This window comes from Anarhichas minor, unplaced genomic scaffold (genome assembly GCF_050575085.1).
Source record: "Anarhichas minor isolate MPS153535 unplaced genomic scaffold, ASM5057508v1 ptg000020l, whole genome shotgun sequence".
NCBI lineage: Eukaryota > Metazoa > Chordata > Actinopteri > Perciformes > Anarhichadidae > Anarhichas > Anarhichas minor.
Window position 1 is genome coordinate 4287736 of NW_027466466.1, and position 144179 is coordinate 4431914.

Here is a 144179-nt window from a genome sequence, read left to right on the forward strand (position 1 = left end):
TTTACGATACTGTTTCTATAGCTACAGCAGTGGTGTGTAAAATGAAACACATCTTCGTACTATGATATCAACAACAGACATATTGCTGTATGTAAGAGTACTGTCATACTGTAAAAGAAGGCCCTTATATTAATAAATGAATACAGTATTACTTATTACATTTCTTTTAGAAGTGTCAATAAATGACTGCAGAATGCCAAGTCCATGGCAATCACAAGAACAGCACACCTACTTATTGTGATTGTGCTCCAGGGATTATGCACACCATGGTTACAGACATCTGATGGGCTCTTGGTAGGAATATCCACTCTGAGCCGTCAGCCACCGTGATTAGATCTGCTTTTCCATATTGTCTTGTACCAACACCCCTTTGCAATATTCAAAACTGATCTCCAGCCCGAATAGCGCAAAAGAAAGTCCATATTTAGAACAGTCACTATCACAATACCTCGCACAGGCGTGTGTGTTTTGTTTCATAACTAACTAGCTTGGATTCTATACTGATGTCATCTCTAATCCTACAAGATAAAGAGCTAATTGTGATCTGAGAGACTCCACCGCAGCATGGTTTATGCCTTTGACTGAATGAAATGTAGAGCGGCGAGTAAAGCTGTTGGTACAGTCAAGCTGAACAATAAGTGACATTGTTATTAGGCCCACAGAAAGTATTCCAAACATTTCCTCATGAGGGCCCTTTCAAAAGGCTTTCTTCTTCTGTTGTTGACGACGACGTGAACACAATGTTCAGACAGGAGTCCTATATTAAACAGGTGGTTTAGTGTGGTTGCCAGGGAATATTACAGTGATGCTTCACTTAATGTTGTTTAGGAGCTTTATATATTTCTGTGAATTAGTTTTTCTCTTTTTAATAAAAAAAAATAGCAACACTTCAACAGCCCAAAGGCTCCAAAACATGTTCACTGACAGGAAACAGTATAAAAGGAAACCAAGTTAGATTCAAGAGAAGATTTTTCTTTTCTCAGAATGTTGTTTGGCTTTATAGACACATGTTGTACCGAAACTGTGTCTATAAATAAATATACCAGTTTAACAAAATAATTATTAGTTTAATGCTATCGTGGTTTCATTAGACATTTGCAAGACATGAGCTCAACTGGTGACTGTAATGTAGAAAGACCAGACTATCCAACATAGCTGAATGCATTATGTCATGTTCTGTGTGTTACAATCTGCAGGAACCAATGCCATGGACAAATTATAGAAACACATACATACAATGGATTTGACTTGGTGATTGGTGCATGGCAATAACCACAGTGCAATAATATAAGACATCATTTAAAATAAAAAAATAGGGAAAATGTACAATAGAATATGATAAACAAACAAACACTACGAGAGAATGTTACAATAAGTACGTTATTGAAGTATTAAGTGTCAGACCGTTCCAAATCACCACTGATGGAGGTTCCTTTGTTAATAAGCAGCAGACTCACTTACACATGCTTCGTCTTGGGAGTGTCACGTGCTGCTGTAACTTCTGTTTCACCCTAACAAAATACCAAGTGAAACACTGAGTATTCTATATTTAAACATTTTTCCTGAAAATGTTTAAATATGTTTTATAACATATGTTTAAAAACATTTTTCCTGAAAATGTTTAAATATAGAACATCAGCGCAAACGTTGGGCAGAGCGGAGCGCAAAAAAAAGTTTAATCCTATCACTCGTTTTTCTGGGGACCCCCATAAAGGGCCCCCCTGGAGGGTGTCAGGGGGCCCCGCCAGAACCACATCACTCTGTTTTGGGTTGTTGTTGGTTTTTTGACAGCAGATGGAGCCATAGTGTGTAGGCTATACGGTCATTGTTTTTAATGGAGTCCCCACAAAGTTATTGTACAAGTTTATAAGCAGCCGAGCGCGGATTGGCTGCAGCGGGCACCCAATGGGAGTCAGTCAGCGCAGCGAAACAATCGTCCTAAAGGTCCGTGTGAAGTCGAGGCTATTTTTGGTGGGACCCGCCTCTCTTGCTATTTCTGTCAGCAGGAGAGCCGAGGGGGCAGGACTTGAGGGGCCGGACTTTTCTTTTTTTTGTTCTGCAACTTCCCAGCGCTGAGTCTCATTTCTTCTTCTTCTTCCTCCTCCTCCTCCTCCTGTACTCTCTGCTGACAACGCCAGCGGATCTCACCATCACCTCCCGCCAGGTTCGAGCTCTCCTGATTGCACAAGGACTTCTTTCTACATTTTCTGTCTGGATTATTTTCAAGTGTTTTTCTCAAGAGGTTGTTACTGGGTTTTAATCTTTACAAGGTAGGACACGCTGCTGGTGACAGGGTCCGATGTGGGAGCAGCTGGGAGCTCGTTTTATGCCGTTTACTTGTTAAAATGTGCCTGTTGTTTGTATCGGAGTTTTGCATTGCTAAGAAAAGAACAAAAGCAAAGACTAGTCCCGGTGCCTGAGCAGGTGTTTGCACTGTTTTAATTGCTCACGAGCGCACAAAAGTGACACGCGCAAGTGCGTCAGACAATGAGAACTTTAGGGGGAAGAGCTCTGCGGCTGTAAGCTAATATTTAGTGTTATTGTAGCGTTATTATAGCTGTACGCGCGTGTCTACAACTACCACGAAGTCACTGTAGAAACAAACATAGGGATAAAAAAAAGCAACAACAAAGTGTAAATCCCGGTAGAAATATCGTAATTTCTGGTTGTCTTCGTAAACAAACAAACAAAACAAAAAATGTTTTGTTGAAACTGTGTGAAGTTTGAAAGCCACAAGGGTGTCATTTAACATTACAAACATTACTTAAATAGATTTTACGGGCTGTCTTGTTTGACCCCAATTAGCGTTTTGCTGCTGAACACATGTAAACCAGCATCAGCAGCAACAGGTCTAACACACACACACACACACACACACACACACACAGTCGTGTTTCCATCACTTTAGACGACGTTACATTGACATACATTAATTTCCCCGGAGACGCACCGTAGCAATAATCTAATATTAATAATAATAATCTATGATCCTAACCCTTTCCCTGCCCTTCAACAAAGTATGCACCCTAAAATGTAAATATTTACATTATGTGGACTTGCATTTTGTCCCCAACAGGAAGGCGAGTCTAGTCCCCACATCATCAGTTTTACACCCCCCCCCCCCCCCCCCCCCCCCCCCACACACACACAGAAATTAAAAAACAAAAACATATGCACTACTGTCCTAAATGTCTAACGCTCTAACAGCACTGACACATGTGAACTCTAATATTATCAAATGTTTTCAACCTGAGGGTCGGGGCTCACTAACATCACAAGAGCAGCTCAGATTGGGCCACGCAGCCGCACCCATCAGGTGGCTAAGTCTGCCAACACAAAACCTTTAAGGAGCGTTATGTCCTCTGTGACTTTCATCTGCCTCTGTCGGCTGCCAGCGGGAATTGCGGCAACTTCTCTGGGACGGTGTTTGGTGGTGTTTGGTGGTGTGCAATTGACATTTTTGCTTCTTTTTGTTTTTGTTTGCAACAGCAACATGTTGGAGCTGCATTTCACTCGTTTATTTTTCCATTTGTCTCCGCAGATGGAATCAGCACCTCTTACATCATAAAGACAGACAGACAGGACAACAGATTTCAAACGGTGGCAGGTAGGACTTAAAACCTCTCATGACAACGTAATAAAAAGCAACTGTAACTTGATAAGTAGCTGTATTTAACTTCAACGTGTTAAAGGTATAGGCCACAGCCATCAGCGCTGAAACATTCATGTGGAAAAATGCTGCTAGTCGACCATCTTGTCCTCTTTACATTTTTTTTACAGCGTACACACACACACACACACACACACACACACGCACACATTCTGGGTGACAGCGGATTTTCCAGTGCAGAATGATCTAAGCCGTGCAATTCTCAGAGAAGTGCAGTAAAGTACAGAACAGGTGTTGGCCTAGTTGGAGAGACGTTGCTCGGCCCGCTGTGTTATTCATGTGTGGGTTTAGACAGATCACGCAGAAGTGTGGTTTATTATCACAAATTAGTGCGAGAGTTAAAGTCAAAACGAGAAAGTCAACGTTTCGCTGGCTTTGGCTGTGAAAAACATCCAGTTGTAGTAATTCAAAAGTAATTTAATCATAAATTCTAATTAGTTTGGCAGGAAATGTAAACGTGAGCCAATCACACTAATATACAGTCGTAGGAACTGCTTCACTTTCTTTGTTAATTTCACCTTTGTGATTGTGTCATTTCCTCTTCGTGATCTGGTTTATCTTTAAATTCTGGCATTTCATCTTTAAGTTTTTTTTCCTGTACGCAATTGAAACAAACATCTGAAATTATACAAACTTATTTCCTACTTGCCAATTTCTTCTTCTCCCCCACACCTTTTCAGTTGCAACTGTTTTAAATTTGTCACCTAATTGCTGCATAATCCTTTGAATGTGGTCACAGTTGGACGATGAAAATGTCAAAATTGATGACTAGTAGGATGCAGGATGTGAGCCTGACGCAACTCTTATACACGTATCTCACTCTGCTTTAAAAAAAATCAAACTTGGGGATGCCTTTCTTTATAATAACCATCCATTTCCATCAGTCATATGTCTTCATGGCACTTTTCTCTCGAAACTTTCGAACCAGCCCAGTGACTCAGCTCCGTCCGTGCTGACTCACATGGGAAACACTCAAAGGTTTCTCCTTCAACCTGAGATCGAAAAAATGCATTTGATCCACTGCTCCGCCCATCAGAAACAAGTCGCCCCGGCTGTTTCTTTGTGTCCTGCCTTTATAGTTTAGATTAGCGCTCTCCGCTGTGAGGCATGGCCGTGTGTGATCGCACTGTGTAGGATTACAGTGCATGACTCTCTAAATAGGAGCCGGCTACTCGCCGTGCCAGGCTCCGCTGACCGTGTGCGAACCAAGGACCGGCTATGTTCCCTGTGCGCGTGTGTGGAAAAAACCCGGTGAGGTCATGGCCGTGGCTTTAGGGTCTGGTTACATGTGTGTTGTCCACGCGGGGCAACTGACACTGGCTCTCTCTCTCCTTTGTCTTCCTCCCTAATCTCTCTCTTTACTCTCTCTCTCACACACACACACACACATATATAACCTCACATTAAAACATTTTCAACGTCGAGGGTATGGTGCCCTGAGGCCCGGCATCTCTGAAGTTGGAGACCGGTTAGCAGTCTAAGGTGGCAGCAGTCTGTGCCACATGTGTGTAAAATGTTTTAAAGCTTCTCGAGCTCAAACAGCCCTTTAAACTATAATGGACCTGCAGGCCACCAGGGTTACTTCCCACGTATGTTCTCCTTGGTACTTTGTGTAACAATAAAACTTCTTTTCATGCGGTGTGTACGGCACACTCTCTTCCTGTCTGTTAAGTTTTTCTTTTTCCTGTCTGGATATTTGTGTGTCTTTCATTCTGTCCTCTCTGGCTGACTAAACACAGTGGGGAGAAACAGTGGGGACAGATAACAACAGGCTTGATTGTAATAGCTGCAGTGGAGATCACATATCCTCTTCCTGATCCTGGTTTCCAAACAATTGGGTCAGCTGATCCGGGCACTTTTCTTTTTTTTTTCTTTTTTTTTCTTGTTACTGGTTTGCGCTGAACGGAGAGAGCTGACGGAGAAAGAGTTGGTTACAGTAGATGGAGAGGGAATGATGGAAAGGAGGATAAATACTGTGAATAATGCTTGTAATTAGGGCTGCTACTTATGATTGGTTTCATTGTCAAATAATTAGTTTATTATATTAATGGATTAATCATTTCGTCTTTAAAAAGTCATAAAATAGTAAAAAAAAAAAAAAAAATGACCATCACAATTTCCCAATGCTCAAGGTCACATATAGAAATAGTTTGTTTTGTCTGAGCAACAATCGAAAAGCAAAATACATATTCAGTCTAATATCATAGAACCTGAAGAAAAACAGCAAATATTCTCACATAAAAAGCTGGAACCACTGACTTTGTTTTTCTCCATGTTTGCTTCAAACTACGGCAACAACAAACCAAAAAACAATGAATTGATTACTTAAATAGTTGCCGGTTCATTTCTTAAGTTGATCAACTAATAAAATGCAACAATACTTCTATAAAAATGTTAGGTTAACATACAAGTACATTCTTTCATAAAAGATGTTTGAGGCAACACTGCCATGCCAACTGAAGGGATTTCCATACAGTACATGTCAATAAGATACGAAACAAATATATATAAATATTTATACAGTAATTAAAGGCAGTGAATGAGCTCCTGTTAAGCCTCAACTCTGGTTTAATGTCTTTTCTTTTTCCTGCCACTAATCTTCCTCAGAGGTAATATATCACTAAATAACACACTGGAGCGGTAGCGACTACTGTACACTATTCATTCAACGCTCGTCTCTCCAATTTCCAGTGTGTGTAGCGTTTTTGTTCCAAAACAGTATGAAGTCATTAAATCCCGTGCAGCTGGCCCCAAAAGTGTATCGACTTATTTGCACTGATCTGCAGATATATTATCGTCATTTTGAACTCTGGGGCCCCTTAAAGCCTGAATGCAGTGCAGACTCAGGCTGCGCACTAAGTTGTGGCATTAAATGTCGTAACACTAGACGGCAGTGAAGGAGGCGGCTATTTTTGTCCCTCCGAACAAATGTCTCGATTGTCCTGCCTCGAGGTGCATGAAATCACTTGATATGTCAGAGGTAATGTTATATAATACTCTCCAATGGGGGGCATGGCACTGTGTGTGTGTTTGTTTGTGTGTGTGTGTGCGCAGATGAGTACTTTTCATGTCGCTTAATTGTCTGTGTTGTTCTGCTTCTCCGTGTCAGCCTGGACATGTTGGGTGTGAACGGGACAGGAGGGGCCGTGTGTAAAGTGTGTGTGCGGTGTGGCCCGCAGTAACACTGTCCTTAACGTTTTGAGTAGTGTGTCAAATCAATTTATGTCGCATTAACCTCTGAGCTAACGGCCCCTTGCTGTGGTCAGCTGGGTAATTGGTCCGTTATTGGCCTCCAGCCGCAAGTCTGCGTCCCCCCTCGGGACGTCCCTCTCTCTCCCTCTGTCATACACACAAGCACACACACATGTCGACACACTTAATCCCATTGGAATTTACTGGAGTTACTGTAATGGAATTATTTTTTTATTCTAATTCAATTTGTAAGCCTTGGAACCAAAAACGCATTTTGAGTCTCCAGCGATTTGTGTTTCACCATTTGCTTTTATCCAAAAAGCAAATCGATGTTTATTTAGCATCTGAAACCGTTGATACAGAATATTTTCCTGTATTCACTCAGAGCTTTGGATATTGTTCTTCTTTTAAATGTGTGTAAGCTTGAAATGGTGCGTCTGGTGGTAAGGGGCTATATTTTTTGGGGTTAAATTTAGATTAGACTTTGATGTTCTGTTTTACACATGTAGCTCTGCCAGAAACGCTCATCGTCTCGCAGATGATGTGACTATCTGATAATAAGCCAATGTCAGGCCCATATATCAGTCTGGCCCCGAACACGAGTTTTCCCAACCAGACTCATCGCAGTGTTTTTGCTATTGTCTGTCCTAAAGCGCCGCACCAATGAACGGCTCACATTCTCTCCAGATCACCGAGTTGACCGACGCTGACCTCGGATCAGATAGCCTGTTGTTAGGGCCGATGTAACAAGATCTCCTCTCATCTGGATGGACTCCTGCCTGTACATTTGACCGTGTGTGTGTGTGTGTGTGTGTGTGTGTGTGATGAACGGTCTCCAGTGACATTCACAGATTCAGGCTAATCTCAACAACCTGGTGAAGTGGAGGAGAAGAAAGACACAACGCATGTTTATTTAATGTGTGTGTGTGTGTGTGTGTCTGTCCGTGGGTGTGTGCACATCAGGGGGTTGTGTATGTGTGTGCGTAGATGGGTTTCTCAGAAGCGCATGTCTGGGATTCGCACACAGGAAACACACAACTGCAGAGAGCAAAGGTGAGAGTTGGCGAGTACTAATTACAAATGTGCTGAGTGGAATATGTTCAATATCACAAGCGGGAAGTATAGTAGATGCACAATGATATGCAGTGATTTATAAACATGCTGCTCACTGCTCACTGTCAGATTTATCAGATGTGTCTGTGAGCCGGTCTTATGATTTTTACTTATTAAATCCTGTATTGACAGCAAAAATGTGCTATAATACACTGAGGGCATCTTATATTTAACATCTGGCATACGTCTTACCTAATGTCAGCTACATTTTCCTGCCAAATAGAAGAAAATTCAGATAACAGTACTTAATAATTTGAGCTGCTGCCTGTTTGTGGTCGGAGACACTTCGTAAATCAGGCCATTTCTCACCATGTGCAGAGAGAGGTAAGGTAGTTGTGGAGTCGGGGTCGGCGTTATTTCTGCTACTACATCCGATGTCTCTCTGGAATCCTTTGTGTGAAGTGAAGTGCAAGTAACTGTAATCATTGATTCTTGATCTGTTCTTCATGTTGTATATTAATAACTTCTTTCAACGCAATTTTCCAAAGACCAAGCAGCCAGATTTGAGCTGCTTGTTTTTGTCCGTTCAGCAGTCCAAAACTCTAAGATGTTCAGACTGCTATCATATACCAGCAAATATTCACTTGTTAAGGAAATTACTTAAATTAAACATCAAATATAACATATCTAGTAGAGCACTCGGAGAGGGCAAACCTCTGCTCAAGGTCATTTCATCAAGTGAAAAATAATGCCTATATCCGATCCGTGATTCGGATCCGGTCCAAATCTTAATGGGTTCCTCCTTGGCCCATGTTACATCCTTCCACCAAGTTTCATGAGAATCGGGCACGTGGTTTTTCTGTTTCTCCGCTGACAAACAGACACACACATACACACACTGAGCCGATAACGTGACCTCGTTGGCCGAGGTAATTATAATTGTTTCAGGTCTAACCTAGCGATTAGCGATTTACAAATCTGTGGTGGAAAAACATCTATTTGTGGAAAGTGCCTGAACTCTGTTACAAATCGTGATTATTTTGTTTCACTTGCACCATTTCTAAATGTATAAAATGTTATTTCTGCTCCAGACATGCACATCTTCAAGTGTTTCTAAAAGGGACACTCGTCTGTGTTTCAGTATCGAGGTTTGTCCATGACTGGGTTTATGTATAGCTTCTTTTTTTTTTTTTGTGTGTGTGTGTGTGTGTGTGTGTGTGTGTGTGTGTGTGTGTGTGTGTGTGTGTGTGTGTGTGTGTGTGTGTTCATCCCTGACCAGAGTGCAAAGCATGTGCAGGAATGTTAATGTCTTCTTCCTTTGTTGTCCGTGCAGACAGCCGAGTGTGACTGTGCATATTCATGAAGCTGCCTTCCTGGAACACGTTAACTTTTACCAAGGAAGGAACATAGATGAAAAAAATAATGAGTTGAAGAAATTTAAAGAAAGCTAAAAGGGTGGAGTAGAGTAGAGACATACAGTGTATGTACAGAAATAGACATAGGGGGATGGAAAGATGTATCAAAAAAGGAAAACACGAAGTAAGAGACAGAGGCAGAGTCCTGTCAGCACATACACTTCATTCATCTTTTGCAATAGCAACAGGAGCCAAAGTTGTTTTGTTAGTTGCAGCCAGCGCTCGATGTTCACTATAAAAACTCTCCATGTAAACGGGTCATATGTGGTCCAGCAAATATAAAATGTGTTATTGAATTTCATTGCCCGTTAGTTTAGATTTTTCGACCATTTTCAGAAATTCAAACTACTTGTTAAGATTAATACAGTATATCTGTGCAGATGAGTCTTCTATGGGAAGTGAGAAAACGACCCTATTCCTCTCTTGATTTATTACCTCAGTAAACATTGTAAACATGAGTTTATGGTCTCAATCTCTAGTGTCAAGTCTTCTTCAATACAGCATGATGTTCATTTAGTAAATGATGATCCATTTAGAGTCAAATAGACCATAAAGCAGAGTATGCTTTAGGGCGGGGCTACACAGTGAATGTCTGCAGTTGTCCATGTTTTTCTCTTAGAACTTTAACCCTTTCACAGTGTGTTTTCAGTTCATGGCGGTTGATTGTGACCTTTTTGGTCACTTGAAAGTTCCTTATTCAGTGTCCGGGTGTACTTAGCTCCACCCTCTGGGTGTAACATGGTTACGGCAAAAAAACTAAGATGGTGACGACCAAAATGCCGAGCTTGAGGCATCAAAACAGTAGTCCACAAACCATTGGTTGACAGTGACTAAGTCCACTTCTCATTCACAGTCCCATACAGTCTATGGTCTTTACTGATAGGACTAGTTTTTTCTTTGATATTCGTTTCAAAATATTCAAAAACATGTAAGAGAACTGCAGGTGAATTTGTGAACCCGTCGTCTTCATTCAGCAGAAAACAAAACCAAAGTTTAAAAAAGGACTTTGTGTGTAACTGTGCAGAGTGAAGCTGACTGAGGCTTCAGCAGGAAAAAGCTGCTGATCATCTGCTCTTGTTCCTATCAGCAGAAAAGCCTTTGCTGCAGATTGCAGTTTTTTTGTAGCTACCAATCTCTCCACTACTACCACAGGCTATCAGTGTATCAGTCGTCACTGTTTTCACCGCTGATAACCAGCAACATCATTCAGCTCATTTCAAATCATTTGCCTCTTTCGCATTGCAACATTTTAGTGAGAAGAAATGACACGACCAACATTAGAGAGTTGTTCGTGATTAGCATTTGTTTTTCCTGATTCCGGCATTGTGTCTCTCAGTAAGAAGGATGAGTGTATTGAGGGCTGTGATGATAAAGGTGGAATGATATCTGTGTGACTGTGCGGTGTGTTATAAAAGATAAAGGAGGGAGATCCCTTTGAGTGGGCTGCTGTGTTGAGTGGCTTTATCTGTATTGGGAAATGTGGAGAATGTGTCTGATGTTAAGAAGAATGAGAGAGAGAGTGTGTGTGTGTGTGGGAGAGAGAGTGAGAGAGCGAGAGTGATGGAGAGAAAGGGAGCTTCGACAGATGTGTAGAAATATTGAAGTTAGGGTTGACAGAAACATCATATGATAATTAGTTTAAGGCAGGATCACGATCTCTGATCTTATGACGATTGTTCTTCATGTTGGTTTTTGAGGCTATTTTACTGGTACGACCGAACCAATGTAGCCCTACAAGATAACCAACACCACTCCAAATTCCATTCTGAAATTGATTGTTTTAAAGGTTTGTTTGAAGTTCCTTTAAATTTCTATGCTCTCACACAAGGACCGAATCCATCAGCGCATCGACTACAAGCCTGTTTGTAACCGGTAGCCGATGGACAACGCTTTCCTCTGTCCACTTGCCTCTCCTCTGCTCCGTGTGTGGAGAGCCTAAACGGTGGCAGTGGTTTGGAGTGTTCCATCTATAACCTTCCCCGTCCCGGAGTCGGGCTGCTTAAAGTATAGAGATGGAGTTTATTGCGTTTGGGTAGACTTTAAGATAGCAGCGGCACTAACCTTTTAGCAGCGGTGCCTGTATGCAGGGGAAACACCGGCCCCGTAGAACTGTAAATGATAGACTGTACACTGTTGCACGATACTAACGATCTCTCTGTTAAGGTGGAGACATTATACTCATTCAATTATCGTCATATCGCACACCCCTAATAGAATTATCTTTTTTAAGATACTGTCACTCAAACCTTGACGTCCTTCACTTTCAGGTCCAGTGACACTAACACAGCAGTGGTTATAGAATAGTTTGTTTAGAGATCTGCGGGAATGAGAGTTTGACTGAGCGCGTACATTTAAAGCATGTATTTCTAACCTCATGTGTACACCCTATGTATAATGTGTCCACTGGTCAAAGAAGGGTTTCTGCCCAGTACGACCAGCGCTGTTTGCTGTCTAGCAGCTGTATTGCATCAGTGAGAGGAAATATGGCTTTGCCAGAGGGCATGTCCGCAGTACTTATTTCCACATTTAGCTAGATGATTGGATACTAAATCAAGTATTCTTCCTGCTACTCTGATCTTTATAATTTATTTCTCTAGAAAGTCACTGAGTATGGAGAGCAGGGTGACTTGGGGAGCAGTGCAAACAGAGAGGACTGGAGTTAGGCCTCCTTGTTTACGTTGCTGAAGTGTCCTCGGGTAAAGCCGTGAATGCCTTTCAGCCTCCGCTCATCTGTTTGTAACCCATCGTGACCATCTGACCACCCTGCTTAGGGCGACAACGTGGGGGAAAAAGAAGAATTTGCCCACAGGGAGCGACGCAGATGTCAGCAGCCTATTCAAAGTGTGACTGCTCCAAGAGAGGAATTTGGGTTTTCTGAAAAGTGTCACAAACCGCTCTCAGGCCACATAAAGAAACGCTTCCCCCTGATGCAAAGTTGAGATCCAATAGATCGCTTGTCAATCAGACAAAGTGCTCATTTTCTTGTCTGTCCAGTCACGGCGGCGGTCACTACTCATGCTCACCTACTTCTTCTTCTGTTTATTCCAAAACCAAGCAGAAACAAAATGTACCACTTGTCTCTATGCCAGAGGATTGTTTGGAACGGACAGAGGGGGGATTCTCCACCAAACAGTCCGATTTATTGTTGGAAAGTTTGCTGTATTGTGTGAGCGATGGTGTTAAAGACAGGAAACAGCCATGAGAATGTCAATAAGGCCCTGAGATGGATTCTTAGCTCTGCCTTTGTTGTCTGTGCAGCAGATGGAGGATTCCCTGTCATTTGTCAAACTGGACAGCACACCTGGTGCCTGTGTGTGTGTCTGTAATGAATGAGTTGTTCTAAAGTTTTCAGCCTCAGGCGAATTGCAACACTGAGTGGAGCGGAAGATGACAGGGACACATGGAATGTTTGTGTGTGCGTGAGTTATGTAAAGAGATATATTATTGGCGCGCAGACCTGGTGGAATCCTAAAGCACCTGTTTATTTGAGGCAGGGCGGGATGCAAAAGCTTACTTGGATTCCTCTTTTACGAGCTTGCACGACATTCATAAATCTCTTGGAGACCCGTAATTTAGTGAAAGCAACATTGTTGCTTGCGATCACTTGTCTATTTAACATCAATTTTGCAACAAAAACTCCAACCCACATGACCACATAGGTTGGTAATTTGTACCGTCTAATGCGAGCCGAGGTTAGCGTCCCTACTGGTGGCGTGAGATCAACACGTCCTCATCCATTTGAGGAAAAGATCAAGGTTTGGGTTAGGTGTTTTACATTTCACATAACTTCAGTTACATATGTTAGGTAACCTTTGTTACGCTAAGTAAAATTGGACTTTCACGCAAAAGACGAACATTCGTCTCCTGTGTCAAGGTCCTGTGTTTGTTAGACCCGTCCATCCCTCCCAACCTCCTCTACGTGAACAAGGCGGCAACCTCCGGGTCTGTAAAGTGAAGCCAATGCGGAAGTGCCTTAAACTTGCCAGCACTCTTTCTAATAGCCGTCAGATTGTCAAGTCTGATTGTATAGAAGTCTATGGGAAAATTAACCTAGTCTCAATTGATCTATTTCCTCAGTAAACATTGTAAACATGAGTATATGGTCTCAAATGCCTCAAAAGTCCTTTTCAATACATCATGATGTTCAATTAGTAAACTATGGTCCCATTTAGAGTGGAAAAGACAATAAAGCAGGATCCTTTAGGGCGTGGCTACTTTGTGATTGACAGGTTGCTGCCACGGCATTGTACAGTCTGGGAGTTGTTGTGTTTTCGTCTTAGAACTTTAAGCTTTCACAGTGTGTTTTCAGTTCATAGGAGTTAATTGTGACATTTTTGGTCGCTTAAAGGTCGGTTGTACTTTGATTTCTCTCTCGTGTCACTTCTGGTAGCAAAACCCCAACACCGTGCTGCCGTCTGGAAAGAGATACAGAAGTATCAGCTGCAGTACTACCAGAATTCCAAACAGCTTCTTTCCTCTGGCTGTGAGACTTCTTACCTCATTCTCCACCCTCCATATATAATATAGTTTTTTTTGTATTTTGCCTATTTAGCAAAATGGGACTACAATCTGAATTTTGTTGTGCAACCCTGTTGTACAATGACAAATAGAAAACCTTGTAACTTGTAACCTTTTTAAGCTGCTTGTACCAAAGACCTATGAGGTCATTTGTGGCAGAGGACGGTCTCCAATTTAGTCCAGATGTTTATTTTCACCTTAAACCAAAGCACTACTTAAATGTATTAATACCCCATAAATGTCTCATTTGTCATCTCACCTGTGAATAGAAAATACATTTTTGTACTTGACATTTGTTGGTCTACTTTATTTTAATTTCATTTTTTTGCTTTCATAACATTTTGGAAAGTTGTCTCTCCAGAATCTGACATTTCACAGTCAAACCAGGTAAAATTAATTTTAAGTGATGAAAAGATACCAGCTTCTGTACTCATTGTGGCCTTGGTAGACCAGAATGCATTGCAAAACAATGTAAAGATTATACCAGCTACAAATCAGCACCGCTGTGCCAAAGGACATCTTCTCAAAGCCACTAGCATGGCTGTGAACTCTTACTCTTGTTATTCAATGGCAGAAACCCTGAAAAACCTGTATAGCAGTGCTGATGTGGCATAACACTTCATGAATATAGTGAACATGATGACGGATGAGTTTGGCGAGTGTGAGTATCTGAGCGTGGATTTTTCTTCTGTACACGATAAGATAAAGCCGGATCACACGAAGGCCTGGAGCCTGATATCTACCAGAGACACGTGGGTGATTTAGGTACCTCCTAGTGTCCTCACTTAACCCTCTGTAGATGTGAGCAGCAGCAAAATGCCCTCACTAAAGAGGGTCGTCCTCATTTTGCTATTCTTGTGACACGCACACACACACACAGCAGAGGGTAGTTCTTAAACTTGTCGACAGCCACCCGCACTACCATTGACACTTGAACACTCAAGTACGCACCAACAGAGCAACACCGTAAATATAGAAATTGTTCGGCGACAGTTGTAGGCTGGCAGGCAGGACTACACACACACACACACACACACACACACACACACACACACACACACACACACACACACTCAAACCACAGTCTGGCCAGCTGCTATGGGAAGAGAAGAGGTTATGAATGGGAGCGGCAGCTGTGGATTCCTCGGGATGATGGGGGGAGAAAGAGAGATAGGGGATAGGGAGATGAGTTGGAGGAGGTGGAGAGAGAGACAAGGAGGAAAGAAAAGAGGCGGAGTGAGGATCAGTTATGATTTTTTTAAATTTTCTCAACAACCAATTTTAGACACTTCAACTTGACTCTTCATGAAATGAGATTGAAATAACTATTTATTTGAACTGCAAGGAAAGGGGGCTGGTTGTTAATACAAAGTATATAACCTGAACTAAGGCGCTATAGCCTACAACTGTTATACTTTATTTTTATGAGCCAGGACACGTAGGGCTGCTGCTGAGAAAGTCAGGTGACGTATACAAAGAGTGTAAAGAGATGTAAAGTGTTTGTAAGGAGGCTTTCAAACAAACAGGACTTTCACCTAGGAGACCGCTGTCTGTGTCACGTGTTTAACCAAAAGTCAACGCTGACTTATTTTAACTCACATTTGTTACACAACTAAAGTACTTTAAGGAAAGTAAAGTACTTGGTTAACTTACGTACTTACCTAACGCCACCTACATAGAAGAAACATACTACTTTTTTTACAAAATAACTTCTTACACTACGCAATATATCAATCACTATCTGATTCAAGAACGATGTGCCTTTTTTTGAAAGTCAGTGTAACACGTGGTTCGGTTTGTTCTGTAAAAATCTTGAGGTCTGATTCCACATGTGACCATGTGATCCTAACTGCCAGTACAAGACTATTCATAGAGATCCTGAGTTGTGCAAGGCTCATTTAGCAACTCTGTGCTTTTGTGTGTGTGAATACAACCTCACCTCCTGCACCTTTTTAACTTTATTAGAGTATTAATCACTTCCATACTGATTAATTCATTTTGGTTGGTCTCTGTTGGGAAAATGCTGCGGTGACCAATCCCGAAGAACAGATCAGTGTTTTGAACAAATGGAAGAAAGTGGGTGTTGTCATGAGCTGCTACACCCACCATGGTTGAACAGACGCATAAAATAAACAGCGCCTCCTAGACAAAACTCAAATGTCATCAAACAGATAATCCTGGGAGAAAGGTGTCACTTTGGTGCAGAAACACCACACCACTGCACTTCCCAAAAACTGAAGTCAGCATACTGTAGCATTGCAAAACGGTAAGAGTCAACTGAAATGACCCATGCTGGGAAAAAGTTTCTCCTATAATACTATTAGGCAGTGATTGCATCTGACCCATTATTATGTGTGGCAAATTCAAAGGTATAGTTTGATGGTCAGAAATACGTTTATTCTCTTTCTGCTCCACCATGTAGCAATGTTGTTGTTTTTATCAGACGTAAACTAACAGCTCCTCCTGCTTCCAGTCTTTAAGCTAAGCTAAGCTAAAGGTCTCCTGCTATATAGCTTCATATATGGTGAAGAGACATGAGAGTGGTATCAATCACCTCACATAACTATCGGCAAGAAAGTGAACAGGTGCATTTCCCTAAATTATGGGTTATTCCTTTAGTATAAATTAATTATTCTGTCATGTACAACAGCAGTGTTCTTGGCTTCTCTATGTTACAAGTTGTTTTACTCACAAACACAAAGCTCCTCCAAGTATTGCAAAGCTACTTACTCTTGGATCTAACTTTATTAAGGTATACAAGATTTATTTAAGCCCATCCAGTCCCACAAGCAATTGAAAGAGACGAAACCATTTAACTGGATTGTCAATAGTTTACTAAGGAGTTTTTCCATGTTCCTATAATGGGTGTGTTTGTGTTTGTGTTCAGTACATTGGTGTGTGGCCTTCAGGGCCACTGTTAGTCATTAATCTGAGTAGTTAATGGATGTCAAAACCCTCAGCTTTCCACTAAAGCCATACATTGAGAGGAACGGGAACAGTGATTTGGGAGGCTGTGTGTGTGTGTGTGTATGTCAGAGAAGCCAATGTTATTTCCGTTTTTACCGTCTGAGCATGCAGTCGAGTAGGGAACTTCACTGCCGTAGGGGCTCAAGGGCACTGCGGCAGCAGCGTCACGACAACAGCAGTGGGAGGAGAGGGGAGGAAATGGGAGTCTAAACTCAGCTCTTAAACAGGAAGCCACCCTGGTTCTCCCATTGTTGTGTTTTTATAGACTCAACTTCCTGCCGGCCCGACCACCCCCTCCGTCACCATGGTTGCAATCCCTAAAGTTTATGGGATGGATTGTAAAGATCTGCACTAGAAAGAGCTGACACCGGCCGAAGTGTGCCTATTGAAAAAAAAATGGTAGTGTGAGAGAAGTTGTTGTGAAAGTGGGTTCCTAAAAAGTGTATTAAAAACGTCTTTAAATGCCTCCAGCAGTGTTGTCAGAGGTCTTATGTTTCATCACATCCTTCATTTCTTGCTAACTGTGTTCTTAGTCTGCACTTTACAAGTTTCAGCGTTTTGTTTTCTTTTTGTCTTTAACTTGATTCCAGGCAGCATTTTAAAAGCAGTTTAAAAGTCCCTTTCTGTCTGGAGTCTGCAGGCACCCTCCCAGACAAGGTGCTTCCACATGTGTGAATGAAATGATGAAATCAACAGTTTGTGTGTCGGGGCAGCGTCAACAAATCGAGACAGCGATACAGAGAGAGAGGGAGGGAGGGAGGGAGGAGAAGAAAGAGAAGGAGTTAAAGAAAAGAGGATGTGGCCGACAGTAAAAGATGACTGGAGGGGAGTGGAGCTCTCTGTCTAATTATAGATCCTGCTGTGAGCTGGCTGAGGCAGAAGTGCTACTGGGGTTTTCACACAGCCGGATATTTACAACACAGAAACACGGGTATGTGCCTTTTGACTTTATTTATCCTTTTTTACTCCGTGTGCCTGCATGTTCGTGTGCGGTCGGTTGTCCCTGTGGACGTTTACATCTCCCGAACGGGAGGTGGAACCTGTTGTATCACAACTCCTTGGGTCGCACTGCGCACTGGAAGCCTGCTGTGGTGCGCGTCGGTGAGTGTGACAAAGTGTGAAGATCAATCAAGCCTAAGGCGTGAGGTTGAGGGCGAGCGAGGGGTTAAAAAGAGATTGCGTTCCTCTCCGTCTGTGTCACTCATTCTGTGAGATTTCTTCTCGCGAAGCTTTTGCGACTACATTTGTTTTGAGTGCAGCAACACAATGCAAGAGGTGTGTGTGTGTGTGTGTTTGAGAACTTGCTGGACTAACAGACAGCAGCCTTAGATGTTTATGGAAACTCAATGAGGACTTAGGAAACTGGACCCACGCTGCATTATACATCAACCTTCCTCTGTTACTGTCTCACACACACACACACACACACACAGTCCTTTCTGTCTGTCATGCACACAGACACACATTCAAATCCATGCATACAGCTCTAATGCTATTAACCTGTCTCTCACACATATTGTGATTTCCCTACAGACGATGAATTGAAAAGCACCTTTTCTTGTGAATAGGAACGTCCACTGTGGGATGACATTGGCCTGCTTGTTATTGCACGGGGTCCGTGTCTGTTTTTGGATCGCTGCTATTTTGGGTTTGTTTAGTGTCCCACATGTTTGTTCCTATGAGAAATCTGCTGTACATCTAAATGTTGCATCTATCTCCTCAACATGTTTTTAGGTTTCAGCTGGACTGTGCAGTGATTCATCTGTTGTCTGTTTTCTCCACAAATCCCCGAATACCTATGATACACTGAGGCAGTGTTTGAGCAAACGGCAGGAAGGTTAAAAATGCACTTTCAGCATAAAGTTCAGGTTTTGATTTTCTAAATCAGGAAGTGAGGAATAGTGAGATCCGGACAATATACAACTGTACAATTTTTTTTAAAGCTAAAGAGGTATAGACTGTATCGACTGATACAAAAATAATTCCTCTCAATCATCACTTATGAAGTGTGTGGCGGTGTCTGTATCTGCAGAGACCCTGCCCTCTGCCTGTATTTTCTCTTTTCTTATGGTTTTACTGTGTTCTGGATGTCTCTGGGCATCAGGATTTGGACCCCACGTGGAGGTGTAACCCCGTTTTTATTCCTCAGTGGTACCGCAGGGTAGACAGTGTTCTGTAAAGAGCAAATAAACATGAATGAAGTGGGCCATTTAATAGATTAGACAATCAGCAGAACTTTAATCCTCAACAATCTTAATGATTGATTGATTGTGTGAGCGATTTATCTAAACATTTCAAACATTTGCTAGTTTCAGCTTCTCAAATGGGAGACTTTGCTTATCTTTTTCAGTGTATTTATCATTACAAGTAGAATATCTTTGGGTTTTACACTTGATCTTGGTGGCATAAAAAACGTCATTTTAAGACTTCACCTTGGGCTCTGTGAAATAATAACAATAATGAACAGATTCATCAGCAAGTTGCATCTGTAGTTATAATAGTCTTGTACTGGGCCGGGCTTTCTAATGAAACTGTCTGTTTGTTTAAAGAGATCTCGTCTCATTAGTCACTCAATCTCGTCTTGACCTGGAAATAGCTTGTGTGAAAGAATCGTTAATGAAAAGTGATGCAATCAGAGCGGCATGCTGCTCTGGAAAACCGGTTTAAGACGAACATAATATCAATGCTGTGTTATACCAGATACACCAGAGAACAGAAACGTCTTATTTGCAAAAAGTTAGTTGCTAAATTTGTCAAGAAGTGACTTCAAAAGCTTTATTTCTTTGCAGATTATCATGCATCTTCACTTGCTTAAGAAAAACCAGACTTGAACCTTCTGCTTTGACCCTGTGTGTGTTTGCTTAAGATGAAATGGGAACTGTTTTCTTTGGCAAAGAGCTGGAACGACTTGCTGTAAACTTGGACCAGTAGTTCTTTGGAGTGAATCCTTACACACATACATACACACACACACACACACACACACACACACACACACACACACACACACACACACACACACACACTCTAATTAGTAGAATGAATACATTAGTCGAGGTGTTCCAAGTATGTGCAGACGTTTTTTTGAAATGACACTAATAGGAAACAAACCGCATGTTTCTTCTGCACAAAGACAGACGTGTCAGGTTGCTGCTGCAGCAGCAAACAACCTTTTCAACGCACACGCACCCACACACACACACACACACACACACACACACACACACACACAAAGACATTGTAAAAACACAGCTGCATGCCACTCCAAGCATTTGGAGAAAGGGGCGAAGGGATTGATATCAAGAGTCAAGAGGAGACCGCTTGACTTTCTCTTCTTGACTCCGGCTCCGTCCTTTACCTCTTTATTTTCTAACAGTTTCTCCTTTTTTTTGTCTGCTCTTCTTTTTCTCTTGATTTTCCCTTTTTGCAGACATCTACTCTGCTGGTGACTCACCCAACGGTTTTATTTTTTTACAGGGCCTTGAGTCTTTCATTTGTACTCGCCCTGACAGATACCCCGAGGTAATTACATCTTGTATCTACTGAAAGTAGCTGTCGCCTCTAAAAGGTGTAGTGTGATTTAGTCGCGCACGCAGCCCAGTCAAAACAGGAGGAGGCGTCGCGGCTATATTTGGACGTGTGTCAAGACATAAAGTGGTGGCGTCTGCTCAGTTTGGTGTTGACTTTGTACGGAGTGTCTATCGCGAGTGGCACTGAGCTGGCTGTCAGCTCTCCCTCTGTGTGCAGCGAGTGACTAGACTTATCTGCGGATTGTTAAAGATTATCGACCAACTCGTCCGTCTTTTGACTTTGTTCTCCCTCTCTTTAGTCCGCTCTGTTCTTTTTTTTTTCAGTTTTTGATGAGGGGGGGGAGGGAGAGCTATTTATATCCTTGTCCAACCTGTAGGACAAGTCCTGAGTCTAAACGGGACACAAGTTAGAAAACAAAAATAGAAAGGGGGAGGAATTCATTTTGTCGTTCATTCAGCATCTATTGTACTTCTGCCCAACCTGAGAGAGGGATCCCTCTTCAGTTGACCTCCCAGAGGTTTCTTCCTTTTTCTGTTTCCTTTTTCTTTGTATGTTGTACAGATTGTAAAGCCCTCTGAGGCAAATGTTTTTGTCATATTGGGCTATTCAAATACAAGTGAATTGAATCTGTAGGAAGCGATTACCAAATGTCAGGCGGTGGGGTAGACTATATCTCCCTCAATCACACGGAGAACCTAATCTACCTAATCTCTCGCATAAATCGGCACAATCCCAACGGTCTCTACAGCCAGACGGGCCGTATCGCACTGTGTCGTTGGTGATTTCCATAATGACACGCTGACACTCCTGCACAAAGTAAACCTAGCTTTGCAGTGCATTGTTTCAAGAGGAGCTGACTGTACTGGACTTCAGTCCGTTCTGATTTGGCAACACTTGCGGTTCCTGCCGGGAAACAACAATTTGCGTTTTTGATAACACAAGTCTCACGAGTTCAGTCCAAAATTACACACCTCAGGCAGCTAAAGTCCGAAATAGAAGCGAAGAAGAACAACTCGTGTGCAGTCTCTCTGTTAGAAACTGAGGGCTTCGTTGTGGGCATCACTTTGTTTTAGTAAAGAAGACCGTCAGCAGCTGAACTCATGATAATGTTGTCTTCGGTGTTCTGCATCACATCTTGTGCACTAAGCTTTTCATGTCGTTCATTTGTATGCAATTTGGCGGACGAATACTAATGACAACCGTATATAGAGAAAGTAGATACAGAATGCAAAGACATTGATCTGATGGTGCTACAAAATTGACAGCCATGAATAGTAACACATGGGTTTGGTACAATGCAAAAGTTAATTAACTTAAAGGACATCTTTGAATACCAACATACAGTTGTCAGTTTTAGTGTGAGACTAACACAAACCGGCCTGAGACGGGTGTAAAGGGTGGCGTTTTTCAAAGCAGAGAATGAATTTCCCACAATTCCTGCAGCGTCCTGACCCACCTCAACCAAAACACGCATTGCAGCTTTAACATGCAGCTTGTTTCGGATGCTCAAATGTATGTGTCTACATGTGTGCGCACGCTTTGTGTGCTATTCCAGTACATGCCTTTCCAGCTCCTCTCGCACAGAAAAAACTAAACATGCCATTTAAATAAAATCAACACACAATCACACAACCACGGGGTCAGAGACCGTTGTTCTTCCCTGAGTGCGGCACGCAGCTGTAATAAACTGTAACGGAATATCATTCTCAAAGAGAACTAAAAACATTAGAGCCTAGTATTACTTGGAGAGAGCCAGGAGAGAGAGAGAGACTGTGGAGGGATTAAATGTGGTTGCAGAGGTCCTGAGACTAAACCACAACACGGTTTCTAGACTTAAAGTCATGTTTGCTACAGGCGAACCTTGTTATTATCAGCTATTTTAAAGTGGTCAGAGAGATTATTCCTCAACTGGAGGACCCAGTTTCATGTGCATGACGAAGCCATAATGTACTGACTGAGGTTTTTATAAACTTGCCTTTTTAAAGAAGTTGAAACAGCAGCTTTACAGTTACCTGATACAGCGAAGAGTTTGTTGCGGGCCATGTGGACTTAACACGTGATGATTAGTGCTGTACACCGATGATGGATGAAGGGCTTCACACCTCTGTAATCATATAAAGAGCGATAAAGTCATTGCAGTATGGAAGCTTTCCATCATGCATTGTCTTTTTCTGGTGTTGAGTCAATAACGTACCTCTGTTTGCAGGCTTTTACACACTCTTTAGAGGTGTGAGGTGTGTGAGCAAATAAGGGAAAAGTCTGAAATGGTCACTAGGCGTACACACTGAAAGTCAGTCGATGAAAGCCACTTTACATTATTATCCAGTGAGTCTTAGACTCATCATATCGAGCCAACAATGTGACTTATTAAGACAATTCCATTGTCGAGTGATTCCATGCCTATGTCATTTCAACACAACACAAGCAGGTCATTGAACATTTTGTAATACTTAGGATTTCTTAAAGTTGAACTTTGCAAAGTGATAATGGTCATAATACCACAGTGAAGAAGTGGTTATTTTCTCTCAGCAAACCTCAAGTATACAATGAAAACAAGCAAACCATATTGCATCCTCCCATTCTTAATCCCTTTGCTGTTTCTTTTCCCAGGCACTTTCATTTACATCTATTCAGTTTTACGAAACCAACAACTGGAAACTGGGGGTGTGTGTGTGTGTGTGTGTGCGTGTGCGTGTGTGTGCGTGTGTTTCTCTGTCGAAAACAAAAGGCCCTGTGTAGGTAAATGTTGGAGCAGGGTATGTTTTGCTATTTATAACCCATGGGAGGCAAGGAATATGAGAGACACTGGTGTTCCCGACTGTGAGTGTGTGTGTGTGTGTGTGTATCGGCCTTTGTTTCCTTGTATAAGCATGTTCTCGTCTCGTTTTCCCTCAGAATAATAGCTTTGTTATTCCTTGCTGTCGTTGCAGAGAATACGTGTGCACAACTGGTTGTGTGTGTGTGTGTATGTGTGTGTGCGTTTGGGTGCGTTTGCCAAGGGATTTCTGTCATTCCAGCAATGGTCGGCATTTAGACTGTGTCTCTGTTTTTGTACCTCCTAATATGGAGGGGTTCTGACACTGCACACACACACAGTTCTATGTATGATTAACCCAAACAGCGATGCTAATGACAGCACAGACTCACACGCTCACTGTGCGTGTGTGTGTGTGTGTGTGTGTGTGTGTGTGTGTGTGTGTGTGTGTGTGTGTGTGCACACACATCCGGTAGTAGAAACGACGCCAAAAACACATCCGTCTTTTCTGTTCTATTCTATTCCCTTTCACCCATTTCCAGTGCTGCTGTTGGCAACGGGCCAAGCCCCTCTGTGAGTGACATTTACTTCACACACTGCAGCCTGACATCTGAGCACCAGGCGCAGCAGCACGGAGATGATGTCACGCCAAGTTATTTCAAGGCTCGCTCTGTGTGTGTGTGTGTGTGTGTGTGTGTGTGTGTGTGTGTGTGTGTGTGTTTAAAGTTTTGGTTGAAGCGTCAAGGCAGGTTTGTGCAATAGGTGTTTGCTCAAGCCTGTCTTGTGTGTGCAGCTGTGTGCGAGTGTGCAGCATGTAGATGTGTGTAAACGTCTTTACAGTATGTGTGTGTGTTTATTTATGCGTATGAGTAAATATGTATGTTGGGGAACATGTGTTGCTTGCTAAAGTATTATCCAAAGATGTGTTCGTGTTAGTGCGTGGTGGGACACATGTGGATGTGTGTATTTGCGAACAGCTGCGTTTCTGTGTCAGTGTGTGAGTCAGTGTGCATTTTTTGTGCAATTGCAAGTGCATCTGTATGCTTGAGTGTGTGTGCGTGTGTGCAAAATGCGCATGCGTATGTGTGTGTCACAGACAGAAACCACCCCCAGCCTTTTCCCAAGCTGTTCCCTTCCTGGATCCTGTTTTTAGTGCCAGATGAGGCAATCTTTCCCATTGACTCAGTCATGCAATGCAAATAACCCCAACAGCATGCAAAGTGTGTGTGTGTGTGTGTGTGTGTGTGTGTGTGTGTGTGTGTGTGTGTGTGTGTGTGTGTGTGTGTGTGTGTGTGTGTGTGTGTGTGTGTGTGTGTGTGTGCGCGTGAAAAAAGAGACAGACACACATAGACGGAGAGACGGTGTGAGTTTATGTTCAAAGACAGAACTTTTTTTTGTCACTGTGTGATACTAGTTGAGATGTTAGACAGACATATATAGTTGATATTGATTTGAGCTTTTTTTGTACAAAAAATAGTTTTGATCAGCAGTTGAATTCATTGCTGTCCACTGGAGCAGTTTGGGGCTCAGTATGGCGGTTGGGGCACATGTTTGGGTGAGAGCAGATGCAACTCATCTTTTCACCCAATTTTCTCAGTTAGGATCCAAAACTTGTAGTCACACGCTTTTCACATCTACAATAGACCACTAAATACACTTTGGTAGTTAAGTAGAATACGTTCAGGTCGGGTGTAGTGAGGTCTTGACGTATAATGCACACAACATACATTTTGTACCATATAGGCCTTCACAGAAATAAAAATAACACTAATTTCCCAAGGGAAAATTATTTATTAATTATGTTAAAATAACATAATTCATTTCTGCTGTCAATTAAGCAAAGTAACTACAAAATATTGCCATCATTCTGTCTGAAAGCCCTAAAATGATAATGCGGTAGCCTTTCCCAACTACAGCTCCCATGAGGCTTTGACTGTGCACCAATGGCTAAGACTCATAGGATATGCCAACCCTGAATGCTAACAAAGTTATTGTTTTATCTTTGTTAAAAGATGAGGTGCTTGTAGATAATCATTTATCATAAACCATGGACAGGAAGCCCACTGTCAAGATTAAGCTGTAGAAATATAATTAATAAAATAATGAAAGATTAATGAGAATATGAATTGGCTTTGAGAGGCTAGTAGAACAGGCTAGCTTAAAAAGGAGATGGGACAGTAGCCACTGCAGTATAGCTAGTAGCTACTAGCTAGTAGCTATAGCTACTAGCTACTAGCTAGTTGTGCACACTAGCTATAGCTACTAGCTGTGTCTCAATTCAGATACTGCCGATGCTAGCCGGCTAGGTCGCTAGCAGCATTATAATTTGCGGTAACAAATCATTGCAGACTGCTGAGTTAACCCAACAAACAGTACGGATGACTTCTATCCGGCAAACAATATGGTAGTACTATCACAGTGCACTGCAATTTGCCATACTTGTCAGTGTGAAGAAAAATATTTAGTGCAAGTACAAGAGCATGTGAACTGAAACACAACACTAGTTTCATGTATGCTGGTGTTTGTTTCATATCATTTTCCAGGTTACAGTAGCCTACTGGTTGCTAACTGAAGGAAACTAAAGCAAAATGTTTGTTCACCTCAATTGACTCTAAAGCTAGTTTATGGTTATTATGATAGACAGTAGATTTAAACCTAGTTTACACAGTGAACTGTCTTGTCTTAAGTTTACTGTGTCAGAGTATCTTGAATTGGAACGTAAGTACACAGACATTGAATGTTTCTGAATGGATTGACAACCATAAGAACGCCGAAGCATCTGTTATATGAAACATCATTCTGGTGTATTTCTTTTTATGTTTTCTCAAAAACATTTTGCCTTTGTTTACATGTGCGTATTGTTTTTATGGGTAGAGTATTGTGTTAATCGACTGCTCTTAATGGGGGATGAAGCAAACTGACCCCCCTTTCTTCTCCCTCCCTCCCCCTCACCACCCCTCTCTTTTCCCAGACTCCTCGGTGGCAGTGCCGGTGTCGTGCGCGGCCTTGTTTCCCATGGACCTCAGGGTGGGAGAGCGGGGGATGCGCCCTGGTTCGGACACAGCGCTTCTCACCCCGCTACACCCGCCTTTACTCCTCACCCCGTTCTCCTCTCAGCCCCGCACCTCTTTCTCCCAACAGCAGCTGCACCAGCATATCCGGGTAAAGGATATAAAACGTAGAGATCAAGTACAATTTGTCTGTCAAAAAAACTTAAGCTAGCTTCTTGAAACAACATTGCACATAATATTTTCTTACAAGGTGACCTTACATTACAAGCATTTGCTTTGTATTTGTTGCTATAATATGAATGTGTTTGTTGGGGGCGGTTAGTTCAATATGGAGCAGAGGAGGCGAGAGCAGGAGCACCACGAGAAACAACAGGAGTTGCAGCAGCTAAAGCACAAAGACAAGAGTCAACAGAGTGAGTCAATTCACGCACGTTCACTCCCACATGTTACTACAAATTTCCGTTCACATTTTAAGTTGTAATTTTACTTTCACTGAGCATTATATAAACCTATTTCCATGGCTTTGAAAGTATTAAAGGCCCAGTTTGCTAATTGTGGCCAGAGTGGAAAGTCCCCGGAAGAGATCATACACAGTGTTACTCCATTTTCAAAGCTGTTTGCTTTGAGACGAGGGCTAAATATAACCTGACAAGTGAAGTGATCTGGTGTTAATTATAGCTTTAGGTCTGGGCGCATAAAGTCACTGGGTCAATATTGACTTGATCACTCGGAGCACCTCCTGTCACCTCCGTGTGTGGACACACACAGAAATATCAGCAAACACACTCCCAAAGAAACCAGTGACCTTCCCCTGCATCACACACGCATGCATCCGTACTCTCAGCCATGCATGGCATTACGTGTATTTGCAGAAACTCTCCACAGTATTAAGTCACTGACTCTGTCCTGCACACTGTGTTGTTGGCATGGTCTTTTCTTGCTCCGCTTTATTACGATGAATTACGATGGTTGGTGAGTCCTTCTTTTGAGTGGTTGCTTGTGTTATTGATTGACAGGTGCAGTGGCCAGTTCCGTGGTGAAACAGAAACTCCAGGAGGTGATTCTCAAGAAGCAGAAACAGGCAGCGCTGGAGAGAACTAACTCCAACACTCTGACTGCAGCTCCTGTAGCATACAGGTGAGACAAAATACACACAGACAGTATGACAATATCAAAACACTAAATATGCACCATGAACACATTGATTATGCCACATGTCTAATAATTCTTTAAATAACCCTTTGATTCCATGACAACTCTAAAATCTGGATTTCACATAAACATCAACCACATGTGGTATGATTATTTCCCCTAATGGTTGTATGTCTTGTTTGTGTGCGTTGTGTTTTACCAGAAAGCTGGGCCCAGACCCCAGTGCGTCCTCTCAGACTCTTGTCTCGTCTCCGTCACAGCCTTCTCCCGATCGTTCAGAGGGGACGCCGCTACGCAGAGCAGGTAAAACATCTGACATCCACCGGCACAGTTTGACTTTAACCAGAGGCAGCGACTGAATCAGCATTAAAAAATTCAAGATAAAACGGATACAGTCCCCTTTCATGTCATGTGTTTTGTCCATGTGGATGGTCAGTTTGCTTATATCAGTCATACTCGCTAACTGTAATACTATCTACTGTTTTTTTTTTTGGTGTAGCACATGTCCATTCACATTCAAGAGATTTAGACATGTCTGATTTGGAAAAGCACATAATATTAAGGATGACTGAATTCCATTTAGCTGCTTCAGCAACACATGCTTTTCCTACTAAGACAAAGTAGTTTACATAGCTTCCTACTGTGGAAAATGGAAATAGGTTGAATCCTTGTTGTCGTACTACAGTAGTAAACCATTCACGTATGATTGCATGAAGTAACATTCCCCATGTTGCCCTGAACTGTTAGCGTCTGAGCCCAATCTGAAGGTGAAACACAAGCTGAAGAAACACCTAAACACCCGCAAGAGCCCGCTCACCCGCAAAGAGAGTGCCCCGGCCACCGTCAGGCACCGAGTACCTGACACACTGGGTAATTAGAATCTCACACACACACAAATAAATGAGTGAGTGGAAACGCATTATTGTTGTTTAATGTGTGATCATTTCAGTGAGTGAAAGCAAAGGTTTTCATTCTTCTGTGATTGAGTTAAGAAATGATTCACTGACATGGTCAAATGTAATGTAAATATGGTCAAGATGCATAGTCTAAACTGACACACTGCTTGTCTCTCACCAGACTCGTCCCCCAGCAGCAGTAGCACTCCAGTCTCCGGCTGCAGTTCTCCTAATGACAGTCTGCCCAATGAGAATGGGCTACTGCCATCTGCAGGCGGCCTCTCGCATGAGGTTAGCAAGGACACACACACACACATATATGTTATGTTTTCAGAATACTGATAAAGTAAAACTAACTAAAACATCAGCTCAAGATTAACTGAAGTATAATAAATAAACATGTTTTGACACAAAATGAGTCCATTTGTATAGACGTTTTGAGAAATGACAGTACCTTTGTGATAGAAAACTGCTTTAGTCATTAAGAAATCCCGATAGAAGTTAAATAGTTAAATAGAAAAATAGAAAACACTAAAGCAAAAGGAAATACCTCCTTTTTGATTTTCAGACTTATATTTTAGAGATGGGGAAAATTTGCATTTTAAACAAGTACGCACACACTTTGATTAAAAAAAAGAAGATGTTGTTTCATGTACATGAGCTGTTCCGAGACGCTGAGTAATGACATCTTTAAAGCAATGACACGAGTATGGGAGCACTGAGTTTGTCAGATGTTAATGCATAATTGATTTAATCACAAACAGTCAACCTCGGTCACACCTGCTGTGGATGTCTGACTCATCATTCTCCGGTGTCAAGACAGCACGCTACCTTGATTAGACACTGGTTATGATTTACATCTGTGACATTTGTTCCGGAAATATTATCATGGGATGCACAACCAGCACTGGTCTTAAATGTTTAATGGGATTTCTCTTATCCAGAATCATGTATTGTATATGAACGTAATTCAATTCAGATTTGAATATAAATGCATTATTAATTGTGTTTGGCATTTCCAGGCCCAGAGGCTGCTGCTAAGAGATGGCACTCTATCTAACTTCACCATCCAGAGTCACTCCACTCTGCCCACCATCACACTGGGACTACCAGCCAACGCCAGGGTAAACACTGAACTGCAACAGATGTCTATCACAACCGTTTAATCTTAATCATTTTTCCTTTTCCTTGAAGCAGGTGAGAGAAGTGTTCTGTTCTGTCTAACGCAGTCATCTGCTCCGTTTAAGACACGTTTTTCTTTCTAAATTCTTTGTACTATCAAGGAATCTCTTTCTATTCATGGAAGCTTCGTTATAAGATAGTTTTTTCTTCCTACATCCAGCTCTGTTATTTGACGTGACAGTGACATAAGAAGAAGGAAGAACTGTAGGCTACCATTTCATCTTGGAGTTCTAGTCTCTGCCTTTGGGTTGCCACGAGGCGTGCTCTGATGCCACTCAGAAACAGAACTTATTTGTTCTCTTCGCTTGTATTGCAAACTGTGACAATGGCATCTCAAAATCTGAGTGGAGGAGGATACATTTAACCGTGTTTTGTCTGACTCAGATATTCAGCCTTATTTATTCGAGCCAGAGTGTCGGGGACCCTCCACGCAATGCATCCTGGTACATGTAGGCTCGCCTCCGCCAGCAGGAGCGATCTCCTTTTGCTGTCAATACAGCACACAATGAAGAATTTATTGCTTCAATTGACTACATTTACACTCATTGGACATCCACATAAAAGGTGGTGAATTTTCCCTTTAATGAGATGTGTTTTATTATTACATTGAGGTTTGTGTATATTTAAATTTAAAGTGGCTCGAAGTTTTTCCAATCACGTCACCTGGACAAATCATTTTGTATCATCGGAAATCCAGCTATGATGCTACGTCAGATAGAATGTTGTCTGTTGCTGTAAATACTGAATGACTGTCTGTGTGCAGGCTGACGGAGAGCAGTCCTCTCTGAGATTAGGCCGGATGCCAGTGGTTACAGCCGGGGGCTCGCCGGTCTTCCTCCCCCTGAGCAGAGAGGACCAGGCTGGGCAGCTGAACCATCATCTGCCTGTCATCATCCTGGAACCCTCTAGACTGGTACACACTCCGCTCCTCACTGGTGAGACACACACGCACTCACATATACCTTAGACATGTACATGCATTTACAAACCCAACACATGTGCACACATGTAGGGCCAAAAGCTCCACAATTTAGGACGATGAAAAAAAATATATATATATCCAAGATGTTACCAAATAGTCACAAAAGGACAAATATAAAGTGTTTTAATTTGACTGTCTGAGATGTTAGAGCACTACCCAGTGGTTACATTTAGAATAACACTGTTTTCTTTCATTGATAAGCAAGTTGCATGTATTCAGTGACACATACGAAAGACAGCATGTTTTATTTGAAATAAACAATATTGTAAAATAAATTAGAAATGATTCAACCAATTTTGACATCGTTGTAGCTATTGTGTGTTTATTTGTGTTTGAGAAATGATGTGTGTGCACACACGTTACTTTGTCTCTGCTCACAGAAACTCATTATTGTTCCGCTCCCTCGTGTCTCCGTCTCTGACCAGTTCCAGGCTTAGAGCCCGTCCAGCTACAGTTTGCCCCCCAGTTAGACCACCTCGCCCCTGGAGGAGCTCATCCTCACAAGCCCCTGAGCAGAGCACGCTCGGAGCCCCTCCCCCAGAGCACGCGGACCCTTCACACACATCTCCTCCAACAGCAGCACAACACGCAACTACTGGAGAGGCTCAAACAGCAAACTCACCTGGGCAAGGTTTGGAGAAGTGCAGTCACACAGTAATACATAGACAGTCTGTATTGTCCCCGAGGGAGATTTGTTTGTTGTGCTAATGGTCACATATCCCCCTTCTTTAAAATCTACTTGAGCATGGGGTACTATGTGGTGGTAACTGATTCAGGGATTTTAGAGTAAAAGGTTTCAGTAAACAGTAGCCTACATCTGCATTTCTGTATGTGCATTTTTCAATCTGCTGTCATGCGAATGAATACGTGTATATTTGTCTACATGGTGTGTTTTTTTGCCAACTTCAATGTGCGTGTATGTGCCTGTATGTGCCTGTGCAGCTGATGTCTAAGTCGAACGAGAAGCCCAGACTGCACCAGATCCCCTCTGAGGACATGGACTCAGAGGACGGTGGCGGGATGTCGCCCACAGAGCTAACCTACCAGAGCGGAGTGAGGGCGGAGTCACTGAGGGAGGCGGAGCCGACGGCATCCAAGAGCCACGAAGAGCAACTTAACCTGCAACATGCACTCATACTCAACCAGGTTGGAAACACACTTCCACGCATGAGATACACACAGAGAGGAAGCAGGTAGATGGAATTAAACCACACCGCTGTTCTTTGTCCAACAGTCCTGTAGGGGGCGGCCTAACACTTGCATGTAAGGCTAGTTGCCGTTGCATGGTTTTGAGGTTTGACAAGTACTCATTCTATCAAGGTGGTTATTTTAGCATGATACGGTTACAGGGTGTATTCACTGTACGTTGAGGGGTCACTCTCAGAAAATGTGTCAGTCACTAGTCAAACCACATAATCAGGAGTCTACGAGTCAGGTTTTAGGGGATTTTAAAGGAAGAGATTAGAGTGAAAAATGACTTCCAGATTCAAAGCAAGTTAAAACTGACAGACCCAGATTGCTCTTGATGGTACAGGTCAGATAGGGGGAGCCAAGTATAACCATCTCAGACTGTATTGACATTATACTGGAGGACGTTCTGTGGCTATCAGCCTTGAACGCAAATCACTTGGAGGGTTTTAGAGGGATGTGCAGCTGCATACCATATGTGTAGCAATGGCACTGAACAAGCACTGATATTCACTGATGTTTTCCGTGGTTTAGAAAAAGACCCTGTGCTGTTTACAGCTCCTGCTCTCCTCTTTTCTCTTCACTCTGTCTTCTTTCATGTTTAAGATATTTATTTAGAATTATGTCGACTATGTTTCATCTCTTTCACTCTCACCCTTCTTGCAGTCGTTGCTATGGGAGCAGCAGAAGCAGCTGCAGCAGCTGCATCGACAAATGGAGACCCTGGCAGTACCCATGTTGCGGGGCAGCGGCGGGGTTGGTAGTGGGCTGGGAGTCCATCGGCCCCTGTCACGTACACAGTCCTCCCCAGCCTCCACCTCTCTCACTCTGCCTGAGAACCCCCTGAACCTGGCCGCACAAGATAGCAGCAGCAAACCACGCTTCACCACTGGTGAGTCAGATATGTTCGTACAGTATTATAATAGGTATGTATGATCATTTTCTTAATGATATTTCAAATTCAGGGTGCCCCCGAGGCTTAGGGGTTAAAACGCTGACCATATTGTATAAAAGAAACATCCCTGGTTTGAAGCCGGCTGGGGAAACATTGTTGCATGTCGTTGACCACCTCTATTCCAAATTTACAGTCATGTCACTAATAATATTGGAACCAAAACGATATTTCATTTAATTCCCAGTATTTAGCACCATGCACTGACCAGCAGAGGTAAATGTCACGCTTACAAGTGAAGGAAGGTCCTACTCATGAACAAACCAAAATGAAGAAGCTCTGCACCTCTTGGCTATCTTAAAACATGAATAGAGAAAAAAGAAGAATTAAAGAAAAACAACAAATTTAATTAAAACATCAATTTAAAAGCTCTAATGTAGTTTAAGTCTAAAACAGTGCAGTTTTACAGGAACAACTGATTTGACTCAACTAATGGATCAATCAAAACACTACTGCCGTTGGGAACATCTGGATTTAAAGACGCAGAGAACTCTGTAGGTGTTAGTCCAAAACCCTTATGAGTGTTGGCACTGTCTGACCTGTGCTCCTCATCGGGAAAAGTTAAAGAAGTAGCACTTACAGACTTAAAGGGACAGTTCACCCCAAAATACAAAGATACGTATTTCCTTCCTGTAGTGCTATTTGTTTCGGTGTCAGTTGCGTTTTGGAGATATCGTCCGTAGAGATGTCTGACTTCTCTCAAATTGAATGGGACTATATGGAACTCTGGTTGTGGTGCTCAAAGCACAGCTTCATGTATGAACTATTTCATCTCAAGCACACACCAAAACAATCTTGATAAATAAGTACAGGTAAGAGGAAAGACATGTAGTTTTGATTTTGGGGTGAACTGTCCCTTTTAATAGTTATTGATGTTCTGTTTTAGAAAGTAATAAAAAATGTAGAAGTGGCAATAAAATCTGAAAACAAGAAGTGTATGCCAAAAATATGTTTAAGTGTAATTATATGGGGAAAAAGCAGTCACCTGATACAACTGGAGTAAATGTTTGGAAAAGTGATCAAAGGTCAGCGTCAACAGTATGAATATACTCTATATTGTATGGGCAAAATGGTGATATCGAATCTGTTTTTTTATTTGCGTGCGTGCATGCAGGCCTGGTGTATGATTCTCAGATGCTGAAGCACCAGTGTACATGTGGAGACAACAGCAGTCACCCAGAGCATGCTGGGAGGATACAGAGCATCTGGTCCAGACTACAGGAGAGAGGCCTGAGGGGACAGTGTGAGGTACGTAAGGCACGGGACACGGTTTTTCATCCTGATCTGACCTACAGAAATTACATTGTATGTGTCTGTCTGAACATAGAGAGGTTGAGTTTACAGGTACATTAGATTCTGTTGGAGCACAGTATCGCTTTCTCTGTTTTTAACATTATTAATCATGACATGCTGTACATTGTCCATGTGATGCCTATATGTATTGTCATGTTCTGTTCGGACAGACTATCCGCGGTCGTAAAGCCACTATGGAGGAGCTGCAGTCGGTCCACACCGAGCGCCATGTGTTGCTCTACGGCACCAACCCGCTCAACAGACTCAAACTGGATAACCGCAAACTGGCCGGTATGCCACGTATTCTCAAATCTGTTGTTTCAAAACACTTTCAATTGATTTAACAGTGAACATGAAAGACATTACTTTGCACAGTAAATATGATCAGGAACATCAATACCAAACAGATGTTCCAGATGTCCAATTCTTCTCAATAACAGAGCTACAGCTACATCATGAACTCAAGATTTACAGTTCTGAGAAAAATACTTTTGTCCTTGAATTACGTTGATTCAGTTAAAAAAAATTACAAACTGGATCTATTACCAAAAATCAAGTCACGCCATTAATACTCTCGGGGTCGAATTCACAAAAGGATTGCGCGGCTTTTGCGGCTGCCAAACTTGAACAAATGATTCTCAAAGCTCCCTTTTAAGGGTGAGATACACCCCTAATGGTGCTGCCTAGCAGATAGCATCTTGGTGCTCCTGTGCAATTTGACACATATTTAAATTAGGTAATGCTAATATGTTTCGCACAAAATCGACCCCCGATCTGCAAAGAGCCTCATTGCAAAAACTCAGCTCAAAAAGGGTCGGATCATGGCTCGTCTTACCGTTAGTCATCTTGCAACAAGAATTATGTTGAAAAGAATAACAAGCTGAAACGTAATTGAATGATGTTTAAAAACATGTTTCTGTTTCCCAAGGTATCCTGTCTCAAAGGATGTTTGTGATGTTACCTTGTGGGGGTGTAGGGGTAAGAGAAAATACACACACACACACACACACCCACAAAAAACAAATTGTATTCTTGATCACACTGTAATTCCAGAAAGCTCTTAATAAAAGCTAAACAATACTGTGCTGATGAAAGATGATATCGTTTCAAAGAAAAAGCAACCAAGGCAGGAAAGAGAAAAAGACAAGAAAGACAGGATATTAAAGAGGAAAAGAGAGTTGGCTTGGCCCAGCGCTAACGTTTGCCTGACAGTCCGTGTCGGACCTTGACAAGTCACAGCTAATCAGAACAACATGTCCATGACCAGGGATAAAAGAAAAGCCTCGGCTTTCATTGTCCGAGCCAGATGGACAGTAATGCCCATTTGTGAATAAACAGAGCACAGAATACAAAAGTAAAGGAAATTTACCAGCATTATGGACGTGGACATTTCTACTCGGCAGTCACAGCTGTATGTCTGGAGAAAGCCTTTATTGTCCCAGAAAGAAAATAGACATAGTCAGGCTTCATAAAACAGATATTATAAGTGTTTCCTCTGCTATTTGTTGTTATCCTATCGTTCATTGGCCTCCGTCCTGTGTCTTTTCAAATTGGCAGGTGGATAATGACACCATCTGGAATGAGTCGCACACTTCAACGGCGTCACGCATGGCGGCGGGCAGCGTTGTCGAGCTGGCCTGCAGAGTGGCCAAAGGAGAGCTGAAGGTGAGAAACTAAACCCGGCAGAAAAAGCCGGACGTCACACCGTCGCCTCCAGATAAGACGCTTGTGTTACCACATTTTGTTGCCTCATCCCCGAGTTTTCATTCCATTTCTGTTGCAGTGTCTTGTTTGAGTCACTCGCCTTGCTTTAAGCACTATCCGCTCGAGGCATTGGAGTGACGAAGAGAATTTAAACTTAAAATACGGATTAATTGTTCCGAAAAATAATTCTGCCGACAATGCAGACAATTATTCAAATAGTTAAAGGATAGTTGTATTATTTATGACTGTCATGATTTAACAAGCATAAGGTGCTAACCCACTTCCTCAAATAGAACCTGTGTTGACTAAATGCAGGTTTATCATGTGAAGGGGAGAAGTTACAGTCTTAATGTTACCCGTGCACACAGAGCCACAGCTTTTCAGGCACTGGGTTGTGAACCAAAAACAACTTTGTGATCTCAGTTACTGTGATCTTCTCGACTTCGTGTCCTCTGCTGGAAGTGTTTTGTTGCTGTCGGTCAGCTGCAAGGATGAGGAAGACGCATCAACCTAGAAATGGCATCCGGCAAAGAAGCATGCGTCACTCTGCCCAAACCACTTCAAAGATGAATGGCTTTCAGAGGATATTTTTTTCTGTCTCATCGTGGCCTAAACGTACTTCCTTTTCCTCCTCACAATGATTTAAAGTCCGGGCTAAACATGAAATTGTTGTTGTTTTTTTATGTAGATAATATAATTGACAAAAGTATTTATAGCTGACACACTTTCACCCCAGAGAAACAAATAAAAACAAGATTGTGTAAAACAAAGCAGGTGGAATATGAAAACCAACAAACACCACCCTGAGGCTCGGTCTATACTGAGCAGTGGTTGTACACAACCATTACACAACAGTACAACTGCTCCACCTCAGAAAAGCTATACATATGGCAAGGAATAAATACTATGATACACATTTACAAGACAACATAGATGAATGGCCTCCACTGTCTTTACATTGCCAGCAGTCACGCGTTTGATCCTTTTGTGCTCATGAAATGTTTGACTTAAAGCTTTGAGAAGTTGACTCTAATTCTAAATCTACAAATAGAAGCAGCTCTGATAAACCAACTTTACATGAACCAGGAAACATTCGTGCTCTTCTTTGTGTGAGAAACCCGTCGATACATTTCTAAATGACAGGTTTTGAACTGTGTGTTTGTGAAGAGGTGTCTTCACTTATGTGTGCCAAACTTGTTACATTGCTGTACATCATACACATGTGTAACTATGAAATGGTTCCTTTTAAAGCTCTTCATATGCAGTGAAACACTTAATTAATAGCGTTGTCTTCTTCTGCACAGAACGGCTTTGCTGTGGTCAGGCCGCCAGGGCATCACGCAGACCCCTCTAATCCAATGTAAGTGTGTGTGTGTGTGTGTGTGTGTGTGTGTGTGTGTGTGTGTGTGTGTGTGTGTGTGTGTGTGTGTGTGTCACTCAGTCAGTCCAGAGTGAGTTTCCCTGTTCTTGCTGCACTGTCAGCAGCCTCTCTGTGGAGGATATTTATGAAGTGATAGAGAGACGACAAAGGGACAAAATAAGGAAGATTAATAGTTTTATTTCCGTGTACGACACTCGGACCGCTCAACATCTTCTCATTTATCCCGAGTACAGCTACTGTTCAGACACAGACCCTTTTCAATATTCCCATGACTTTACATCACTCGTGTTGCAATTCAGCAAAAATAAATAAGAGCTACGAGCTAAAAGAGACATTCAGCATTTCTCTTTGTCAGTTAAAGTCCTAACTTTCTTGTCTTTAAATGTCTGTTTTATCCTCACTTTCTCTGTCTATCAGGGGTTTCTGCTACTTCAATTCTGTGGCCATAGCCGCCAAGAAGCTCCAGCACAGGCTCAGCGTCGGCAAGATCCTGATTGTTGACTGGGTAAGACGGCTCGTTAGCTCACGCTGTCGTTTTCACTGTTGTTTTATATTGATGAAAACCCACGTGATACTCACAAGTCAGTACATACGAGTATCACATATGAGTATACTCGATGGTGAATTTATCTCTCTGTGGCGTTGCAATGTTTAATATAATCATGTCTTCCCTCATCCTGTCGCTAGGATGTTCACCATGGCAACGGCACCCAGGAAGTGTTCTACAGCGACCCCAGCGTTCTCTACATCTCACTTCATCGCTACGACGATGGAAACTTCTTCCCTGGCAGTGGGTCGCCAGCTGAGGTGGGTGATGTCCAGTCCACGTTGTAGTCGACTGTGTATACATGGTATTAACAGGCTGACGTGTGACATTTACACTTAATTAAAATGCAACACGTGTATTTTGGGGTTTAGGTTGGTTCTGGAGCAGGCGAGGGCTTCAACGTGAATGTGGCGTGGACGGGAGGACTGGACCCCCCCATGGGGGATGCGGAGTACCTCTCTGCATTCAGGTAGCGTCAACTACCGCTCTGTTTAAACACTGCAACACCAGTTTACGAGAGAAGAAGAGAGACACAGATAGGTGACAAATTAAAGGAAGAAACTACATTGAGTGTCTGAGCCTCCAGAACAGCTTTAATGCTCCCTGGCATGCAGGGATGAACCCCATCCCACGCTGCTCCAAAGTCTTGTTTGGTCGGGTTGAGATCTGGTTCCTGCGGAGGATAGAGCATGTGATTCACATCATTGTCATACATGCTTTGACACTTCTTGTCTGTTATGGAAGTATATGCACTTGTTATGTCTCTCCACTCACATGTTTTTCTCTTTAATTTGTAACGTCATGTTGTGTTGCTTCCCATAGAATTGTAGAGGAACTTTCTACTGACTGTTGTACACGTCTGGTCGTCCGATTTAGCACAAAACGTGTCTTTTTACATAAATGGTGTCCTGTAAATTATTTATATTGTTCCTGCAGCTCTTCTTATATGGGATGGATAAAAAAAAAATTCAAACTGGAGAGAAAGTGAGCTAAAATAGATCTTTATTCTGTTTCAGCATGCTCTAAAAGTTAGCCTGGTACAAATTGAATGCTGATAGTTTATCTTTGTGTCTTGGCTGTGAAATCTAGAAGATAAGGCATACAGAAAGAAAGTCTAAGTTAGTTCACAGTCTCAATAGTTTTGCCACCAGCTACAGTTTTCATTGATCAGGATCAGGATGTTAAGTTGAGTTACAAGACAATTTCTCTTATTTCCTTTACACTGAGCCACAACAAACACACTTAAACTGATCAGAGGCTCCGCCTCACATTGCCTCTGACGTACTTCTTGCGTAATTAATAATCTTTCTCATTTGGAGAGCATGTGTCTGGCGCTCCCTGTTTCCAATAGCTTTACAGTAAAACGGTCTCCGGGTCTTGAGTTTGACAGAATGCGGATTGTTACTTCCTGCTCGTGGGTTAGATAATTGTCATCAGGGGGTTGTTTGGCACCAATAAAGTTTCAGCAGTGTGGGCCTTTTGGTCGTCTGGCGCATCGAACCACAAGGAAACTGTGGCAACCGCATGGTTACTGGAAAAGTCGCAGACATTTTTTTTTGGGGGGGGGGGGGGGTGTGCAGTTGCACACAAGCACGATAACATAATAGAATAAAACATGCACTCGCACACAGCGGCCTTGAGAGGCAAGTGAAAAATCAATAAATTCTATTTCCAAGTCTGATCTTTCTGATGTCGCTCCTGTGTTTATGATTTAAGAAACGGATGAAAAAAAGTCAAAGATCTTAGAGAGTCCAAAACCTTTTCTTTTTCAGTGTTAATAGTTGTAGAACAACAACACACACTTGGCACCTGGCTTTTCCACTTGTTACACACATGACATTTGCTTTTTTAAGAAAATAAAGAATATCCTGGCTAACCACTTTTTCAACTGTTCTTAACACAGGAGGGGAAACTATTTAGCTCAGACTTAGAAAATGACTTCCTGTCATTACCGTCAACCTCCATTAATACACAACATCACTTAACCAATGTGAGATCTATTTAAATAATGGACTGTCCTTCCTTCTTCTGTTCTTCAGCACTCAACACTGATTCCCTGCAAGCTCCAGCTGCCTCTTTTGTACCCTGACCTCTGACCTTTCTGTGGAGCAGAGCAACAGATTTTCCTATGAGAATATCTCCTTTCCTACCATGATCAAATTCATTTTTTTTGTCAAATTTTAAAATAGAAAATGTTTTGAAAACTATTTTATGACAAAGTTGAGTTGAACCAGTCTACAAAGTACTCAGATCTGGTGAAAGTTGAGCGGGACGTGCCTCCCAAGTTCAATGGCAATGACAAAACTTTCATAATGCCAATCATATGGGCTGGTGTTCAGATCTGGACCTAATAGAAGTTCTGAGCTATTCTCTGTTTGGTTTAATCTGCCTGGAGCCTCCGATGGTGACGGTTCACCACATCAAAACTTTCCAGATCAATGTCTGCTTTGTTATAGAAAATAATCCTCATTGTAATATCTGATGTGAGAGAGTTGAGGTTACAGATTCCAGGTGAAACTTGAGCTGAATGTATTAATAAAAACAGAATCTGTGCCTTTGATATGGTCGAGAGAGGAAGAACTAGACATAAGTTTGTGTTTCTGGGTAATTTTTCCCCTTTGTTAGGTAGTATAGACTGAAACATATGACAGGAAATGTGGCAAGAGAGAGAGGGGATGACATGCAACCATAGACTGTATAGAAGAAGTGGAGGTAGTCACAGTGATGTCACAGAGGCACCCGACAGTCCATTTTGAAGCCTCAAGTCCGGTGTTTTTCGCCGTCACTATCTTGGATTACGGCCGTTTTTGCAACCAATGAACTGAAGTGACCATATTCGGACTGCGTAGGAGTGACGTAGAGACGCCGTATACGGCTCTATTAGCGGCAGTGACCTGTCAATCACAGACAGCCTGCCCTAAAGTCTCGCTTTATTGTCTATTTTACCTGCATGCAACAAAGGTGGACTTTAACGGAGGACGTTGTGATCACATGGTCAGAGTTTGGCCACCAGGACGCCAGATAACGAGTGCAGTTTAATTGTATAGTCCAATATCGCATAAAATGTCTCAATGAGCTGTCAATTAATTATCATGTTAATAGCAAAAATGTGCAGAACCGCACTGCATTTGCTGAGAAATAATAGCTGATCGTGTTTTAGCTGATTTGAAAGGAAATTTCTTGTGGGAATTATGAATGATTTTTACGATTAGCCTGCGGGTGCACATGATCTCTTTTTAGGCTCTAATGGGGAGGCACTTTGCTTTCACAACTCGTAAAGAGGATTTTTCCTTTCATGGAGTCCGAATCTAAAAGGCCCCCACCTCCCACCCACTGCTTACACAGCATGCACCCGCTTTGTAATTAATAAAGTTGGCAAATGCTGAATGGTCTGGTGAAAAAAAAAAAGCCATTTAATGGAATACATTTTATGGGTAAAGTTTGTGAGTGCTTAACTTCAGAGAAGGAGCTTTGCTGCATTTTCACCTTATCCTTCACCCCCCCCCCCTTCTTTTCCATCCCCCGACCCTCACCGTCACCCTCCACACACACACACATTCTCCCTCTTCCTCTCCTCCCTTGATTGATCTTTAATAAGCGTCCCCGCCCTCCCTCTTTCCCTCCATCTTTCCATTAGTTTGTCTGTAGTTTCTCTCTCCGGGGGGAGTGCGGCAGCTTTAATGGGTCTACAGGGGAGGCGGGTTTGGGTTTTGCGGTTAGGCGTGTGTGTTTTTTGTGGGGACGTTTGTGCACGCTCTGCTACACAGCCACGTTACTATGATAAAGCTTTTATGGATTGAAATTATTCAGCGACTCAAAACTTCACTACACCACCAGCAGGATGACACGGGAAGATCATTTTTTGCTGCGGGGGTTTGCGTACGTGTGTGTGAAACTTCCTCCTCACGTGCGTCTTTGTGTCGTGTATTTGCGTGTGTGTGCTGGAATGTGTTTGTGCGTTTTATCTCTGCGTGTCCTCATTTTTGTCTATGAGCTCATGCTGTCCATCTGCATGCAGTCATGACAGCAGTATGTGTTTGGATGTGTGCGTGTGCGCTCGGATATATATATATATACGTGTGTGCCTGTTTGTGTGCGTGTGTGTGTGAGAGAGAGAGCGAGAGGAGGGGAGGGGAGGGAGGTCTCCTAAGTCCCTAGGCAGAATAATGAAGGTAAATGGATCCCAGATGGACTGTTTTTCCTCTTTTCCTCTGTGTTGTCAATGACGTGAGGAGAGTGACAAGCCTCTAATGGGAAACAGACTCACACTCCGGCTTTGAACTCGGCCGACAGCATCGTGCGGCAGAGTTGAGCCTCCCTCCGCCTCGGGACAGCACCGCTCTCTCTTCCTAACAACAATAGCATTAAGGAAACCTTCATCTGCTTGAAGTGCACAAACAACACTGAGCAGCTACAGCATAAGAGCTGACAAAACAATTTGACTTCGTCAAGCAGACTTGTATTACTCAAAGCTGCTCGTCCAGCGCAGAAACAATAGTCCTTTGTCAGCTCTGTTTGAGCTGCAGAGTCTGGAATCAGCCTTGGTTACACTTGTCATGTTAATGACTTTTTTTTTAGATGTGATCATGTACATCTGTCATCTCCAGGAGACTGCCCAGTTTGGAAATGCACGGTTTGATTTGGAGACGGCTACATTTTGCTGAATATTTGTGGCAGCCTTTATGAGCAAACTGATGAAATAAATGCAAATGAACGTCTGTCTATCAGTGAGCTATTAACCCGTGAATCAGCTGAGATGTGGGCTACAGCCGGCTGTTCAACTGCAAAATCATGCACCATGTGTTGACGTGCAGATTTGACTCTTTTGATGCGTGTACTTCCACTTTCCTCTTGTTATTTTCTCTCCTCTACAACACAGATACATTTTGCTTTGCCCACACAGATACAACTTTGCTGTTTTAACACCTTCTGAGTGATTAAATGTCAACTCCTCTGAGTGATCTCTCAGCAGCGATGTCACTGCTGTGGTATTCTTTAATTGCTTTATATGCGACTCGAAAGAAAAAGCCTCTCATTTCCTTCCTCTATTCTTTAAGTTGAACTATATAGTAAAGGCTTGTGTATGTGCCTATCGGAGAGAAAAACTAAAATACAGGTTGTGAGATTTGGTCTGTTTAATGTGTTGCATAACGTGGTGCATGTTAGAGCCAGGAGATCGCACAAACCTGCTGTAGAACAGATGTTACATGGCAAGACATGGCAGACTTTTCATTTGCAGGCATAGTGGTAAAAGGGAAAAAGTAAAAGTAATAAATGACTTGCATCAACCTCTGCTGCCAACCAGTAGGAACTGCAACAACACAGACAACTTCCCAGTGCCATGGATTTTCAGTGACCTGTGTGTTCGTGTCCCTACAGGTCTGTGGTGATGCCCATCGCCCAGGAGTTCTCTCCGGACTTCGTACTGGTGTCGGCCGGGTTTGACGCTGCCGAGGGCAACCCCGCTCCTCTGGGAGGGTACAAGGTCTCCGCCAAATGTAAGCACGGTGCTCCACCGCGGACTGCACAGTCTGTCCTCCAGTCTCTCCCTCAGGGTCTCCTTTCAACCAGTGTATGCCAATAAGAACTCTACTTTATGATCCTGTGGGTATTTAGAGATATTAATAGATTATTACAGCTCCTGTCATGCATGGACCAAAGAGAAGGAGTTGTGCCTTCTACCGTACCTCGCTGCATCACCATAATTATAGTAAATTACTAGTTGGTATGTTGCTGCGGGAGAATCCACAAGGTAAAAATATACATTTGTTGTTTTGATTGGAAAGTATAGCAAAGCTCATCTTGGTAAGACTTACAGAAAAGTGGTCCCGTAGCTTTTACTCTGATTGGCTTTTGCATGGTTCATACTTTGTGTTCACATTTGTGTGTGTAATGTAATGTAATGTGTGTGTGTTGCGTGTGTTTGTCGACCACAGGTTTCAGCCACCTGACCCGCCAGCTGATGTCTCTAGCAGGGGGTCGTCTGGTTTTGTCCCTCGAGGGAGGTCACGACCTCACTGCTATCTGCGACGCATCTGAAGCCTGTGTCAGTGCACTCCTGGACATACAGGTGAGGCATAATGGGTAATGGAGTTCTTTGAATAAATTGAATTGAATTGAAATTGAATAAAAGTATTTGTTGTTGCTTTGCTGTGGGTATAAAGTTGGTCCTGATTACAATGTAATGCTGAGCACCTTTTACCAGATCTCTTCAGTCACTTCTTAACCAAACATTTTTACGCTAGAACGATGTTGATTGTCTTTATGGCTGCTTCTCTGTCCTGTAGGACCCACTGCCAGAAGAAGTCCTCCTCCAGAAGCCCAACGCTAATGCTGTCCGCTCCCTGCAGGCCGTCATACAGATACAAAGTGAGCAGCGCTCATATTTGATTCAACTATTGTTTTTTAGTGAACATTTTTACCTTTAGTTAATCCTGTAAGTGTCCCCTGAGTATCATGTTCCTTCTCTTCCTCCCCGGGCTCCTCCTGCTTCCTAATGTAATCAACACGTGGCCCCGGGACATGGTACCGAAATCAGAACAGGATCAATTTACTCGATGCATGAAGAGTGCAGTGGCAGTTTAGAGCATGTGCCCGTTTTGCAGCATCGGTTGTGGTCGTACCCGTTTGGAACACATGCCCGCTAGGAGCAGGCCGATTGCTTGTTGCGTTCTAGAGAACCGCTCATCGCTCGTTGACTCCAGGGAAGTGAAGACGAGTTGTGTTGTAACGTCAGTGTATCCAGCATGCAGCAGCTAAAGTAAATTGCAGTCAATGAGCTGTAATAGCCAGCTGAGGATGACATGCTTGACTAAGTCAACTGTTTCGGAGAGCACTTTTGTTTGTTCATTATTGTCCAAAATGCACCGCACTCCATGGGATCCCCAGCACTATACCCGCCAAGTGAGAAGTAGATCGGAGGAGCGGTTCTCGAGATATGCAAATGACATACCCACATACATAAATCTTGTTTTAAATTTATTTTTATTGAACCGTCATTATACCACGATATTCCCATTGGGATTTAAAACTTCTATTTCGAAGCCAAGATGGCAGCATAAACGTTTCACATAAAAGCACAAACAACAGACTTAAAACGAAACAGCAAAAAGTTTAAACGAACATAAGAAATGTCACATAAAAGAAACGAGCAACAGACTTAAAAGGAACAGCAAATTAAATCAAACGCAGTGTTGCTCAGTAACTGGTTAAATAGTCCTTAATCCTGTTTTTTAAAGTAGTCCATGCTTATAAAATATTGTAGTTTAAAGTGGCTCTGTAGCTCCCGCCAAGATGAGACGAGATTCCTCGCGCTATAGTGTCGAGAACACCAGTAACCGGTATGTATGCATGTGGGTGTTGCAGGTCAGTACTGGCAGAGTGTGAAGGCTCACAGCGGATCAGTGGGTCTGTCCTGTCTGGCTGCGCAGAGAAGAGAATGTGAGGAAACCGACGCTGTCAACGCTCTGGCCTCGCTCTCCGTGGGAGTCCTTTCCAACAAGAGGTGAAGCACGCACACACACACACACACACACATACAAAATCACCCTTCATATTTCCCCCCACAAGCTCTCAGCTCATGTCTGTCCCCCCCCCCCCCCACTCCTCCTCCAGCCTCCCTGATGAGCCGATGGAGCATGACAGCAACTCCATGTAGAAGAATCCGACCAATCGCCTCACAGAACTCCCTTTCAGGATTTGGACCCCACTCGTAGCCTCGGATCTTCTGCATTGTCACACGACCATAACGGAGGGGGCGTGTTTGTAATTCCACTGAGCCCCACCCATCTGCCTTATCCACACTCATGCACATCCACTAACACACAATGCTGAGCCTCAGACCTGCAGTATGAGCACGTCAATGCTGGTTACCACTCAGCTGAAGCCGGCAGAAATACCTGCAGCTGGGAAACCTTCCGAAACCTCACCAAAGAGCAATACTAGATGACTTTTAATACCTTTCATGTCTCCTGACTGACGTTGGATTTTTGTGTGTGTCCAGAGGTCCAGCGGCACAGCTCTGTGACCACAAACTGTGTAGGAGCAGACAGAATTCAGTCCAGCTCTGATTTGTCTTGAAGCACTATGTACCAGCAGCCGTTTTTGTTGCCTTAACTTTAGTCTTAACGTAAGGACCAGCAGGTTTCACAATGATGACGCTTTACATCATGAATTCCTCACTCGTTCTGCCACTTTGCAGAGTGAACCTACAACATCAGGTGACGGCGTGTATGCATAGAAGAAGTGGCCACATCATACAGAAAGAATACGGAAAATAAGACACAGAGATTGTCTGCTTTAATAATGTCATTACATGCAGTTTAACCACTAAAAGAAGACAACAAAAGAACTCGAGAGAAAAATGAAGACACAAAAAGGACAACTGTGGTTTTGTAGAAACAAAGAAAAAGGCCTTGTTGTTTTATTGCACTGTTCATTCCATAATGTGAACCATAAGAAATTCCAAAGCTCTGGGATATAAAAACAGAAAAACAACAACTCCTCTCTGTAGGTTATTTAATAGTTGTTGTTTTTGATTTGGATGAAATTGTGTCTGCTATATTTTTCCCTGCTCTTCATCTGAGATGTCTCATGAAGTCTCATTCTAAGGACACGCATTGGCCGAAATACTGTAGAGTTGCATTTCCTATGAAGTTTATCCAAAAAGTAGGCAAGATTTTATGAGCAGGAATATTATTTCACTGCTGTTTTAGTGTCTTAGATGCACACACACACACACACACACACACCTACACACACATGTACAAAGCAATGATGAACTGTCGATGTACCATTAGTATTAAATACTGTATATTATTGTTTATATTTGAGACTAAAGGAGCGTTCATTCCACTGTGGCACCACTGAGGACCATTGTATTGTTCTAGTAGCAATAATGTTAATGCACTTAATGGACATCACCCAAAGAAAAACTGCCTTAAGACAGCCTGCACTTGGCTATGGGACGGTGTGGAAGCAACACAAGGGACTGGTGTGGAGACTGCCCTCACAGTGACTCTACTTTTAAAAGACAACGTTTGAACCTGTGAATTTAGATGAACATCATATATGCAGATGTTTGTGTGCTGTTTATTTTGAGGATGAGCCTGGTTTGAATGTTTTCTTCAACCAGTTTTTGGTGTTCCAGGCTTTATCACAGTCTAATTAAGGAAACTAATGCATTGTGTTTTGTTTGGAGGGGAATTTCTTTTTCCACACGAGACTCGTCTTTGCAACTGTGCTTACTAGCAGCTCTTCCTGTCGTGCTGCAATCAACCTCGACAAGGCGGCGCTAAACATGCTGGTCCCCCGTCATGTACGCTGACGTTTGAAGTAGAGGTCACGTTGAAGCATCTTCTCACTGCCCTGCTATCGGGGCACGTTAAAGGGCTTTGCATTCCAAAAAGTGAAAACTAAATATTATAGTTTGGAGGTTTCTGTTGAAATCCATTTTTCATGCATACTAGGTTTGACCAGTTCAAAGGCTTTTGATGACCAATACTCGTGTTTTTAAATCAGACATGCAGATTGCTGAGTCTTAGGAACAAAATTTGACAAACTTGTGGCCAAAAATAACTTCTAAAACTGCATCTAAACACTAAAACTCTACTATGAAACTGAGACCAATGACATTCATGTTTGACCACTTACACGGCTTTGTCTTAAAAAGCGTTGCCTTAGAGCTTTACATCCATGAGGGAATTTGAAAGAGCTCAATCTGATTTTTTTCTTCTTTGCTTTAGTTGGACCCTGGGCATCGTCTGCCCAACAGAAGGCCTTGTATATTCAGCAAAATGACAGTAGTGCTAAAAGTTAAGATTTTGCCTTTGCAGAAGTCCCGCTGCTGTTGCACTACTGCCTCATTCCAGTAGGAATTATTAGGAAAATGTTGGACTATAGCGTTCTGTAATGGGTGTAACTGAAAGCGTGTCATTCTTTTGGTGTTTTGTAAATAGTTTTCCGAACGGCAAGTGACGGCATTGAAACAACATGCTGTGTCTCTCTTATCCAGCGTGCCCAGCAGGTGCACGTGGCGTCTATGACGTCAATGGTGTCTAATGTGTGTGAGAGTGAGAGAGCGTTGGCGACTGCATTTGCGCTAGTGCATGTGTAAAATGTGTTTTGTGCATGCATTTGCAAATGTTAGTCTGTGTGTGTGTGTGTGTGTGTTGGTCTGTCAAATACTGTAAATGACCTCCTGTATTATATTCCCAGTGGCTGTTCTTTCGTCTTATGGAGAGGCCAGTATTGCCTCAACTCTTAATTGCCTTTATTACTGATGTCATATGTACCTTCTTCTTAAAGAAAGACACTGTAAATAGAAACTCCTTGACCAAAGTACACATGTCACACATGTGCCTTGATGCATTCAGCAGTAGTATCTGTATTGGTAACTCTTAACTAACTGGACTTACAGTAACTATGTAGTATCTATAAACGTGACATTGAAATCTTTTGTTTCATGCTATTCTTTATCATTTACCTGTATGTTTTATTTTCCTTCACATTTCCTACCACGTGTATGTATAGAAAGATTGTCTATTTTGTACTTTTATCTTTGTCTTTTCTTCTTGATTAAAACCATAATTTCCAGTATAAATCTATTTTTGCCTCTTTGTCCAAACATCACCGTATAAACATGAATGACACTTGATGACACTAGATTTATTTCAAATTGCAACACAACAAAGGTTGGGTTTAGGCAACAAAACAAAGGTTAGGTCCAGACAACAAAACAAAGGTTAGGTTTAGGCAACAAAACAAAGGTTAGGTTTAGGCAACAAAACAAAGGTTAGGTTTAGGCAACAAAACAAAGGTTAGGTCCTGGCAACAAAACAAAGGTTAGGTTTAGGCAACAAAACAAAGGTTAGGTTTAGGCAACAAAACAAAGGTTAGGTCCTGGCAACAAAACAAAGGTTAGGTTTAGGCAACAAAACAAAGGTTAGGTCCTGGCAGCAAAACAAAGGTTAGGTTTAGGCAACAAAACAAAGGTTAGGTTTAGGCAACAAAACAAAGGTTAGGTTTAGGCAACAAAACAAAGGTTAGGTCCAGGCAACAAAACAAAGGTTAAGTTTAGGCAACAAAACAAAGGTTAGGTTTAGGCAACAAAACAAAGGTTAGGTTTAGGCAACAAAACAAAGGTTAGGTTTAGGCAACAAAACAAAGGTTAGGTCCTGGCAACAAAACAAAGGTTAGGTTTAGGCAACAAAACAAAGGTTATGTCTAGGCAACAACACAAAGGTTAGGTTTAGGCAACAAAACAAAGGTTAGGTTTAGGCAACAAAACAAAGGTTAGGTTTAGGCAACAAAACAAAGGTTAGGTCCTGGCAACAAAACAAAGGTTAGGTTTAGGCAACAAAACAAAGGTTAGGTTTAGGCAACAAAACAAAGGTTAGGTTTAGGCAACAAAACAAAGGTTAGGTCCAGGCAACAAAACAAAGGTTAGGTTTAGGCAACAAAACAAAGGTTAGGTCCAGGCAACAAAACAAAGGTTAGGTTTAGGCAACAAAACAAAGGTTAGGTCCAGGCATCAAAACAAAGGTTAGGTCTAGGCAATAAAACCACATTGTTAGGTTTCGGAAAAACGTCAGAAACGTAACTTCCCAATAACTCAACAACCTGAACAAAGGTTTCGAACACTGTTGTGGTTGAAAGTCCTGTGTTCCTTTGGGACTGGGGGTACTCGGCTTGTGGTACATTTGAAAAACTGTCTTTCCAGAAATCATGACCCGGTTACTCAAGATAATCCACATACCTTTGCTAAGCTGAGTGCCGTCTAGTTCCATTATATTGGAGAGAAGGCTGCAGCTCTACTGCCGATATCTCCAACACCAGGCAACCGACACAAATATAATCCCGATTGATACAGGTAAGAGGAAAATATGTATTTTTGATTTGGGGGTAAACCATTTAGGCGTCAATTTAGGCTTCAGCCCAGAAATATCTCCCATTTTAATGCCACATTCATGCATATTGTAGTTACTGTAATTACTAGTTTCTGACATTTAAATTGTGGGTTATTAACAAAACATCCTGAGGTTAAAAGTAGCCCCTGACTGGCTGAGTTAGGAGAAACTCCTAAAAAATAAAGCCTGAAAAGCAAACGAATACTGATTCTTTACCTCAGCCATCATTCATTCAACCCAAATGTTGTGCTCTATTGTAAATGCACAATGTTTTTTAAGCCGCAACAGCACCAATGCAGGGGTCAGACAACCATCTTGTTCACACATTTCTTTATGTTTTTGTTTTGAGTGAATGGCTATGGCTTCAGGAGAAACTTCTTCAGTCATTTATATATATCTTATATATATATATCTATATAGATATATATATATATCTATATAGATATATATATTTTACATTTAATTTCTTTGTGACTATAAATATTTGGGTACTTTTCAATCAGTCACAAATCATGTGAATGCTTTGATGTCATAAACACATTTCTCATCCATACCACGAAACGTACCAAAACAATATTATCTTAATCTAAGTATTCAACTAGGATAGTTTGATATGTGATATTTATTAGTTAGTTTATTAGTTAAGGCTTTTTTGTTTTACCCTTTTCACTTGTCGGCCCTTAATCAGTGGCATTGATCCCAGCTGGGCAATGTCTAAGTGAGCAGTCAGCTGCTGGAAACATGAGTGGATCCACAGAGCAAGAAAACCTCTCAGGTCTGTGAACTGAAACTTTCTCAATGAGCAGAAGTCAGAATGAATGGTCTGCTGGCAAAGAGGCAGAAAGAAAACCTCGAACGCGCTGTAACAATATGTGTACATATCGGGCAAGGAACTGTTTCATTGAAACTTTGAGCTACACAACAACAGTTCAGCACAGAATATTATTATTGTTATACTTCCCTATACAACAGCAGTGATGCGAAACCTGATACAAAACGTGGCATGGTTACCAGTGACTTTTTGAACGGAGTTTAATAAGATTACATTTTTTTTAAATAAGCCTCATCATGGTCCACCCACACAGGTGTTTCTACTTCTTGTGCTTGTGTGACCTCTCCTCAGGACTGTGTAACTGTTTGACATCTACCTCACTCTCCTGTTAACTGTGTTGCACCTGTTATTTTGGGACAATCCACACCTTTTTACCTTTTTATCAATTTCAATCAATTTCCATCACAACTCCGCTCAACTTCAGCCTAAGGATAAGGCTAATCAGATTGACTGGAAACCTCTGGGTGTGAGCAGAGCCTTCAACTAGTTGCGTTTTGCATGATTTTGCCTAATTTACAGAAAATACTACATTTAATGGCGAAGCAGTTTTCAAAGCACGCTGTAGTGTTTTCGAGGAAGACGAGAGCCCCAGTAAAGATTTATGTTAAGTTACAGCTAGGCACTGAGAGTAATAGTAAAATAAATCATGTTGAAATATGCCTCAGCTTAAGAACCTTCGACCCAATTACTGGTGCTAATTTGTGTAACAGTCTCGCAGTGTTGATTAAAAAATACCAGCAGACAAACAAACTGAAGAGAGTTTTGTTCTCCCCATGTATGAGGTCTCATAACTGTGTGACTATCCATTGATTCATCGTAATTTGCATTTCCTTTTCATCATTTACCAACACCGATCAAAGCCGTTATCCCCATACTGTAACACTGTCCTTGTGGGTTAACATTGTGTGAAAGCTTTTAATGACCTAACTCTTGCTAAAGCATCAGGATATGCAACCGTAAACCTGCAGGTCACTGTAGCGTAACTGCAAAGATCAAGCCACAACTCAGAATTTGGGCCCAAAACAGGCTATAAATATTCCCAGGGCCCTTAATTGCACATTAACGTGTTCTTTTTGGAGGAATTAAGTGTTCCTGACTGACCAGGCAAAGGCACACAGACCTCATTAAAACAAAACAAAAAAGGCCGGGGGAAGGAGGAAAGAAGGGAAAACAAGAGAGGCAGTTTAACAAGAGAGACAGGAGACAACGAGGGTGTGGTGCCAGTATGAGTCCTTGCACTGATCAGCATCCGCTTTTACTAAAACAACAAGAATCTCGTGAATAGTTTGAAGACAGTTTTATTTGTATTAGACATATATTGACTCATGTGCTGTATGCATCACTACATCTAATTCTCCAGGGATTTTTCTGCTTGTTATATTTCGTCATACTGTATCAGTGTCGCAGTTCCTTTGTAAAGCACCACGATGTATATACTTCAAGTAAATGCTCCTAAAAAAAAAAAAAAGAAAGAAGCCTATAAACTGGTTTTAAAAAAGACAAACGTACCAATCACTGTCCGAGATTGAAGTCTTGCTTGAACTGCAGGTTAAGTGTTCTACCGTGACAGCTATAACAGAAGTGCCCTTAGAATAACATCCAGGGGGGAAAGCATGAAACACAAAAGCTGATCCAACTTGACCTGTGTTGTCAATTTCTGTGTATTCTCAGTAAGCAAAAGCTCTTTGTTGGGTTAGTTGGTCCAGAAAATGTCCCCTTTCTCCATGTGAGCCTGCATCCTCATCGAGATGCCTTTTGAATATTATCAAACAGTCCGTTTCTCCTAAAATTCCATTTGCATCAAAGTCCATGTGATGAGAACGGCAGTAACGGAGCAGAAATGTAGGGACGATCACAGTCACTCTACTCAGCAGCTGGAAAGACAAAAAAGACAGACGCGTTACTGCTGTAACCGCTGATAGACATTTAAGAGACGCATCTGACATATTCATCATTGGATGTTGGACATATGAATAAAATAATTTCAAACAACGAAGACATCATTGGAAAAATAGCTGAAATAAATGTCGCATGTTTTTATTCATAATATGCTAGAATCAACATACAAAATCAGAACTTGATTTAAATGTAATAATACATAGGTGATGCATGGGCGTTACACTGAGGTTCAGTATTGACGTATACGGGGGTTCACAATAAATAGCTGTCACATTGTCGAATGCTGTAAGAAACGTGCACTCAAAGATTCATCCCCACGATTCTTAAAGCCGGCCACTCTCATTTTATGCACAACATGCACATGGGCTACTTTTCTCTTTTGGTCCAAAACTGAATTATTTTCGAATGTCAAGTGTCTTCTGACATGCCAGTGAAGGTTAGTCCTCGGAGACCACACTCTGCCGACTGGGCTCAGTAAAAAAAGGACTTCATTAGTCTGGAGCTGGAAACATTAGCCGCCTCCCCGGGACAGTCTAATGATAGGTTGCTGGGCTTCATGCATACTGGCAATGAAGGAAGAAGTGGTTTGTCATGGATATGTATCGAATACAAACAAAACTACAACTCCCATCTCTTCGGAGTTTGCTTGTTTACATGGAATAAAGGCTAAACCTAGCAGGTGAAGACAAAAATCAGGGTTGTAATGATACAAAACAGTTTTTATTTACATAATTTGACAATTCTGGATGTTGACTTTTTTTTCCAAACCCAAGACGTGGGGGAGGTGCTTGTTTTTTCTGCATGGGTTCAAGCGTACGGCTTCACCTATGCATGCGTGTGTGCGTGTGTGTGTGTGTGTGTGTGTGTGTGTGTGTGTGTGTGTGTGTGTGTGTGTGTGTGCGTGTGCGTGTGTGTGTGTGTGTGTGTGTGTGCATAAATCAGCTCTCACCTCCTCCATCACTTCCAGTGGTTTATAGGAGCCCAGCGGGGAGCCACATCAGCCTCCCCTTTGATGGTGACACACATGATTCATGGCTTTTTCGAGGCAGTTTATTTTCATTACGCCTCCTCGTCAGCTCGCTGTAGCTGCATCACAGTTTCGTGCAACGCAAGCAAATTTGGGCCAGAACGAGAGGAAAGAATTTCAAGAAGAGAGTTTTTTTTGGCACCAGAAGAAACAAAGGGGCTTGGTTTGGGTACAAAGAAGAGAAACTTAAGTCAGAACGACGGCTGCCCGTGGCTACTTTTTCCACCGTCGCTTGTGTTCAGGGCCGGCCAGGGATTCATGATATGTCAGTCTTGGCAAAGTGGGGGTTGAAAGGGTACGAAGAAGTCAAAGGTCCAATCTCTCTTGGAACATCCAATTTTGTCTTTCCAGTCCTGACTTTCCTCGAATTCTTTCTCTGCATTTTCTTGTTGCTGCTCTTTAAATATTACACACAACTTCATACACTTGCTAGCCTGAGGCAGAAATAAAGTTAAATATAAGTATTAAATGAAGTTTAAATGTGGCTCAAAGTATGCATATCTATGAAGATGACGATAGTGATGGCGTCTTAAAAATAAAAAAAGAGCTAGGAATCATACACTGAGCATAATGTCCCTGTTTTGATTCTTTTCTTCAACATTATCATTGGCTCCCTTGAGTAGTAACAGCTGCTTTTGGCAAGCAAAACAATAGAATTATTAGAATCCATCTGCTATGTCGCTAGACAACTATGAAATCACTTCACGAAGTGATAGTGGCTTAAAAATCAGCTCCGTCAAAATGATCATGCTTGAGTGTCAAATAGTCTTTCCATCATCCTTGACGCAAACAGATTATCTAAACTGAGGAGCTAGATAGTCCGCTGGTGAGCAGACATAGTTCAGATTTCTCTTCAACCCTCTGTGTCAAGTAAGAATATTTCCCTATAGTGTGGACTTCACCATCTGTTTTAGGGCAAACAGTCAAAAGACGAACCTTGCTTTCAGGCAGGGCTAGTGACCAGCAGACATGGTCGACCAGGCCCCCTCCATCCTCCACACAGAGAAGGCGTAGCTCAGTCTCTCGTGGGCCAGGTAGTTACATCCAGCCACCTTAGTGTCCATCTCGTCATTCTGCAGAACCTGGTACAGAAAGTCAATGTAGCGCGATGCCAATTTAAGGGTCTGGATCTTGCTCAGTTTGTCAGAGGGGAGCGTCGGGATTATTTTACGCAACGACGTAAAGGCGTCGTTTAGAGATTGTGTCCGCTGGCGCTCCCGGATGTTGGCGATCACCCGCTGGCCGTGTGGGTCCTCGAGGGATGAGAGATCATCGGGGCCAGGAGAGAGGGATGGGCCCAAAGAAGGCGGCCGATGTTGAGGACTCTTTTTGAGTCTTTTTGGTCCAGTCAGCGTGTAGATCTGGATGTCTTCCACTGGCTTGATCTTGCCGTCGTGTGCCGATGTGGTGGGAGTAACTGTCGTAACGTGATCCTCCGTGTGTGAGCCCGTCTGCCGTTTACGCCCGGTGACCCCTGGCGTGGCTACGACAACAGGACAGGCGTTAGATGGTGGTCTTACCGTGTTCTCCTCGCTGGAAACCCCCCCTCCCTCAAGGTGGTCATCATTAGACTGCTCCTCCTCTCTCATGCTTGGCCACGTTTTTTCTCTTCTCTCCTTTATGGGATCCTTCACTCCTTCTCTGAATATCTCCAGTGATTCTCTCTTTCCCCCAATATATCTCTCCACTCCCCCTCTGCTTCTCCCGCGAGGCTGTCCTCTGTTCTGTTCGTCTTCAGGAACTCCTTCTGTGGCGTTGCGTGTTTCTCCAGGCCTTCTGCTGTGTTGTTGTTCTTCTCCAACAGTTCTCAGCGTTATGCTTTGTCACAGCTGAACATGCCAAGCAAAACGGGTGAGTAATCGGCACTCAGCCTTGGATCGCCACAGTGCTTCTTCATCCACACATGTGGAAACCTGCCAATGATCCTCTTCGACAGTCTCTGTGAGTGTGAAATGCATCGGCAAACCAGACTGCTCTCATGTCCCGCTCCTGTAGCTGCATGTGAGACAACAGCAACCTGAATCTGACTTTTTAAAGGGAGGGAACCACGAAAGTTTCAGCTGCCCACCCATCTGAGCCACCGATTGGTCCAGAGGACTCTTTTTGGACAGCTGAGCTTAAGACAACAGGAAGAACAAATCATGAGCGATTGGTCCGATCAAAGGGACGAGGCGGAGACAAAGGTGTGCCGTACAGCCAACCAAAGCGAGCCGTTGTGACGTTTGCCTCTTGTCATAGAAGTTGCCCAAGTTTATAGGTTCCAGATTTCCTCCAAAGCAAGTCGCTACCATCCCCCCCTCTCGCTGCCTGGCTCTCTGTCCCCCCTGCCTCCACTCTCAGCACCATCATCGGTTGCTTTCATTATAGTTCAGAGAAAAAGGAAAATAAATCTGTAAAAGAAGCTCCACTAATGTTTTTGTTTCTGGTTTGGAGAAGAGTGACATGGTACATCTCTCTGCCTTATAAATAGTGAAATGTGATGATTCTTCAACACATGACATTCCAGGCCGATGGAGTAATGGTTAGAAACTAAAGTGGTAATTGTTCATTTTCTGCTTTTGTGGTTGAGAAAAAAATGACAATGTTGCGGTTGTGGCAGATCTGCCATCATTAGAAATTGAGGAGGAATGGACATTGCTGTATAGAAAACCTTTAAGGTAAATGAAAATACATAAATAAATACAATGGTACATCCTTACAAACAATGGCCTCCAATCAGACTTCATTATTAAGTAAATAACTGAAACTAAATGTTTTGGTGTTCTATGACTATGAAATAAACATCTCTTTCATAAATGATTGGAAAGGGACTTGGCTGTTTCTCAGCATAAACCTGGAGGGAGGAGGTCTAATCACAGCATTAAGGAAAGATTGAGTTCTGTGGATCAGAGGGAGGCCTTTGGGACAATTTGTTGCTTTCATCCAGTGAGCTACATGTAGAACAAGCCTCTGTCCAGGTCCAACGTGGACTTTGCTCTCCAAACGTCTGGGCGAGCCTTTGGCATGGCCCACAGCCACACCCGGACAAGAGAAAAGTCCATTGTTTTGTTGAAAGCACTTTGGTCAAAATGCTTTTGAACTGACACCGTTGGGACACAGAACTGGAAAGTCTCTCCACTGAGTCGACGCGAAGATGGCTGTTGTCCACAACAGAAAGGGAAACATCTATTGTCTGACCACAGATGATACTATTTATCTTGTGCACACACCACCGCTCACCATGGCGGCATATGTTTTTTGTCGCCACAACAGTATCTTGAGTAGTATCAAGCGGCAACTTCTGGTGCTGAGAAATGAAGCTAACGCGGAAGATGTAGTACCCCAAGTGGCCACTTGAGGCTGGCTCCAAAAGCGAGTCAATCCCCATAGACCCCCATGTAAAAATGTCCAACTTTACAGCAGAAATAAACATGTTTACGGCCAGGTAGAAAACTGGTTTTGGTCCCTATAGCTAATTTCTCCTTTCATGATGACTGTGGGGGGGGGGGGGGGGGGGAGTGAATTTTTATATAACTCACCTGTTTGAATTATATTACGGCTTAAATTTATACATCTTTTTGAGTTTCAGTGACTGGTGGGTGCATTATCAGATCGCTAGCTCATAACTGTCTCCCCTTCCCGCCACAGCTCCACCAACCATCCACCTCTTTGCCCATTTTGAACCAAAACATGTCCGGCCAGACAAGCTTAGGTAAGCTGGAGCGCTAGTCACGTTCACAATGTAAATGACTAAGCCAGTCAGATTTCAACAAAAATGAGGATCAGTCAATTTTGGGAGGAGCCCTTTGTATTCCCCCTCTATTTTACTCTAAATTATACCATCATTTACTGAATGAACATCATGCTGTATTGAAGAAGACTTGAAACTAGCGCTTGAGACCATAAACTCATGTTTACAATGTTTACTGAGGTAATAAATCATGTGAGTAGTAGGGTCATTTTCTCAGACTTCTATACAATCAGACTTCTTTTTGCAACCAGAGGAGTCGCCCCCTGATGGCCAGTAAAGAGAATGCAAGTTCAAGGCACTTCCTCTTTGGCTTCACTTTTCAGAGCCGGAGGTTGCCGCCTGGTCAGGTCTGGTAGCAGCAAGGTGACCACCAGTTATTTCGTAATGCGATTCCATGTGGGATTGTGATTTGCTGACGTGTCGTCTGTGTGCTCTTTGTCACATCCTCTGCTCATGAAGATATCAGTTGCTAGGAATATTCCTCTTGTTGTTCTTCCTGGCACCATAGCTCAATGGTTAACATTGCAGGATGTATGCAACATCTGTTGCCCTAGCCGTGCATCGCTTGCACAACAAAGACGAGAGCAGCTGAATTTAATTACTCCAAAACTTGGCACGGTGTTGAAAACATTTGATTGAAAGTTGGTTTCTGTTCACTGTGGGCAGACTGCAGACATATATGAAATCAAAATTCTACCTTTGAAGATGCATCCTGCCGCTGGAAACATATGGTTGTCTCTCTACCTCTCTACTGTTGCGCAATGTGGCTGAGTAATGTGCAAAGTATTGAGATAAAATGGGGTTAGGTTTTGACAGGGTTTCCTCTCATCCTATGCTATTGAAATACAGTCCTCCTGATTGACCACAGTACTGGTCTTGACTGCAGCTGGTACCCGGGTGTGGCGCTGAGGCTGGCCATTGCTTCCAGAGAGTTGCCAGCAGTCGTGCAAACAAACGTGGCAATGGACCAGCAAAGGCCGGGAGTGAGGCTGTTACCCGATTTGTGAATGAGTGTGTAAAGGATGCAGGATTTTAAGCACTTTAAAATGGGGCCTAGCAGGTGTATGAGGAGGAAAATACATTCAACACATATTGCAGGCCTCAAGGATACATGTGTTTTAATGCTTTTATTTGTGTTCAAGAGCTCCACAGACTACCTCAGGGTGACAAAATAAACTAATATTTGATCTGCCATATTAGCAGCTTAAATGTGCAATGCAAAATATATGGCCAGTACATTTTAAAACATTCAAAAATTAAATAACATTATCAACAGAATGTTGTCAAATTGTGACACATTCAAATAGTATTTAATTCAACCGTAAATATTGAACATGTTTAATACTCGGGATTTAAAATTGGTGCTTTCTTGATGGACCTCCGAGCAGATCAGGGGATGTAAAAAAAACACTCTAAACATACCTCACACTACAGGAAAGTCTGGCAAGGTAATCTTTAGAAACTTCAAACTACATTCTCGTGTAGTGTGTACCCTATATTAAAACATTTAGCAAATCTTACAATGTTTGCAGGAGTATATGAGTAACAGTTTCTCAAACTCTGAGAAAACTTGGCATGAGGTCACACAATGATCAAATTAATATAAACACAATCATTCTGGTGTTGAATGACTAGAAATATTTACATCAGAAAGTAACAATCTTACTCTCATGCAATACTTTTTAGTAGTCGTGGAAGTTAGCGCCCATGCTCCTGAGCGCAGACTGCTGCCAAACCCCATTGATTCTTTTTCATCTTCTTCTCTTCGACCATCATCAGACCGCACGTCCTCTCGGTGGGCGACGGGACACCTGTGATGGATCAAACAGCTCCCTTGAAACTGTTCCCTGTTTGCTAAAAATAAATAACTCCGAGCTACAGGAGTGTGCGATGGAAAATGGATATCAGGCCTTGATATAAACACATGCATATTGGGGCAGGGAAGAGGGGAGGGGCGGGCCGCACTCACAATGCTTCGTCTTGTCTGGGAAGGCCCCCCGGAGGCTGACTGCGTTTGGAAAAAGGGGAAAGAACACCGGACCCTGTCTGTTTGAACTGCATGCTCAAATGAGGACGTAGCATAAATATTTCCACTAAGAGAAATGGGAGAATGTTATCACATGTGGAGCTTTTATATATATATATATATATATATATATATATGCACATATGGCACACACACACGCTTGAAAAGTCATGGGTTTACACTGCGTCATACGTTTACACGGACACACAAATAAAGAGGATCCACTACATTAACTATTTGGTTTGTCATTTTATATGAGTGAAGATCATTTTCTATAAAACAGATAAGCAACCATGTTGTGGATGTGACCTGGCATTTTCACTGTCGCACAAGATAAAAATGAATAATATTAGAATTGTCTTTTTAAATGCATTAAATGATTAAACATGTATTTCACCCAACATATTTTACATACTACTGACTGCTCAACAACCACAATTAGAAAATGTTAACTTATTTCTTCTCAAAACATCACTGTGATTATGTTATTAATCTCACCTGAAGAAAAGGAGCAGGACGGGTCAGTGAACCATATTTTTCATTTAGACTTTGACACAAATGGAGTTTATACTTGCACTAGCATAATATACCACTATGACTACTACTAATATTAATAATAATGATGATGATAATAATAAAACCCTTGTCGTACTGAGAGCAGCTTACACTCTGCCTCGGCTTGATAAGAGACTCCGGTCTTTCCTCTGCCTTAACTTTTCGTTTTCCTCAAAAGAGAAAACATTTGACATGTTTCTTAAAATTCCATTCTGTTCTTCTTGCAAAGACGGAGGAAAACGGAACTTTGTGGCGTTGGTGTAGGATCTTTAGAGAGGCCGAGAGCATGGCTACCTCACTCAAGTTTTTCATTTTTATTTCATTTCTTTATTTATTTTTGCTTGAGTCACAGAGGTATTAGTTGTTGGTACTTTGGCATAAAACATGTTTTATGTGTGTTTTTTTTATATATTGAAGAAGTCTAGAATGTTCTAATCAATGAAAATGAGCTGAAAGCAGGAGGAGGAGACCTCCAGGTCACCGAGGACAAGGAGGAGTACATCAGGTGGATTGTTGATATGATTCAGTCGTTTTAATTCAGCACACAATAATTCATGCATTAGATTACATGTCAGGTTGTTTTTACTCTGTGAAACCTCAGGCTATAATGTAGCACATAGTGTTACTGTAATTGTAACGTTTTGTGTTTGATGAGGTGGAGTGTAACATGTGACTATTTGCCTCTGTCTCCCCCTGCAGGCTAGTAGCAGAGTGGAGGATGTCCAGAGGAGTGGAGGAGCAGACGCAGGCTTTCTTTGAAGGCTTCAACGAGGTCCTCCCTCAGCAGTACCTGCAGTACTTTGATGCCAAAGAGCTCGAGGTATGGATTATCATTTATGGGATGCATGATGAGTTATGGGAAAGAGACCTCTGCACATACTGTGCTGTATGTGCACAGTATGTGCACATTAGTTCTTTTGAACTAATTACACACTGACAGACAGGTGTGGTTACTGAGGAACATGCAGGAGTTGTTGACCTGACAAAGCACAGCACTTTAAAAAGATATCCCTCCACTCTCTTCTTCAGCATGTGGGGTATCCAGTCCTGGTTGTTCCTAACTCGAGGCTCTTTGTTTTCCACATGTGTGGTGAGATGTTTGTCATTAGCCCTCAGGTTGCCTTATTTCCTCCTTCAGGCAGCGGGTATCCTTTTTACCAACTTGATGCTCACAAGAGATTATTGCCCATGTGGGCTTTATGGTCACATTGATACTCTGGACTCTGGTCCTGGTCAGTCCTTCTTGGCCCCGCTGTGGAGAAGTAAGACCAAGAGGAGTTTGATAAGTTCTTTTGAAGAAACTGCGCCGGCGTGGAAAAGCTAAAAGACTTGAGCTGATGACACACGGCCTTTTTCAATGGCTAATTGTGACTTCAGCTTAACAACTACTGAGACAAAATCAGTGAAATATAACGAATGTATCATGATTAAAAGTTGATAGGTGAAGTTGCCTATTTACATTTTTGCAGAGTATTGTTTTAATCTTGTTCTGGGTCGATCACAAATTAAAATCCCAGGGATATAGAAGTTGGCAAACGTGTGAATATCATAATTCACTGCTTTTATGTTGTTTCCCAGAATCCTCCATGTGCAACTAAACCACTGTCACTCACCTGTATATGAAAACAACTTGTAAATGGTGTCAATAACAAGTTTTTCTTTTCTAAAAGAAAGGTTTAAGAGGTTTATGGTAATGCTATATTTTCTTTTTCCTGTTTAATTGCTGATGTACATGAAAGATGTGTAATATAGAAATTGTCACCTTAATAAATTAAATCAAAAATGTTTGTGCCTTGAATGAATACAACTATATATATGTACTATATATATATATATATAGTACATTATAACATCACGTTTGTAAAAATGATCGGTTACGTGACGTTCGTAGCTGACAAGCTAGCTAACGTAACCGGGAGCTTAAACATCACATGTTTGTTAATAGTAGTCGTAGCTGACAAGCTAGCTAAGAGCTACCGCTAACGTTAGCTGACAAGCTAGCTAAGAGCTACCGCTAACGTTAGCTGACAAGCTAGCTAACGTTAGCGGCAGCTCGTCTGCCTGCATCCGACCGTAGTTAGCCTTGGAAACTAACTTTGAATGCCTTCACTTTCAAACCTCAGAGGTTGACTAATATCTTACTGAGATTGTGACGATTTTACAGATGATTTATACTTCATATTATGTCCATAAACAGACCAACAGGAGCTCAGGTAGACCGGTTGTGAACCTGAAATACCACTTTAAGTCCGGTAACGTTACAAACGTTGAGGTTAACTACACGGATAAACTGAATTTGAGTAATTTGTACTTCGTCTACATTTTGTTTCAAGTTTTGTGTGAGACAGTGAAATGTGAAACTGGTGACTAAAAGTGCTCACAAGCAAGTGTGTGTCACTTTTATGGATCATAATAACACTGCATGTATCTAATCATTTGCAACTTTTAATTGTAGATTGCTTTAACATCACATTAGAAGTGGGCTGATTCATCCTCCTTGAACTATTTCATCTTCTGACTAAAGAGAACAGAAAGTAATAAGAGGCCTCTTTATTTTTTGGTTCCTAATGTATTGAAAACATCTGAACCTGCTTGTACAAAACAAGTTATGCAACATCAGGCATAGCGTACAGATCTCAAGATGGATTATTCTTATTTTTTATTAATAGCATTCCTGGCTATCTATATAGGACCAATACATTTCCCCAGTTCAGTTATAATGGGGACATACAGTCTGCTATAGCAGACACCTGTGGCTGTGAGTTTCCTGGCAACAGATGGTCTTAAAATAATGAGATTCACCTATTCTGCACCAAAAGCAAACTTAAAATAAAGAATCACATATTGACATGACTGAGCCCTCTTAGTAATTGGTCTTTTTATATGCTCCCAGCCATTGTAGTTTTTTTTTTAAGGGCAACATTTGGCCTTTAATATACGGTATGCTAGCTACTATACAGTCAAAAAATTATAATTTTAATTTTCTTCTCTTCTGTCCTTATCGGGATAATAAGCCGCTTACTGTATTTTGTCAGCCAAGTAGGGTTTCCTGAATCTGGCTTGAATAGTTTTTGAAATACATACCAAGCATCGATCATAACCCAGTGATCTTACACAGAAATCTGCTTTTATCAGAAATCCTAATGACAAAAAGCAGATTTTTAAAGTGAACCTTTGCAAGACAGAAAAACTGGCACTCAAGAGTCCTTCACATCATTTCTTGACTCTGCCACTTGTACATGCAAAGAAAACTCAGTACAAGAAATCTGCCCTTCATATTTGAACCATGACATTGTATATGCATCAAAAACTCATGTAATAGACGGCAATAGAATTCAAGTTAGCCTTTATTTTTCTGTCATGCAAGGAAATACAGAAGCCCCAATGTCTTCAGACCCCAGCTTTCATCTGGTTGTTGGGTGGTAGTGCCTTTCCCAGGTGGGTCCCAACCGTCAGTCCATACTCCTTGGTGGCATTTTTCTCATGGACCTCAGGCTTCAGCTGGAAACCCTTCTCCCCATCAAAGCAGTCCATGGGAGTGAAGGAAAGTGGTTTTTCGCCCAGGACACCTTGCAGTCGGGTACGCCAGCTCTCCAGCATGGTGCTGCGCTCCTCAGAGGGAATGTGAGACGGAGTCCAGGAGATTTGAGGGGCCATAACCTGGAAGCCACAGTAGTGCAGGATGCCAGTCTGGAGAGAGAGAGAAACAGTGTTAAGCACGAGCGTCGTCCAATTGGGGGTTACAGCTTGAAACCTGTAGAATCTGTGTTAGATTTGTCCCTTCTGGGCTACAGTAGAAACAAGAAAAGGCCCAACTCCCTCTTTAGATATGAAGTCCTCATTCGACACTAGCCAAAACAATTTAGTTTTATAGAGTGATAAAACATCAGGCTTAATATATATTCCATGCCATTAAACTCCCAAATCCTACACTCTGGATCTTTAATGCCGAGTTGAAGCAATATTCTGATTCAGTACCTGTAGTGGCCACAGTGTGACATTCATGTCTCCATTAATACCATCTGCACTAAACATGGACTCATGAGACCCAGTGGTGAAGGACAGCATTGCTTTCTTGTCCTGTGTAGAAAAAAAGCAAGTTAGAGAAATAGATGCAACAGTTTCAGACTAGTAATACAAACCACTTGAATTGAGCCTTTACCTTGAAGATTCCCTGGCTGTATCCCTTTTCTTGAGAGTAGGCATAGCCCAGTGCGAGCACCCGGTCGATCCAGCCCTTCATGATGGCAGGAACAGTGAACCAGTACATGGGGAACTGAGAAGTGAGGCAAAGTGTTAGCTTTGAGCTTAGAGAAGCTTAGCGAACAAGCATTACTGTCACCAAGCCTCCACCTGAAAGATGATGAGGTCCGCCTGTGCAGCCCTGACCTGCTAAAACTTCCACAGCAGCATCTTTGGCTGCAGCGTTGAACGAGCCAGTGCTCTGGTGGGCATACACGATCAACACTTTCTTTGTGGCTAAACCAAGGATTAAAGATTGGAAATGAGCACACATCAGGGCAGAAATCTCACAAATGAAACATTACAGTTCATGAAATGCAACATTACTCAGAACATGACACATAAATGCCTCAGCAAATACAAGATAGGTGATAACTCACCCATTCTGGACACAGATGTCAGCTGCAACTTTACAGATAGCTGCTGTGTTGAATAAGAGAGCAGGTTAGTCTAGAGCAACAGTCGAGATGCTGTTTTATACACCACAAGACTCAACACACAGCCTCCTCACAGGTGCTGTCAATCAGCAATCAAGGTCATCAACCAATCACCTGGCATCTCTCAGAACTCTCATCATATCTTCTATTGAGCCTGGACAGACATTTTAAATGGGGAGTGGAATTTATGTATCACTAAAAGCCAAGAAATATGGAGGTTTTTATCAATGAAACCAGCTCCGGCTTTTGCCTGTTTTAGGATAAACTTACAATAATACTCTTAGACCTACATCTTCTACTTCATTGCAGTGTGTGTTTTCCCCATTTCAGCCTGCCCAGAAAGAGAAGCGTAGGTTTGTCAATGTCTTTAAGAAAATATCACTCTCCTTGACCCCATTTTCAATGTTAACACCAGCCCTGAAGCCGAGACATATCACCTGAAACTCAGAACCTTTACTTGCCTCTCAACAACAGTTCATAATTACTAGTTAAATTGTGTGTGACTTAGATTGAATAACAATTAAAGAACTCCCATGAAATTACCTTTCTTGAGTAAAGTGGTTATACAGTATGTACTAGTCCACCAGAGAGCAGCATGCACCAGTAAGCGCCGTGTTGTATCACCTGCAGCCAGGAAATCACCATTTCTCATGACATTGGCATGGTAGCAGGTGCGGTATTGTTCAATTTGAAGGTGTAATAAAAATGTGTGATTCTCAGTCATACAGTACAATTGTTGTCATGTTTTCAAATGGGTATGTGTGTTGTTGGGCAAAGTGTCTCATAACAGAACGATCTATTGAACACAGAGCCAAACTGGCTACTATTGTAGATCATAATGATGTTATGCTCGCTGTAATTTATCACACAGCATTTTGAGGGTCATCATGTGCTTTACTTTGTTGCACACTGACTTGGGTTTATTTTATCTCACATGTGTGTAGTAGTGCAGAGTTGTGGAAACCAACATCTCCTCTTTTAGTGGATTTGTTGGTCAACTCCCAAACCACCAACATAAAAGCTCATTTGTGTTGCATTTCTTTTACTAAACACTGATCAGTTCAGTGGTTTAGTGAAGGTGTATGTATGTGTGTTCCAATAACCATACCTCCATTCTATTAATATGCCAGAAAAACATCTAGTATGTCCTAATACATAGTATATCAAATGCAGTTTGCCACAAATACCAGGATGTACTGCGTCTGGTCGCATTTTGCAGCACGCAAACAACTGGTGATGTCTGAGATGCCATATTTAATTCTGAGGAGAAAACACTGACTGGACAGATTGTTTTGTGTCTCCAATTCTGTGGTCCTGTGGGTCTAACTTCAAAGGAGTCAGATCCAAATATCTCAATAAGTCTTTGACCCAACCACTGCTTCAGCAATAGATTCCAATTCCACGTATTGATCATCTCTCCACTGTTTGCAGTTTAGTCTTTGTCATTGCCTCAACACATGCTGTTATTGGCATTTACATATTGACAACTATGCTTTGATTGATTTGTGTTCCTGATAGCACAACAGTGTTCCTTTGACTTCCCTTTGCTCTTCCTCCTGAATTTATGATGAGCCGTGACAAATGACTTTACAAGGGATTACGTAGTTAAGATAATTGATTGATGGGTTGATTGATCCAGTCATTGACCTGGTGCACACCCAGAGGCCAAACCGCCTTGAAGTAAAGAAATACATGAGCAGATCATTTCATTGGAACCCATTGAAGACTCGTCACCACAACCTCATTAGGAATATTTAATCGACTGAAAATGTTATGGACATCTTTTTATTTGGGTCCTAGGAGAGCCATCTGAAACCCCGTTATTGCTCCATCGAGGACAGCAGAACGATTGACGTTGAACTTGCAGGTTATCAATTTTGTCACTGAGCTCTCTCAGAATTTGAGCAATGGGGAATGTGTTCTTTTGGCTGCTTAAACATTTGAACGACAGACCTATCAGTAACTGTGATACGACAAGATGACCTCGTCATATCATAATTTCATTTTGATATTGTGCAATGACTCAAATTTTTCAATGACCTATTTAGGCCAACAGTATACCTGACAGTACTCTTCTACCTCTACTTTGGTTTGTTGCAAAGTAAAATCACAAATGTACCTTGAAGTTATTTTCTATGTAGTTCCTTATTTTATCATCTGTGCCTCTCCAGTGTTGGTAAGTTCTATATGATCATTTTGAAATAAACTACAGCAGTGTTATAAAAAAATGATAATGATAATAATTAATTAATTATTCATTAACGTCACATCTTGTTCCCTTGCACCTACATGTATGTATCATTACGTTCTGTACTGGTTAACAATCAGTAAAGATTTCAATTATTTATGATTTAGTTTGAATTAAATTGGGAAGAATTTTGCTGCACCTTGGGGCCGTAATCTAAAGCTTTCCCCATTTTATTTATATCAACATGTAATATTATGATTATCGATACTTAACAGTAATGCCTTTGAGTCAAATGAAAATCAAAAAGATATTAAATTATAATTGGCACAATATTTATTGTATATTAATTGTCATACATAGTCAGATTATCAGAAATATTTTGATATTGTTTCGATAAAAAGACATATTTAGAAAGTTTGTCATACATTGATTTTTATTGCGCTACTCTGTAAATAAACAGTATACATACAGTTTACATGAACATGCTGTGTTCCCAAACCCACCAGCACAGAAGAAGCAGACGGAGACAAACTACGTCTTCTGTGCCGGTGGGGACGGGATGCTCCTCGTCCTCTCGGCTGGTGGGTGGAGCGGGTGGTGTCGGGGGAGGACGTCACCGTACTCACTGGGTCTCTGACTCTCTGGGGTGCTGAGAGTGGTTCAGTGGTCTGTGGTGGGTCTGGGTCTTCCTGGGATGATGGGTTAGATGACGTCCACTCTCAGCTGCCCCACGAGTGAGCCAAAAGCACAGAGGAGTCCTGCCCTGTGAGACACAAACACTAGAGATGAATACTTTAAACTCAACTATACGACCTTTACATTGTTGTGTTGAATCTGGCCTCCAATGATGGAATCTTAGTACTGATACTTCTGTAGTCTTAGTGAGGGATTACTTACTCAGCCCACTGAAAGAAAGGAGACTGCCGCTCTTCATCTGGTCCTGTAGTCCTCCATCCTTCTCATCTGGTCCTGTGGTCCTCCATCCTTCTCATCTGGTCCTGTGGTCCTCCATCCTTCTCATCTGGTCCTCCATCCTTCTCATCTGGTCCTGTAGTCCTCCATCCTTCTCATCTGGTCCAGAGTGAACACATCCTCTCTGTTGTCTGGGAGATCCTGGATGTTGCTTCCTGTGTTACAGCCATCGATACCTGAGTAAAAGAGACTTGGAGACTTTTTCTTAACATTAGTAATTATTAGTTTACCTTTGTCTGGTAAAGACACCTAGACTTTACAAAGAAAAATACACAACAGAAAAACAACCATTCACTGATACTTACTCTGGTTTCAGCAGCTAGCATCAATTATTACTCAAAAGGAAAATCCATAAATCAGAGTCAGAGTCAGAATCAGAACCATTTATTGCCATGCCAAGGAATTTGACATGAGGGGAGGTGCATACAATCAACACAGTGCAGAGTAGAAACATATTAAGATTTACAGAAAAATATAAAATAAAGTGAAATATAAAATAAAGTGCACAAATGAACAGATAACAGGACTATAAACAAGTGAGATGTAAGTGTAGTGTAGAAGTGTTGTTGATGAACCCGACTGCGGATGGGAAGAACCTGTTCATGTGTCGTGAGGTCTTGGTCCTGATGGACCGCAGCCTCCTGCCAGATGGAAAGGGCACGAACAGTTTTTGTCCAGGGTGAGAGGGGCCGGCACAAGAAGACCTCAACAGACTATCAACCTTCCACACCAAGAGTTTAAGATGAATACTGCACATTTTCTGGCCAAACACCATTTCAAATAAAGAACTGTATGACAAATGCCAACAAAAATGCATGGAGACCATCCTAATGAGAAGAAGATGGGGATGGATAGGACATGTGTTGAGAAAAGATCTTGCTGATATTACAAGAACAGCCTTACATTGGACACCAGAAGGGAAAAGAAAAAGAGGCCGACCAAGAAACACACGGAGAAGAACTGTGGAGAAGGAGATGCAGAGCCTAAACCACTCATGGGGCACCATCCAGCGACTCGCCCAGGACAGACAGGAGTGGAAGACTTTTGTTGCTGCCCTACATGCCAAGAGCCATAAAAGGGAAATGATGATGATGAGAGGGGCCGGCTACAATCTTTCTTGCTCGCTTCAGGGTCCTTGAAGCGAACAAGTCCTGGAGGGACGGCAGATTGTAGCCAATCACCCTCTCGGCAGAGCGAATGACGCGCTGCAACCTGCCCTTGTCCTTGGCTGCAGCGTACCACGGGGACGGGGATGATTCTCCAGAATAGAGAGAGTCGTCACTGGGGAAGGGGGTCACGCCCGAAGATCCTCCATAGCTTAACTGGTCCACTGCTTGAATTTCCTCACCACAGGTTTACAGGGCTTTAATTTCTGCCTGTATGCAAGAATCAGATGGACCGTGACGTGGTCAGAGTGTCCCAGTGCAGCACGAGGGACGGGGTGCTAGGCTCCGCTGATTGTGGTGTAACAGTGGTCCAGAATGTTCTCCTCTCTGGTAGGGCATTTAATAGACTGTCTGTATTTGGGGAGTTCGTGGCTGAGGTTTCCTTTGTTAAAGTCACCAAGGACAATAACTAAAGAGTCCGGGTTGGTCCACTCCACACACAGTATCTGGTCGTCGAGCACGCGCTGTGCTTCCTGCACGTTGCCCTGCGGTGGAATGTAAACACCGACCAGTATGAATGAAGCGAACTCACGGGGGGAGTAAAAGGAGTAAAAGATTCCAGATCAGGAGAACAGTGCTGCAGAACCACTGTCACATCGTTACACCAGCCACTGTTGGAGTAGAAACAGATTCCTCCACCCTTCGATTTGCCGGAGAGCTCCGTGTCGCGATCCGCTCTGAACAGCTGGAAGCCAGTCAGCTGGCGCACAGAGTCCGGTATCGTTCCACAGAGCCAGGTCTCAGTGAAGCACAAAACGGAGGATGAAGAAGTATCTGTCTTTCCCCACCAGTAGCTGAGGTTCGTCCAGTTTGTTGCTCAGTGAGCGGATGTTAGAGAGAAATATGCCCGGCAGCGGTGTGCGAAATCCACGTGAGCGCGCCAGCCCGTTGGCCTCTCCTACAGCGCTTCACTGCATGAGTTACGGTGAGAGCACCTTAGACGAGAATGTCCAGGAATTCCACAGAAGTTAACTGAAAAGTTGGAAGTAAGTCCGCTGGAGTTGTTCCCCTGATGTTTATGAGCTCATCTCTGGTGAAAGAGCTCTGGGTATCGCAGCATAAAACCGAATTAATGACAAAAACAAAACAATGCGCACCAACACGTCGAGGCAGCCGTCCGCAGAGCAATCTTGATGTATAAAGAAGCGATATTTAAAAGCTCTGCTGTAGGATGCTACCTATCGTCAACCCCGCCAGACGCGAGGGAAGGCTGTCTGGTGCTTTATCAGTCCTATACCAGTCCGAGTCGCTGTCTTCAGCCGACTGCCAGTATCCTCTGTGTGTGTGGGGAAGCTGAGGCCTGAAGTGGAGGGTGGAGACCATCTGTAGTCCTCTCCTCTGGTCCTCCTCTTGGAGGATCAGAGGCCTGAAGTGGAGGACGCTGTGTCCTCGTGGTCGTCCTCACCGGTCCTCTGCCTCTTCACACTTACCTGCTCCGTGCGGTCCTCTTCCCTGCTCCTCTTGGTGGACTCTTCTGACCTCTGGGGGACCAGGGGCGGAGCCTCTTCAGGACGTTCCACACCAAAAGGGAGGGAGAGTGGATGGCCAGCGGGAAAGGGAGGAGGAGTCGGCACGCGGTAGAACCCCTCCCAGAAACTCCTAGGTGGTAACCGCTGGGTGAGAGGGTCATCTTCATCTTCCTCTTCTTCCTCCTCCTCCTCCTCCTCCTCTTCCCCCTCTTCTTCTTCCTCCTCCTCTTCCTCTTCTTCGTCCTCTGTATCCTCGAACATGGAGTCATACCAGGAATCTAAGTATTCCCAGTCGGATCCGACATCTTCCTCCTCGTCCTCTTCCTCCTCCTGGTCAGCTGGGACCAAAACGTCACCGGTCCTCTGCCTCTTCACACTTACCTGCTCCGTGCGGTCCTCTTCCCTGCTCCTCTTGGTGGACTCTTCTGACCTCTGGGGGACCAGGGGCGGAGCCTCTTCAGGACGTTCCACACCAAAAGGGAGGGAGAGCGGATGGCCAGCGGGAAAGGGAGGAGGAGTCGGCACGCGGTAGAACCCCTTCCAGAAACTCCTAGGTGGTAACCGCTGGGTGAGAGGGTCATCTTCATCATCTTCTTCTTCCTCCTCTTCTTCTTCTTCTTCCCCCTCTTCTTCCTCGTCCTCGTCCTCGACGTCTTCCTCCTCGTCCTCGACGTCTTCCTCCTCGTCCTCTTCCTCCTCCTTAGCTGGGACCAAAACATCAAGCCTGACCTCATACTCACCGTTTACATAATAAACATATTCAACACATACTTCACCTGCTCCGTCGTCAGAGGAGTACGGGAGGATCCTGTAGCCCTCTTGTGCAGGACGTTCCATGATGTAGTTCACACCAGCTGAGAGGGAAAAATTAAAACTGTAAGGATTTCTCATAACATGAAATATTTCTGGATTACATTGAATAATCAAAGATTAAATTTGAAAAAATGAAGAGCGCACTACACGTGTCACCAACACACAAGAGGCTGTGCCTTTTAATATTTTAACAATAATATCAAACATAGTGCAGCTCTGCCTCTGTTAGTTCGAACATTAGTTCGTTATAATAACTAACATTAGTTAGTTATTCTGCACCAAACAATTGTAAGGACTTCAATGTTTGTGTGGACAAAACGATCAATGGTTTGCAGTAAACACCGTGAACGTGTTTAATATGCATTGAGCTACGTGCGTCATGACGCACAGTGAAACATGGCTACATTAATCCAACATGACCACAGTACCCTCTTTAGTTTATAACTCATTATTCTCCCAGTTTATGAGTTGCATGTCACAGCGCGTGGAGGAGATGGTGCACGCGCACATGCAGTCTCGGACAGTTGCTTAACAGATCGCTCGCTTGTCCCTCGTAAACAAAATACCACAACAACGAGCAAAGCGCATCTCAATGTTAAAGAAATAGTTGATGTAATATTATAAAGTAAAAGGAGCAGATGTTTTTTCTACAATAACTCAAGTTTCAACAATCAAAACAAACCCACGTGCACAACTTAAGCCTATATTTAGCATTTTATGAAAAAGTTCTATTTTGGAATAGGAAGATTCCATGCCTTCAAACCACATTGTGAACACATTTCACAGACATCCTGCCACATTTAAGACATTCTGCCACTCAAATAATCATTTTACCAGTGGTGGTAAACAGAATCACAAAGTTATAGCTATTTTATCATTTAATATATTTTTTCCCTTTATCTTATTTTTTCATTGCACAGCTCTGCTTCCAGCACAGCTTGTTTTAACGCCGGCCGGTGTTTCGTTAACGCCGGCCGGTATTTCTTTTTTCCCAACAGGCCTGATAATATACGTAGTGTGAACTGTTCACCTTTAAACTCAAAAGGTTTCACTGATTTCTAAACTGAGAACACTTTTAAGGATTTAAGGGGATGTATCAAACTGAAAAATCCTAAAATGAATCTAAAAGTTGTCTTACCTGCACGCTTATCGTCCAAGTCACAGCCCGCTCTCCTCGGCAGGTGCTCTCCTCGGCAGGTGCTCTCCTCGGCAGGTGCTCTCCTCGGCAGGCGACCCTCCTCGAACGGCAGGCGACCGAGGGTCTTTTCCCGGCTCCCCTGTTGTCCACGATAGTAGTGATCCAGTAGTTTAGTTCTCCAAAAGATTCGTATCAAGTAGCTTTTCTCCAGAAGTTTAAAAACTCAAAGAGTCGGCTCTCCACGGTATGGATGTCCAAGAGGTGTTCAGCTCATGAGGTGTTCCGCTCAAGAAGTGTTCCGCTCGTGTTCAAGTCCAAGTGCAGAGTGAAGATCAGAAGTTCTGAAAGGCTAAGGCCGGTCCGTTTCCATGGCATTTAGGGACGTGCGGGTGCGTGAGTGCGTGCGTGTGATTGGTCGAGACAGAAAGAGAGAAATTTGAATTATTTTCTCTTAAATATAATATATTTTAATTTGAATTATACTAGAGTTATTTTTATTTTATCTTTCAGTGCTCTATTACCATTCAGTACAGCTATGAGTTGTAAACATTACACTACCCGTCTCTGCTGGAGAAAGAGATTATATATATATAGCGGGCAATTTTTTTCGGCCTTGGATATCCATTGTTTCAGACAGTTCATAGATTGGTTCAATCAGAAAGAGTGTGATTTTGCTCTGTAGTTTTGCTTGCATTCAGTATATAATAACACAAGAGACAGAATTTCAGGGTCATAGTGAAATTTGACAACACAAATATGAACTTTTCTCAAATAAAGAGAGAGAGAAATAATTGTCCTGTTGTAAAGGAAAGACGGATAAACTAGCTTTCATATCCGAGTCACTCCCAAATCCTAATTCTTAAAGGGACCGCACACAATGGATGGAGAATGGGCCTTACAGTGTCAACTTTTGAGTTGATGAGTATGAGCTAAGCTAATGAAAACACAAGGAGTCTTAGTTTGCCAATAAATCCCCCTAAATGTGACACACTGTTCCTTTAATCCGTGCATTGAAACGTGCTAAAATCTCATATCATGTCGGCATGTTCAAAAAAATCATGCAACCGTTTGATAACTGTAAAAAAACTTTAAAAAATAGATTCAAATAATTCTAAACTATGCATTGAAAACATGCTAATATCCCAAACTGCATCAACTCATTAACATCTTGCAAAATAACTCAGGCATCATTGTTTCCTGTCTGTGCTTCATCCAGATGTCGCTGATCAGAGATACAAAGCCAGTTGTTGTTGTGTGTTGTCTGAAACTGCTTAATCTTCTCCCAATTCTTGTCCCTTCTCTTTCTGTGTGAATGAGTTTACTCTTGTGTGTAAGTGTAGTCTGCCTTATGGGTCTCTGTGTGGTACAGTGGAGGTTTAATAGCCAAGGTCCTGCCAGCTCTTGGTTCTTTTGAAGAAACTGCACCGGCGTGGAAAAGCTAAAAGACTTGAGCTGATGACACACGGCCTTTTTCGATGGCTAATTGTGACTTCAGCTTAACAACTACTGAGACAAAATCAGTGAAATATAACGAATGTATCATGATTAAAAGTTGATAGGTGAAGTTGCCTATTTACATTTTTGCAGAGTATTGTTTTAATCTTGTTCTGGGTCGATCACAAATTAAAATCCCAGGGATATAGAAGTTGGCAAACGTGTGAATATCATAATTCACTGCTTTTATGTTGTTTCCCAGAATCCTCCATGTGCAACTAAACCACTGTCACTCACCTGTATATGAAAACAACTTGTAAATGGTGTCAATAACAATTTTTTCTTTTCTAAAAGAAAGGTTTAAGAGGTTTATGGTAATGCTATATTTTCTTTTTCCTGTTTAATTGCTGATGTACATGAAAGATGTGTAATATAGAAATTGTCACCTTAATAAATTAAATCAAAAATGTTTGTGCCTTGAATGAATACAACTATATATATGTACTATATATATATATATATATATATAGTACATTATAACATCACGTTTGTAAAAATGATCGGTTACGTGACGTTCGTAGCTGACAAGCTAGCTAACGTAACCGGGAGCTTAAACATCACATGTTTGTTAATAGTAGTCGTAGCTGACAAGCTAGCTAAGAGCTACCGCTAACGTTAGCTGACAAGCTAGCTAAGAGCTACCGCTAACGTTAGCTGACAAGCTAGCTAAGAGCTACCGCTAACGTTAGCTGACAAGCTAGCTAAGAGCTACCGCTAACGTTAGCTGACAAGCTATCTAACGTTAGCGGCAGCTCGTCTGCCTGCATCCGACCGTAGTTAGCCTTGGAAACTAACTTTGAATGCCTTCACTTTCAAACCTCAGAGGTTGACTAATATCTTACTGAGATTGTGACGATTTTACAGATGATTTATACTTCATATTATGTCCATAAACAGACCAACAGGAGCTCAGGTAGACCGGTTGTGAACCTGAAATACCACTTTAAGTCCGGTAACGTTACAAACGTTGAGGTTAACTACACGGATAAACTGAATTTGAGTAATTTGTACTTCGTCTACATTTTGTTTCAAGTTTTGTGTGAGACAGTGAAATGTGAAACTGGTGACTAAAAGTGCTCACAAGCAAGTGTGTGTCACTTTTATGGATCATAATAACACTGCATGTATCTAATCATTTGCAACTTTTAATTGTAGATTGCTTTAACATCACATTAGAAGTGGGCTGATTCATCCTTGAACTATTTCATCTTCTGACTAAAGAGAACAGAAAGTAATAAGAGGCCTCTTTATTTTTTGGTTCCTAATGTATTGAAAACATCTGAACCTGCTTGTACAAAACAAGTTATGCAACATCAGGCATAGCGTACAGATCTCAAGATGGATTATTCTTATTAATAGCATTCCTGGCTATATATATATATATATCTATCTATATATGACCAATACATTTCCCCAGTTCAGTTATAATGGGGCCATACGGTCTGCTATAGCAGACACCTGTGGCTGTGAGTTTCCTGGCAACAGATGGTCTTAAAATAATGAGATTCACCTATTCTGCACCAAAAGCAAATTTAAAATAAAGAATCACATATTGACATGACTGAGCCCTCTTAGTAATTGGTCTTTTTATATGCTCCCAGCCATTGTAGTTTGTTTTTTTTAAGGGCAACATTTGGCCTTTAATATACGGTATGCTAGCTACTATACAGTCAAAAAATTATTAGAATTTTAATTAGAATTTTCTTCTCTTCTGTCCTTATCGGGATAATAAGCCGCTTACTATATTTTGTCAGCCAAGTAGGGTTTCCTGAATCTGGCTTGAATAGTTTTTGAAATACATACCAAGCATCGATCATAACCCAGTGATCTTACACAGAAATCTGCTTTTATCAGAAATCCTAATGACAAAAAGCAGATTTTTAAAGTGAACCTTTGCAAGACAGAAAAACTGGCACTCAAGAGTCCTTCACATCATTTCTTGACTCTGCCACTTGTACATGCAAAGAAAACTCAGTACAAGAAATCTGCCCTTCATATTTGAACCATGACATTGTATATGCATCAAAAACTCATGTAATAGACAGCAATATAATTCAAGTTAGCCTTTATTTTTCTGTCATGCAAGGAAATACAGAAGCCCCAATGTCTTCAGACCCCAGCTTTCATCTGGTTGTTGGGTGGTAGTGCCTTTCCCAGGTGGGTCCCAACCGTCAGTCCATACTCCTTGGTGGCATTTTTCTCATGGACCTCAGGCTTCAGCTGGAAACCCTTCTCCCCATCAAAGCAGTCCATGGGAGTGAAGGAAAGTGGTTTTTCGCCCAGGACACCTTGCAGTCGGGTACGCCAGCCCTCCAGCATGGTGCTGCGCTCCTCAGAGGGAATGTGAGACGGAGTCCAGGAGATTTGAGGGGCCATAACCTGGAAGCCACAGTAGTGCAGGATGCCAGTCTGGAGAGAGAGAGAAACAGTGTTAAGCACGAGCGTCGTCCAATTGGGGGTTACAGCTTGAAACCTGTAGAATCGGTGTTAGATTTGTCCCTTCTGGGCTACAGTAGAAACAAGCAAAGGCCCAACTCCCTCTTTAGATATGAAGTCCTCATTCGACACTAGCCAAAACAATTTAGTTTTATAGAGTGATAAAACATCAGGCTTAATATATATTCCATGCCATTAAACTCCCAAATCCTACACTCTGGATCTTTAATGCCGAGTTGAAGCAATATTCTGATTCAGTACCTGTAGTGGCCACAGTGTGACATTCATGTCTCCATTAATACCATCTGCACTAAACATGGACTCATGAGACCCAGTGGTGAAGGACAGCATTGCTTTCTTGTCCTGTGTAGAAAAAAAGCAAGTTAGAGAAATAGATGCAACAGTTTCAGACTAGTAATACAAACCACTTGATTTGAGCCTTTACCTTGAAGATTCCCTGGCTGTATCCCTTTTCTTGAGAGTAGGCATAGCCCAGTGCGAGCACCCGGTCGATCCAGCCCTTCATGATGGCAGGAACAGTGAACCAGTACATGGGGAACTGAGAAGTAAGGCAAAGTGTTAGCTTTGAGCTAAGAGAAGTTTAGCGAACAAGCATTACTGTCACCAAGCCTCCACCTGAAAGATGATGAGGTCCGCCTGTGCAGCCCTGACCTGCTAAAACTTCCACAGCAGCATCTTTGGCTGCAGCGTTGAACGAGCCAGTGCTCTGGTGGGCATACACGATCAACACTTTCTTTGTGGCTCAACCAAGGATTAAAGATTGGAAATGAGCACACATCAGGGCAGAAATCTCACAAATGAAACATTACAGTTCATGAAATGCAACATTACTCAGAACATGACACATAAATGCCTCAGCAAATACAAGATAGGTGATAATTCACCCATTCTGGACACAGATGTCAGCTGCAACTTTACAGATAGCTGCTGTGTTGAATGAGAGAGCAGGTTAGTCTAGAGCAACAGTCGAGATGCTGTTTTATACACCACAAGACTCAACACACAGCCTCCTCACAGGTGCTGTCAATCAGCAATCAAGGTCATCAACCAATCACCTGGCATCTCTCAGAACTCTCATCATATCTTCTATTGAGCCTGGACAGACATTTTAAATGGGGAGTGGAATTTATGTATCACTAAAAGCCAAGAAATATGGAGGTTTTTATCAATGAAACCAGCTCCGGCTTTTGCCTGTTTTAGGATAAACTTACAATAATACTCTTAGACCTACATCTTCTACTTCATTGCAGTGTGTGTTTTCCCCATTTCAGCCTGCCCAGAAAGAGAAGCGTAGGTTTGTCAATGTCTTTAAGAAAATATCACTCTCCTTGACCCCATTTTCAATGTTAACACCAGCCCTGAAGCCGAGACATATCACCTGAAACTCAGAACCTTTACTTGCCTCTCAACAACAGTTCATAATTACTAGTTAAATTGTGTGTGACTTAGATTGAATAACAATTAAAGAACTCCCATGAAATTACCTTTCTTGAGTAAAGTGGTTATACAGTATGTACTAGTCCACCAGAGAGCAGCATGCACCAGTAAGCGCCGTGGTGTATCACCTGCAGCCAGGAAATCACCATTTCTCATGACATTGGCATGGTAGCAGGTGCGGTATTGTTCAATTTGAAGGTGTAATAAAAATGTGTGATTCTCAGTCATACAGTACAATTGTTGTCATGTTTTCAAATGGGTATGTGTGTTGTTGGGCAAAGTGTCTCATAACAGAACGATCTATTGAACACAGAGCCAAGCTGGCTACTATTGTAGATCTTAATGATGTTATGCTCGCTGTAATTTATCACACAGCATTTTGTCACATCATGTGCTTTACTTTGTTGCACACTGACTTGGGTTTATTTTATCTCACATGTGTGTAGTAGTGCAGAGTTGTGGAAACCAACATCTCCTCTTTTAGTGGATTTGTTGGTCAACTCCCAAACCACCAACATAAAAGCTCATTTGTGTTGCATTCTTTTACTAAACACTGATCAGTTCAGTGGTTTAGTGAAGGTGTATGTATGTGTGTTCCAATAACCATACCTCCATTCTATTAATATGCCAGAAAAACATCTAGTATGTCCTAATACATAGTATATCAAATGCAGTTTGCCACAAATACCAGGATGTACTGCGTCTGGTCGCATTTTGCAGCACGCAAACAACTGGTGATGTCTGAGATGCCATATTTAATTCTGAGGAGAAAACACTGACTGGACAGATTGTTTTGTGTCTCCAATTCTGTGGTCCTGTGGGTCTAACTTCAAAGGAGTCAGATCCAAATATCTCAATAAGTCTTTGACCCAACCACTGCTTCAGCAATAGATTCCAATTCCACGTATTGATCATCTCTCCACTGTTTGCAGTTTAGTCTTTGTCATTGCCTCAACACATGCTGTTATTGGCATTTAGATATTGACAACTATGCTTTGATTGATTTGTGTTCCTGATAGCACAACAGTGTTCCTTTGACTTCCCTTTGCTCTTCCTCCTGAATTTATGATGAGCCGTGACAAATGACTTTACAAGGGATTACGTAGTTAAGATAATTGATTGATGGGTTGATTGATCCAGTCATTGACCTGGTGCACACCCAGAGGCCAAACCGCCTTGAAGTAAAGAAATACATGAGCAGATCATTTCATTGGAACCCATTGAAGACTCGTCACCACAACCTCATTAGGAATATTTAATTCGACTGAAAATGTTATGGACATCTTTTTATTTGGGTCCTAGGAGAGCCATCTGAAACCCCGTTATTGCTCCATCGAGGACAGCAGAACGATTGACGTTGAACTTGCAGGTTATCAATTGTGTCACTGAGCTCTCTCAGAATTTGAGCAATGGGGAATGTGTTCTTTTGGCTGCTTAAACATTTGAACGACAGACCTATCAGTAACTGTGATACGACAAGATGACCTCGTCATATCATAATTTAATTTTGATATTGTGCAATGACTCAAATTTTTCAATGACCTATTTAGGCCAACAGTATACCTGACAGTACTCTTCTACCTCTACTTTGGTTTGTTGCAAAGTAAAAACACAAATGTACCTTGAAGTTATTTTCTATGTAGTTCCTTATTTTATCATCTGTGCCTCTCCAGTGTTGGTAAATTCTATATGATCATTTTGAAATAAACTACAGCAGTGTTATAAAAAAATGATAATGATAATAATTAATTAATTATTCATTAACGTCACATCTTGTTCCCTTGCACCTACATGTATGTATCATTACGTTCTGTACTGGTTAACAATCAGTAAAGATTTCAATTATTTATGATTTAGTTTGAATTAAATTGGGAAGAATTTTGCTGCACCTTGGGGCCGTAATCTAAAGCTTTCCCCATTTTATTTATATCAACATGTAATATTATGATTATCGATACTTAACAGTAATGCCTTTGAGTCAAATGAAAATCAAAAAGATATTCAATTATAATTGGCACAATATTTATTGTATATTAATTGTCATACATAGTCAGATTATCAGAAATATTTTGATATTGTTTCGATAAAAAGACATATTTAGAAAGTTTGTCATACATTGATTTTTATTGCGCTACTCTGTAAATAAACAGTATACATACAGTTTACATGAACATGCTGTGTTCCCAAACCCACCAGCACAGAAGAAGCAGACGGAGACAAACTACGTCTTCTGTGCCGGTGGGGACGGGATGCTCCTCGTCCTCTCGGCTGGTGGGTGGAGCGGGTGGTGTCGGGGGAGGACGTCACCGTACTCACTGGGTCTCTGACTCTCTGGGGTGCTGAGAGTGGTTCAGTGGTCTGTGGTGGGTCTGGGTCTTCCTGGGATGATGGGTTAGATGACGTCCACTCTCAGCTGCCCCACGAGTGAGCCAAAAGCACAGAGGAGTCCTGCCCTGTGAGACACAAACACAAGAGATGAATACTTTAAACTCAACTATACGACCTTTACATTGTTGTGTTGAATCTGGCCTCCAATGATGGAATCTTAGTACTGATACTTCTGTAGTCTTAGTGAGGGATTACTTACTCAGCCCACTGAAAGAAAGGAGACTGCCGCTCTTCATCTGGTCCTGTAGTCCTCCATCCTTCTCATCTGGTCCTGTGGTCCTCCATCCTTCTCATCTGGTCCTGTGGTCCTCCATCCTTCTCATCTGGTCCTCCATCCTTCTCATCTGGTCCTGTAGTCCTCCATCCTTCTCATCTGGTCCAGAGTGAACACATCCTCTCTGTTGTCTGGGAGATCCTGGATGTTGCTTCCTGTGTTACAGCCATCGATACCTGAGTAAAAGAGACTTGGAGACTTTTTCTTAACATTAGTAATTATTAGTTTACCTTTGTCTGGTAAAGACACCTAGACTTTACAAAGAAAAATACACAACAGAAAAACAACCATTCACTGATACTTACTCTGGTTTCAGCAGCTAGCATCAATTATTACTCAAAAGGAAAATCCATAAATCAGAGTCAGAGTCAGAATCAGAACCATTTATTGCCATGCCAAGGAATTTGACATGAGGGGAGGTGCATACAATCAACACAGTGCAGAGTAGAAACATATTAAGATTTACAGAAAAATATAAAATAAAGTGAAATATAAAATAAAGTGCACAAATGAACAGATAACAGGACTATAAACAAGTGAGATGTAAGTGTAGTGTAGAAGTGTTGTTGATGAACCCGACTGCGGATGGGAAGAACCTGTTCATGTGTCGTGAGGTCTTGGTCCTGATGGACCGCAGCCTCCTGCCAGATGGAAAGGGCACGAACAGTTTTTGTCCAGGGTGAGAGGGGCCGGCACAAGAAGACCTCAACAGACTATCAACCTTCCACACCAAGAGTTTAAGACGAATACTGCACATTTTCTGGCCAAACACCATTTCAAATAAAGAACTGTATGACAAATGCCAACAAAAATGCATGGAGACCATCCTAATGAGAAGAAGATGGGGATGGATAGGACATGTGTTGAGAAAAGATCATGCTGATATTACAAGAACAGCCTTACATTGGACACCAGAAGGGAAAAGAAAAAGAGGCCGACCAAGAAACACACGGAGAAGAACTGTGGAGAAGGAGATGCAGAGCCTAAACCACTCATGGGGCACCATCCAGCGACTCGCCCAGGACAGACAGGAGTGGAAGACTTTTGTTGCTGCCCTACATGCCAAGAGCCATAAAAGGGAAATGATGATGATGAGAGGGGCCGGCTACAATCTTTCTTGCTCGCTTCAGGGTCCTTGAAGCGAACAAGTCCTGGAGGGACGGCAGATTGTAGCCAATCACCCTCTCGGCAGAGCGAATGACGCGCTGCAACCTGCCCTTGTCCTTGGCTGCAGAGTACCACGGGGACGGGGATGATTCTCCAGAATAGAGAGAGTCGTCACTGGGGAAGGGGGTCACGCCCGAAGATCCTCCATAGCTTAACTGGTCCACTGCTTGAATTTCCTCACCACAGGTTTACAGGGCTTTAATTTCTGCCTGTATGCAAGAATCAGATGGACCGTGACGTGGTCAGAGTGTCCCAGTGCAGCACGAGGGACGGGGTGCTAGGCTCCGCTGATTGTGGTGTAACAGTGGTCCAGAATGTTCTCCTCTCTGGTAGGGCATTTAATAGACTGTCTGTATTTGGGGAGTTCGTGGCTGAGGTTTCCTTTGTTAAAGTCACCAAGGACAATAACTAAAGAGTCCGGGTTGGTCCACTCCACACACAGTATCTGGTCGTCGAGCACGCGCTGTGCTTCCTGCACGTTGCCCTGCGGTGGAATGTAAACACCGACCAGTATGAATGAAGCGAACTCACGGGGGGAGTAAAAGGAGTAAAAGATTCCAGATCAGGAGAACAGTGCTGCAGAACCACTGTCACATCGTTACACCAGCCACTGTTGGAGTAGAAACAGATTCCTCCACCCTTCGATTTGCCGGAGAGCTCCGTGTCGCGATCCGCTCTGAACAGCTGGAAGCCAGTCAGCTGGCGCACAGAGTCCGGTATCGTTCCACAGAGCCAGGTCTCAGTGAAGCACAAAACGGAGGATGAAGAAGTATCTGTCTTTCCCCACCAGTAGCTGAGGTTCGTCCAGTTTGTTGCTCAGTGAGCGGATGTTAGAGAGAAATATGCCCGGCAGCGGTGTGCGAAATCCACGTGAGCGCGCCAGCCCGTTGGCCTCTCCTACAGCGCTTCACTGCATGAGTTACGGTGAGAGCACCTTAGACGAGAATGTCCAGGAATTCCACAGAAGTTAACTGAAAAGTTGGAAGTAAGTCCGCTGGAGTTGTTCCCCTGATGTTTATGAGCTCATCTCTGGTGAAAGAGCTCTGGGTATCGCAGCATAAAACCGAATTAATGACAAAAACAAAACAATGCGCACCAACACGTCGAGGCAGCCGTCCGCAGAGCAATCTTGATGTATAAAGAAGCGATATTTAAAAGCTCTGCTGTAGGATGCTACCTATCGTCAACCCCGCCAGACGCGAGGGAAGGCTGTCTGGTGCTTTATCAGTCCTATACCAGTCCGAGTCGCTGTCTTCAGCCGACTGCCAGTATCCTCTGTGTGTGTGGGGAAGCTGAGGCCTGAAGTGGAGGGTGGAGACCATCTGTAGTCCTCTCCTCTGGTCCTCCTCTTGGAGGATCAGAGGCCTGAAGTGGAGGACGCTGTGTCCTCGTGGTCGTCCTCACCGGTCCTCTGCCTCTTCACACTTACCTGCTCCGTGCGGTCCTCTTCCCTGCTCCTCTTGGTGGACTCTTCTGACCTCTGGGGGACCAGGGCCGGAGCCTCTTCAGGACGTTCCACACCAAAAGGGAGGGAGAGTGGATGGCCAGCGGGAAAGGGAGGAGGAGTCGGCACGCGGTAGAACCCCTCCCAGAAACTCCTAGGTGGTAACCGCTGGGTGAGAGGGTCATCTTCATCTTCCTCTTCTTCCTCCTCCTCCTCCTCCTCCTCTTCCCCCTCTTCTTCTTCCTCCTCCTCTTCCTCTTCTTCGTCCTCTGTATCCTCGAACATGGAGTCATACCAGGAATCTAAGTATTCCCAGTCGGATCCGACATCTTCCTCCTCGTCCTCTTCCTCCTCCTGGTCAGCTGGGACCAAAACGTCACCGGTCCTCTGCCTCTTCACACTTACCTGCTCCGTGCGGTCCTCTTCCCTGCTCCTCTTGGTGGACTCTTCTGACCTCTGGGGGACCAGGGGCGGAGCCTCTTCAGGACGTTCCACACCAAAAGGGAGGGAGAGCGGATGGCCAGCGGGAAAGGGAGGAGGAGTCGGCACGCGGTAGAACCCCTTCCAGAAACTCCTAGGTGGTAACCGCTGGGTGAGAGGGTCATCTTCATCATCTTCTTCTTCCTCCTCTTCTTCTTCTTCTTCCCCCTCTTCTTCCTCGTCCTCGTCCTCGACGTCTTCCTCCTCGTCCTCGACGTCTTCCTCCTCGTCCTCTTCCTCCTCCTTAGCTGGGACCAAAACATCAAGCCTGACCTCATACTCACCGTTTACATAATAAACATATTCAACACATACTTCACCTGCTCCGTCGTCAGAGGAGTACGGGAGGATCCTGTAGCCCTCTTGTGCAGGACGTTCCATGATGTAGTTCACACCAGCTGAGAGGGAAAAATGAAAACTGTAAGGATTTCTCATAACATGAAATATTTCTGGATTACATTGAATAATCAAAGATTAAATTTGAAAAAATGAAGAGCGCACTACACGTGTCACCAACACACAAGAGGCTGTGCCTTTTAATATTTTAACAATAATATCAAACATAGTGCAGCTCTGCCTCTGTTAGTTCGAACATTAGTTCGTTATAATAACTAACATTAGTTAGTTATTCTGCACCAAACAATTGTAAGGACTTCAATGTTTGTGTGGACAAAACGATCAATGGTTTGCAGTAAACACCGTGAACGTGTTTAATATGCATTGAGCTACGTGCGTCATGACGCACAGTGAAACATGGCTACATTAATCCAACATGACCACAGTACCCTCTTTAGTTTATAACTCATTATTCTCCCAGTTTATGAGTTGCATGTCACAGCGCGTGGAGGAGATGGTGCACGCGCACATGCAGTCTCGGACAGTTGCTTAACAGATCGCTCGCTTGTCCCTCGTAAACAAAATACCACAACAACGAGCAAAGCGCATCTCAATGTTAAAGAAATAGTTGATGTAATATTATAAAGTAAAAGGAGCAGATGTTTTTTCTACAATAACTCAAGTTTCAACAATCAAAACAAACCCACGTGCACAACTTAAGCCTATATTTAGCATTTTATGAAAAAGTTCTATTTTGGAATAGGAAGATTCCATGCCTTCAAACCACATTGTGAACACATTTCACAGACATCCTGCCACATTTAAGACATTCTGCCACTCAAATAATCATTTTACCAGTGGTGGTAAACAGAATCACAAAGTTATAGCTATTTTATCATTTAATATATTTTTTCCCTTTATCTCATTTTTTCATTGCACAGCTCTGCTTCCAGCACAGCTTGTTTTAACGCCGGCCGGTGTTTCGTTAACGCCGGCCGGTATTTCTTTTTTCCCAACAGGCCTGATAATATACGTAGTGTGAACTGTTCACCTTTAAACTCAAAAGGTTTCACTGATTTCTAAACTGAGAACACTTTTAAGGATTTAAGGGGATGTATCAAACTGAAAAATCCTAAAATAAATCTAAAAGTTGTCTTACCTGCACGCTTATCGTCCAAGTCACAGCCCGCTCTCCTCGGCAGGTGCTCTCCTCGGCAGGTGCTCTCCTCGGCAGGCGACCCTCCTCGAACGGCAGGCGACCGAGGGTCTTTTCCCGGCTCCCCTGTTGTCCACGATAGTAGTGATCCAGTAGTTTAGTTCTCCAAAAGATTCGTATCAAGTAGCTTTTCTCCAGAAGTTTAAAAACTCAAAGAGTCGGCTCTCCACGGTATGGATGTCCAAGAGGTGTTCAGCTCATGAGGTGTTCCGCTCAAGAAGTGTTCCGCTCGTGTTCAAGTCCAAGTGCAGAGTGAAGATCAGAAGTTCTGAAGGCCTTAAGTTGCCTCGGTCGGTCCGTTTCCATGGCATTTAGGGACGTGCGGGTGCGTGAGTGCGTGCGTGTGATTGGTCGAGACAGAAAGAGAGAAATTTGAATTATTTTCTCTTAAATATAATATATTTTAATTTGAATTATACTAGAGTTATTTTTATTTTATCTTTCAGTGCTCTATTACCATTCAGTACAGCTATGAGTTGTAAACATTACACAACCCGTCTCTGCTGGAGAAAGAGATTATATATATATAGCGGGCAATTTTTTTCGGCCTTGGATATCCATTGTTTCAGACAGTTCATAGATTGGTTCAATCAGAAAGAGTGTGATTTTGCTCTGTAGTTTTGCTTGCATTCAGTATATAATAACACAAGAGACAGAATTTCAGGGTCATAGTGAAATTTGACAACACAAATATGAACTTTTCTCAAATAAAGAGAGAGAGAAATAATTGTCCTGCTTGTAAAGGAAAGACTGATAAACTAGCTTTCATATCCGAGTCACTCCCAAATCCTAATTCTTAAAGGGACCGCACACAATGGATGGAGAATGGGCCTTACAGTGTCAACTTTTGAGTTGATGAGTATGAGCTAAGCTAATGAAAACACAAGGAGTCTTAGTTTGCCAATAAATCCCCCTAAATGTGACACACTGTTCCTTTAATCCGTGCATTGAAACGTGCTAAAATCTCATATCATGTCGGCATGTTCAAAAAAATCATGCAACCGTTTGATAACTGTAAAAAAACTTTAAAAAATAGATTCAAATAATTCTAAACTATGCATTGAAAACATGCTAATATCCCAAACTGCATCAACTCATTAACATCTTGCAAAATAACTCAGGCATCATTGTTTCCTGTCTGTGCTTCATCCAGATGTCGCTGATCAGAGATACAAAGCCAGTTGTTGTTGTGTGTTGTCTGAAACTGCTTAATCTTCTCCCAATTCTTGTCCCTTCTCTTTCTGTGTGAATGAGTTTACTCTTGTGTGTAAGTGTAGTCTGCCTTATGGGTCTCTGTGTGGTACAGTGGAGGTTTAATAGCCAAGGTCCTGCCAGCTCTTGGTTCTTTTGAAGAAACTGCACCGGCGTGGAAAAGCTAAAAGACTTGAGCTGATGACACACGGCCTTTTTCGATGGCTAATTGTGACTTCAGCTTAACAACTACTGAGACAAAATCAGTGAAATATAACGAATGTATCATGATTAAAAGTTGATAGGTGAAGTTGCCTATTTACATTTTTGCAGAGTATTGTTTTAATCTTGTTCTGGGTCGATCACAAATTAAAATCCCAGGGATATAGAAGTTGGCAAACGTGTGAATATCATAATTCACTGCTTTTATGTTGTTTCCCAGAATCCTCCATGTGCAACTAAACCACTGTCACTCACCTGTATATGAAAACAACTTGTAAATGGTCTCAATAACAAATTTTTCTTTTCTAAAAGAAAGGTTTAAGAGGTTTATGGTAATGCTATATTTTCTTTTTCCTGTTTAATTGCTGATGTACATGAAAGATGTGTAATATAGAAATTGTCACCTTAATAAATTAAATCAAAAATGTTTGTGCCTTGAATGAATACAACTATATATATGTACTATATACTCTATATATATAGTACATTATAACATCACGTTTGTTAAAATGATCGGTTAAGTTACGTGACGTTCGTAGCTGACAAGCTAGCTAACGTAACCGGGAGCTTAAACATCACATGTTTGTTAATAGTAGTCGTAGCTGACAAGCTAGCTAAGAGCTACCGCTAACGTTAGCTGACAAGCTAGCTAAGCGCTACCGCTAACGTTAGCTGACAAGCTAGCTAAGAGCTACCGCTAACGTTAGCTGACAAGCTAGCTAACGTTAGCGGCAGCTCGTCTGCCTGCATCCGACCGTAGTTAGCCTTGGAAACTAACTTTGAATGCCTTCACTTTCAAACCTCAGAGGTTGACTAATATCTTACTGAGATTGTGACGATTTTACAGATGATTTATACTTCATATTATGTCCATAAACACTCTATAGAGTATTGTGTTTGATCAAGCCATACATTTTCAATGTAATATTAATCTTCAGACTATTTAGTCTATTCTATACATGTTCACACTCGTAGCTTAGGTCTTGTCTTCCAATTTATTTCATTGTTTATTCATACTTGTTTCCTTTGAAACAATGTATTATATATAGACCTATTTTGCATGTGTCAATATCAAACCACTAACAGCATACACATATTTGAAATAAATATGTAATAATATAACACATTTAGGCTATTTGTACATCCAGCATTTGGTTATTTCATCATGTTTTCATTATTATTACAAAACTTGGGTTTCTCCAGCAGCTGGAATTGGTCCGGTGACATCATCTACATGATGGATGGTAGAATTCTTGGAAGTTTAAGAAATCACCAACTGAAGTAGAAGTAAACAAGGAAAGCTGAGGGAAAGTTGGTTCAACAACAAATAACCTTTATATGGACACAAATAAACGTTGAGACACGGGTAACCTTAAAATAATTTACTCTTTGCTCCATAGAATTAGACAAAATGTTTCCGTTGCTTTTGACATTATGACATCTTAAATGAACACTGTGGCTCATCTTGCGCAATGATAGTACACAAGTACATGGAAATGGTCCACTGGTTATTTTGGTAGTATAGATACAACATAACAAACTGTAGACCTACTTACTTTACAGTAAAATCAGTGTATGTAATTTAACGTTTTAATATAAAACAAATCATTTCCCAGACTTAAAAACAAAACAAATTATGGATAGCTTAGTTTGTTTGGTCCATGTCCGGGAAACGTTGCAAGATCGTGCTTAAAACTACAAACATTGCTGCTGCAAACAGTTTTGGTCATTGCTCTGAATGTGATCCAGTACCATAACACCATGTTCCATCCCGTCATCATCCTCCTCCTCATCCTCCTCCTGTCCTTCAATGCTGGTGATAGTCATTGCAGCCTGACAACCCTCGTCAGCCCTCCTCCCCTCTTCATCTTCCTCCTCCTCCTCCTCCTCCTCCTCCTCGTGTGTTTCCTGCTCTTGGCTGCCCTTTGAGCTGTGGTCATTCTCTCCGTCATCACCGCCCGACATATTTTCTCTTCTCAAGAACCTGCTTCTTCTCCCGTCATCCTCTCCATCCTTCTCCTCTGCCGCTCCCACCAGCTCGTCTCCCTCCGCCTCTCCGTTCCCTCCTTCACTTCCCGTCCCGTTTCCTGCTGCAGGACATTTGTGATCTCTGTAATAGCTCTGTCTGGTGAAGCCCTTGTTGCAGGTGGAGCATCTGAAGCGGTAGTTATCTGTGTGGGACTGCTGATGCTCCAGCATGTGGGCCCTGCGGCTGAACGCCTTCTGACAAAAAAGATACTTGTAGGGTTTGATACCTGGAGGGAAGAGGAGTTCATAAGAATCAATTAAATAAAGTCATTTTGATACTAATAAAGGGTTTACCTCGTTTCATTTTATATGTAACTGCAAACTGAAGTTTCAGTGATACAAACAATTCTCTCTCATTTGAAGCTGCTCTAGACTTCTACACCTAAACATGATATTTCTATCTTTTTATTGAATCTATTGGCCCTGCAAACATGCCCTTATGATGTCCAGTCAAGTCTCAGGTATGACTTCAAAAAAGTCATTCATCCAACAGCAATATTTCCACATCTGGGTGACCACCAATATGTAATGTATTCAATCTGATCACTTATTTGTGGGAAAGGACTTTTTATTATTTCTACAACATCACGACAATGTCACAAGCAATATTCCGTCATCTTTGTTCAGATGAAAATGATTACTGGTAATATTCACTCACCAGAATGTGACAGAATGTGGGCCTTGAGTTTGTCTGGCCTGTTGAATTCTTTGGTGCAGCCCACATGTGTCCTGATGACAAAAAAACACACAAATTGCATTCAATGAAATGAAATAACCTGTAAGACAGTCTAACAGAAAAGCAGAAATGAGGAGGACAAAGGAGAAGAAGGATAGACGTGAGAAAAGTTGAAAGTTGAAAAGGCTTGAATGATGAAAAGAATGAAGTCGGAACAAGGGAAGTTAAATAAGCTAACAGGTCTTGTTTCCACCGGAGAGACTCACCTAAACGGACACTTGTATTTCTTGAAGGGTTCATGGATGAGCATGTGTCGCTTCACTTTGTCCTTCCTGTTGAACGTCGCCTCACAGAGGGAGCATTTGTATGGCTTTTCACCTGGAAAACGGGATCAGCATCAAACTCTCAGCTTTACTTTCATTAACGACTTCTAAATGATGCGATTGACAATCGGGGGCGAATGTCACGGAAGTGTTTCCTCTGGCAAACGTCTTGCATTTGCACATCCTTCCAACGCATTCAAATGCTAACATTGTAGCCAGAGACACATCAGCTTGTTTAATCGGTAGTTTACTCAGGCATTATTAAGGTTTTATTGAGCACTTCCTTATTTTAACAATAGTTTATTCCTTCTGTCGCAGCTACATGTTCTGGTGTGACTGGAATAAAGTGCAGAATGGGTTGTTAGACTAGAAATAAAGCTGCCTGAAGAAACTCAAACAAATCAGCATCAATAGAGAATATACAGCAAGGAGACAGCAAGACTATCAACACATCAACCCTCGACTTAGGTACGGAACACAACAGAAAAATAAGGAAATGATAAGGAAATGTCTTAAACGCATGAGATAAAATGAATCTCACCCTTTCTCCTCAGATCATTTATCAAATACAGGACTTTTGTTCAGGAGATCAATGTGTGGTGTATATACACAACACTTTTGTGGTTGAACTAACCCTTTAAGTACACAAGGTGGAGCCAGAGATAACACCTGACGCCTCACAAGTGAGTGGTAACATATTTGCATTACTATGAGCATCTTTTGCATAACGTATATCTAGATTCTCTTTTTGTTTAATTTTTCAAATTGCATTTTCAAATAGTTTTTCAAGCTTCAGAAACGCTTTAGGGCTTCATTTTCACTGTTTGATTCAGCGGTTCATTCTTTCAGTGAATTATTAAATACATTTTTAATTCAATATATTTTATTTAGTGATGGATTCATTCAATTGTAAAGTATTGTGTAATCCCTCTTTTTGTCCAAACAGACAGTTAATAAAACTGTCTCTGTCATGGCTCAAGGTTCACTTACATGCTTTTTCTGGAGTGGAAGAACATGGAAAGCTGGAACATCTAAAGTTTCATGCCAACGTAGCAAAATCAGTCTGCCGATGTGGACCAAGTGAGATGGTTTGCATGGTCCGTTCTGGCCTGCTCCGGAAACATGGCGGTGCAACATGGCTTTGATTCTGTGTCTTGTTTTGAGGATTGCGAAATTAATATTCATACTAGAAATTATAATGTACTGAATTATTTTAAATAGATTAATTTTTTAAACATCCATTTTTTCTGCACAACAGCACACTCGCTAGACTGCAACTGCAGGACCAGACTTGGGAGGACCCGTCCTACCAAGGAAGCATCCTTGACTTTGAGAAACACTCCTTATGTTGAGATGAAGGGCTCATTCTAAGCTAACAAAAACGCAACAATTTATATTTCCGGGTGATTTGACACCAAGGAAAACATGGTTATGAATGTTATATTCCATTTCTAATGATAGACCAGAAGTGCGGCACACTGGTCCTTTAACGCTGGCTTCCTGTTCTTTTAAAGGCTCTTTGCCCATCGCGTCATGTTGGTCACCCACGATTAGCAAAACTCTCGCAAGATGATTGAGATTTGGCTTCGACCTTAAATGGTTATGGTTAGGATAGGGCGTCAAACCCTCAATTTGTGAAGCTCTGGCGTGATGGTCATGATGGTTGAAGTTATTGACCTTAAACGGTGAAGCTTACCCAAATCTAGGGATGCCGTCACGAGCCTCTGTGTTCAGCAGATGTCCTCCCTGCGGTCTTTGTGTCAAAGTCTCACACCAATGTTTGCTTCAAACTTTACTTTCAGATGTGCTGACAAACTTGATGGTTTGAAAATTGTGAGATCAGTCAGTGCACAGCATGTCAAGTGAACATGCCGACCATTTATCAACATGCAAGCTCACAATTTGACAAACATGACGAATAACGTTCCTGTTACATTAATCTTAAGTTTTATTGCATGCTTATGTTTAAATACATCTCTTTATTTCAAGGAAACTTCTAGATTCTCTTTAATTGGCATTCAATTGAATTGTTCTTTCCAGAAATTGTATGCAGACATTTACAGAACTTTGGCTGGCGGCTGTCTGGCTCGGTGCCATCGTGCTTTGTAACTGGGGAATGATGAGAATGCAAAAAAATGGTCCGACTTTGGCGAACAGGGTATAATGACTTCTGTCAGGATGTAAGGGAGTTCTCTGTTCCAGGTGACTGATTCAAACACTTAAATTACATCAGTGCTGAGCAGAAGTGTCAACTCAGCAATAATGACGTGTTACAACTATCTCTAAAATAATGGAAATGTGGGATGTGTGTATTCAATGGCACATGTGCATTATAATAGATACTGCATGCACGTGTTTGACAGTTATTTAAAAAAGGGTGTTTTTGCATTTGTTAAATTTATGGCCAGTTAATGAGTAAACCCTTTCTATCTATTTCAGGAGCTAAATTATATGCTTCAATATACTTCTGAGGTCATGCGTGTTGTGTTTTTTTTTTTTTTCAAACAAGGAGCTAGGATACAGTACCTGCAGTTATCAGTTATTTTGGAAACAGTCGGAGCCACCACTTTTAAACGGTTGGGCGTCTAATTATAGAAAACACTGAAATACTTTTTTCTTTTTCCACTTGACTCTTTGTTAGTAAGATGACCTTGTTGCCTCAACTGAAACGTCTCTTAACGACACTGAAGGAGGCGATGCCACCCCCCCCCGCGTTGCTTACAGTCAACAGGAGACGTTCAGCACGTGTGATCGTACTGCGTGTGAGGCATCAGGCTCCTCCGTTGCATCCGAGCACGTGCAGAAACACACACAACTTACTTGACGCGCACACAATGAGCCAAATGTTGGATGAAACTAACTGTCGGTCATGTATTTTGATATGTACCACGAAGAGTTTTAAACACCTTTAGGGTTGGGTTGTGGAATTTTCAAGTCTACTGAATACAACTTAAGCTAAAATAAGAAAATGACCGACAATGGAACAAGGTGTGCAGCTTGCACTTGCCTCAGGTAATATTTGCTCTCTCTGTTCTCCAGTTAAGATGGCTCCTGGCACATCATTTGCATTCTAGTTTCCACAATGAGCTCTGCAGCCACATGACTATTGTCATGCGTGGCATATTTTTACCATCAACAGCAACCCCTGTGGTGGTGGAAATTTCTGGTAGCGCAGAGGACAGGGCCTCTTGGAAAGGAATGCTGTCCTGCACACATGGATACGCCTTCTACAGTTCTGATGAATTATAAACGGTAGTTGACTTCCTTGTTTGTTTTGTATACTGCCTGTATTACCTGTTGTCATCGTAGACTCACCGGCCTGGGAAGAGGAGACAGTGTGAAGAAGGGACTAAAGGTGGAGGCAAGGTAAGTGTTGGAGGATTGTCAAGAGCGACAAGAGAAATAATCGGCAAGCAACTTAAGAAGCATCCAACATCACCACCTCCCACCATGTCTTCGTCCAAGCCGGAGGAGCAGCTAGCCCACGAGCTGAGCTGCCCCATCTGCCTCCAGTTATTCTCCAATCCGGTGGTTCTCCCCTGTGGCCACAACTACTGTCTGGCCTGCATCTGCAAGACCATCGACGGGACGGACAAAACATCTCTACGTTGCCCGGAGTGCCGCGAGGAGTATCAGGGTGTGGATTCCCTGAGGAAAAACTTCAAGCTCTGCAGCATCATCGAGGGCTACCAAGCCAGCGCGCCGCAGCTGGAAAGGCGCCCTGAGAGCGAGCCTGAGAGCGAGCCTGAGAGGACGGCGGAGGTTCTCTGCGACCACTGCATCGACAAAAAGTCGCCGGCTGTGAAGACCTGCCTGAGGTGCGAGGTGTCGCTGTGCTCCGGGCACCTCCAGAGACACCAGGATAAGGAATGGCTGAGTGCGCACACTATGGTGGAGCCCCTGAGTGAGCTGGGGACCAAAAGCTGCGCCACCCACCGGCGTCCCCTCGAGTACTTTTGCTCCAACGACATGAGCTTGATGTGCGGCACGTGCTTCACAGAAGGCCATCACCAGAACCACGACGTCCTCACAATCGACGCGGCCGAAGAGGAGATGAGACGGGTGTTGGAGAACCGCAGCATGGTAGCTCTGTTGTTTCATTTGTGTTTTCCAGACTTTTATTCCAGAGGCATTTTTCCGACTGTGATATTGTAGCATTAGTTTTGCTCACGTCTAAAATATTGTGATTTGGTGATAAAGTAGAAGACAATGGTAATGTTCTATTTTACGGTCAAACTTTAGAATAATTTCCTGAAAATAACTTATCGGGAAATAAAAACAAACTGATAACCCACAGATTTCTTTAGTCAGTGCAGAGCATGTCAGGTGAACATGCCGATCATTTATCAACATGCAAGCACACAACTTGACAAGACAAATAACGTTCCTATTAATACAGTACAATAATCTTAATGAATGTTTATTGTATGCTTAAGTTGGAATACAACTCTTTATTTCAAGGAAACTTCTAGATTAAAATTAAATTAAAATGTATGCAGACTTTTACAGAACTTTAAAATAATTTGGCTGGCGGCTGTCTGGCTCAGTGCCATTGTGCTTTGTAACTGGTGAATGATGAGAATGCAAAAAAATGCTCTGACTTTAGAGAACAGGGTAGTGGCTTCTGTCAGGGTAAAAGGGAGTTCCCTGTTCCAGGTGACTGATTCAAACACTTAAATTCCATCAGTGCTGAGCAGAAGAGCCAACTCAACCCATTTCACTTGCAACATGGAAATGGGTTTTTTCCCCTTGCCTTGTTCACAGCCCGTTACTCAAAATGTCACTTGTGTGTTTGCAGGTGGTTTCTTGCAGGCTGAAGATGACCGAGAGTCTCCTTCAGAAGACAACAAAGGAGCAGGGGGCGTCTGAAGCCATAGGGGAGAAACTGGTCAACAAGGCAGTCACTGTCATGGACAGTATGGCTGCTCTAGTGGACAGGTAACATGCTGCACGTGTGCTGGTGTTGATGCTGCCTTTAAAAGTCACACATGGTGCCCTGAAGCAGGTGTATTAAAATATGCAAGTGTCCTACTTTATGAAGACATGGATACTTAAAAAGCTTTTAAACCATGTTTTCAGTGGCTTTCATGGTCCAGTGGATGGCAGTAAATGTGTAACAGGACCTTTCACCTCTTCATCGTCATTTGTGGACAATAACACTGATCTTAATCTCTTTAGAAATGTCACAACCAGAAAACGAAAAAACAAACCATAACCTGTTGCTTTTCGTGACTGTGATGCTCACTAATGGTGAATATGAATAACATCACATTCTATGGAATTGTTACATAGGCTATTAAAAGCCATGACATTAAAAATAGATATGAATAGATAAAATAAAGGAATGGAAATGTCTTTATCTTTAATTAGTTAATTTAAAAACAACCAATCCTAATGCACACCGTTTTTTTAAATGAGTAAAATGATGTACTATGTAAGTTTTAACAGAGGATGGGTCAACTCTTCTTTACATTTAAATAGTGATGGAACTGTTTTTTGTTGGAGTACTCTCCCTTTACTATAACTTTAAGAACATGTGTAAAGTCATTCACGCAGCAGTAAATGTGTTCATCAGATTACCAGATTATCAGATTACTCTTCTTTCAGGCTTGAAGAGCAGGTTGAAGCAGTGACTTCACGTGCCATTCGCTTCATGAGATGAATCCAGTTTGTCAGCCTGTTTTTAGACTGCCAGTAAACTTAATGTCATAGACTATTTGACAACAGCTCTAAAACTGGACTAGAAGATAGTTTACGTCATTGTTTTAGTTTTTAAAGTTTGATTTCCTTACATGTGAAAAAAAAAAAATCGGAATCAATATGATTGTTCTTTAGGACCGTACGCTATATGGCACAAGTGGTGAATTATTGTAAAGGAAAATTAGGCTTCTTGTGCTATTTAGCTCACACAATCTACCCTTATTTAGATGCAACGCTGTTGTGTTGTGTTCAGGTACAGGGAGCGTCTGCACGTGCTGTTGGAGGAGGAGACGTGCATGCGCAGGAAAAGCTGGCAGTTGGAACTGGGTGCACTCGAAGAGCAACAGCAGCAGTTAGCGGAGGCCCAGCGAAGTGCCACGCAGGCCCTCAGCGAGACAGACGCGTGCATCTTCATACACAGGTACAACACACATCGAAACTGCCTTTACAACTCTACTCTTAAACCCAGTGAAAGAAATAGTAACTCAACATGAAAAATAATATTTTCCCTGCAAACGTTATTGTTTACATTGTCCCATAGTATATTGATTGATGAGAACAAAAAAATAAAGAGGTTAGTCAACACATGCACCATGAAAATGAATTGCATTCGCATGATCAGCTTTTCAAACTGAGTAATATAGAATTTAAAAAATGTGCAAGATAAACATATGCACTGTAAGCTATTGGCGCTTGTGAAATATAAGATAAGCAGATAGGTCCACACACACACACACACACACACACACAGCCTACATAAGTAAAGACGTGTCGCAAAGAAGCACACATAGCAGCAACAATCCTCAACTGAGGAAATCCTTCTGCTCTCCAGCTTCATGATGATTGAACCTAAGCTGAGAGAAGTCGTCACCGGCCCCATTCCCCCCATGATCGCCTCGAAAGCACCGCTCAACACCAACCGTCTCCAGGCGGGCCTCAAAACCCAAGACTTCCGCTCAGAGATGACCGGCCTCCTGGATTCCCTCCACATACTCCTGAACCCCCTGGACCTCACCTTCAACCTCTGCACCACCCACCCCAGCCTGTTGGTCTCCAATGATCAGCGTACAGTCAAGTACAGCTCCGCCAAGCTGACATACGCGGAGCACCCAGAGCGTTTCACAAGCGCGCCTCAGGTTCTTTGCGGCCAGGGGTTCTCAAGCGGGGAGCATGTATGGGTGGTGGAGGTGGGGGCCAACAGCATGTGGTCGCTGGGCGTGTGTTACAAGAGCATCCCTCGCCGTGGGGACCACAGTCGTTTGGGTCACAACTCAGTTTCCTGGCGGCTGCAGTGGAAAAACGGCAAGCTGACAGGGTGCCAGTCCTCCTGCAACGTGGCTCTGGGGGAAATGACCCATCATCCGCTGAGGATCGAGATAGCGCTGGACTACGAGGCGGGGACATTGATGTTCCACAACATCAAAGGGCGCAGGGAGCACCTCCACACCTTCAGGGCTGTGTTCAAGGAGGCGGTCTATCCGGCGTTCAGTATACATTCAAACACACCGCAGTCCTGGATCACACTGCACAATGGGATGTGATTAAATCACAAGTAACTTGCCTGGGCATTGCCAGAGTAAAGTTTCACATAAAGGTAACCAAAACAGCTTTTTATCACATTATAAACAGTATCATATCTTATACAAGTGCAGAAAAAGATATTTAAAAGATATGCTTTTATTTCAATTAGATTAGATTGTTTTCGTGCTCTTTTTACTGGTCTACCCAAACAGAGAATTAAATAAAATGTCAAACTTATTCATAACTGTGCCGCTTAACTTTTAGCCTAAAGATAAAGATAAAGAGGTTTTTATTGTCCTTGTAGTGATACAACGAAATTTCGTTTGGTAGCCCTCAGCCAGCCAGCAGCAGCGAACAACGATAAACAATGCAAGATAAAAATACACAAAAGGAACAAAAAAAACGTTACTAAAGATAAAAGTATACAAAAGGAATAAAAACGTTACGAAAGTAATAATAAAATAAAGTTTGTGTAAACAGTGCAGTGTAAACATTTATTTTGACAGTACAAACAGAGTATAAAGTGTATCAGTAAAGTCAGTATAATTTTCAGCAGCTTGATGGGGTGGGTGGTGCTAGCTTTTTATGACTGGGTTGCAGCTACAGTGGTGTGACTGTGGGGGGGGGGGGGGGGGGGGGGGGGGGGGGGTGGAGGCTACATCTCTGGGGAAGAAGCTGTTCCTCAGTCTGTTTGTATAGTTCTGTACCTTCTCCCCGATGGCAGGGGGACAAACAGACTGTGGCCTGGGTGGGTTGGGTCCTTGCTGATGTTGCCTTCTTGTGTAGACGGCTAGCATATACCGTATCCACAGTCGGGAGCTTGGTTCCTACGATCCTCTGTGCCGTTTTAACTACCCGGGCCAGGTCTCTCAGGTTCTCTGCAGTGCAGCTGCAGATAATTGTCTCTATGGTGCTCCTGTAGAAGTTAACTAGGAACTGAGAGGGGAGTTTGGCTTTTTTGAGTTTCCTCAAGAAGAAGGGCCTCTGTTGGGCTTTCTTCACCAGGTGAGAGGTGTTAAGGGCCCATGTCAGATCCTTTGTGATGTGGATTCCCAGGAAGCAAGAGCATATTGCTTTGGTTTTAGACTCCATTGGATCCCAGTAGCTTTTAGAAAATATTTGAAGGTTCTTTTACTTCTTTGTAATGAAGTAAAAGAACCATAAAGAGCTTTTATTTTTAAAGCCCCCAATGGTTTGTGGACCGGCCTACAATGCAGACTCTCTCGTTCTGTAATCCTTCAACAGCTCTCAGATCTTTAGGTGCTGGGTTTTTAAATACACACAATTATGCACATAATAAATTAAAAACAGCTGAAAACCTATTATTTGGCATTCTATGCCAAATAATAATTCCTTCATTTCTATTATTGTTAATGGTCTGTTTTTTTAAGCCTTCGCACATATTTTCTCAACTCATTTCTTTTGATTGTCTATTTTTATTGTCTTTATGCCTTTGTTTAAATGGGTTACATTTTAATTTTACTTTGAGCTACATGTCTTGTATGCAAAGTGTTTTCTGAATAAAGTGCGTTATTAATAATATTATTATTAGCTTGTTTTTTGTATCGGTTATATCCCACAATACATACAATACTTTAAAATGCCATGCTATCATACAAAACCATGAGGGCATAATGGAACTGGAGCATTTAAATCACGAGATAATTTGTTTACAAAAACATGTTTTTTCATTCATAATTAGAGTGCATTTTGTGGGGTATATAGATCAATATGGGTGTTCCGTGAATGAATTTGCTTTGTGGTTTTTTTGGTCATCTGTTTATCTGAGATGCTAAGATTTATTGTGTTTCCATTTGTCTGTGTATTAAAAGTTAACTGAATGTCTCATGAATGTTTTCCTTTTTATGTTCTTTATATACAGTAAACATTGATGTGTGTGAACACTGACATTTAGGCTGGATATGAGACATGCTTATGTTTATGCAACAATTAAACTCTTGTGATGATGCCTGTGTATCCATACTTCTACGTTTGACAGTTTCTATTGTACATGATTGGCTCTTGACCGTTCATTAATTCAAGGGTGCTTTAGTTGACATTAAGGTTGCCAGGTTGGGCTGTAAATAGGCAACTAACTGATATTTTATCGTTTTTATTCAACCTAAATGCACCTGTACACTTATACAGAACAATTGTGTTAGCTAGGATTAATTTAAGTTACTTGTTTTATTAATTTATTGGTAGAAAAACCTACTCCCAGTCTTACAAACATCTGTTAGAGGGGGATGGTTTAGGACGAATCTGGCAACCCAGATCCCATCTGTCACACATTTTGTCATTGGGCAGGACATCAATTCATGTTACTAACTTAATTCTATGCAAAGTCATCAGCAAAGCTGTCCCCTGACACCAGAAGGTATGGGGTCGGGAGAGAGTACGACCAGAAAGGTGTCCTTTGGTGTCGACGATGAGGACAGAGTCAGGATTCTTCGTGGAGTCAAGGTAATGCTAATTTAGCTAGCGTTAAGCCGTGCTAACATTACTTTAGTGGTGCGCCTAGCGCTAACTAGCTGCTAGCACGTTGCAACCCATAGACTGTATAAGAACAACACAGCAACGCTAACTTACCGATAATTCTGAGTTACACTAACGTTAGGTCAGCAGCCCGTGAAGCGACTGCTGGAGTGATGAGGGTGTAAAGGGATGCAGGGGCTGGGGCAGGTGGATGTACCACCTGAAACATTACCCTGTGTCGTTACGCCAGACTTCAGTCGTAATAGGCTGCAGGTAAAAGTATGCCTTGCTTATCGGCAAAACAACATACCTGGCAGATGATCAAACGTCATTTATAAACCTCCAGTGTCTTCTGGTAAACTCTGCGTATAAACGATCCACCCTGCAGTGATGAATTAATTAGAAATCGCACATTTTTGACAATTTACTAGCTGCTGTCCAGCATTTGCTAACAACGTTCAGCTACCAGTTAAGAGGCGAACCAATCGTTAACGCTCGTTATTATTTATATGGAACATTTCAGGTGCACCGTAGATGCATTGTTAACTCAAGGAGAGATTCATGTTGTTGTAGCGATAAAGATATGGGCCATAACCAGGGAGCTAGAAATTGCCAAATTTCAAATGAAGTTTGGCGTGCTGTTCTCTCCTCTTGCTGCTGCTGCCTTCAAGTGCTATTGTAAATGTCGGAATTTTGCCCAGTGCCAAATAATACTGTAAAAAGTCATATAATTGTACATGTGGCCAAAAAATATTTAACTACTCTGTTTAAATGTTTTAATGTAGTGAATAGTGGAATAGGGAACTCGACTGACACCTTCATGCAATAACGTGGCATTTGCATTAGCTGAAAGATTTGTTGAGCCAATTTGTTGCAAAGAAGCGAGTGCTCCTAATCCTAAAATGTATTAGCAAATTGACAATAAGAATGTTTGTAACGCTGTGAAAGAAAATAATTGGCAGGAACAACAGAAGTGACTGCGGCTACCTTTGCAGAACGTATAAGCCAAGCCTTTGATCCTTTTTCACCTTTGCAGCCTCACCTCCATTACCTCCTTCCTCACCATGGATTAGATGGAGGGATGTTATTTCAGAGGTTTGCCTGACAGATCGTGTCCGTTTTTGTCGCCAAAACCTTCACAGATTTTGTTTCAGGGTCGTTTACCTGAAAAAGTGCAACTTTACACCAGCAGAAAATGTAATGTACTTTTTTTTGTTGCCGACCTTAAGTTGACGAGGTTCTCACCTTGCTGTAGTGAAGTAGAAGTGCACTCAGTGGCACCCTAACCCTTCACAGCCTGTTGAGTGTGGTTACAGGTGCATGCGTTGCACTCTGCTGGGTGTGGTCAGAGGTAAAACGGACCAGAAACCTTCAAGGTCAGTTTAGTAGTGCCCTCCACCAGCTTTGGTGTTAACTTCAATTATGGGCTGCCTTCAAAATGAAAGCTGAAAGCCACTTCCATGTGCACTTCCACAAAAAAAATGCTCACATTTCTTTATTGTGAACTTGTTGGATATAATCCCCAAAGTTCCCATAGGATGTGAAGGCACCTTCAGACCAAGCTAGACTCAAATGTAAGCTAGTAAAGTTTTACAACCATGAAAGATAAACCAGTGCAATTCAAGCAAGTTAAGAGTTTATTGGCCACTTCTGGTGATCTTCCATGCATCACAATGATTGTGAACATTTTTGTGAACATGTCTATAAGAAATCAAAACGACGAGCCTTACGGATGACCTTATTTAACAGCCCTGCCTGCACATTCAAATCTTGTGAGTCATAGGAACAGTGAGTCAGTGGCTGCTGCTGCCTACTGTGGTTCAACTATGTTTTGCCATTTCCCTGGACACACACACACACACACACACACACACACACACACACACACACACACACACATAAAGTAGAGCGACAGTGACTCATTGTATTCTGGAACATTTTGCAGGTTTATAAGTTGCTCTGTCCTAACCAACGGATTAAAAAAAAGATAAAAGCTGATTTTCATTTGAATACGACACCATGTAATGTGCATGCTACGCTTTGTGCTCCAGTAAACTGTTATTAAGTTTGTAGGAACTTGCAGAACGGCCTCTCGTTGTTTTAAAGCAAACAAATGCAAAGAATAAGACAAAAAACCTCCGGCCTATCCTAGGTTCTCAATTACGGGTTGATTCTGTGTCTGTTACTTACCTATCCTTTTTACATTTGCTCTTTATCCCTCCCTAGCTGTCCGAAGATGTTCTTCAGAGGATGAGAGGAGTGGCCAATATTGCTCCAGAACGCACGTCCTCGCCAACGTCAAGCCCTCAGAAAGACACAGGTAACACGCACCTGACAGTCTGTCCCTCACAACACGACAATATGTAAACCTTAATGTGCTGTTTACATATTGTCAAGAGCACACAGGTACGGTGCATGTACACACACACACACACACACACACACACACACACACACACGCGTGCACAGCATACTAACACACTATAAACCACACATCATCACCTTCTGCACACTCACTAAGTACGCGTAGCTGGCAATCACTGAGATAGAACGCTGGACCTACTTCACTCTTGGTGCGACGAGGTTCTCACCTTGCTGTAGTGAAGTAGAAGTAGAAGCACACACACACACACACACACACACACACACACACACACACACACACACAGAGTGGGTTTTCTGGAAAGGAAAATAAAAAATGTGTCTTAACTTGTAGCCTTATAATTCCACATTTGAATATGAAAGGGTAACTCTACAGACATAAAAGTGAGTTAACTAGTGATGAAGTGTACCGCTCAGTCAGACAATACTGTTGTATAAGTCATTTAGGGCTGCACGATTATGGCCAAAATCATAATCGCGATTATTTTGATCAATATTGAGATCACGATTATTTATCACGATTATTCATTCATTTTAGGGACAACATCTATTTATTGCACTTTCACGTTTAAATGAACAAGAACACTGCTTCCACTTCCATTGTTGTGCTACATTCCAGCTAATGTACACGCCTCTGCATCAAAATACAACGTATACGGTACTGATCACCTGAAGCAAAATATAAATAAAATGTTTACCCAAAATAAAGGGCTAACGAAAAATAAATATGCGTGTTGCACACAGTATTTATTGGACACGTCTTTGGCCAAATGAAATGCGATTGCATCCGTTATTCCAGCGTGTCTTTGGGAGGTGGATGGATACGCTGTCGCGCTGTGCAGGGTCGCTGTTATGGGTTTCTGGGTTGACGTTGGACATGGACGGAGGTTCAGTGAGGTAACGTTAGCTTTGGCCTTAATGCATTCGTCGTACTGTGGTTTGTGGTGATTTTTCAGGTGGTTGAACAAGTTAGTTGTATTGCTATGCGGCGCAGACACAACTCTAACGCACTCTGTGCATATGATTTGTTCTTGGCTTGTCACTTGCCCTAAATCCAAAAAACTTCCAGACAACGGATGATGATCCTTTTCGAGGGACTAGCTCCTCGCCTTCTGCTCCTGACATTAGATTTACCTTTCACACGACACCCGTGACCGTCTGCTCTGTTGTCTGTCTCTCTACTCTTCTACTCGACTGCAGACAGAACTTTCTTCGAGGCTGCCGCTGCAGGGTGCGCGCATGACACCTCCCATCTCGTTCGCCCCCTGGTGGTCGGCTGACTGTTAGTTGAGGAAGCGCTTGATTTGATATGTAGCAGAGCACGCATTTTAAACGTCAATATCGCTGACGATCATGCTCATTTAATCGTGGCAGCCAAAATCGTGATCGCGATTAAAATTCGATTAATTGTGCAGCCCTAAAGTCATTGTACTTCTGTAAATCTCCCATCTAGCTTGTCTATCGGTCACACACTCTCCCGCTCTCCCTGACTCTTGAAGCAGTCAGGGTGGTTTTCATTTTTCAGACTCTCTGAGCTCCGACTTATGACACTTTGTGACAGGGCTGGTTATTGGCAGCTTGAGATTTGATCACTGATCTCCTGCAGTTAAGACACAGACAGACACTTTTCACTCATTTGAACTTGTCAGAAATGTATACATACCATCTCATTTTTTTTTCTGTTCGATATCCACTCTGTCCAGGTGCTCCTCGCAGCGCCAGCCCAGGCTCTCGACCCCAGCAGGGCCCTCAGCACCAGGCCCAGCCCGGTACCCGGTCCAGCACTAGCAAACCAGCCTCCTATGCTAAGGAAGAACAGAAAAGGTGGGTTGAGAGAAAATGCAAAAACAGCTACGTAGGGCCGAATGTGTAGCTCTGAATCACTTTCATGTAAAGTGACTAACACTGCCTCACTACAGCTAAGGCCCTGCTGCTGAATGCATGTTGTTTACGTTCCAATCTTCTATTGAGTTTTTTGGTTGTTTTAATGTCTTATTATCATATTTTATGATCATCCAAAATAAAATGGAAACATATTTTTGTTATTGTGGATAAATAAGTGTAATTTATGGTGCTGTTACATTGCTGCTAGACAGCCCTGTTAATACAGCTGTGTGCTTCCCTTTGTGTGCGGCAAGCAGGAGACTGCAGTGAAAATGTTGTTCTTAAAAGGCTAAACACCCACTAATATGAATTGAAGCAGAATATTTCATTAGATAAAAACATCTTGTGAATCTATCTTTATTTCGTTCAATTTTGACTTTTACAACGCTCTGGAGTTATTGGAAATGTTTTGATCACACAAGTTGGAAACAATCCGATGCAGCCACCACTGGAATCTAATACTTCAAGTTAGTGCTGGGCGGACCCGGTATACCGGTTTTGATTTCCCGTATGATATTCATTTTTCACACACCGTCATACTGAAACATAGCTGAAACAACTGCTGTCACTCTTCAACAGGCAGCTAAATATATTGTTCGCCGCTATGAGCGCTACAGGAGGAGCTAGTTGATTAGAGTGTATTGAGAGGGAACCCTAGTCATGGTTATAACTTCATAACGACAATTAAAACCCACAACTACCGCTCTTTAACAGGGAAAAACACCACGACACAACAGTTTGTGACATAAACAATTTGTAACACTAATAATTGTACATTTATAAAATTCCACCGCCGAACGGCATGCTGGGTACAGCTCGCTAGCTAGCCTGGTAGCACAACAGTCTGCTAGCAGCTGGGAGAGGCTCCGTTGCTACAGTAACGTTACATTAAAGAACAGAACAGAGCGATGCAGGATGAACAATAATGAATTTGTACCTTGCCCTGTTCAATCCGAATATCACGAAGCTTCTTATTCCTTACTCCATACTTTGTATGAATACATGCTATACTTCCCTGTCTGCGGGGCCGTGGGGCTCAGTGCAGTATAAATGCAAGAGTTCATTAGCTGACTTTGGATTCCAGGGAGATGCCAATTCAATGTCATGGAGCTGACGAGAGGTTTATGGCTAAGGAACCAAAGTTACATTACATTATGATAGTCAATTGTGTTGGGCCAGTGGCCCTTAATATTCAAAAGCCAGGGAAACACAGATTAAAAAGAACATGCACAAAACCTTTATACTGTTCCCCAGTTTAATCTCCAATCAGACATTCCTCCTTTCAGTAAGGTTGAGGTCAGACTGTCAAACTCATGTCCACTCTGGGCCACATCAGCATCACGGTTTCCCTCAAAGGGCCGGTTGTAAATGTAAGACTGTGTAAATGTAACTACTCCTAACATATTGTTAAATAACTCTCTGCATTTGATTATTGTTTATTCAAGTGTTAAAATATTGTACATGCAGTTATATAAATCTAAAAATATATTTAAGCACATTTCTGTTATTACAACTTAAATCCTTTTAATTTAGGGTTAAGAAACCCACATTACTCTATCAAAGATCAAACTATTAAAGAAAATAGCAAAGACAAGTTATTACAATAACTTTGTTCAAAGCTTAAAATCCTTTCAAGGATGTGTTTGCACAATCCCACGTGAAGTATTTCATGTGTTGTAAAGCCAGTTTAAAGTATCTTCAATGTACTCACAATACATTTCCATGTCACATGTAGGGTAACCAGCCAAAGAGCTGCTTCTATGACTGTGTGTTTATCTCATATGACTGATACTTATGACTTTCTATCTCATAATTCCGACTATGGGGATATTTTTTTTATCAAATCTAACTTTAAATTTATTTTTTATTTTTTCAATCTGGCGGATTCGCGGGCCACATAAAATGACGTGGCAGGCCGGATCCGGCCCGCGGGCCGTATGTTTGACACGCCTGGTCTAAAGGATCAACAACGTTTCATTGCAGCCCTTTGAATTGATTGTAGAATACTGGTGAAAGTGGTTGAAAACGGCCAAAGAAAAGTTGTAAAAGAATGTTCTATTATAAATGTTGTCTTGATAACCTCTGTGTCCCTGCTGATGATCAAACCGGATGCTAACAGATTGCAGCCAAATTTAAATGACTATTTTCTTAATTTCTCTCAGTAATCATCTCATTACAGGGGACTTAACATCGTCTCTTAATAAAGAGCACAGCTGAGATACTCCATGTATTAGACCGGTGTGATAAAAGTTGGTATATGCTGCCCCCTTGTGGAAATATATGTTTAAAGTAGGTTTGACTGTAATCACTTTATCACAGGTGTGCAAGGAAAGGAAGCATGATTGTGTGTGTGTGTGTGTGTGTTTCAGGTATGAACGCCAGCAGACAGTACTGAAGGAGGAATGGGTCAAAGTGGCACAAAGAGAGAGGGAGGCGGCAAGGGAGGAGATGACTAAAGCCGTGACCCGGGAAAGACAACAAAAGCGCCTGGAAGCCGAGAACGCCAAACAACTGGTACACACACACACACACACACACAAACACACACACGCACACACTCATGCCCTTTTAACACCAACCTTGTGACTTCAATTATCTGACGGATAGACCTTTACTTTCAAAGGACAACATTGTTGGAAAACCACTCAAAATTCCCTCAGGTGCCAATCAGGGTTGACTTAGGCCCAACTATATTTGTATGATTTTTTTTTTTATTATCAACATTTGTGCTGCTGCGGTGAAAGCAGAGGCGCTAGCGATGCTTTCCGAGGACAATCGACTCAGTAACTGTCCTCTTTTCCTGCATGACATCAACAGTGTAGGTCGTAACTAGGAGTGATGGTCATTTTTAATGGACTAGTAAATTTGAAAGTGAGAGAGATGACGGCGTGGAGCGTGAAGCAGCTGACCTGCTCCTTTCTGTTGATCTCTAACCAAAGTAGCACTGCGCTCCTGAACCATGTTTGGATCGACTTACAGCTGGGTGTCAACCTTCTCACCTATGGAACGTCATTAAAAACCAAGTACCGGTCCAGGGTCACCAGTGAGCATCTCCACAGGAGCAAGAGAATGACACCAATTCCATCTAGACTGAAAAAAGAGAAAAGAGGCGGCTCAAAGCTCCGTTTGCACTTTTTCGAAAATAGGAACTTTTTATTGATTTTATTCTGAAAGTTCCATACGGTTTTCTTTTACTTGAAATCTAGGCCTTAAGTTATTTGCCTTTAAACCAATTTTGTTTATGGTTAAGACAGCTACCGCTAGCTAGCCGCTAGTTAAGTGGTTACAGTGCAGGCCATATAACTGCAATGTCTTAATATTGTTGAATTGATATGGAAATGCACATTGTTGATGGACGTAGGGGTGGGCTTTAGGACGCAATTTAGTAATTATGAGGTTCAGACCTTTGCTGGTCAGGAAGTTCTCGTAGCTCTTTGAATTGTAATTGAGTACACCTGGTCTGAAGCAGGTTCAAAACATACACACATATCTACAAATTGACAATACACAGTACTTGGTCATTCGTCTGGGTTTTTTTTCTGTGCGAATGTTGTGACCTTTAAGGAAATGTGCTCCTCTAGCAGCTGTAAGATGTGCGCTCACCGGTCCAAGACATTTTTATTAAAAACCCCAAAATACTGATTTTAATAAGTAACATAACATAAAAGTCCATAAACGTAAGCATCAAGCAAGGAAGAAAAAAAACTGTAACACCATAATGCACCTATAACAGTTGCACTGGGCACAATTAGTACATGCACGCAGTGACAGGCTCTCTCCCAGCCCCCCTACAGAGGGTTCAGAGAATATGCTAATTTCATATTTGCTCCTTGTGGAATATGTTGTCCCCCCCTGGCACAATTTTGCCTGACAGCACTGGAATGACTGTGACATCCCTGCTGTATTTGCAGCTGCCTGAGGAATAGACCAGAGAGGACCATAATGGTACTTACTCTAAATAATCACCTCTTTTAGTTTCATAGATCACAGCTAACACGCCTAGATGACTTTTTTCTTTGACTTTCATTTATATTTCATACATGCAGAAACCTTCCGTGCGATGTCTCAGATGTGTCCTTAGATTGAAATGTCGGACGATGTGAAAAAATCCCATTCCCACTGTAACATCCACTGGTGACCTGTTGGCGGAGCTGTTGCCGTCTGTGTGCGACTACGCCGCCGCACCTTTTTTGAGTTTTTGTCGGCAGTCATACCGGCACTTTAGAACCGAACACGTTGTGTTTTTACATGCAGTGTGTTCAGTGGTGAAGCTGTGTAAATGCTGATTCATCTGAGTGTCTCTCGGTAGCAGGAGGTTGGGTCGAGTCCTCATTCAGTCCGGCGAGGAATTCTGTGGTTTAATCACATGTTGGAACATTCCGCACTGACGCTAATTGGGCTTTGGGATTGCATTAGTAATTGCCATGGCGATACTGCTTCTGCCTCCTCCTCCTTTCACCTTTTACATCCTTGTTCTATTTTCTATTCCCCCCCCCCCCCCCCCCCTCTCTCTTTACCATTTTCTCTCTCCGCTCTCTTTCTGTCTCCTCACCCACCCCCACCTTCTGTCTTTCTCTCTTTTTTTTCTAACCCAGCCCATTACTCTCTCCTTGCTGCTCCGGAGACAGTATTATCAGTGCAGTGCGAGCGGTAAATTGCACCCTGAGAGTTTCCTGGAGCTGGAGATAGGAGTGGTGTAGTCGTGGGAAGGGGGTGGGGGGGGGTAGAGCGCGCTTGTTTTACACACTGACCGGCGCCTCTCCTACCTGCCTTCCCACCGTGTTGAGACATGCTGTAGCGCCCGCCTTATCTCCACTCCAACACACTCCCGACGCTAATAGAAAGCCGCTGGAGGGACGTCGCGAACAGAATGACCGGTCGAGCAGGACCAGACCTCCTGATGCTGAGGGCTCTTTGTAATTACTGTTTCTTGTGCTATGAATACATATACGCACATGCACTTGAAGTGCGGGCAGACTTGCTCACATTCTTCACTCAAATGAGATTTTTTTGTTGTTTTTTTTTGTCCCCATCATCCACGGCTCTTTGAATCTGATGTTTTACAGCTCAGTGACAGTAACACAACCAAGGTTATGGCTGTTTCCGGAGAGCCACTTTTTAATTGGAGGCCCTGTAGAAGCCAGCCTTGTCCAAATAAAGGAACACCCTTTGGGCTCAGGTGAGAACGGGAGAAGCTTTCAGGGAGCCCTTCCTACGTCCTTTTGCCTGAATGGACAGTCTGTGTTTCCCTTTAGTGTTGTTTGGTTTCGTAGTCGTACCTTGTAGATAAAGGTCCATGACAAGGTCTGTGTGTTTTGGGGCTCTCGTCACCCCCGGCCTCTCATTGTGAGAGCCAGGATATTGTTGAGTTTAGCCTCATTTCTTTTAAAACTCATTTCACCCCTAAATGAAGTAGCAGTATTTGTATTCTCTATCGCCGATCGTGGTGATAACGCAGACACTACAATCTGTGTTTCACTGTAATCACTCCATTCAGTTTTCAGTAATATAACCATAAATGTAAAAGGAAATGGGTGGTTTTGCATATTCTAGCCCTTATTCATTGTTAGTACGTTGAAACTGTCAGTTTTTATGGAAACGCACAGTGTGCGAAATCATATTGCAGGGTAACGAATACATTTGAAGCTTAGTGTTGATAATAGTATTGTAGGTAGTACTGTAAAGCAGCATTTATGAATCCCTTTAAGATGTTGTGCGTATTTCTCCAGCAATTTAGTGTTGTACTTCAAAGTACAGGCAACATCAAACCAGCAGAAGCTGAGATATCGGACCCTCGGTGTTGGGGTTAAGCTTCAATAACGCCGTATGCTACATTTCCTGTAGTGCATTATTCCCATGTTATTACTGAGATGTTCAGCCATAATGTACATGGTCGTCTGCTCATACCGACAACAATGCAATTAAACAAGGTACATGGTGGGTGTGGTCTGAGGTGTCGTAGGCGACATATTTGTATATTACAGACGCTCCTTAATCTTTTAGCTTGATCTGAATAATGAAGGTCCTGGTTCAAAACTGTAAAGTGGATAAGATTGAATTGAACTAGATAAAGTGAAATTGCCTGCAAAAACACCTGCTGTTGTACAGCGGCCATGTTTGTTATTAATTAATAATGTATTTCTTTACTAAAATATCGCCCTCTGGGGAATATCCCCTAGTTTTTGTATGGTTTGAGCTCTCTATGCAGGTATTTAGGTGCAGGGTCCTCACTTGGCGCTCCAAAAATCAAATCTAGGTAAAGTAGAGGCGTCAAAGTAGTTCATGTTAAAGCTTTTGTCAGCCGTATAAAAAAATGCGCGTCAGTGCATCTGGGCCATTAAAAGTGTCATGCACATGTCGCATACCCGCATGGCTGTCTGGAATCTCGACAAAGTCGGTGGGCTGCCGCGGTCAGAACCAACCTACGCGCCGACAGTGATGCAATATCGCCTGCAGAGAAACTGATGAGTAAGACTGAACATATGAGAAGCGAGAGGAAACGGCTGATTAAGCATTTACTAAGTGATCGGGAGCGAGAAGGATGTGAGGATGAAAAATAAGTGGAGGGTTAAGATGAAGAACGGGGAATGAAAGGGAAGACGACTCGCATTTCCTGTGGCATTGAGCTGAGGAGGAGGGAACGAACCGGAGGGTGAAAAAGAAGTCTTTAACATTTTCCTGGAGGACCACGAGGAGGTGGAAGAGCAGAGCAGCAATGGCAAGATGAGAAGGAGGCAGTGACGCATGTTTCTTCAATGCTTCAAGGAGAGAGAATGCTTTTCAAAGAAGGTCACGAGAAGACTGAACATTTTGCACACTTAAGAGAACAAGAAAGAAAGAAAGAACAGATAGGGGGCAAAGGAGGGGATGAGAAAGGAAAGTGGCGCAACAGGTGAGGCGAGGATTACTTGCAGAATTACGATAAAGAGGAGGAGTGGCGGGAGAGGAGGAGAGATTACAGCGTAAACGTGGGGTAAATACAAAAGCCCTGCATTGTGAGAAGCAGGCTGAAACGTGAAGTTGCGGAGTTCGGCCTCGAGTGTGAAACAAAGGTGTGAGTCACCCGTGGCACCTTCTCTCCTTTCTCCTAAGTGCTTCCTTTTCCTGTGTGGGGGGGGGGGGGGGGGCAGCGCTGAGTCACAAGTCAGAGAGAGAGCCAGACAATGATGTGCGGCATCTGCAGTCGCCGGTTTTCTTTTCTCTCCCTCACTCATTTCCTCCTGTCTTTTGTCCTCATCTCAGTGAAGTGCCCGATCCCGCCGTTCCGCTCGCTCTCTTTCTTCTCTCGTTTTTTTCTTCTTCTTCTTCTTCAGCCAGGGCCCTCACCCACTGTGTGGGCCTCAGTGAATTGTCTTTGTTAATAGCAAATCTTCCGCAGATTAATTTCAGAATGAGAGAGGGGAACGGGAGAATGGAGAGAAAGGAAGCACGTCGAACCAAAGGGCTAAAAGGGATTTTCTCTTTTTGTAATGTGTTAATGGCCTTTCGGTGCCTGTTGAAAGGTTATAAACCAAATTAGCATATGGTAAATCTCTCTCTCTCTCTCTCTCTCTCTCTGCAGAACAATTAGGAAGCCTATTTTATTAGCTGCCCTTTAACTTCCTCTGATGGAGCTTCACTTAATACAAAGATGCCGCCCACGCTTTTCTGATTCTTTGAAAGCGCCCGTAAAGCACGGGTGAATCGGTCGCATCTTATGAGGACAGAATGCGACAAGCTGGTGAAAGTATAGAACTGCATTTTCCAACTTTTTGTTTGCAGATTAATGAAACGCATCACGAGGAAATGTCTGCACTGTAGTGTCACCGTCCTGCATCCAGCTACTGTCCAGTGAAAATCTTAAGGGCCTTGAACTAAAGAGACAATCAAATTAAACCTGCAGTAACATCACCTTTTTTTTTTATTTTTTAAACGAACTTGTAAACAGACAACTGGCTTATTTGCGCATCCAGCAGGTATGGAGCAGCTCTATGTAAAGTAGCAATGAGAGACGCTATAGAGCTCCTCAAAGCAGAGGTGAGCAGCAGATTCAGGTGATGGTTCTCTTCATCGCTACAAGCGACCGCTTTTACGTTGCCGTGTGATACATTGTTATGAAAGTATTGACCGTTGCTGCTTCCGCTCTTCTCCTGTGAGGTGAAGCATTCAGCTTGTGAAAACTATTGTGGCTCTGGAAGGTCTTATCAAAGTCTGGAAAATACGTTTTTCTTCTTGCCGTTGGAACAAATTGGCAGGAAGTGCCGAGTTAGGATTTAGCTGACTGTGAAAACAGCTGGTCAGCTTGTCCTGTTTTAAATGATACCAGTAGAGCTGAGCAAAGCTCAACGCTCTCTGACAGCTGCAGAAACTGTTCGGGTGGGAATCTTTTGTTTCTGACAGTTTTCTAAATGTTGAACCTCTACAAAAAGATGCCCAATTTAACGGGCTCACAGGTGATACTCAACCCAGGTACTGAAATTAGAATTGTCACGTAAACCACAGCCGGATTCTGATGTGATACAAGAATTACTTTGAGACTCTAAAGACAAAAAGGTGCAAGTTCAGCTCACTTTCAGTTTACATTATTAGTGACTTTATATGTCCATTTGTACTCTGTTGAAAATGCTGGATTAACCAGTTCCTCCAAGTGACACTAGATGGCAACAAAAGCCTGTTGCATGTTTCACTGATTTTACATGAAGCTGGAAGTCTCTCTCTCTCTCTCTCTCTCTCTCTCTCTCTCTCTAATATTTCTCTCTGTTGCTCTGTCTCTGTATCCATTATGCACTTTATCAAATTTCTAGAGTGACATTCTCCTATTGGAAAGCCAGTCACAAGGTGCGCAGGTGTTAGTCTAATCTACCTAATCTCTCCTCGTACGGTGACCGTTCATCTCTCTTATTATTTGTAATACTTCAGAAGTGGCTGTGGAGTGGCACAGTGACAGGAAACATTTTATTCTAATGCTCAAATTACCTTTGTCTTCAAGGAAGTTATTGCGTGCTAAGAGTCGCGACTGCTTTTATGGGGATTTTTGAAAGGAATAAATATGTTTGTCTTTTGTTTATGCTTGCATGTCTTTGCTGGCTTAATAACGCTCTTTCTGTGAGTCATAAAAAGTCAAAAAGAAGTAAGTAGATGGTAAACTGTAAATGTCTTTTGTTTAATATTTCTAACAGCGCCATAGCTGGAAAGTTATCCGCCCCCTAAAGGCCACAAAAATGAAATGAGTGAAACATTATCATTCTCTTGTGTTGCTCAGCCCTGTAAAATGCGTCAGTGAAGATTGCAGTCCCGACACAATTACCCACATGTGGTGAAAGGCCGACGCCGTGTTCACACAGGGGGCGTAACCTGAGCAGCGCGTTAGCAAAACAGTAACGGCTTCAGTGCTCCGTCTGTGTCCACGCTTTGACGCGTCCAGCTGGAGTGCTGAGTGCAGGTCACCTGCGTTTTTGGTAGCGCTTCAGAGGCCAAAGCACAATCACTGGAGTTGTGGGCGTAAAAAACGGAAGAAGGTAGACATGAAGTGGAAAAATGATGCTTCCTGTAGTTCACAAACTACTGTGTTCATCACTGAAATACAAATATTTCAAAGATCTTTTAAAGAGGTACACCAGCGATTTAATATTTTATTCCCATTAAGTTGGGGAGCTCACGGGGGGGACTTAGAAAAAGAAGACAGCAGAGGCAGAGAGATCCCAACTTGTTGTTCCTAGTGTGGGTGGAACTTTGAAAACACTAGATCCTAGCACTACAGGCTACACGTTACAGAAATGGATACGGTTACAGCCGGCTCACTGTGGGCCAACTGTCACATATGATGGACATGAATGTCCGCTGACACGGAAAAGAGCGAGAGAATCTCTTTCATCCGCCTCGCACCCTTCACTCATTCAGTCTGTCAGTCAGAAAGAGAAACGGATCTCAGTCAGATACAAAACTGCTTTCAAAAGTTGTATTTGTTTTTGTTCTCGTGGCAGGTTGTGTCGCCGTAAAAAGCCGTTAACGCCCGGAGCATCCGGTAACACCTGTGCATCCGAAACACAAGCTGTCGCACTCTCCTCAAACTCTGTCATTATTGACTTATATTGTGCTATATTTAGCTATTATTGTCTTAACGTGAGATGAGGACAAAAATCAGACGACATGGATTTTAGAGATTTTTGCTACAAAATGTGCAATAATCACATCTAATAAATCGCTAGAATAGCCCATGAAAACACATTTACTCATATGTCGGCCTAAAAACCAATACATACATAAGCCGTAGTCTAAATAAAATACCTGGGTTTGTTGATGCTGTCTGTCTATCGATCTTCTCCGCTGTGTTTCAGCAACCTGGACAGCACACACACACACACACACACACACACACCTACAGAATGCCCATCAGGTCTCAGGAATACTCCTTTTTAAACAACGCCACCACCACTTTACAGCAGAGACTACACGTCCTAGCGGTATGCTAAATTCCCAGTGTTTCATTCCCAGATGGTGATGGTACTGAGGCGGCGGCGCCACTCCAGAGCAACATGGCGCCGGGATCCCTCCTGTCGGTCTTTTCTGTTTGTTCGTGCGGCCCTGCCGGAATGAGCCAGATGTTGGCTCTGATTGGACGAACACGCCTTCCTTGTTCATACCTAAACCCGTGTAATCAGCTGGAGATTCTCCGCTGATGGAGCGACAGTGTTGTCTCTCTCTTACAAACTCATTCAGACTTTACTGGTTACGGGTGTGAGAGAAACAGCTGTGTTCATGAACACACACACACACACACAGGAGGGAAGCAGATGGGGACACGCTTCATTATAGCGGTACGAATGAGCCGGTGAATAGCTTGATGTTTTATCATGTACTCCTCTGACTGCTTATCTCGTCAGACATATGCTAACACTCTGCTATTATGCCATTTAGAACAGGTTCAATGAGATCCTTTACTTTGCTCAGGTTTCGCCTTGAATTTCAATGGCTTTACATCCTTTAAGCGACGTAAAGTGTCTCGCTGCGTGAATAAAAAACATTTTTTCTTTTTAATTTTGTATGTTTCAAATGCATGCATTCATGTCGACTTGGGCTCAGGCACATGAGCTCATACGCCGTTCAGCACAGAGCTTGAGCCGGTGTTTGGGAGGAAAAAACCTGGAGGAATGAAGAGTAAGACGAGTAAAGGGGATAGCAGGTAAGAGTGAAGGGTGAAAAGAGAAGATGCGATGAAATAGAGGGGTGAAAAGGAAAAGAGGGAGAAAATGAGGGTGCAGTGAAGGAAATAGAGGGAGAGAGGTGAGCGAAGGAGTTGGTGAGGTACAGGTAAGCCCACGGCTATATCGGTAATTGTAATCTGCAGGAACTGACATGGTTCTGCATGTAAAGCTATTGGGCTGACTGTGAGCTCTACAGCCAGCTTCCCTCTCCACACGGTCAGACGGTCTCGTGTACAGCCGGGGCGATTATCGATGTCGCCGAAGCCGTCAGTCACAAGAATATGGTGGTTTGCATAGTGTGCTCACGATGCTCTAAAGGTGTGGAAGTATTTCAGACAGAGATTCAGCAACGCTGTGCTGTGTGAACTCAAATTGGAAATGGCTTTTCACAGCAGTGCGACTGCGATTCACATCTAGGAGCGCTTTGTAGAGACTGCAGTGAGTCGGCAGTGTCCTGTTTGCTTTTTGCCCCCACCAAATCGTGATTTATTGGCAATATCAACACGCCGAACTTGCTCCTGTCAGTAGTAGTCACTCAAAATCGATTTTCGAAATATATTTCTTCATCGCCCTCGTGTTATAAGTTATTTCAGCAAGACTGCTAGACTGTTGTTACAGTCTGTTAATCGCTTCGGTTATTTTCCTTTCCCCGCACTGATTTAAAAAAAACATGATTATCTTAACTTCATATGACCCCAGTGATGAAATCAATCCATGTCATAACTTTATAAAAGTTTGAAGTCAAGTACTTAAAGCAACTACAAGGAATTTTTATTTTTGTGTTTATTTTGGCGGTCTCTAAGGACGAGTCTCTTTTAGAAAAGCGTTGACTGCAGCAGGGTCTGGCAGTCCTGGTTCTGGTCCTGGGTCTACAGCAGCGCGGTGGCTCCCAGCGGGGACCCGCACAGCAGCCGCTACAGGTCAAAGGCGCCAGCGAAGACGGATCTGGTTCCGGCTATCCGATGCCCATATCAGAGCTCACTGGAGACAGCGCGGTGTGCCACCCAGTCTGCCTTCCCCAGTCACCTCACCCAGCACATCTTCATCACCTGCACATACGGGTTACATAACTTAGCAACGTCTGGAAACAAAGCCAGCGACAGCCTTCACACAATCACTCCACACCCTCATCATGAGGCCCCATCATAATGCAGGTCAAGGCACTGCAGTAGGACTATGTGAATGGGGTAATAAGAGGATGTGAGTTCAAAGCACCTCGATGTCTGTGTCAGAAAAATTCTTCATCTTTCTTGGTGGTCTTCTCTTGTTGCCAGGATACACCTTTTTAGATCCATTTTAAAATACAGTACGTGTCACACTCAACTCCCTCTTTGAAGTATTTCTGATTTGTTTGACCCCACTGTAACCACATTAGACCATACATTATGATTATGTAGAAAATACTGTACGACAACAAATTGAAACATTAGGGAGGGAGGGTCACATGAAAGGGGGAGCAGTCAGAGTACAAGTAATAGATGGAGGAGGAGGAGGAGGAGGGCCAGTGGCCCTTATTGTCCTTCTCCCCCCTCTGCGTATAGCTGCCTGGCTGTAATTATCAGTCAGATTATTATTGAGTGCTAATTTATTGCCTCGCTGGGAGCTATGTGTTAAATAAACGCAGCGGAGTAAATAGAGAGAGTGGGGGAAGAGGGAACGGGAGAACAGACTGCTGCTGCTATCAGATGGCAACACAGCACACGCATTGCCCACAGGGGGGGGAGAGCGAGATGTGAGCGAGTGTATATTTGTCCGTCCCAGGCGTACTTGCAAGCCCAAACACCAGCGTTCCCGGGCCCATGTGTCGCGTCGACGATCCGTTGGACTGTGCCGCCCTCAGATGCTCTCTTCACGTCCTCCTTCTGTACTGGATCAGGGTGTTGGCCCCTCCGTAGCCGGTATCACTGTGGAGTCTACCCGGCAGACGCACTCGCAACTGCTCAGACAACCGCCATCTGTTGTCCCCTCAGCCTCACAACACGCTGTGCACTGTAAAAAAGATGTACGCATGCAGCCCCACCAGAACTTCATTGAATAGTCTTGCATTTTCACTGACCAGATAATGGTTAGACAAGACTAGTTGGACTCACCGGTATTTCATTCATTGGGCAGCTTTGATGAAGTCATCCTGTGACTTCAGTACTATTACTATTTGTTTTTGTTTTTTGACCCACCAATGTTTTTTACACACCAATTTGTGCTACGACTATCTCAACAGGAGACCTAATTTGGAACTGAAGCCTCTAGCTGCCTTAAGAAGATGATGTGTGTGTTGTTATTTCTTTCTGCCGCGGGACTGCTCTCGGTCCTCGCCATCTGGGAAACGTTTCGGGCTCGTTGGCATCGAGGTCAAGTTCAAGAGCTCTGATCTTTTCATTACCAAATAACATATCAGACGCCCTCTAACATTAGTCAGGTTTCTGATCACTATAACATGTCTTGACTCCTCAACATCCCAGACTATCCGTTTATTTCCTCCAGGTAGAAGTACAGGTCTGACCAACATCAGTGGGGCAAATATTTATTTATATTTATATATTTTTAGTCATTTTATTTTTGTTTAGTGTTACTTACGTAATACATATTTTACCACACACTGTAAAACATTTAGATGTGTTTTACTGCTGCATTAAGACAACATGCATCACAGTTTCCTGATGTTTTTTTTTTTAGTAATGGTCTACTTTTTTGTTTTCATAATTTCACCAATGGCTATCGTCATGGCTGGACGCTTTTTTGGACATAGTGCACGTTAGAGATCAGCCCCACGGCACTGCTGTGTTTCTAAAACAAAAAGCAACAAAGTTAACACGCAAAACTGCATCGCGAACAACGTGAAGCGCCTCCACCTCTCTGCTAGATTCTGCTTTTGCCGTGAGATGCTTCCACAACAGAGGCTCTCATCTCCTGCTCCTGCTTGCTTGCTGTGATTTTGTTTTCTCTCACTTTTATCACTTTTTGTTTTTGTTTCATATCTTCCCCCCCCCCCCCCCCTCATAATTTTTAGCTATTCTCCCCCCCCCCCCCCCACACTTACTCCCGCTTGCTTTTTCGGTCTCGCACACATTTGCACATTTTGATTCCCTCTGTCTGGAGCTTCTAAATAGATGCTTCACACCTCTAGCTGTGTGCTGACTCGATGCGCATGCAGAAGGTGCCCCGAGCAAGAAGAACGTGCGATAACACGTTTGTAAGCTAATCTCCTGTATAGCTCACGGCGTACCAGCTGTCCTGTTCCATTCTGCACCTTCTTAATAACTGAAGATGTTTCTCTGCTCTTCTTTACATTTGTTACATGTTTGGGATTCTTCTTCTCACACAGATGAGTTTTCAGCTCTTTTTATTGTTTTCACTGAAGTCATTTAGGACAATTTTAGAACTATTTCAAAAGCTCCAGAGGAGAATGAATTGGATATCCTGTACGGCAAGTGGAAATAGTTTAAGCATTAGAAAAAGTAATGAAAATTTGATATTATAATACACCCGGCTGACCTTTTTGGTGACAACAGTGGCTATTTCTTTTTAATGTATGTCTAAAAGCACAGTGCTTAATATACCTGCAGTTTTACACTGCTTTGTGATTAAGCGTCCCATTGAATTTATTTTGTATGCCGGCTCATTTGGTGATAATTGGATAATCCTGAGAGGACTACGGTGTTTGTGAGGCTTCTTCTTCATTCTAGACGCAAAAGGATGAAACATTTTTTTTCTCTGTAGCACTACCAAAACGAATGCTGCTGCTGTACCTTTTTAGTAGGTGATGAAAAGGTCGCAGACTGCATGTGTTCATCTTGTGTTGAGCTTTTAAATGCAGGCTCAGATTAGGCATAGAACATAAGTGCTTTTTTTGGTACCAGCCTGACGAGAATTATCAAAAAAATGGCCAAAAAAGGACCAAAAGCTGGAAATGAACGCTCATACTCACCTTTACTTCATTATACGGTTTATATCTACTGATTTGCATCATAATCGTTTTACACTGAATGATTTACTTTGGCTCTGTGAGGCTCAGTTTTTTACGTAGCATGCTGCTAATGTCATCTATTATGCTCACTGTGATAACGCTACGTTGCTGTTGCTAACCACGTATGGTGTTCGCCGTATTAGTTCAGCATGTTTCCGTGCGAAACTAAAAGTACATCTGGAGGAAAGTCTGTAGTTTTTGCAGATATTTGGTCATAAACCAAAATATTGAGCAAGTTTGACTTGTTGATGGGGGCTATAGACACTGTTAAGGGATCACCAAAGTTTTTACAATGCATTCATCCTCTGGGGACCATTTTGTCTGTCTAAAATGTCGGCCTGTTGGTTGCGCGTGGCCGTCCGTAATGCGTAGCACTTCCAAACGGGCCAATTGCTCGCCGTCCCGGACATGCTGCAGGGAAGTAGAAAAGAGTTTGGTTGTAACGTTAGTATTTCCAGAATCCCAGCAGCAAAAGTGAACTGCAGTCAATGAGCCGACATGCTAAAGAGCGCTGTTCGCTAATTTATTCAAAGAGTATTAATATTGAATGTGTTGCTTGTCCAAATTGCACCAAATTCGATAAAGCACTCCACGGGGTCCCCCACAGAACACCCACCGAGTGTGAAGTAGATCAGATGAGCGTTTCTTGGAGACATGCGAAGAAAGATATAGTCCTTGCTTTATAGTTGGATGACTCTGCTTTTCACTTTTAATTGAAATGAATGAAGTGCTAATGCAAAGCAGAGTTACAGCTGGACTCACTGACGCACATTAATGCAGACAGAAAAGACCGAACAAATGGATGACCAAGGGTTCCCAACAGAGAGAGAGAGAGTGTGTGTGTGTGTGTGTGTGTGTGTGTGTGTGTGTGTGTGTGTGTGTGTGTGTGTGTGTGTGTGTGTGTGTGTGTGTGTGTGTGTGTGTGTGTGTGTGTGTGTGTGTGTGTGTGTGTGTGTGTGTGTGTGTGTGTGTGTGTGTGTGTGTGTGTGGTCACGCCTGGCTGGCTTTTATCTACCATAGACTCGCAGGTCCCTGGAGGGACACCAGAGGACTCATCTGATTCACTTGCAGTTTCATCTCTGCCTGCAAATTAAAACGCAGACGCAGATAGGAAGGAGAGCTCTGTTTTTCAAATTAAAATCCGTTCAGTTTCTGCTTAATCCCCGCCAACAGATTCTCGCCTAACATATAAATTGAACGTGAACAATTCCCTCGTCCCCCCCCCCCCCTCTGCATTAACATGCACCAGCTGCAGCTCTCACCCCGACAGTGGGAGTATCTCTCACATCAGACGCCCCCCCCCCGCTCTTTGTCTCTCCTCAGTTAAGGTCTGTTTATGAAACGCAGACGATCGACTCTGATTTGATTTGCCGTTCAGCAGCCCTGATAATTATGATGAATCTTCCTCCCGCTGTACGCTCGTAGTCTCTCCTCTCCTTCTGTACCGATGCGCCTGATGTTTTCAGCGGCGACGGTGCTGTGAAAAACATTGACTGGCATTAATTTGCCGGGTGTACCAGATTGTGTGAGATTCAGTGCATTAGGGTAGTTCAGATAGAGTCTGACAGGCTGTCGGTATCGGAGGTACTTTGCAGTTCTTATTCAAACTTTTTCTGCCTCTTGAACCCACAGCGTGACAAACGCACCCATCTGTTGCCAGCTGTGTCTGAAGCAAGTTCCATGAAGTTTTCCTCACGTTGATACATTTTAGTGCCGTAAACTTTGGCACAGTTTCACAGGATCCTGGTCTTTATGCAGGTTAAACGCCATGGCGTTCAGTTTTATAAGGCTTTTATATGACTTTATGTTCTCCTTATTCCCAGGTAGCTGTTGCGAGTCCTTCAACAGCCACGTTTGACCAGCGAGGATTGAGTCAGAACATCTATTAACCTTTAACCTCTATCACATTCGGGACAGTGCAGAGCATACCGTGTGTGTGAGTCCATGTGAAATGAGGCAAACAAGCAGTCAGTGGAGTCGTTTGTGCTGTTTTAGAATAGGTCGTAGTTGAATGCAGTTTTTATGCTGCTAAATTCAGATTTCACAGATTTCCCATTAATAAAAAATAGAAAAAAAGTTAGTTTATTCAAGTCCATCTCATGTCTCAGTGTGTTTTACACGAACTTAATAGATATTTATGAAACTCCAAAACAGAAAAAAAGCATGAAAATGCTGGTGGTGTGATTCATTGAATTCAATTCAAAGGCATTTGTATTTGAACTATTGAAGAGCCCTAACCCAACCACTGTGTGTGCTCCTCCTTTCTTGTCCTAACATGCTTTGTGTCTCTGCCTCTTCTACTCTTTCTACTTTCTATATTCCCACTTCTCTAGTCTGCAGATGAGATACCTGTGATGGTAAGCTTCATCATAACCTTCCAACCTCCTGCTCTTTTGTCCCTTCCCTCCCTCCCTCCATCCATCCTGCTGCTTTCTAACCCTCGCAATGTTTTACGTCCCCACTTTCCTCTGGCTTAGGGTCACTTCACAAAAGTTCAAACTGCAATTGTCACGATTATTCTCAATAATCTCTATTAAAGTTAAATCTTTCACAGATCTCTTTCTGCCCCATCATGTCTCCTGGTTTTATGCTCCCATCTGTCCGTCCGTCCAAATAATTCCATCCCTTCCTCCCACTTGTTTACTCATTCCATATCTGTCTTTATTCTTTTTTCCATTTTTACGTATCCCGCATACATATTTCCCTACTTTACTATTTGTCTTTATTTTATGTATTGATTCTTTTTTTTTTTTTATCACACATTTTTTATTCTGACCTTTTAGTCAAAAAGATTTTTTCAAAAAAGGTTGAAAAGAATGAATCTGTGACTACTGCAGCACACTGTAGTACTGTGTCCGTGTGTTTGTGAGAGAGCCAGAGCGAGGCCAGCAGGGACTGAATCAATCAATGCGATGTGATCAATGTGATTTTACCCATTTTAAATAGTAAAAAGAAAATAGTAATTCAATATGTGCCGGTCACCTTTGCATCTTTACAACTAAACCTAAATCAATGTTGTTCATCTCAATAGCTGCTCATCGAAATGATGCTATCGATGGAAAATGAGTCGGTTCATCTTCAAATAATTTGCTACAACAAACGTTTCGCCTCCCGTTCCGCTGCATAGATTTATTTAAGTCATTTTAAATAGCTCATTTTTAAACGTGGTTCAAGACAGTCAATTAGAAGGAACGCTTGATCGTACTTTCAAACGTTAATCTGCAACGTGGAAACGCAAAGCCTGTGTTAACCGTTCCTGCTGCAGCTCCCGGACCGTGGTCGGGACTCGGGAGGCACAGTGGAGACTTTGTTTTTTTTCTCCACTCACTGCTGAAGTTCATGCTCACTTCGGGGGTTACACATTTACTCCAACCACACAACTTTCCTTTCCTTTTCAGAGATGTGAAACACACTTCTTCCCCTTCAGGAGAATCAAGAGAGCTGTTATTGGCACCTCTCTCTGTCATCATCTAGCGTCTGATCGCAACACATACGGTCTCGTATGAACTGAAACAGTATGAACTGTATGAACTCTCGTATGAACTGAAACAGAAGTGAAACATCATTTCTTTCTCCAGTGTATTTCCACCACACATGCTGTTTTTATTTCCCCCCGTCTGTCAGTCAGTGTGGAGCGTGTTTGCACGGCATATGAGCCCGTTTGTCAGCCTGCTTTCACACACCTGTGGATGCTTTTGCGAACATATGTCCATGTTTGTCACATTCGCTGCCTTTTATAACTACTTGAAAATAACATGTGATCGGTGGTGAGAGGGCTGTAAAACGCACACCGAGGGGTTGTGATGAGGTGCTGATCACAGGGAGGAAGTATGAAAAACAGATTTCTGTACCAGCACTACAGGTGTGAATCATCACTGCCCTTTGGATTCACTTCCATTACGATTCAGCCATCAGCAATTCAAATGCACAGCGATTCTTGATGCGTCTCAACGTATTGCATCCTCAATTTTCTATATTACTGCACATGGCTACTTTTTCAAGAATTAATACAAGCAGTCAGATAAATCTGAACTCTCTTTTTTATTTAGATAGTGCCTTTTTAAAAATGAGACTACAACAGTCTATTATAAAGAAAGCTGCATCTTTTCAATACCAGTATCGGATGTTCCCTTAGCAGCTCTAAGAGAGGGCATTTTACACTGCATGAATTAGCCTAGCGGCTAGCAGGCTTTTTCTTCCTGAGCGACGGGGGGGAACAACACCACGTTTGAATTTCAGGCTGCATGCATGCGTTTCTTTTCTTCAGATCACAGATCAGCTAATGTTGGTAGCGAGAGCAACAAGCTAGCGGACTGCCGAGTGTTGTCTCTCCCCTCCGCACACCCCTGGGTGACACAGAGACCAGAGGACAGACAGTTAATGACAGAAAAACACAGTAACGTCCCACACTGAGCTGAAATGTGCGACCCGCAGATTGGTAACCACTGTCGTATGGTATCATACTGTAGCACTGTTAGAGAATATTATCACTAAAATTCAAATTGTATCTGATATGTAACATACCAACATCAACAGAAACCCCATCAGCATCACCATAAACCATATATTTCACGAGTCTACTACTTTCTAGTGAGAAAACGTAGCAGTACACAATGTTTAATCCTTTCCTGTGTGTGTGTGTGTGTGTGTGTGTGTGTGTGTGTGTGTGTGTGTGTGTGTGTGTGTGTGTGTGTGTGTGTGTGTGTGTGTGTGTGTGTGTGTGTGTGTGTGTGTGTGTGTGTGTGTGTGTGTGTGTGTGTGTGTGTGTGTGTGTGTGTGTGCCCTCTTGCAGGCTCAGCAGCTACAGAAGAAAGATGTACAGCTGAAAGCATTGGATGCCTTCTACAAGGAGCAGCTGGCACAGCTGGAGAAGAGGGTACAACATTCACACACACACACACACACACACACGCTTACAAAGACTTCATTAGAGGCTTTCACAGATTCCCAAAGTTGTACATACTGTACACACAAAACTATGGATGCACTCACACATACACAATGTCTATACACTTGGACAGACTTAGCTTTGCGACACACAAGTAGATAAACGGCCCCAAACAAACACACTACACACTATTGTACAATCACACAAATGCAGGCACAAGAAAACATGCGATACTCGCCAACGTGCTTTGTGCGTGTTCGCTCAGCCGCCGCACTGACAGAAAGTGGGTGGACATAACTGGTCTGTGGTCTAACTCTCATTATGCGAATTTTGCAAAATGAATGGCATCGGCTGTCTGACTCTGGTCCAACACACCTGCTGGAAAAACGGCACGAACACTCACGAGTGCAAATGTGTGACGGTGACAATCACATTAAAGGGAGAGTTTGGATTATTTCAAGTGGGGTTGTATGGGGCACTTATCCACAGTCGGTGTATTACCTGCAGTAAATGGCGGACGGCGCGCCCCCAGTTTGGAGAAGCGGAGAGGAGTACAACGAAATGTACTGCTGTGGATGGGGCCAGCAGCAAAAGGGATTTTAGCCACCTAAAAGAAAGGCCCACCTGAATAAATCATGATCGGTTGAAGTGTGGGCTATATTTACAATATTTTCAACGCTTTACCTCGCTGTCAGACAGCCGTTCTGGTGGGGAACTGAGTGACACAATGACACAAACAAACTAACCAATTGAAGCAGCGGTCGATCAGCAACTCGTGTGATCTGCGAAGTAAAATACTGTTTTTGACAAAGACTTCTTGTGGCTGAAAATATTCTAAATATAGTGCACGCTTTTACTGATATTGAGGGTGCTAAAAATGTTTTGCTGCTGCCTCAGGACATTGTTTAGCTCCCGTATTGGTATTCCTTTCTGCCTCTCCAAAATGGGGGGGCGTGCCATCGACTTTTGGTAAACTGTCCCTTTTGACACGGTGAGTAGTTGGTTTGGTAGTTTGCTTTTCTTTATGCACTTCTTCTGTCCAACTGAAAGTTAAACTATAGCTGACACACGAGAGAGCATGCACCCTGCACACGAAAATCCGTCGGAAAAAGCACTGTGTCGGTAAATGTGATTTCAAAAGGGAACACCGGTTTTTAGCCAGCCTGAGCATCTCCACGGAGCCCTTACAAGCCCTTTCCTCCCCTTTCATCTGTCCGTCTGTCTGACATTTACCAGGCAGAAAAGGTGTAAAAGCTGTTGGTCACGAGTTAAGTCTCAGCCTCACCGGGCGCCACACAAGACGGACCTTTTCACGGGCTCTCTGGGGGAAGCACTCCCCCTAGTACTCAAACGTAGAAGACCTTTACTGGACGTTATGTGTGAAATCTAATTATTATGTAGTGTTCACCATGGCTAATTGAAATCTGTCCCGCCAAGGGAGTGGTGGGAGCAGATGGAGTCGCACGGGGGGGGGGACCGTAACATTGGAGTGCCATTGCTGCAGTGTCACAGTTGCCCCCCTGTGGTGCATGTGCTCGTAGCTTAGGCCTTTAATTCATTGTCTTTACTATTACATCATTTGTTTATTCCTGATTGCTGCTGGAAAACTGACAGAAAACCTCAACCCGAGTTTGGAATAAATTGTGTGCGTGTGTGCATGTCAGTGGAGGTTACGGGTAGCGTGTGCCATAAGCTACCATAAGCGGATAGAGTTCTTGGTAGTCACTGACTCGAGCAATAGGCTTTTCTTTTTCTGTTTGGTTAAATCGGAAGTTTGGGCTTTTTTGAAACTAGGCGTGTCAATCCTGTCCTGCAAAGGAGAAGACAAGAAAGAAGTCTGTCTTCGTGCGTTTTTATTTATGACCTCTGTCCTTATTTTCTTCCTTCCTTCCTCCACGATTCCCTGGCTGTCTACTTATAAATGACGGACAAACGCACACAGGCTGACACCACCATAACACCAAATCTGTATTCTAATTATCGTGCAGTCAGCATAGATAAACATGTATTACCTCCATGCATAGTCTCTCCACACATTTGAAGCACACACACACACACACACACACACACACACACACAGAGGTCTTGGTGTCAGATGCCTTGCTATTTGTGTTAGTCTCATTAGTAACAGGTTGGGTTTGCAGAGGGAGAAGATGACTGGCAGGCTGACATACAAGCACAAGCTGTGTTTGCTGTTGGGCTTAGGATGTTTGTAGACAGACCTCTATGTGTGTGTGTGTGTGTGTGTGTGTGTGTGTGTGTGTGTGTGTGATGTGATTTGTGTTTTGCATGCACACTGTATATTCAGGTGCACGTGTACTGTATATGTAAATGGGGGAATTTCATGCGTCTATCTGCAGGCTCAGTGTGTTCGCAGATGCCACCAGAAGCCCCATAATGCCTCGGTTTTAGCCTGTTTGCCTTCTCCAAGTGTTCCCACTGCTCGATGTTTGGTTTCTTCAAAACTGCTCAGCTGAATTGAACCGAGATGAGTCCTAGTCAAACTGAGCGAGGCTTACTGTATGTTAACGTTATCTCGCCCTTTGCATTAACATATGTGCTGGTTAGGGGTGTAACAAAAAACTCACGACACATTTGTAATTGTGGGAGGATCCCCTGGTGCTTGGCTTTGCCCATCGCTGGGGACATTTCCACCGCAGCGGTGCAGTGCGACCGTAAGGTTGGGGCGATAAGTCGACGTGATCATTTATGGACCTTTTCAATGGAATCGTGATGTAATCCGATATAGCGATACCATAATACACAATAACATCATCGAAATTGATAATAAGAAGCACACACACAACCTCAAATTTCTCCGAAAATTTGATCAACTTTCTAAATCAAATTTGTTTTATATTATAACATAAGCATTTTATTTTCCTTTCTATAACTTCAATTGAAACTGTTATTTAATTAAGAACATTGTAGCAAAAAATAACATTTGTATATCAAGTATTTAATTCACACAGGAGTAGACATGAATAGCTTTTCCATGGGGTCATTTCATTCATATTTTTTTGCACGAACAGAAAACATGCTATATCATGATGTATATTGTTGTCGAGGTATGAAATTACCTATATCGTGATGGAAGATTTTGGCCAGCCCCTACGTGACCGTCTTTATGTCAGCTTGGAAAGGAGGACCGGTGTCGAGGTGGCTTGCGGCTCAGGCCCGGACCTCGCCGCTTCCTGGGGTTGTGGACGCTCTGCGTCCCCTTTGTCCCTACAGGGGAGGACCTGACCCTATGCTCCCGGTGTGACTGCCAACCTGGGCAGACTGCTCTCAGTGCCTCAGGAGTCGACGGCGATGTCGGCAACCCACCCAACCCCGTTGTGAAACACAGACCCCGTCGCTTTGTGTGTGTCTGTGTGTGTGTGTGTGGGTCATTTTTTGCCTCAATGATCCAATATTGTTGATGCAAAGTGAAGCTACATATCGCCATATCCTTAAGGTATGCCTTTTTGTAAAATTCTCATGGCACTGGTCTGTGTCACCATTTTCCTCAACATTCAAATAAATGTGGCACTTTATAGTGAACAGTGAACTATTTTTTATACTTTTTTTATGAAAAATAATATTGTTTTATCGACTTTTAATAGGCACAAGTTAACTCTCATGCACTGTGTCCTTGGTGAGTGGAGCATTCGGATGTTGTTAAGTACTGTTTTGTGTTTCCTATTGAGAGAACATGAACATAGACTGACAGAGGACCTGAAGCACCATACCCGATGCTATTCACTTACTTGTTTTGACAATCCAGAGGTTCATCTTCAAGTTCATATCCATCTTTCCATTTCTTACAAAATGTCAATACAGGAAAGGCTGTAGTAACATTTATTTGACGTGGGCGTATGTGTCTTTTGTTAATTTCAGATGCACCTGAAACTATCTGTCTAATTCCTCCTTTCTCTGTCCCTCGCTGTCTGTCTCGCTCTCTCACAGCAAAGTGTAGTTTGAAGCGGGTGGAAATGGAGCGTACAGAAGGAGATAATAATCCTCCTCCACATCTGACAGGTTGCTTGACACGCTGTCAGCATGGGCCCCCACGTAGTGCACCAGAAATATCTACACGCTAAACACACACACACACACACACAATGCTTTACTCCAAATAATGCCAATGGCTGTACCTTTTTTTTTTTTCCTGGTCAAACAGAGAGGCAGTGGACTTATTTAAGATGCCATGCACACACACACACATGCTGTAGAGACACAGGCACACACACACATAAACATATATTAACCTATACACACACACTGCCAACAAACCATATGTGTGTTCCTGCGATAATTGAGCCAGGTTGGCCCTCTGATCAGAACTCAAGTATATATATTATTTTTTAATACCGTTTTGAAAACTTCACTTTTCTGCTGTGTTGCACTTTCTTATGGAAATGAATGCACCCAGGGCCTGATGTAGACCGAGTCAAAGTTTAACGCTTTCATCCTGTGAAAAGCTATCTGCTCAATATGCTGCAGCGAGGGCTTCGAATCGGCTTATTAGTTTAGCTTGTTAGCAATATTTCCACCGAGGCTGCACCCATCTGGAGATGAAGATATGAGTTTCATAATAAGTTAACATTACCAAATATTGCGAAGCTGTGGCTTCCATTCAAGTTGCCTCATTATTTTTGCCTTGGCAACAAAAAAAAGTGCTTGTGTGTCAGTGAGATCATTTAACTAAACTCAATTGAACTTCTCAAGGTGTGGAGATAAATGTTCTTGAAATACTTTTAATTTGCCTCTCACACAGATGGCTGTAGAACGCATGTTTTATACTGTATTTAACATGTCTTATAACTTTTAAGCTTTGAGAAGTTCCGGGGGGGGGGGGGCTTCACAACATCTGGGCAGATCACATACTAGTTAAAGGTGCTTTTCACGAGATTGGGGCATATCTATTGCCTCTCAACAAGGTGACGGCTGAGTCAGCTAACGGTGCGGACGGCGCTAACAGTGCGAACTACGGCGAAAGTGCTGAGAGAGCGAACAGTGTTAACATGAGGGGGAAGCAGAGGGTGGGTGCTTCCACGACAACGGCGTTGTCGGCTGTAACCGCCGTATGAGCGCCAGGCAGAGTAGGGGCCATGAGCTAACCAGTGGTGCACGCTCACATGCACTAACATGCACTAAAAGCACACGCCAGCCCTGCTATCCCAACAAAGAACGAAGAAGCTTTGAATACAACACACACAGAGGGAGAGTGATTTCATCCTCTGTTCAGGTAGACACTACTCCGCTATATCTTTACAGAGTAAGTAGTTGTCTGCTGCTGTATTAATGCTTTGAATCCGAATGTGTATTGCACCTTTTAACTTGGACGCCATGTTCTGAAACGGCCTTTTCTCTTTCAGATACCTACTTTGAAATCTAAATAAAGTCAAACTTTGTTTGATGTTTGACTTAAATTTACAAGCTACGGTTGGTTAGCATTGCTCAAATACTGGAAATAAGAGAAGATATCTAGTCTGGCTCAAAGGCAGAAACATCTGCAAGTATAAAACTGAAGTCTTGTCACCGTGCAGAGATTCCAGAGAGTTGCCACATAACCTACAGGAAGACGACAAGCAGTCATTGTTACACTTAGTCATCTATGTGTGCTGTGGGGTCCCATCTACTGTCAACAGAGTTGTAAGTCAGAACGATTAGCTGACGAGGTGTTCCATTAGCGACTTCTGTGACCCCTCAATGGCTACACACATACACACCGAAGAACAACGCTTAAACAGATGGAAGTACATGCATATAGAATATGACGCAGGCTTATTTCTCAAAGCTCACACACTTAACGTACACACAAACACGGGTCCACGGGTCAGAAATTCTTTTGTGTTGAGTGAATACCGCTGCCACTTTCAGATCAAACCAAAAGGTTAGATGAGGTGGGAGTGAGTGTGGGTTGAAAGACTGCGCCTTTTACAGTTGGATCAAAGAGCACCCTGTGTGTGTGTGTGTGTGTGTGTGTGTGTGTGTGTGTGTGTGTGTGTGTGTGACATGTTTTTTTGGCCACCCACTTGCAAAAAAGAATTGGGCATTTTGCTGCTTTGGCAAGTGTGTATTTGCTTACATTCGTAAGTCATGGCGCATAGTTTCAGTCACGATAGAACAACCTCATCAATGCTCTGACCAATTGGAGCCTGTGTGAGAGGCTCCTCTGTATCCCAAACGTCAGCTTTGCAAGGTTTGTTTCCAGGTCAGTATTAGCTTTAATAAAATGGCATCCTTTTAACGAGCCAACAACAATGGAAATAAACGGCAAAAATACATCTACCTAATAACCTCTGAGCTTGCCGTCGACTTCAATGCACCGGATTTACGAAATGTGTAATCCCATAGTTGCAGGGTATTAGTAAACCTGTGTCGACAGCTGGGGTGACTGGCTGCAATCATCATCATAATCAAGGAGCAAGAATCTGTGGGCTAGTGGTGGCTGATGACTGTCGTCAGTCCAGCTGTTGCCACCTTTTCACGTTTAACAAGCTTGTTTTTTTTTCTGGCTCTACGCAATTCTGTAAACATTTTGCAAGTCTCCACGGCAACATAATACATATGAAACACCACTGTTGTTACCAACATGATGGTAATAACTAGTTTCTCCATAATAGCATCATTATTCATTCTTTTTCCCTCATGCCATGCACGTGGGTTTTCTGCTCTTCGGCACAGAGAGAGTGAGAAACGTCTACAGGACGGAGAGTGAGCGAACACAACGAGCAATTACAGTCTCCAGGTGGCCTAATAGTTGTAGTCTAAGCCCCTAGAATTCAGCAGCACCAAATACTGTCAATCAGTTGATCCGCATTGTGTTGAATGTTGTTGATTTTGTCCTTAAGCGAGATACTTCAACCCTTATCTAATCACACATCGCAAACTGGCATCGATAAGAAGGATGCAGCGCAGAAAGGAGAGTAAGTTGGAAGATTTGGTAGGACCAGAGAAAAAACGAAGTAACAGTGGGGCATGGAGGAAGATAAATAAGCTGATACATTGTGTTTTCTATAGTCCATCATTTCTAAAGTCCTCTTTCCTCTCTTTCCTCCTTTCCTCCTTTCCTCCTGCCAATTGTTCATTTAGATATCCAGATTTAAAAACCTGAGCTGCAGCATCTATTGGAACAATATCCAGTTCCCTTTTTGTAAAGTGTGTTTACCCAAACACATGAACAGACTCACAAAACACATATATATATATTTAAAAAACTATATATATACAGTGTGTGTATATATATATATATAGTTTTATCAAACAACAAATCTGTATATCATCTGATTCAATGTCTACATATTTTCATTACACCAGGGTAGATCACTTGTATTCTTACAGTCAATCTTTCCTTTGCTTATCAATTCTACAAGTACATTTTTTTTATTCCTTCAAAACAATTCATCGTCTAGCCTTACCGGTTAGAAGTGAATCCACTGCTGCTTGCCAATCAGATATAAGATTTCTCGAAGGCCATTGTATGAGTGCAGACATGGGTTGGGTGAGTGAGATACGATGAGGAAGGGGAAAAAAAGACAACTGAAAGGTGGCAGGTAGGACTTAACTAAGTATTTAAGCTACCAATATTTTGGCTGATATGTTTGAATATTTAGTTTGAAATTTTTGGGATTTTACATCTGACTGATCCTGGAGTGTGTAGGCAATCCTGCTAAGAAAGCCGAAAGTTTATGAACCTGTTCATCCATGAAATCATGGCGTTACATTATGTTCCCAGCAAACCACATTTTCTATTTCCATTTCACCATTTCACCATCCATTTATCCGTCTCTTTATGGCTTTTTTTTTGGATGGGTAGGATGTACGAGTTGTGTGAGCAGAAAAATGCATTTAATTTTGATTAATGACTTTCATTATCATCTATTTTTATGTACATTGAAGTTATTGTTTTGTTGTCAGAGTAAGTGTTAATCATGTATTCGATCTGTTTCAATACGAGCACTATAAACTACACTATTGATTACCTTTCTCACGTTTTATGATGGTGAATGAGATATCACCGGTAGATGTGACGAAGTACTGATACAGGTGTTGTAAATAGCCACAGATGTGCACATGGGTCACTAGTAATGACAGCTCTTATGGCATTATTGTACAACCTTGTCGGTGCGACACAAGCGGGGAAATGACGCCGCTTCTTAGCCATTCTTTTCGCTGGGAGCTCTGACAGGTCTAATAAGTGGTAGAGCAGGCAGATGTATTGATATGCAAATGTGTGATTACGGGCATGTCTATGTTCATTTATCAAAAGCACTAATGAGGGTACAGTTAGGCACAGTCTCAAAAGTCTTTCAGCCTTTCTTCCCTAAGACCTATCAAGAGAGGTACGGTATAGTGCCCTATTTTTGCGGCGGTGTGCCAACCAGCACAAGCAGACCTCGACGTTGGCTTTGCCCGTTTCTGTGGTATTTTGGTGCCACAAGTGCGAGGTTCATTGAAATGAGGCAGCGCAAAACAAGTTGTCGGTGTTCCCGTTGAGAATGTGTTGCACCGATGATGGACGTCTCAGAACTGCATCTGTTTCTGGAGAAAAGTCAATCGGCTGCCACGTCGCCGAACTTGGAGCGCAAGTATAACACGCGATGATGCTGACGATGTAAATCGGCTATTTTGTTTATTTTAACTAAACACCTTCCAACCAACAGATACATTTATATATCGGCATCAAAAAACAATGCTGTTATTGTGGTGCACATCGGTAAAGCGTGTGCTTCATACGATATGATACGCTTCTCTTTCAGGTCAATGAATCCATGCAGCCGTCTGAAGGCAGCAGGGCAGATCCATCAAATCAATCTGCAGCCTCTGATTGGAGATCAGGCGGGCGCAGTGCCATTGTGCTCTGCCATCTTCTTTGTAAACATCTGCAAGGGAAATACAGCAGAATTCAGACTGCATGAGCATCCAATTGATGCGATCATCGGCTTCACCAATTTATTATTCGTTAGAAAGCCACACCATCTGCCTCTAGCTGCGAGTGTATGACGCTTCGTCTTCACATTGTGCCGCTCTGCACCATCCAGACAACCACATGATTTCGCGGAGAAGCCGACTCTTCACTGTCGAGCTATTGTCGTCATGCGTACTACACCCCTCTGATCTATATTCACCCAATCCTCTTTGCGCCGCTGCACCTACGTGAACCAAAATAGCCGGTGCTCTTTGATACACCCACACTCCAGACCCGCCACTATGTGCACTTTTGATTAAAATGTGTATGCTCTTTTCTTTTTTTCATTTTTCCTGATGTCTTTGTTCTGCTTCAGCGAGTGCAACTCTTTTCAGTCGTGGGCACTTCCAGCATTAGAGCTGGATGGTGTTTTTATCCGTCTAAATAAGTTCACACTGGAAGTCATCACATTTCTGTTATTAAAGTCAAAGTCACAAACCATATTGTGGTTCAAAGTTGACTTTGGCATGTAGTACAACTATGCATGTTAGACGGTCACTGAGCAAGAAAACAAGCCATAGTTTAGATATCGTGGCATCACCAGGACCGCTACCAGACACTTGGCAGGTGTGTTCACTGCCTCTGAGAGGAACACTTTGTAATTAAACACCATACGTAGCTTTGTGATGTGGAAATACGGACAAATGGATTCAGATTCAACAGCCACTTTATGAGAAATACCGTGTATATATGTCACAGGCAGGACTCCTTTTGTACCTTGCACACCTTTTTACATAATAATTCCACACAGAGCCCAATCCAACCCTACGTACTCAAACATCTCTCTCTCTCCTCCCGCCTTTTACCGTCATGCCTTCTGCTGCTTCTCTTTTATTTTTATTCTTCTCTTCCCTCCCTTTTAGCTTTTTCTTTATTTTCTTCCCCCGCCATCCTTCCATCCCCAGCTGGTACAGTTTGCTGGTTAAATATTTGGGATTGGGGTGGGTGGGTACTGGGTGCTGGAAGGCCTAAGCTAGGAGGATCAACAGCGGAAGGGCTGCAGTTGTTGTGGATTAGCTGCTTGTTTTATCATAATACCACTGCCTGCTTGCTTGGCGTTTGGGGCTCACCGGGCAAGCTGCAGAAGTCAGAAATCACGATTGCTTAAAAAAATGTATGAGTAATGCACCTCGTTACTGCCGAGCCTTAGCGTCGCTAGAAGGGGCTGGAGTCGCAAAGCTTTCCTGTGGATGAAATTACAACACAACGCTACTTTTCCTTCCTACTGTAAGTTTTGGTGTTTAAAAGAATGTCAGTGAATTCTGGCCCGCGGCGTCCTGTGTCTGACGGTAAAAAGTAATGTTCGGCTTTTTAAAGAGGGGGAGTTGCAGTTCATGAACTCACAAAGAGGTTTATCCTTTCAGGTCCAGAAGGCACAAAATGGAAAATAGAAAGACAGTGGAGAAAAAGAAGCTGTTACAGAGGAGGGAAACGGAAAGATGAAGAAATGAAGTGCAGGAGAGAAAATCTTTGTTCTAAAGAGTAAACCGAGGTAATTTGAGTTTAGGAAAGAAGGGATATTTGATTTGAAAGGAGTCCCAGATGGGTAGGATTCAAAAAGGATAGGGACATTGGGATTCAGTGGTTAGAATGTTTATGTATCTTCACAGAACAGGATTAAGTCCAAATTAGAAAATTCCACTCTTTATGTCTCTCCCCTTAACTTTGAAGCTACTGTCAGCAGCCGTTTAGCCTAGCTTAGCCTAGCTTAGCTTAGCTTAGTTTAGTTTAGCGTTAAGACTAGAAATGTGGGTAAACAGCAAGTCTGACTGTCAAAAAGTAAAAAAGATCGCCTACCGGCACATCTGGAGGTCTGATGTCCGTTTTGTTTTAACCCATACAGAAACCAACATTTTAAAACAGTTTAACAGAAATTCCTCGTAAGTGACTTTCTTTCCCTCTAAGAACTATAGTTCAAATTCAATATTCAAATTCAAAGTTTTTTCAAAATAAAACCTTGAGTATTAGATAACAGGACCTTCCCTCACTCTCACTCAAACAAATCTTCAACAACAAAAGTTGTTCCAAACATTTTTGAGGTTGTTCCTCCACAGCTTATTTATTTGGACTTGCAGGAGGTTACAAATGGCAAACTTTATGTCTTCTTCACTCGCGCTGAAGAAGTCCCTCATGTGCGAAATCGTGCGGCACGTTTGACCAGCAAAAAGAAAAATCAGAAGACGGATCAGCAGGTCACTGATCATGAACGATCGATCGTATTGTGTATTCTCTACTTTTTGTTTATTCAATTTTTTTTTTCTTTTACTCGGTGCCAAACGAAACAAGACAATTTGTGATTGCCAGACAGTAACTCACGTTTTTCCCCTTTTGCATCTCATTTGTTGAATTCATGGACATAAAACTGGACAGAGAAGCTGCTTCCAAAAATATGATTGTGTTTATGCTGTGAACATATGAAACTGGGAATAAATGTGGCATAAAAAAATGCTTCAAAAGCCTTTGTCAATTTAGAAAAAATACATTTACTTCCAATAAAAAAAGAAAAGAAGACTTAAAATCATAAATTATGCTTTTATAATACTTTCTGTTGATGTCTTCCTGTGTTGCCCTTTAGAATTTGGAGAGATACGAACAGAGCAAGGACGAATTCCACCAAGCTGCCTCCAAGACAGAAGCAAGCGTGAGGTGAGAGACGCACGCATACTCGCATTCACAAACTAATTTGCAGTTCAAAAAGTAAGCAGATATTATTCCCTGGAGCCTCTGACACACACACACACACACACGTACATGAGCATACCCACAGCAGACTAATAAGCAGTGATAGATAGTGATCTGCTCATTTTTTCAAATTTTTAAGCAGTAACATGCATACATTCTCTGGCGCACACCTGACTAATGTGATAAGTGTTTTAATTGGCTGCTTTAATTAAGCCGAATTTAACAATACCCTATTTCCCCGTCCTCGCTTCTCACCGTGGACTTGTAATGAGCCGCAGTCGGGGGAAAGGCAGCTAATTATTGCCGCTGCAGTCTGTAAAACACCCGGGCCTTGACTCGCTGTTAAAATTTGTCACACCACAGTACATGGACTTTTCCCAATAACAAGAGTCACGCGAGTATTTATGGTTGAGGACAAAATAACATTACGATTTGTTTATGTGTCTTTCAGTGTGTCCTCAACCCTGACGGCAAGTTTTAGCTTGCCGCCATGCTTCTTGTTATTGAAGTTTATCTGTATTTTTATATTTCAATTTGAAATGATTCATTCACTCTTTTTAAAAAAAACAAATTTTTTATACTATTTGTATTTTGTTCACAGTGTTTTTTTGCATCAATCCTAGTGGTAATAACAACATTTTATTCAAGTGAAAATGTGCAACATAGTTAAAAAAGAAGAAGAAACAGGCAGTCAGAAGATCATACGTGTTCTAAACAAACTTGAGCCGAACTTATGTGGAAGCGAAAAACCAGGGTGAACAGTAAAATTATTCCAGAAACAGTCCGTCGTAAAGGTCCATGGCAGTCTGCTGACCGACTTCTCTGTTTAGCTTTGTATCTTGGTCTCATCCACTCCCCAAAGCTTTTAGGTGAGGGTTGGAACTCGGACCGAGTCTGGTACAATGTCCGCATTGCTGCTTACGCTGAGCCGATCGGCCTCTCCCTTTTGCTTCCAATTTACCCTCATCTCTGAAGAAAACCACAAGATACTTGAACTCCTTCATTTTCCTCACCAAATGGTTCAGATAATCTGCCTAAACTGTTGGCTCGTGTGCAACCCGTCTTATCATCTGACAGTTTGTGTTTCTTGGCTCGTCGGACTTCTTTGTAGCGATTTCACCATGTTCCCAGATCGCTGCAAATTCTTTGGAGAGTACAGTTTTTTTTTCCACTATAGCCAACTGAAATGAGGGCCAAAACAAACAAAAAAACAAGTAACAAGAAATATTCTTAAAAAAATGTACATTGTCATGAGAAGTTGAGTCAAATGAGAATGACAAGAAGACTTGATGCCACATGTAGAGGACTTGGAGTGTACTGGGCTGCTTAAAGTAGCTGACGGCAAGCTGGAGGTTTATTGGAAGCAACTATGAGGAAGAGTCTGAAACACAGTGTTGGTATAGAAGAAGCTCGGCCAGTCAATTCTACCTGGAATCAATCGTTTCACCTATCCTCTGCAGAATAGAGGATCGCACTGAAGCCCTGCACTCGTTTTTTAGCCTGCCGATAACAAGAAGAATATTTGGGCCCGGCCCTATCCACACTTACACAGACATACACAACTCTTTGAGTGCCAGCCATGTAGTTAATACACCCAGTCCCTGGTAATCTGGAGTGACTGAACGCCGTTATCAGCAGTTTAGGAATATAAGACCCCCCATTACAGTGCGATTTAAAGCAATGCCTACATGTTTTTGATCCGTGCTGATGCTGAAGACCAGGTGATCTTACCTCTGGGGAATACTGTACAGTAATACCGCTAATCCTCTTCTCGTAGGGAGGTTGCATTTTTATCAGAGAAGATAAAACGATCCGAGCTTCCTGTATGGCAAGATCTTCATTCACAATTATATATAACGCTTTTGCAGGCTTTGGAGCCTGGATTAGGCTCTCATTCATTCGGTAATCTAGTCTAAGCCCCAACCTCCGGGGAATTCAGTAGTGTCACTTAAATGAGTGAAGTGAGGTGTAAGGATACGAGTGTGTGTGTGTGTGTGTGTGTGACTGTTGTTAAACGATACAAAGAAAATGGGATGCATTTGACGTGGACCTGTATACTTCAGTGGCTACAACATGGTTCTCTTCAATAGAACGGAGTCGTTGTTGATGTTAAGAGTAACAGCTTTGCATTTCCTACCGTGACGAGCCGAAATGTCTGCTGAGGAAAAACCATTGAATAAAAGCGCCTGCTATAAGATTTTCTACCAAAAAGGGGATAAGATTCACCTTCTGTCCTCCCGTCGGTGTGCGTTTAAGTGTGTTTGATTTTCTCTCTTTTAAACATGTGATCAGAATCAGATCTAATCAGCTGCCCATTAAAATGAAACCCTCATGTGACATAATATATAGTTGGTAGGTTCTGTAACACTACCCAAACCACACTTGTCTTCATTTACACTTCCTGTTAATTGCATTGATAAAATGAGCACCTGGAACACAGCGTCTGTCTCTAACATCCGCTCCTCAGATAGTTGGACGGATTGCATTGCCGTCTCTATACACCTCAGCTGTGTAAACTCTTATTATTGCCATAGCTCTCGCACTATCCTCTTTATTGGCAGTCGATAGTCTTTAGCCATCTGTCTTCTGTGTGACAAAAGTCCATGTTTATATACAGTACAGGCTTTCTTCCTGGAAATGTAAAGCCAGCCAGATTTTGTTGTATTTCGCCTCATGATTTATACATTTAGTTTGCAGATCACTGCTTAAACAGCGGCCACACTCGATATGAAGATGCCATTTGCTGTTGGAAATAGCACTATATGCTATTTAATTCTTTTATGATGTTGGGGAGACGGTCTCTACCCTGCGTTGTATCAACTTGGATAGCAGCACTCCAAAAGCAATCCATCCAGAACACTTATAGTCAGTGCATCGGGCCAAATAGGTGAGTTGTAGCAAATGTCTTCATTTCATTTCTTCAGTTTGGTACTGACGTCTAAATGCTTGCCTCAAATCAAGTGAAAACGTATACAAATTGGGTGAGTCTCTGCTGTGTCCTCTGATTAGTCTGAGAGTCATCTTGAATGAATGAAATTCCATAATGCAGAGAGCCTGATATAGCGTTGGTAATAGAGAGGAAGAGTCTGGACATTGAAAGACACTTGGAATCATTCATCGTGTATTTGAAAGCAACAGCCAATGCCATGTTCTGACATTTTCAGCTGCTATAAATGTTGAATAATCTGTGGGAAACTTCAGACGGACTCTGGTTTTATGTTGCTCTCAGTGCAGAGCTGTAGAAGAAAGCTACTGTAAAATATCATGTGGGTGACTCCATTTCCCCCTTCTGTGGCCTGAGGAAGAAAGTGTGTATACGTGCCGACATTTGTGTGTGCGTGTGTGTGATATGTTAATCCACAGCTTAACCCTTGGTGCCAAAACGGGGGGGCTTTGGCTGCAAGCACTCCGGAGGGGACCAGTGTGTCACAGTCCAGTGTGTGTGTTTGTTTAGAGAGAGAGAGACTCAATAACTTTCCTTTCATTCTCTCGCTCTCCCTTGTTTATGGGAGTGAATGACACAATTTGCTTTGCCAAAATTATGCCATACAATCGCATGACCAACAAGTCGTGCAGATACAATGAAATACCAATTTAAAGAAACGTCAAATCCAGCAAGAGAAAAGTAATAACGGCATACTTAGCTTTTGATTCCTTTGAGCTCTCGTAGAGGGAAAAAAAACAGCTTTGGTCACTGGATGCTCATTTGGCGCTCCAAAGTCAAAACGAGGTTGGAGGAGAAGCGTCAAAGCAGTTTAAAAAGCAACACTAAGGCTTTTAGTGCAATTCAGCTATTTAAGACAACAGGTGTGCCTTGTTCTGCCAGGTCAGTGATTTGATTGGATATGTGACTTCAGTGACATTGCAATAGTTCAGCTCAGCTACTCGGCATGGCTAGTGGGGCTTCACATGTACACCCTCTAATGGTCTGCAGCCACAAACAAAAAGCTTGTTTTCACACCTGTACTTGGGGTCATTTAGTCCGGACCAAGGGAAAGAATTGTTGCATAGTTCTGGACCACACTGACTTTTACATATGAACCAAATGAACATTAAGTCATACAGACTGACGGGTAACTCTTTAATTGGACAGTGTTGCCCATTGTCACCCTGCGTCATCAGAACCCACATGAGGAAATCAAATTTCAGTGACGGCCCTTTAATGCTTCTGATGTCTATATGTATGTTATTTGATTAATAAGTGATTATAAGCATCATTAGTGTTTAGACCGCATGTTATAATGGTAGAAACAGGAATGTACAAAAGCCCCTTTGGGTGCCTCCAGACGACCGGTGCGAACGCGTAGTGTAAACGTCGGCGAGCACATGAATCGTATATCTGTGGGATCTCTGTCATACACTTTTTAACAGAGTTAATGAACTGACACAGTTGGATACAAGCACAGCAGTTTTATCAGCGTTTATAAAATACCCAAGCTGACTGGCTGACAAACATGGCCTTAGAAAACATGGCCTTAGAGGACATGGCCTTCGCCTCCTGAAGATATTTCACCACCAGCGAATGGATTCATTAGTAGTATAGCATTTGAAATCATGCTTAAATCACATATCTGCTATCATAAATTCCTGTAGTTGGTTTGCGTGCTTTCAGACCACAAATGAACCTCACCAGAGTCCGCTTGGAAGCAAACCTAGACCCTCCTTTTTCAAGCGGTCTTGGTTCGGTTGTTGGTCAGCACCAGGGTCCGGCCCGAACAAACCGTACCAATAGGTCTAATGGACTTGAGTTCACTTTTAACCGAACCAAACGGGTTAGGAGTGCACCATTAGCAGTGGACTCTTGCAGCAGGCCGTTCTGGAACTGGCCGACATTTAGACTGCATCGCATACCTGATGACCACTTGGCAAAGAAACTTTAGCATTTGCTAACTTGCCAGGCTTTTGCCTAGCGTAATTACAGATAGAGCGAAAGAGACATGGGGATGGAAACGGTTGTCTTTTTAGTCTCGATACATTTTGTGTGTGAGAGAGTGAGGGAGACAGCCCTCTTCTTCAGAGTTGAAAGTAATAGAACAAGAGCGAGACTGAGACGGACGAGGCAGATACCCACGTCAAACCGCTCGGGTCAGTTTCCAAGGCATTTTAACAAGGCCAGCTGTCTCTTACAGACGTAGTCGAACTAGCGTTAATAGCCGGGCCTTTGTCAGATCCTCCCAGCCTGTGTCGGATGATACCAGCCTACGGAGATCACTCAGCGATAAGGCTGGAAACATTGAGAAGCGGAGTCCAAGTTAAAAGGCAGACTACTTGGCCATTGTTGTTGTGCTGTACGAGAGAAAAGCAAACCAAAAATTTTAAAAGTGTACATTTCATGCCATTACACTTTCAACTGTTTGAGGGGAACAGTAAAAAGCAGCTTGTTTCGGATGGAAAGGGAAAAAGAGAGACAGAGTGTGTTAAAGCAGCTTTCCACATGGACTCCGATGGTAAAATGAAGCCCACAGCACCTCCAAATGTATTCACACCCTGCTTTAATTCACAGCTGTCATTACAAAGTATTCATCACATACATATTATTTAGGACATGTTATGACTATTTAAATTATTTCCTGAATATGACATGCCAAACTTACTGACTATAAGAAATAAATATAGTTGATATTGTTACATGGGGGCCTATAGGATAGAAAACCCTGAGATACTGTACAGTATTTGTTACACAATGTATCAGACTGTTAACACCGTTTCTGAGCAGCAAAACACCAAAGATGAACTCTTTACAGAAACCCATTTTAAGGTAATGGAAATGTTCCTACTTGACGACCCGATAGCTGAGCGGTTAGGGCGCATACCACATGGGCGCAATTAACCCCGAGCAGCGAGTCCCCTGGACCATTTGCTGCATGTCTAGGGGCGGCTGTGCCTAAGTGGGTGGTGCAGCGTTCTTTAACCGAGAGGTTGGCGGTTCGATCACCGGCTTCTACTCTAATCGAACCCCAAGTTGGTCCCCGGACACTTCACAAAAATCCGTCCTAAAATGCTTAGGATGGAGGTCTAATTTCATGCATGCACCTGTACGTATATGACGACCGTCATTCAAGTTCAAGTCGTAGCAACGATGCAAGTTCATTAGAGCTAATTAAAAGAAACTGCAAAAGGAGTGACAAAAGTGCGAGGCATTGGGAGAATAGAAGTACCCTACATCCACTTCAATGTTTACGAGAGACACAGTGAAGTCTGAGTACTAGCATAGAGAGGAGCCTCTCCACCCGGCTGTGATGGGAATGGAGGGATGGGAGAGTACGAGTGAAGGAGTGTGGAGATACAAGATAGGGGAGAAGAGGATGTGTGTCCTCAGTCAATTGAAAAGCTGTCAGGGTGCAGGTGCATACAAGCAAGAGATAAGAGGCAACTCTGTCTGTCTAGCTGTTTTCCTCTTCACCTCTCCTGCCCTCCTTCTCCCTTGCTATCATCTCTCTTTTTCTCTTTACTTCACCAACGCACCATTATTAATCAAGCTGGTAATGGCAAAGCAGTCTGTTCAGGAGTTCTGACCCTTCGACACGTCAAATGCCATTTCTTGCCTCAACAGATAAGGATGGACCTGTTTTGCTCAGTCTCTCGTTCTCTATTCAAAGCTTTTTCCTCTTCACCAGGAATTAAACATTTCCTCATCATATGGGACCTATCCAATTTTAAGCAAATTAGTGGAAAGTTGCAATAAACAATGCTAAATATGTACATTTACGTGAGCTGGATTCAAGCTAACGGGAAAGCTTTAGATAAAGTAATGAATTTGTAAGATTTAAAGGTGCTTGTAGGCTTTGAACGGAACCAGGCTAGCTGTTTCACCTTACTTCCAGTCTTTATGCTATGCTAAACTAATCCCTTATTGGTTCCAGCTTCATATTTACTGTACAGACATTAGTGGTTTCAATCTTCTCATCTAACTCGTGGGGGGAAAAAAGCCAAATCCTGAAATGTTGAACTAGATTGTTTTTTTCCATTGATCTTGGATCAACAAATGCGGTTTTATTTCCTTTCCGTCGGCCTGAGTTTTTCACGTACACTTCCAATCATGGAATCCAGTATCTCTATCTTCAAAGCCCGAGCGACAACAGCAACAACAACCTCCTTGACAAACTGGCTTAGACACGGACTTCACAAGAGTTGTAAGGGGAGAAAGAGAGCAGAGTGTTTAACAGAATATCTGATGTTGATCCTGACAGTGTAGACTCAAGTTTATCAAGGCGAAGAGAACCGCCAGACTCCAGGAACAGAAGGCAGAGAAAGACAGGCAAAATGCTGAGGTTTAATGGTTGGGGACATGAGCATGATGTAGATGCCTGGCCTGAGAAACGCCCTCTACCTGATATGAAGACATTTCTTGCAGGACTTTTACTGATTGGAGAAAGTCAGTATGCAGACAAAATTAGAGATTAACTGACGGTTCTTACAAACCGCTCTCTTTTTCATTGCTCTCAGATTTTGATGCGCCCATAACCTTGATTTTTTTCTGATTTAAAGAAATATATAAATCTGTATTATCCTAGTAATGAAAGAATATGTCATTCAGCTGTATTTTATGTTATTGGAATGGCAAACTTGAACTTAAACCTCACGACTGAAGGACTCGAGAAGTTTTCATGATGAAACTTTCTGCACTAAACAGAGCCGCCTAAGATTCATCTGAGCAGAAAACTGTGGTTTAATCGGACATTAAACCCCAAAATGAATATTTGTGCATTAAGTCGCTCACCTTGTGTCACCTTCAGTTCTTTAAATAATACTTTGGATCACGCAACTCGTGCTGTATAATCCGAGTCTCATTTATCCAGTAGTATTCTCAGTCCTTCCTAAACACATGCATTTGCGCTAAAACCTTCCTATTTAAAACACTTGCTTATTAAAAGACTTGCGCTAGGGCAGGCATCCTGCGGCATTTCTTCAACAATCACAGCGTTCATCTGATCTACATCACGGTTGGCGGGTGTATTGCTGGGAATTGCCAAGGACGTGCAGAGTCAAATATGGTGCAATTTGGATACGTCAACATCAATAAACTTTGAATAAACAAGCGATGGCGCTCTGTGTGGGGGGGTGGGGCTTAGGGTCTCTGCGGACTGAGTCGTGCATGTCATCCTCAGTGGGGCTTTACAGGTCTGGATATACTCGCGTTACAACCAAACTCCACTTCCCCCTGGAGACAACGAGCGATGAGCGGTTTCTCGACAGAGCCGCTAGCAGCAATAACGAGAGCCAAGGAATCGGCACATGCTCCAAACAACCACGCCAAAAACAGGCACTGCACCAGTGTTGATAAATGTTCTAAATTTGTCATGATGCAGAAATATTGTTACCTGAACATTTGGAGATTAAAGATGTGAAAGCGCATAGCGCACTGGTTGGGATTGGTTGATGAAACTAGGGTTTTAATTCAATTGGATTGCAGTTCATCAGATTTCCGTCATAAGACGAGGCAAACCATGAGAGTTAAAAGTTGTGTTAATAACCATAATTGCCCTTTCTCCCCAGAAAATCTGACTTTTGCACTACACAGAAAAGTAGCTGCCAGAATGAGACAGGTAGTCGGCTATTTGAGATCCACTCGGGGAAGTGCCTGTACTGCGATTAGGGAGTTTTGTGCAACAACATTTTTTTTGTTCCACCTCTAATGTTTAAACACACAATGAAAGACGCAGTTGTTGTCATTGGAATGCAGAGCCAGGCACTGTAAAAAAAGAAAAAGTCGAGGAGACACTATATTCATACCGTGTCAAAACAAATACAACATATGCACAATGTGTCGACACACAAACACGATGTGCAGACTTTCCCAGAAGTTGTTTTGTAGCCTTCAAGTCAGTCACAATATTGGATTCTCTTTATTTTTCCTCCTCGGGCGCTGCTTCCCGTGAGATGTGAACACGATTTACTAATTGGTTGCCTGAAACTCAGCACAGATACCAATACTTTGTAGTTGACAGAACAGAAGTAAAATGGCATGTAGGACAAACAATGCCTCATATGTATAGCCAAAGCCATTAAGGAGAGCACAAAAAGAAGCATCAGTCTAACTCTGAGAGATGCATGGTTTAGAGGCGATAAAGGCATCTTCCTTGTCAGACTCCAAGCTTTTGCCAGAGGCTTTTGTAGTTGGTGTTGTTTTTTTGTGTCTTTTCCATTTTCCAATTCCTCCCCTTTCATGTCGCTCCCTCTCTTTTGTCTTGGTAAGCTGGTCGGCGTGGTCCAGAAGTCTGAGGCCTCTGTGTTCCGTACGCCTCCGCCCGCCGGAGATTAAAAATAATGGGCAGCACCATTAATTAAGCAACTAATCTTACTGTCTATGTTTTGTCATATTTACCGCTCACAGATGCGTGGAGAACTGTCTCCAAAAAATGTTTGCTCCCACACACCCATTAAAATGCTTTCGCAGCACAGACGCACATTAAAAACAACCCCATACGTGGCTGGACGGGCTGTCAGGGATGCTGCTTTGCTGCCCGTTCCAGCTAAAAAACCAACACCCCCCCTCCCCCCTACCTTTCTTTCTCTATATTTATTTTTGTAAGCGGCTCAGTTAATATTGTTGATTTAAGACCTCACCTTCAATTTGGTGTAGCATGTGGACAGAGCTTTAGCTTTTGCCGCGGCTGAGCCA

The 144179-nt window shown here is 42.5% G+C and overlaps 6 protein-coding genes across 9 annotated transcripts in view; 3 read left to right on the forward strand and 3 right to left on the reverse strand.

Moving 5' to 3' along the window:
- The first annotated feature begins 1939 nt into the window (after nt 1–1939).
- On the forward strand, nt 1940–47989 carry hdac7a (histone deacetylase 7a). 3 transcript variants are annotated; one of them, XM_076095488.1, is made up of 26 exons: nt 1940–2270; nt 3542–3607; nt 26073–26263; nt 26435–26525; nt 27129–27249; nt 27467–27567; nt 28012–28134; nt 28342–28451; nt 29183–29284; nt 30106–30277; nt 30750–30955; nt 31267–31470; nt 32179–32404; nt 33579–33712; nt 33928–34048; nt 34686–34735; nt 35315–35422; nt 36766–36821; nt 37260–37347; nt 37530–37649; nt 37761–37858; nt 42769–42887; nt 43326–43459; nt 43677–43758; nt 44755–44893; nt 45004–47989. In XM_076095488.1, the coding sequence occupies exons 3-26, from the start codon at nt 26117–26119 to the stop codon at nt 45044–45046; spliced, it is 2895 nt and encodes a 964-aa protein (XP_075951603.1). In that variant the 5' UTR covers nt 1940–2270; nt 3542–3607; nt 26073–26116; the 3' UTR covers nt 45047–47989. The 3 variants fall into 3 exon arrangements, with proteins under 3 accessions (XP_075951603.1, XP_075951604.1, XP_075951605.1); XM_076095489.1 differs by having other exon boundaries at nt 1940–2164; XM_076095490.1 differs by lacking the exons at nt 1940–2270; nt 3542–3607 and adding an exon at nt 17638–17746.
- Nucleotides 47990–54006: 6017 nt separating this feature from the next.
- Nucleotides 54007–54642, reverse strand: LOC142954486 (twist-related protein 2-like). The gene has a single exon (XM_076095526.1). It carries the CDS (start codon nt 54640–54642, stop codon nt 54007–54009), a length of 636 nt encoding a protein of 211 aa, XP_075951641.1.
- An 8112-nt stretch (nt 54643–62754) lies between these two features.
- On the reverse strand, nt 62755–65157 carry LOC142954382 (NAD(P)H dehydrogenase [quinone] 1-like). The gene is made up of 5 exons (XM_076095345.1): nt 65152–65157; nt 63718–63756; nt 63527–63640; nt 63343–63444; nt 62755–63054 (listed from the first exon to the last, which is right to left on the reverse strand). The coding sequence occupies exons 1-5, from the start codon at nt 65155–65157 to the stop codon at nt 62755–62757; spliced, it is 561 nt and encodes a 186-aa protein (XP_075951460.1).
- A 10235-nt stretch (nt 65158–75392) lies between these two features.
- On the reverse strand, nt 75393–89067 carry LOC142954384 (uncharacterized). The gene is made up of 12 exons (XM_076095346.1): nt 88866–89067; nt 88582–88652; nt 87599–88150; nt 84426–84548; nt 83251–83328; nt 82746–82812; nt 82436–82604; nt 81171–81182; nt 76356–76376; nt 76165–76278; nt 75981–76082; nt 75393–75692 (listed from the first exon to the last, which is right to left on the reverse strand). Exons 1-12 carry the CDS (start codon nt 88907–88909, stop codon nt 75393–75395), a joined length of 1653 nt encoding a protein of 550 aa, XP_075951461.1. The 5' UTR covers nt 88910–89067.
- A 3305-nt stretch (nt 89068–92372) lies between these two features.
- LOC142954357 (E3 ubiquitin/ISG15 ligase TRIM25) lies at nt 92373–96163 on the forward strand. Its single transcript, XM_076095314.1, has 4 exons — nt 92373–93005; nt 93721–93860; nt 94876–95043; nt 95455–96163. Exons 1-4 carry the CDS (start codon nt 92373–92375, stop codon nt 96161–96163), a joined length of 1650 nt encoding a protein of 549 aa, XP_075951429.1.
- Nucleotides 96164–98422: 2259 nt separating this feature from the next.
- Nucleotides 98423–144179, forward strand: part of LOC142954349 (MICOS complex subunit mic25a-like) — a 78808-nt gene continuing 33051 nt past the window's right edge. Inside the window, exons 1-6 of one of the 2 annotated variants that reach the window (XM_076095294.1) lie at nt 98423–98606; nt 100845–100938; nt 102704–102824; nt 105254–105398; nt 122824–122907; nt 134451–134521. In XM_076095294.1, the coding sequence (XP_075951409.1) occupies nt 98481–98606; nt 100845–100938; nt 102704–102824; nt 105254–105398; nt 122824–122907; nt 134451–134521 (641 nt within the window). In that variant the 5' untranslated portion in view covers nt 98423–98480. The remainder of the gene's footprint in view (nt 98607–100844; nt 100939–102703; nt 102825–105253; nt 105399–122823; nt 122908–134450; nt 134522–144179) is intronic. The other variant, XM_076095295.1, reaches the window with a different exon arrangement.

Bases quoted from the DNA above. Each gene is read 5' to 3' on its own strand.
- hdac7a (XM_076095488.1), top strand. From the start codon at position 26,117: ATGGACCTCAGGGTGGGAGAGCGGGGGATGCGCCCTGGTTCGGACACA. The intron at 26,526-27,128 runs GTGAGTCAATTC...ATTGATTGACAG, and splicing joins CAAAGACAAGAGTCAACAGA to GTGCAGTGGCCAGTTCCGTG. The intron at 27,250-27,466 runs GTGAGACAAAAT...GTGTTTTACCAG, and splicing joins GCAGCTCCTGTAGCATACAG to AAAGCTGGGCCCAGACCCCA.
- LOC142954486 (XM_076095526.1), bottom strand. From the start codon at position 54,642: ATGAGAGAGGAGGAGCAGTCTAATGATGACCACCTTGAGGGAGGGGGG.
- LOC142954382 (XM_076095345.1), bottom strand. The intron at 63,445-63,526 runs GTAAAGGCTCAA...TTTTCTACACAG, and splicing joins ACAGCCAGGGAATCTTCAAG to GACAAGAAAGCAATGCTGTC. The intron at 63,055-63,342 runs GTACTGAATCAG...CTCTCTCTCCAG, and splicing joins TCACACTGTGGCCACTACAG to ACTGGCATCCTGCACTACTG.
- LOC142954357 (XM_076095314.1), top strand. From the start codon at position 92,373: ATGTCTTCGTCCAAGCCGGAGGAGCAGCTAGCCCACGAGCTGAGCTGC. The intron at 93,006-93,720 runs GTAGCTCTGTTG...GTGTGTTTGCAG, and splicing joins TGTTGGAGAACCGCAGCATG to GTGGTTTCTTGCAGGCTGAA. The intron at 95,044-95,454 runs GTACAACACACA...TCTGCTCTCCAG, and splicing joins GCGTGCATCTTCATACACAG to CTTCATGATGATTGAACCTA.
- LOC142954384 (XM_076095346.1), bottom strand. From the start codon at position 88,909: ATGCTCATCCATGAACCCTTCAAGAAATACAAGTGTCCGTTTAG. The intron at 82,813-83,250 runs GTGAAGTATGTG...TTTTGGTCCCAG, and splicing joins CTCCTCTGACGACGGAGCAG to CTGACCAGGAGGAGGAAGAG. The intron at 76,083-76,164 runs GTAAAGGCTCAA...TTTTCTACACAG, and splicing joins ACAGCCAGGGAATCTTCAAG to GACAAGAAAGCAATGCTGTC.